The sequence below is a fragment of the Canis lupus genome, chromosome 17 (assembly GCF_003254725.2).
Source record: "Canis lupus dingo isolate Sandy chromosome 17, ASM325472v2, whole genome shotgun sequence".
Classification (NCBI taxonomy): Eukaryota; Metazoa; Chordata; class Mammalia; order Carnivora; family Canidae; genus Canis; species Canis lupus.
The window spans coordinates 7593363-7736226 of record NC_064259.1 but is presented as its reverse complement, the minus strand read 5'-3'; the positions used below and the strand labels follow the sequence as shown (position 1 = coordinate 7736226).

Sequence of the window (142864 nt, the reverse complement as noted above, 5' to 3'; positions counted from 1 at the left end):
AGTATATGTCACTGTCATGGCCACTGGTGAGTGCAGGCAGCCATCCTAATTGTCCACAGCTGATCTTGGAGCAGATTTTACTAGGTGGGATGTGATGGGACATGGGGAGGACTAGATAGGAATGAGCCTGAGCCTGGACAGGCAGAAAATAGAGAAAGCCCACTAGAAGTCTCTAGAAAGACAAGAAAGACTTCAAACAGTAAAATACAGTGGCCAGGAAATAATCCCTGGCCAATTTGCCTACAATCCAGCCCGGGGCTGCCTACGGCAAAGAACACAGCTCTCGCTGATCAAGCTGAAAATTTGGGCTCAGGGTGTTCACCGAGGGCCCCAACGGCCAAAGCGGGATGGAATGCTCAAGCCTGGTGTGAGGGCCAGCATCGAGGTGAATGCTAACTGGGAGAGAAGGCGTGTGGCTGCAAATGGAAGAAGCAAGTGAGCAGATGGTGACCGGAAGGTCAAAGGAAGGACAACATGGGCGGTAGAAAGTGTGGCAGGCGAGAGGTCTGGACAAAGCCCAGCATGAGGACACAGTTGTCCCTTTGATGTGGGCCTGGTGGGGAAGGGGGTGGCCAGAGGAACTACTACCCCTGCAGGGCCACTTGTCCCAGGCTCCACGACCCTGAGGGCTGCAGTGCCCAGAACACAAGACCTTGACCCCCAAGGGAGTGCAGCCCAGTAGAATGAGGGCAGAGTCCTTTCCCTCTGAGCCTGGTCCCGTTAACTGCCTGTCTGCTGGTCTTTCTCCCTGGCCCCCATCCAGTCAGGACCTTAACGAAAACCACTTTCAAGCAAAAAGTATACAGATCTAAAATCCACAAAAGCTTCTGTACATGTCTATAAATTACACCAAATATTTCCAGTCATGTATGCAGGGAAACAGCAGACAGAGCAGATGAATAGAAAGCCCCCCCCAAAAAAACCCATCCTACATATATATACACACACATATATATATATTCCTATGGATGTACTTACAAATAATCTGCATGTTTCCACCTATGAAAAGCCTCAGGCTTCATACAGCATCAGACTCCCACCCCACCCTCCCATGAAAGCATGGTTTGGAGAAGCAGTGAGAAGGGATATTATTTTGGGTTCATGAAGAAAGAAAGGCTGGGACTCAGTTGGTGCTGTCCTCTGTGGAGAGACCCCACCCCCACCCCACCACCCCCCGTCGCAGATTCTGCATGTCCAAAGTCAAGTTCATCCTCACCCCCTCTCCTGGGTCCCTACCTCCCAGTCACCCAGACCAGGCTCTCTGGTTCATCCTCCACTTGCCAAAATGATCTTTGAAAATTGAAGTCTTTGGTGGCACCCCCCACTCTGAAGCCTTCGGTGGCTCTCTGCTGTACCCTGAGTCAAGTTCAAGGCTCTCAGTGTTGCTCTTGAGGCCTCATGGTGCCTTGGCTCCCTAACTGGGTGCAGTTCCTGGCTCCCTGGTCTTTGTCTGCATATCCTTCCTGGCCCCTTCTGCTAGCTGCCCAGCGGATTCCCCTTCAACCTGCAACCCTGAGCCCCATCTCCATAGACCTTTGACTGGTCTCTTAGACATATGGCATCCTCCCAGGTTCCCTAACCCTCTTTGACCTGGGGTGATTATTGATTATACATGTCTGTTTCCTTCTCTAGGCAGTGAGCTATTTGTAGGGCAGATGCCCTCCATTTTGTTGTTGTGTCCTCAGCATCCAGAAGAAGATCTGGAGGATGTTTGAGGAGTGAAGGAAAGGATGGATGGGTGGATGGATGGATGGATGTTGGATGGTGAATGGTGGTGAATGGATGGATAAATGGATGGGTAGGTAGATGGATAGATGGATGGATGATGAATGGTGAATGGATAGATGAATGGATGGGTAGGTGGATGGATGGATGATGGATGAATAGGTGCCAAAGGCTCTGATTTTGAGGGACTTTGCAGATATAAGTGGAAAGTATGGGCATGCCCAGTGGCTCAGAGGTTTAGCACCTGCCTTCGGCCCAGGGCGTGATCCTGGAGACCCGGGATCGAGTCCCGTGTCGGGCTCCCTGCATGGAGCCTGCTTCTCCCTCTGCCTGTGTCTCTGCCTCTCTCTCTCTCTCTCTGTGTGTGTGTCTCTCATGAATGAATAAAAAAAAATCTTAAAAAAAACCTGTAGAAGTGGAAACTACATAGAAAAGAGAATTCTTTTCTACATGGCATGTGCAAGACATTCCATAATGAAGAACAACACTAGGCTTCTGTAACACACTCTCTTGCAAGGGAATCACCAGGAGGGTAGCATGGGAAATGAACAGGAGGGCAGTAGCCTGGGCAGGCAGAGACCTGCTTCCAAACATGGCTCTTTCATTAAGCAGCCATGTGATCTGGGACAAGTCACAAAACCTCCCTGCAGCTAAGATTTCTCACTGGTAGAGCTAGCTGCCTGAACCAGCATGGTCTTCTTTGCTCTGAAACGCTGATGGTCAAGTGCTCCACACTGGGATAGGTGATGCTTGGGTTTCCAGATGGGGAAGAGTCGTCCTAGCTCCACTTCCATGATCACTGGCTGTGTGGCTCAGTGCCTTGCCCATCCTCTCTGAGCTTCCTTTTCCTCACGTCTAGAATGGAGATGTAACAAGCCCACCTCAGAGAGTCCTGCAGGGGCCGCAGGAGATCATTCTGAAAGGGTCAAGGACATGTGTTGCCCTACAGTTTGCAGGTGGCGGGGGAAGTGCCCATGGGTGCTGGGTGGCCCACGCTCGCCACCTGAGGCTCCCTATATCCATCTGCTCCAATGCTCTCCAAGGCCAAATTTGTGCCAGTATCCTAGGCAAAGTCTGGAAGCAGGGCTGTGGTGTGCCAGTTTGTATTGTGTGTCTAGAACAAAGGCTCCCAGCAGAGGGGCTGAGTGGAAGCTGAAAGCCAGCACAGGAGTGCCCCCCTGGCATAGCCAAGCTCCCCGGGGCGGGGCTGCCTCTGCCTCCAGGATGGAGCACCATTTTTCTCACTTCCAAGCCATGGCCTGCAGGTGTGGCTCCATCCAGGCGATGCCTTCTCCTAATGAGCACACAGACCCTCTCTGGACTGAGTGCCTGAGAGAACTCTCAGAATTCAAATTCATTGCTTCGGAGGGTCACTTAAGTCCCAGGTCTGGGGCCTGAGGCCTCGCCTCCAAAGCCTTCCTAGTGCTGCCCACCCACTGTTGTTCCTCACGGGATATCCCAGATGGGGATAGGGATGACAGCCCTATCCTGTCATCCCTGGCTGGTCCTCCCTGCAGCCAACAGCATGATGATTCACAGACAGCACCCCCCCCACCCCAGGGTCCCCGGCCTAGCTTGCCTGCACCGCTATCATCACTAACTCGCTCTTTCAACAAGGGCTGGCCAGGGCCATCACCCCTTCCATGTTCGGCATGTCCCACGACAGGGAAGACAGCCTGGGACCACACGGTAGCCTGTTGCGTTCTCTGGGGGCAGCTGCCGAGGAGGGCTCGCTGTGCCAGAGGTCAGTGGGGAGGGACACCTGAGGGAAGATGGAGGGAGAGGCTGTGCTGCCCAGCCCTGTGGGGAGCCCCAGGGTGTATTCAGCCTGCAGACCCGGGCGGGATGGCCAGACTCTGAAGCTCTCCTTGATCAGTCACTGAAAGTGGACAATCCTGGGAACAGTGTGCCCTGGGCCCAAGTCACTCTCCGTAGTGCAGCGGGCCTGGGAGAGAGCGGACAGCTGGAGTCACAGCCCTCGCTGGCAGGGGACCAGAGTGGCGGAGCTCCCGGTCCTCTACAGAGCTGAGGAATTGCCAGGTCCCTGATCTTTTTAAGGAAGATGCATTTCACCCAGCTTTTGAGCCAAATAAGGGCAGCTCTATCATGGCTCTGTCCTCTAGGGCTTTAAAACTCAGGTCTGTGCTTTGATCTAAGGAAAGGCGGGCACGCACTTGGCAGACTGTCCCATGTGACACTGGGTACAGGCCTCAGGGGGGGCTTCAAAGAGTGGGTGGCTTCCATGCACCTGAACTCTCATGAGGAGCCAAAGAGGGGGGCGTGGCAGGTCTGAACCCTCATGTTATGGGCAGTTCACGTTTCCCATGACCCCCGAGATAGCTTCACATTCATGAAATATCCACAGACTAATGACAGGGAGGTGTTAACAACCTGCAAAAGGGTTTCCAGTATAGTTAAGACACTGAGAGACTGAATCAGTTCAGATCTGTCCCTCCAGGTTTGCCTAACCTTCAGCTCTGGCCGTGTGCAGGGCTGCAGCCAGGGTCACTCACTTTGTCCAGCCTTGGCCACACCTCCCCCAGGGAGGCCACGGGTGTGCCCTACACCTACCTGGTTCCTCCGACCACCTCTGGGCTCACATCTGAGGATGGAGCTGAGTTCTGATTTCCCCTGGTGGTGGCCCATGGGGCTCAACCATACGACCCAGAACTGTGGAAGAGTAAAAGCCATGAGGGTAAATTTAACCCTGGGAGACAGGAGCCGACCTGACTGGCTAATGACTTCCTTGCCCTTCCGAGGACCCCCACCCTCCAGTGGATTGTTCTGTGACGCAGTGGTTCATGTGGCTTCTTCAGATGTATCGAGTAACTTAGAAATCAGCTCCCTTTTTTGAGGGGAAGGGAGCTGTTGCTGGCCTGCTCTTGCATTCCCTCATGTTGGCCTCTCCACTTTCTTGTCTCACTTCCTTTCCACTCATCCTTGCTTCCCTGGAATTGCAATATCTCCTTCTTCCCCAAAAAATCTTGCCGCAGGCTCTGTTTTCTAGAGAATCTGGGCTAAAACAGAGCTATTCCTAGACAGAGCTAAAGCTGGGTGTCCTACAATCGACTCCATCCTGACACTAACAGCCTGGAGAGAGCATCAGATCCCTCGGGGTAAGGGCTCAGCCCCACAGGACGGTCGGGCACCACCATTTCAGATGTTAGCTGCAGGTCCAGGGCATCACCTGTGCTTCTGGCCGACTTCCCACAGATTAGAGGTTCCCATGACCCCCTCCTTGGGTTCCATCAATTGCTGGAACAGCACTCAGAACTCAGAGAAATATTTTACTTGCTAGATTACCAGGTTATTATAAAAGGATATAACTCAGGAACAACCAGGTGGAAGAGATGCACAGGGCCAGGTATGGAGAAAGTGCGAGGAGCTCTCATGTCATCTCCAGGTGTTCCTCAACCCAGCAGCACTCCAAACCCTCTCCTTCTGGATTTTTATGGAGCTTCATTACATAGACACAACTGATGAAACCATCGGCCATTGGTGATTGAACTCAATCTCCAGCCCCTCTCCCCTCCCAGAGGTCTGGGGATGGAAGAGTCCCAACCCTGTAATCACATGGTTGGTTTCCCTGGCAACAAACCCCCATCCTTAGGTATTTTCCCAAAGTCACCCCGTTGAAAGGAGGGAAACTGATTGAGGAAAAATTAGAGAGGAAGACAAACCATGAGAGACTCCTAACTCTGGGAAACAAAGGGTTGTGGGTGGAGGATGGAGTGACTGGGTGACGGGCACTAAGGAGGGCACTTGATGGGATGAGCACTGGGTATTACACTATATGTTGGCAAATTGAATTTAAAATTTTTTAAAAGCCACCCCATTAACGTAACGAGATGCCTTTATTGCTCTCATCATTTATGAAATTCTAAGGATTTGGGAAGCTGTAAGCCAAGAATGGGGCAAAGACGAAAATTATAAGTGACTTCATTTCGGAAGAGGGTCTTTGCAGGTGTAATCAGTATAAGGTGAATTATGAATTGTGCTGCACATTTATCCACTGTGACTGGTGTGCTTGTAAGGCTCATGTCACCATTCCCACTGCCACCGCTCAGTGCAGCAGGATGGGGATTCCTCTCCAGGACAGTATGTGGCTTCTAATATCAATTCCTCCCCTTCTTCTGTCCAAGTCATTTAATCCATCTGATCGGTATGCAAGTCTATAAACTGGATGTGTCAGGATAGAAACTACATCGTAAGGATGTCATGAGACACACAGGAGATGATGAATGTGAAAATTCATGGGCACGTGGGTGGCTCAGGGGTTGAGCATCTGCCTTTGACTCAGGTCTTGATCCTTCCGGGGATCAAGTCCCGCATGGGGCTCCTCACAAGGACTCTGCTTCTCCCTCTGCGTCTCTGACTCTCTCTGGGTCTCTCATGAATAAATAAATAAGATCTTAAAAAAAAAAAAAAGAATGTGAAAATTCTCAAAAACCAAAGGTGCTGCGGGCGCCTGGGTGGTTCCATCCGTTAAGCGCCCAACTCTTGATTTTGGCTCAGGTCATGATCTCAGGGTTATGAGATTGAGCCCTGTGTTGGGATCCACGCTGGGTGTGGAAACTGCTCGAAATTCTCTCTCTCTCCCTCTCCCTCTATCCCATCCCCACTCACTCTGTCTCTCTTAAAAAAATTTTAAAAATTAAAAAAAAAACACAAAGGTACTGCACAGCATCTTTCAGTAGGTTATTATTCTGGCCATGTCAACTTACCTACAGAAGACCAGCTCTGGTTGGTCTACTGTCAAGGTTGGGACAGTAACCGGGCGACATGTGCCACTGTGTCCCATAACACCACAACCTTCTCAGCAACCCATTTGCCACTGGGTGTTTACCTGGTTCCAGAGCTTCCTGAAACAATTCATAAACAGAACTCCTAAGGTAATCTTTTTGTTATTTTGCATTGTACGAAATAACTATGGAGATAAAACTAACTGTGAAGAAAGAACTCGCTTTGCCCATGGATGGTTCTCTTGACTCAAGAGGAGCAAAGGCAAACGGCAGGCCCAGGTCTGGCACTCGCGTGTGCGGCTGCAGGTCCCTCCCCAAGCAAGCTTCCGCAGCTCACCAGGCGCCTGACAGCCCGCGTGCTGAAATCCAACACATAAACTCAGAGACATTAGCCCAGATAAACACCACCTGCCTCTTCATTTTCTAAGACGGCTCTTTAATCCCTCCAAGTTGGAAGGAAACGTTCTTCCTAGACACCGAGCACTTCTTGAGGAGCGGTTCCTGCAGTGAGACTGGGCCCCCCCTCCCGCCCTAGCCCCCTGCTTTGACAGGTGTTAATTATACCCTCCATCAGAGAGAAACATCTGCACGCTCCAGCATGGAGGGAGGCAGCAATTTGCAGCTCAGCAGGCAGTGGATGGGAAATTGCTGGAGTCTTGTTGGCCACATGGGAACCATCACGGTGGCTCCCCACCCTCTGCAAAGACAGGCTCCCCCTGTGTCTCTGGGGCACACAGGGGTGCTCAGGGCAGCCTGCAGGAGAAAGCCCCCAGAATCTCCAACCTTCCTGCTCCTTCCCTTTCCACCAGAAGAGTCAGATCCATCCAATTGTTATACTGCACAACCCTCAATCGGCCGTCCTGAAAGTCTTTCCATAGGTTGGCGGCATTCTCCTGTGGCGGCTGTACTAGCCCAGACTTGATGTGCCTTGTATCTGTCCCACTTGATGCTTACATTTCTCCCCAGAAATATTTACGTGTTTGATTACAGGGTGCTGCCCAGACCACTAGACCTCCTGGTGATATTGTGCAACATACAGAATAGAGGCTGCATTACTTTTTTTTTTTATTTGGAAAAAAACTATCTCATTCCAAAATACATCTGGTTCTGAGGAATTATCAAGTTGTATCCAGGTGATATTTGAGACCTGACCTGACTCTGTCTACCTGGACTCAAGTGAACACAACCCAGACAGACAAGATCGCAGCTTGAGAGCTTTCCTGGTCCTTGCACGTTGGCTATTTCTATCCACACACTGTTCCCTGAGAGTAAGGATTGCGTCGCACCCCTCCCTTGCTGTACTCACTTCCCCATCAGGGACTCAGTATCCCCGTCCATCAGGTGAGGACCTCCACTTCCTAACATCTAATCCTTGAGTGCTCTTGGGCTTTGAAATACCACCCATGAATCCCAGTGCTGTAGACTGAATACGTGTGCTCCCTCAAAATTTATGTTGATGCCTTAACCCCCCGTGTGCCTGTATTTGGAGATGGGGCCTCAGGAAGTAATTCACGTTAAATGAAGTCGTAAGAGTGATCAGTAGGATTTGGTGCCCTTATAAGAAGAGACACCAGGGACTCCCTTTCTGTCTCCCTGCCATGTGAGCACACTTAAGAAGGCAGCTGTCCACAAGCCAGGAAGAGGGATCTCAGAGAGACCAACTCAGCAGCACTTTGATCTTAGCCATCCAAGCTTCCAGAACTGTGAGAGATACAGTCCAGCTGTTTAAGTCCCCTGCTATTTTGTGATGGCAGCCCGAGCAGACTAAGGCAGAGGATAATTATTCTAGTTTCACAGATAAGAAAATTCAGAAAGGGGTTATTGAGTCTGGAATGCTGAGTGGGAAATGAACGAGCAGCCAGGGGAAAGGAACATTCTTCACCTAGAAGCACAGGGGCATGAAGGTATAGAGAGAGGCTGGCATGTTCAGAGCATGAGTGGGATAGGTGCCCAGGGGATAGGACTTGGGGTGCCATCCTAAAACAGCCATATGCTTTGAAAAATATTGGGGCATGTGGCCTGGCGTGCATCTGTAAATGAGCCTCAAAGTGGGAAATCCAAGTTAGGAGGTGCAGCCTGCAAACCAGGAGTGGGTGGTGCACCGCAATAGCCTCAGTCCTGAGGATGTCAGTGGACTTCACCTGGTCAGCTATACCTGAGGTTCTTTTCACCTGAACACACTGTTATGAAGACAACCAAAGGGGTGGGGGGCATCTGGGTGGCTCAATCAGGAGCTGGCTGAGTGTCTGACTCTTGACTTCAGTTCAGGTCATGATCTCAGGGTCGTGAGATTGATCCCCCCACCCCCGGTCGAGCTCTGCGATCAACAGGGAGTCTGTTTGAGATTCTCTCTCCACCCCTCTCCCTCTAAAATAAATAAATAAATCTTAAAAAAAAAAAAAAAAAACAGGCAACCAATAGGGATAGTTGGGGAACGCTGAATCCACAGCACAAAATGAGTAGAGGTCACTAAGCCATCAGTGCAGTATCCCAAGTAGGGATTCCCTGTTAACAGCTACTCTCTCCACCATGATAATTGGTATGTCATGTCCTTCCCTCTTCCTTGCTACTGTTTTCTGTGTTAACCACAAATCTACTTCCTTATCTCAGGACGATCCATCGGAACATCTCAGGACCTGAAGCTGAAATATGCCAGAAAAGAATGCTCAGTATCTTCCTCTGGACCTATCTTCCATTGGCTGATTTTCTTGTTCCCAATGGTCCTGTCTTTTTCTGCCCTTGAATAAATGTCTGCAAGGCCATCCCCCCTCTCATACAAATGAGCACCTCCATTCCTCTGAACAGCCACCTTGAGAATTGTGATTTGGGATTTAGAAGAAAAATGACATCTGGGCTGATTCTCTAAAAGTTTCCCCATTACAAAAAGCCCCTTAAATGATAATTGCTGACTTTTTCCCATTATCAACCACCCCCACCACTCCCCCAAGCAGCTGGGCCTTAAAACCTGTCTGCTGACTGCCTCCTGGGGTTGGCTCCTTAACTCTTCCATCCCTGGTAGCATCACACATGTTGTATATATGCACACATGCCCATGCACACATTTGCACACGCACCCTAAAACTGCAGGTATTAATCCAACACTACGCATAAGGCAGTAGTGTAAGCACTACGCATAAGGTAGTAGATAAGCACAATGCCTGCCCTCAAGCCATGACAGTCCTCTTCGAAAGGGAGTTTGTAAATATGTGAAAAACAAATCTGCAAAGAGAGTTCAATAACACCAGCCCCCATGGAAGAGATAATCCCTCAGACAGATAGCTTAATCTTTAATGAAACTGTCATCCCACTAGCCCATTGGGTCCCACAACAGCAACAAGAAATGCTCCAGGCTAAAAAGGCAAAGACGACAGAGTGGTGAAGGAAGGACGAGGGGTTAAACCAGGGGCTTCTGAGCAGTGAGAAGGCTGATTGGCCTCTGAAAGCCATCAGCAGACACAAACGGTTCATTTGTAGTCTTGGCAGCAATCTGTACCAGATAAACAGCTCAACAAATAGACCTTGATTTTGATGGTTTTTTAAATGGGAGCGGTGTTGATCTATCCTGTGTCTGACTTGTGCAAAAATCAGCCGTTGGAGCTCTAGTCACCCTGTTTCCCATCTCCTGGGGTATATGGGCTTTTCAAATGAACCAGCCAAACAGCCAAATCTCTGGAAGCAGGACAAGGCTGAGACGTGCATTCCTCTGACATAGTCTCGGCCAGTTCCTGCAGGGGTTTCTGGACAATCCTCAGGCTGTGGGTGCTGAGCCCTTTCCAATCCCAGCAGGCACAAGAAAGTCAACGGGGATCAGACCCCAGCAAGACCAGGCTCAAGGCCTGAGAAGCTGGGACAGGGCAGCTTCTGATCCAGGACTCAAGGAACACCAGGAAAGCCAGTTCTCCACCCCCACCCCCACCCCATTTTCTCTCCTCTTACTTTTCAGCATCAAAAGGGGGAAGGATTGAGCACTTAGAGTGGTGGTCCAGGCCATGGTATGGGAGCTCTTGGCGGGGGTGGGGTAAAGGCTGCTGGAAGCATTCTCGTAGAGAGAATATTGATATATCATACCAACGTGTATATTGATATTGATCCAGCCACTAGTCACTGCCATGGCTTCACTGAACATTTCCGAGCATCCCCACCACACTCCTCATCCTGTACTAGGGGCTGTAGAGAAGGTCTAAGTGAATCTGATGAGATGCCTGCCACCCAGGACCTCACACAAACACCCATAAGGATATAACTTAAGTAACCCCCACAGAGCAGTCTGCTCAAAACGGTGGCAGGACCATCAGCTACAAAGCACTGTGAGGTCAAACAGACCCAGGTTCAAAACCCAGCTCTGCCGCTTACCAGCTTGTCTTCGTAAGCCTCAGATCTCTCACTACAAACCCCCATGTCAAGTAACTGAAGCTGGAAATGATCATGTGTGCGAAACCATTGAGCACACAGTAGGTCCTCAATAAATGTTCGTTCCCATTCTCCTTCCTGATACATGACAACTATGAGCCTGAGATGGGTCTACAGGATGGAAAGTGGAGGCGGGGATATAACAAATCCTGACGGGATTGGGAAAGACCTGCTATGCCTTACCTAAGAATTTCATTCTTCTGCTCAGAGCACTCCACTTCCCTGCTCTCCGATGTCTTAGCCACATACTCCCAGGTGCACAGCGGACGTCAATAAGGGTTTCATTAAGTAAGATTCTTTTGGTATTTCCAAGTCAGTAGCAGCTTCTGCATCTTCTGATGCCTCTATTGCTCTGTAGTGCTCTTTTATTAACTGTCTTGAGACCTGCTGTCCACGGTCACCTGCAGTGTCTACTGTAATCCTCTTAACAGTGACGCTGTGGCTATTCGAATGTCTGTGTCCCCACTACCTCCAATAAGTATGTTGAAGTCCTAACTCCCAGTGTGGCTATCTTTGAAGATGGAGCTTCTAAGAGAGTAATTTAGGTTAAGTTCATAAAGGTGGAGTCCTGATCCGATAGAATCAATGCTCTTATAAGACGAGACACCAAAGAGCTTGCCTTCTCTTGCCACTGCCCCCTGCCCCATGTGAGGCCACAGCAAGGAGGTGGCAGTCTGCAAGCCAGGGAGAGTGTGCTCAGCAGAAAACCAACTCCGTGGCACCTTGATCTTGGACTTGCAGTCTCTGCAATTGTGAAAAAAACTAATTCTAAGCCCTCCCAGTCTACAGTATTTTGTTAGGGCAACTCAAGCAGATGAAGACAGAAAGGAATTATTCTAGTTTTACAGGTAATAAAGACAAGTGCAGCAGGTAACATGACCTGCCCAAGGCCACCCACTTGCTATGTGGCAAAGCCAGTTCTTGGGCTTGGATGTGCCAGGCCTCCGAAGGCCAGTGCTCCTTGTACAGCTTCACAACTGCCTCTCTTCATGGCTACATGTTGCATGTGCAAATGTAGTTGGAAGCCTGAGGACCTGATGTGCAGGGCAGCATTATCCAATGAGGGTCCTAAGACCCCTAACTCCATAAGATGTGCTATGTATCCAACTGCATCCCCCAAATAAGGTATGTTGAAGTCTTCACCCCCAGTCCCTTAGAAAGTAATCTTTTTTAGAAATAGGTCTTTGCAGATTTTGCCAGGTGAAGATGAAGGTCATTGGGCTGGTCCCTAACCCAATATGAGTGATGTCCTTATAGTACATGGAAATTCGGAGAGAGATATATGAAGAGATACAAGGAAAAGGGTCTGTGAAGGTGGAGAATTGGAACCATGCATCAAGGCAAAGAACACCTGAGGCTGCCAGAGGCTCGGAGAGAAGCCTGGAAGATGTCCATCCCCAGCACTTTCAGAGAGAGCATAGCCTTACTAACACTTTGATCTGCTCGCCAGTCTTTTCTATTTGTAACAGTGGGGAAAATTCAACTTTAACCTTTGCCCAATCACTTCTGATTTTAGACTTGAATTCTTCTGGATATTTAGTCAAATTCAGATTCTTCCCTTTCCCCTTATCCGCAAGGGGACATCTGTGTGTGAAGGCAGCTCAAGTCACATCTGATGCCTGGCATGAGAAGGTGGATACCTATCTCAAGCATCACGACCTGGCACCCATGGGCTTCTCCTGCAGGCAGCTCACACACCACACAGCCTCCACATTACTGCTCACCCCTGGGCCTCCTCTGATCTATGACCCTCACATCAGATCTGCTGGGCCTGCCCCCCCGCACCAAGCCAAGTGAAGCTGGGGTCCATGCAAACTTGTGGGCAAAAGACCTAAACAGACACCTCACCAAAGAAGATATACAGATGACAAATAAACATAAGAAAAGATTCTCAATATCATATTTCATTAAAAATTATAAATTAAAACCACAAAGTGACACCACTACACCAAAATCTAAAAATCTAAAACACTAACAAAATCAAATGCTGGTAAGGATGTGGAGAAACAGGAATTTGTATTCATTGCTGCTGGGAATGCAAAATGGTATAATCATTTTGGAAGACAACTTGGTAGTTCAAACTAAACATATTCTTACCCCATGATCCAGCAATTGTGCTCCTTGCTATTTACCAAAGGAGTTGAAAACAAATGTCCACATAAAACCTGCATGTGGATATTTATAACATCTTTATTCATAATTGCCAAAACTTGGAAGCAACCAAGATGTCCTTAAGTACGTGAGTGGATAAACATATCTTGGTTCATCTAGACAATGGAATATTATTCAACATTAAAAGAAATGAGCTATCAAGCCATGAAGGGACATGGAGGGATCTTAAATGTATAGTGCTAAGCAAAAGAAATCAATCTGAAAAGACTACACACTGTATCATCCCAACTGTATGACATTCTGGAAAAAGCAAAACAATGGAGACACTCAAAATGTCAGTGTTACCAGGGGTGAGGGAGGAGAGATTAATTGGCAGAAAATAGAGGATGCTTAGGATTTTTAGGATGAAAATACTCTATATAATATAATGATGGATATATATGTTTCTGTACATTTGTCCAAACTCATAGAATGTACAACACCAAGAGTAAATCCTAAGATAAACTATGAAACTTCGGGTAATTATAATATGTCAGTGTAGGTTCTTCCTTAGTGAAAAAAAGAATTCTATTCTGGTGAGTGGTGTTGATAATGGGGGAGGCTGAACACATGTAGGGACAGAGAATATAAGGAAGATCTCTGTAGCTTCTCCTCAAATTAGTTGTAAACCCGAAACTGCTCTTTAAAAAAAGTCTTACAAGCTCCTCTCTACATGCTAGGTTGGGATGCTGCTTGATTCATGAATCACTTAATAAAACCAATTAGGCCTTCCAAAAAATAAAAATAAATTAAAAATTTTAAAAGTCTTTTAAAATAAAGTCTGTGAAAATAAATAAATCAGCTTACTAGGAATTGAAGAGATGTCTCAATCTGATGAAGGGCATCTATGAAAAGCCTACAGTTAGCATCCTACTTAATGGTGAAAGATGGAATGCATTCTCCCAAGGACTTAGAATAAACTGAGGATATTCACTGCTACTACTCACATTCAAGGAGACTAACTAAATGCAATGAGGAGGAAAAATGAGGAAGAGGAGAAAGAGGAAAAAGAGAAGAAAGAGGAGAAAGACATACACATTGGAAAGAAAGTAAATTGTCTTTATTTACAGATGATAGGATTATCTATGTAGAAAACCACAGAGGGTACACCAAAAGCTACTAGTTTAGCAAACTCCCAGGACACAAGATCAGTGTACAAAAGTCAACTATATTTCTATGCACTATCAATGAACAATCGGAAATAGGAATATGTAAATATTCATCTATAAAATAAACATTTATTTAGAATAGAATCAAAAGCATGAAATACTTTGTAATAAAGTTTTTAATATATGTAGTTTTCTATATGTTGAAAACCACAAAATTAAGTGAAATAAGAACAGGCCTAAGTAAATGGAGAGATATGTCATGTTCAGGGATCAGAAGACTCAATTTTATTAATATGTTAATTCTCCTAAAATTTATCTATCTATAGATTCTAGGTTATACAAATTCAAATCCCAACAGGCTCTTTTGTAGAAATTAACCAAAAATTTGTGTGAAACTGCAAAGAAACAAAATTAAAATGGTCTAAGAATTTTGAAAAATAAGAAAAAAGTTGGAAGAATAACACAATTTGATTTCAAGATTTACTATAAAGCCACAGTAATCGAGATAGTGGAGTATATAGATCAATGGAACAAAATAGGGAATCCAGAAACAGACCTGTATGTGTATGGTCCACTGATATTTTACTGAGGTGAAAAGATCATTTATGGAGATTCGTTTTTTTCAACAAATTATGTGAGAATGATGGGATATCTCTATGCAAAAATAAATAAATAAATAAATAAATAAATAAATAAATAAATAAATAAATCTCAATCCCTACCTCACACCATATACAAAAATTAACTCAAAATACCTCATAGACCTAAATGTAAAACCTAAAATAGTAAAACTCTGAGAAGAAAACATAAAAGGAAATCCTTCTGAGCTGGGGATTAGGCAAAGGTTTTTTTTTATCTTACATAAAACACAAAAAGTAGTAATCGAAACAGGAAAAAAATGAGCATCAAAATTAAAAACTGCTCTTTGAAAGACACTTAAGAAAATGAAAAAACATCATAGACTGAAAAAAAATATTTTCAAAACACATATAACAAAACACAAGCCATATCCAAAATACTTCTAAAATCTCCAAATTCAACAAAACAAGCCAATTTTAAAATCAGGCAAAAATATTTGAACAGACACTTCAGTGAAGAAGAAATATGGATGGTAAATAAGCACATGAAAAGATGTTCAATATCATTTGTCGTTATGTAAATACAAATTACAACTACAACGAGATACCACCACATACCTGCAATAACTAAAATTAAATATATATATCTTGGGATGCCTGGGGGGCTCAGTGGTTAAGCGTCTGCCTTTGGCTCAGGGCGTGATCTCAGGATCCAGGATCAAGTCCCACATTGGGCTTCCTGCATGGAGTCTGCTTCTCCCTCTGCCTGTGTCTCTGCCTCTCTCTGTGTATGTCTCTCATGAATAAATAAATAAAATCTTTTTAAAATAAATAAATATATATATATAGATAGATAGATAGATATATATATAGATAGATAATATTAAGTACTCAGAAAGACACAAAGCAATCAGAACTCTCACATGCTGGTGAGTGGTCACTTTCAAAAACAGTTCGGCTGTGTCTCAAAAAGTTAAACTCCCACCATATGATCCAGTCATTCCCCATCTAGGTATTTATCCAAAAAAAAGGAAAGCATGTCCATAGAAAGAGCTGTACACGGACGTTCATGGAAGCTGGATTTGTAATAACTCCAAACTGGAAACAACCCAATGTCCTGCAATGGGTGAATGGATAAACAGGTTGTATTCGCATCCATGGCCTCAGCATAGAAAGGAAGAACTCCTGACATGTTCAACAACACAGATGAATCTTAAAAGCATGACGTGAAGAGACAGAAGTCAAACAGGAAGAGCTACTGCATGATTCCACGTACATGTCATTTAGAAAAAGACAAAAAAGGGGCACCTGGGGGGCTCAGTGGTTGAGCATCTGCCTTTGGCTCAGGGCATGATCCTGGGGTCTGGGATCGACTCCCACATCGGGCTCCCTGAGAGAAGCCTGCTTCTCCCTCTGCCTGTGTCTCTGCCTCTCTCTCTGTGTCTATCATGAATGGATAAATAATATCTTTAAAAAAAAGAAAAGAAAAAGATAAAAGCAAAAAACTCTGAGGTCAGCAACCCAATCTGAGGTTGCCCGGGGCTGGGGGAAGGAGGAGTGATTGGCTTCAAAGGGGACACGGTCAACTTCAGGTGTGATGCAAATTACTCTGTCCAGATCGAGATGATGTTTGCATGACTATATACATTTGACAAATCTCACAAAACTACACACTTCAATTTTATGATGTGTCATTCACATCTCAATAAAGCTGACTTAAAAGATGTTTTATTATTATTACCATATTCAGAGAATGTTTCCCTTTTTTTAGCAAGTTTGTCATTAAAAGAGAGAACGGAGACGTTACTTATGCTAATTTCTTCTGATTAATACATGACTAAATACATATTTTTGTATAGAAAGAGCTATAAATAAAGATATATAACGCACTCACATGGTACATTCTGCACATTGCTCCCAACAAGGAACTTATAGAGAGTCACGGCTTCTATAATAGTCCCTGGCACGGAACAAGGACGAGGAAGGTGATAGTTAGTAGCCACAGCTGGGGGACGGAAGCAAGGGGGGTGTAATTGTGTCCATTCTATAAATGTAAAGATGACGTTAGATTGTGGGCTAAAGGTCACACAGCAGGTCCGTGGCAAACCCTGAACTTGAATCCATGCCTTTCTTACCACAGAGAAAACTGTCAGTTTTCCTTCATCTTCTCCCCAGATGCCACCAAGCCAAAAGCGTGACATGGGCGCCATGTTCCTAATGGCAAGCCCGGTTCAGGGGAAAATCGATAAGCAGGAAGGAAACTTGTTTATAGACACTGTGGTTTATTCTGGGTGCTTTCCATAAACTAGCTCAGTAGGTGTGAAAACGCCACCCACATCTCAGCACCCGGTGCCTGTGAGGCGTCAGGGCCCAGGTGTGACAGGAGCGGGGACACACCAGATGCTGCACTTCTGTAGCTTCCTAGCTCTGACAGGTTCTGAAGTGGAGACAGATGACCTGGGGCCCAGGTCCCCTGCACCCCACATTCACTGTGGTGTCTTAGCCAGGCAGGCAGCCTCAGAACCCAGGGCGGCCTACCCCAGAGCCCTCTCCTCCCCAGGGCAGGCCGGAAAGCCTTCTGAGGTGACTGGAAAAGCTGACTCCTGTGTCTCCATCCTGGGGACCTCCCATTCCCCCCACTCCAGGGCCTCAGGGAGGAACCCGAATCCCCTACCAGCCCCAGGAGGTCTCCCCTGTGGTCGCCTCAGCCCTTGGCTGGCTCCTCCATCTTGGTCATCCCAGGTAGCATTTCCCAAAGTGAGCTACTCTCGCCACCAGCTCTGAAGGATTGTCAGGGAGGATTTTCGAAAGAATTCTGAGGAATAAAAATAAGTTCTTAGGAAATTCTGAGCTAAACAAAGTGTCATGGGGTGAATTGTGTCCCCTTCAAAAGATATGTGGAAGTCCTAACCCCCAGCACCTCAGAATGTGACCTTATTTGGAGATAGGCTTGTTGCAGATGTAATCAGCCAAGATGAGGTCACGTTGGAGTAGGCTGGGTCCTTAATCCCATATGACTGGTGTCCTTATAAGAAGAGGAGAGAGACACATCGAGGGGGAAGAGGGCCATGTGATGACAGTGGGGAGGCAGAGATTGAGGGGCTGATGCTTCAGGCTGAGGAACCCCAAGGATTGTAGGCCACACGGGAAGCTGCAGAGACGAGGGAGGACTCTCCCTGTGGGTGTCCCAGGGAGCATGGCCCGGCCAACACCTTAGTTTGGGACCTCCAGCCTGCAGGACGATGAGAGAATACATTTCTGTATTAACCTACATGGTTTGTGGTACTTTGTTATGGCAGCCCTGGGAAACTCATACACAAAATTTAACATATTTACTCCTCAGAGATTTTAGTAAGCTAATCTGTAAGAATTTCCAAGAAAGAGGGAATAAGCCCCACTTTCTCAATTTATTTTACCACAGAACTTTTTTTTCCTCAAAAAAAAAAAAAAAAAAAAAAGTGTTCCATGATGGTCTTTGGGAAATGGGAATTTTCAGGACTTATCTGTGGTATCTCAGGGAAATGGCAGAGAGTAAGGGGCCAAGCTGGTCCATAGAGCCTGGGCACCCCTCCAGGGAAGGTGCTCCCTCCCACAGACCCATCACCAGATCCCACAGAGAACCCTATTCCTGTTCAGCGAAAGAACAGATGAATGAATGAGGCCCCGTGATTGTTAGTGATATCAGTTGATGGATTGCTGACCCTCCACCTTTGGGGGTTCACTGTCAAAGGGAGGCACCACAGGACATTTGCTTGCCTGTCTGGCATCTCCCACTGCTCCTTCACCCTGTGCATACCCAGGGCTTTAGTTACACCAGATTAAAATGCCCGTGCTCTCTCCCCTCTGGGCCTTTGCTCTTGCTGTCTAGAATGATCCCCACTCCCACCCTCCTCTCATACCTCTCCTCCAGCACCTGATGGATGGCTCTGTCACAGTCTTCGTGCTGGGTCTCCAGGCCGGGTGGCCTGGCTACAGTGGGACCCAGCGCCAAGAGATGGGCCTCAGCGTCCTCATACCCAGCTCAGTTTGACCTTTGGCAATTTCTTTGCCCCTTCCAATTTGCTTTCTCACCTATAAACAATACCAATTTGCAAGGTTTCATGAAAATCAAATAATACGTAAAAGCTGCCAGACATCAATAGATGTAAATACAGTAGTGTTGTTAGTACTGTTATTATTATGGCATTTCCTCAGGGCATGTTGCGCCAGCTGGACTGTGAGCGCCCCCAAGGGCAGGGGCAGTGCATTTCCTTCCTCCCCGAGTCCCAGCCCCCAGGATCCCAGAAGCCAGTTTGCACACACAGTGAGGGAGGGAGCAATCTCCTGGGGCACAGCAAGCTGCAGAGTGAGTTGTCTGCCCTTCCTCCTGGTCTCCCCACCCTCCCCCACAATAAGGGTGCACCTGCAGCATTACAGCCCTGACTGCTGCTCTGGCCCTGCCCGCAGCTCAGCCATACTCTGCCCCTTGCCCCACCACCACCAGCAAGCCTGACAGCCGAGGAGCAAGGGCAATTGTGAGTGTGCCCATGGCTCTCCCGGCACTCCACTGAACATCCTTCCTCACCTAGGCACCCCTTTCAGAGGAGGCAGCTTTTCCCACTTCTGAAAGTCCTTGTCATTTCCAGAAGCAAGCTAAGCTGCTGTAGCAAAGCTCACTGAAAGAAGTACCTGGAGGGGGGCAGTGGGCTGAGAAGCTGCACTAGCAGGTCTGTGTGTGATGGGGAGGGGCTCCCCCCCACCATGGGCATGTTGTGACCCTTTCCATTTTCTGAGTTTATTTATACTGGACGTCCTCATACACTGATAAAAACCATGTGCAAAAACATGCACTCATTAAACAGATATCAAGCACCTTCTATTCACCAAGCTCTGTGGAAAGAATGGGGACAAAATAAAAATTTAAACTTCTTATACTTAAAAAATATATTAGTTAAGGGGTGCCTGGGTGGTTCAGTTTGTTAAGCATCTGACTCTTGATCTCAGCTCAGGTCTTGATCTCAGGGTTGTGAGTTCGAGCCCCACGTTGGGCTCTACCTTGGGTATGAAGGCTACTTAAAAAAAAAAAAAGAAAGAAAGAAAAAATATTTAATTAAGGGACACACTAAATGGGTAGAACAAAAATTCCCCAAACACAATGGCCCAAACCATAAAGGAGTTTATTTTTCTCTTTTGCAACAGCCCAGAGGAAAATTCTACTCCACAAGGTCATTCAGGGAAGCAGGTTTTTCTCTCTTTTTCTTCCTGTGTCATAATTTGTGTATAATACAGGTCAGAAAGATTCAGAGGGTAGCTCAATTAATTTTTACTTATGTACATATCTGTGCAACTACCACCCAGATCAAAGTACAGAATATTCCCAGCACTCAAGGACTTCCTATCTTGTTGCTGTGTCATACCCTAGGGTGTTCTCTTTGTGCATGGTCAAAATTCACTCATATTGTCACCTTCAAAATCTAGCCCACAGGAAAATGGAATGAGATGGGAACAGGGGGCAGGTACATGATTTCCTAATTAAAAAAAAAATGTGATCTGGAAATGCACACATCACTTCTGTCCACACTCCAGTGGCTAACTCTTAGTCATATGGTCATAGGGGCTGCAAGAGTAGCTGGGGAACATTCCCTCCCAGGCAGCCACATGTGCCAAAACACTGGTGTGGTTCTACAACTAAGAGGAATAAGGGGAGGATGGATCCCAGGGTGTCATGTAAGCAGGATGAATAGCCAGACAGCCCTAGCCTGCTGGAGCCTGTTTACTGAGGGGACTTATGGGGTAGCATCAGGGGACACCTGAATATGAGAGAGACATGGACCCTGCCTTTGGGCTTTGAGGTTTTCTAGCTGCATGATTAGTGGGGCACAGGCTCCTCCCCTAGCTAATCGGAGGGTAGGGTCCAACATCAGTATGGCATGGTAGGATTCTGGCTCCAAATCAGCCCTGCCATCTCAGCCCCCACGGTTTGGAGAGCACCTCCTGTGTATGTCATCACCAAGGGCTAGAGTTGACGTCCTACCATTACCACCTCAGGCCACCTCAGGCATCTTCTAGAATTGATTGCTTCAAGGTCTTGTCTCCACAGAGACAAGTTGCAAGAGACCAACTTACGGGAAACTGGTCTTGGACAAATTCACCCTTTCCTATAAAGGGCACATTCAGCAGTGAGGGTCGCAATAGGCTCACACTCCAGCAGGGACGCCCAAGTGCTAAAGCAAATTCAGTGTGCTCGAAGCTCTACTTGAAGTCCAGGAGGAGCGCTCTCTATGGAAGGCTACCTGGGGCACCGAGAAAATACTTGCGTTGAGTCTTCAGGAAAGAAGGAGCTCTTCAGCGCACAGGGGAAAGGACTCAGATGGCAGAGGAAGACCATGGGCAAGCACCGAGGGCTGTGGCAGCAGGTGCAATGGATCTCCTCTCAGATAAACAAATGTGAAATATACATAGGGGAAGAAACACGATAAAAAGAAATCTATGGTAAATATAAGTCCGTGATGGTAAGCATTAAATTTACCTAACTCTAACTTTCCTGGAAGTCAAAGCATAAAGGAAACCCATCAAATTATATAATTTCCACTGCCTGGTATAAATACGTACTCAAGCTTGTCAAGAGAGATATCTTCCATAGGCACTGCCTCCCATACGCTTGGTTTTAAAATTAAAAGGAATTCAGAACTATAAGCAAAATGGGTAAAATATGTCTGTTCTAATATCTTGGAGAGCCTTAGCAATCTATGTTAGATTAGAGGGAGCAATAAATAACACACATCTAAACAGAGTCCAGCATTGAACCATATTGCAGATAATTAGATACCTAACCACACCTTCTGTGAGCTCACATATATATTCCTTAGGGTTTAGGCCGATCTGCTATGTCAGAGGCCCCCAAATACAGTGACTTAAAATAGAAATGTGTTTGTCTTTCACATAACAGTCTGACTGTGGGCAGGGGGCCAAGGCTGGCAGGTGTCTCCGCTCAGTGAGGTCATTTGGGGATCTGAGCTTCTTCCGTCCTATTGCTTTGCATCCCTAGGCTGTCACCCCTGTCCACACGGTAGACACTCGCTCCAGAGCCACCTCCACATCCCCACCCAGGAAAGACAAAGAGTGAGCAGAGCACGCAGTTGATGTACTCAGACAAATAATTAGGAAATGGCGTGCACCACTCCTCTGACCCTCTTGGCCAAAAGTTAATTGTACGGACACAGTTATCTGGAAGGGAGACCATGAAATGTGGTCTGGGGTGGCTGATTACATGCCTGGCTAAAACCCACCGGCTCCTGTTGCCCAAAGGATGAAGGGTAGTTAGCCGTCTTGTCCTAAACATCTAAATGCAGGTCTTCACGAAGAAAAAACAACCAAATGTCAAATAAATAAATACATAAAGGGCTCACCAGCTCCAAGGCTCTATTTCTTTTAAAGAAAATAATTCATGTGTTGCTGACTCTCAATTATTGGTAAAGAGAAGAGAGTAGAGCAATTCAGGAAGACCTTCGAGAAATTTCTCCAGGCAATAGGTTCAGATGTCTACTCCAGGAAGCCCTCTGCCAACATAAATATCTACTCAATGTCTACAATGCCTGCTTCGTAGGCAGTGAAGGTGATGAGTGTATGCCCCGTGTTCTAACCACTGCCCAATCTGGGTGATGTTTAAACCCAATCAGGCTGCCTTATGCCACCTAACCCACCCCACGAGTTTTGCAGACCCTGCAGCCCTCAGCAGCACCCAGAGGGCAGGAGCTTGCCCGTGGTTCCCACTCGCAGGTTCCGGGCCCAGCTGGGACAGCAACAGAGGAGCAGGAGAGATGGGGCCCCAGGGAGAGGCCCCAGCAATCATTTCGCAGGCACATGATCAACAGCTCGGGCACCTCGATTCCCCGGAATTTGTTTGTTATGAACTGAATTCTCTTCTCCACCGTGAGCAGGACCAGGAGTTTAAGGAGCGGCTCTGTGACTCATGACACCCAGAGGGGCTGCCCAGAGGACACCAAAACAGGAGATGGCCGAGACGGAGTGCATAGCTGCAAGCTGAGCTGGTATTTGATGAGGTGCCAGGGACTTAGGGCAGGAATTCCGGTGCTCTCCCACCCGGAGCACCTCTCCCGGCAGGGATGACCCTGTGGGGCCTGAGGGTGGCCCCTCCTCCCGAGGACGTCTACTGTGCAGCCGGTGGGCACCGACCCAAGCCCGCAGATGGGAGCCTTTGTCATCTGGTGAATGTTGGCCTCCTCCTGGGAGACTCTTCAGTTCTGTAAGAGCAGGGACTGTCCCCGTGTTTCCCACTGTTGTGTCCTTAGTGCCTGACACACAGGAAGTGCTCAGTGAGTCTTCTTTGACTAATGTCCTCCCAACCCAGGCCTCACCTGGAGCCACAGTGCAGGGACGTTTATCATCTGCCACCTGCCAAGAACTGGACTAGGTATTTCCCCATGTGGCATCCGGTTCATTTGAAGAACCTTGTTAGGTATCAATGTATCCTCCCTGGGAGCAAACAGAGCCCGTCCTGGTCACTGTGCTCTAGCCTCAAGAAGGCACGCTTCCAAAATGGAGGAGCCGAAGCGGAGCCTAAACACAGCTCACCCCCTTCATCATTTAAAGAGCAAGACGCCAAGGGCTGGCACCTCCTGACAGAAAAGGAAGGAGCTGGTCATCACCAAAGACAGCAAGGGGGCAACTGGGGTGGCCGGCGCTTCCCGCTCGTGCCCTGGGCTAATGCTCACATGGTCCCTGGGCGCCATGTTCCCGTTATCCCACCTTAGGGAAGAGGAAGTAGGCCGGGAAGGCGAACACTTGCCCAGGTCCCTCAGCTACATGTGGCAGGGCAGGATCTGAACCCGGGTCGGCCGGACTGCTAGGCCCCCAGCAACTTCTGCCCATTTGACCATGAGCTGTACTGTGAACCCACTTGTGTTCCTCCAAATTCACCCATCATAGCCCTCCCCCCACATGATGGTATTGGAATTGGGGCCCCCTAGGAAGTGATTAAGGTAAGTGAGGTCATGAGGGTGGAGCCCTGACCCAATGGGACTGGTGTCCTCGTAGGAAGAGGAGGAGAGGCCAGACTGTGTGTGTGGGGGGCGGGGCTGGGGGGACAGCAGGGAGGCGGCCATCTGCAAGTCAAGGCCCTCACCAAACCCAGTCACGATGGCATCCTGAGTTCGGACTTCCATCCTCCAGAACTGCAAGAAAGTTCATCTCAGTTGCTTAGGCCGCTCTGTCTACGGTATTTTGTTATGGCCACCCGAGCAGACTAACATAAGATTTTTCAAATGCCAAATAGCTCTTAAGGACTCCTTTCTCCCACTGTTGCATATTTTAGGGGGAAAATTGGTTTAATGTCACCCCAGGCCATCATAAAGTTTATACAGGAACTGAGAATTGCCTGCTGGCTTAATTTCCTCATAAAGAATTCATGGTCAACAAAGACTCCCCAGGAGCTTCCAGAATCCCCTAAAATAACTCTTCCCCATCTGAAGGTCCCTTCTTCTAAGTGCCTCCCGAGGGGACAACTGTTCTCCTTCGAGGCTCATGCCAGAAATCCCTCATAATCTGTATCTATAGCATGGGACCTGAGCCAGAACACTGGGGAAGGAGATGCCACCGCCCCGATTTCCTGCAGAGGAAACTGGGGTTCAGGGAGGGCTCCTGACTTGCTGACGACAGCAGTCCTTGAATCCCACCCCCGGTCTTCCGATGGGAAAACCGTGGTCCCTACGTCAAGGCCACAGCCACCCTTTGCTGACTGTTCTCATTTAAAAACAATGCAAAGAAGTACATTTGAATAAATTTTGTAAAGTGAATCAATTTATGGGCAAACAATTAAATGCCAGATGACAACTAAATAATTAGAGCTCTTGGAATACCTTGCCAGGCAGAGAGGAATAACAAGAAAATGAGGAGGAGGGGCGGAGAAGGAGAGGTGGAGGAGGAAGGGAAGAGAGCATTTGCAGTCTCTCTCGTTGGGGAAGACGACGGGCTTGGCTCTCGTTGGGCTCCTGCAGATGGCCACCCAATTCCAGGGGTCTAGCTGTCACTGATGGAGCCTGTGGGCCAGGCACTGGGGGCTCAGTCTCAGGGATGGCTCATGCAAGCCCCCTGGAGGGTACCTGCACTTTGTCACATCTGCACCGAGTTGGGTCCTGCAGAGCATCCCCTGGGAGTGGAAGGTGTGGGTCTTTCAGGCTCTGTCACCATAAATGTGTGACATCATTTCAGGGTCCTCCGATGCTCTGATCACACCCTTCTTGGGACATGCCAGGCTTGCTGGTAAACTCCAATTTTGAGTGTTTCCGGGATGCTTCCTCACTTACAAAGTGCTTCCACAGTGCTCATCTCATTTACGCCTCACAATACCCTTAGAAGAAGGTATTGCAACCAGTCTCGTTCTACAGAAAAGGAAAATAGGCTTCAGAGAGGCTAACTGGCCCAAGGTCAAGTAACCAGTAAGAGACCAGGCCGTGCTTTGAGCTCAGATCCTCCTGGCTCCATATCCGGTGCTCTTTCCACCTTTCAGGTTGCCTCTCTGTCCCACCCCATTTATACACACATATGTCTAACTTGTCAGAGTCTGTGCAAGTTTGGAGCTGGGCACGATTCAAATTTGCACGCATTCTCAGAGTGTGAGCTATGTGTGCCCTTTGAAGGAAACTATTTGCACCTGTTTCTGAGAGGGATCTGAAACTAGGGAAGTAATGCCTGGGAATGAGCCCTGTCGATCGCTGAGTTCCACAAAGGTGGGTCGGACGCCAAGGTCAAGGTCACTTGCTGTGTCCCCAGCAGGAAATAGGACAGGGAGCCCAAGTTCAGCAGTGCACGGTCTCCTCGGGCTCTCTCTAGACTTCGTGGCTGAGACGCCCCCACCCAGCACCTGCCACATCCGCGCCATATCCCAAAGCCTCCACCTCTCCATCAACCGAAATGTGACTTAAAAATGTGTCTGATGATTCACAGCAAAGAAGAATGGTGCCCCGGCATCATAGCAGGTATGGGTTCCGCCAAAGCAAATCCTGAAGGCTTTCAACAGCATCACACACTTCTTCAAAAGTGAAAAGTGCTTCTAGCCTTCTCAGTAGATGTTAAACCAGAAGTGGAGTTTCAGATCTAGGTTTTGAAGTGCTTCGTAAAGCATTTCACTGGAAATAGAAATGCTTTTTGCTTTTTGCCCAAACTCACGAAATAGCTTGTTTCTGAGCTCTTTGAGTGATCCTATTTTTTTTCATGCCTGTGGTACAGAGGGCTAAGACGTGAGATTTATATGTAATTCTCTTACAAATGTTTCCCCCCGCTCCATATCTAATTATTCCATTCGAATCCAAGTACATTGTCTTTTAAATTTCTGTGTGGTTTAATAATAGAATTGCTTCATTAACTCTGATACATGCTTGGGAATCAGGCAACAAAATTAAAGGAGAGCTAGAAAAACAACTTCAGACATGTGCCTTTCCTGAGTTCTAGACACTTGTGGTGCCTAATGCCTGCTCCTCCCCAAGCTGCCCCCCTTCCTTACAGAGATGCGGCTGTCCTGTCCCCCTTTCTCTCCTGCTTTCTTCCCACCGTGAAGGAAGGGGCCATAGCACCCAAGCCAGAAGACCTTCCTCCTGCTGCCCCCACATCCGGTCTGCAGCCAGGACCTGCTCGGCTTCCTGCGCACACGCCTCGCGCAGAGAGTGCCCGAGAACTTCAGAGACCCAAGGGCGGTGGAGACTACTGTATCTCCACTGTTTGCACTGAGAAACCAGGAACTCAAAGAGGAGGCATGATTTGGCCAAGGTGACATCAACCAAGAGGCCCAACCAGGTCTGGGATCCATGTTTCCTAGCTCAGTGCCCATACCCTTTCCTTGCCTGGGCCACGGATGCGTCCTCCCTTCCTTCCAGGTGGCACCTGCTTGACTCCCCAGGATCTCTCCCAGGAGTGACTGCTGTCTCCTTCCTGTCTCCCTCAACAACCCCCCCATCCCACCACAATCTCCACAGTAACATCTCTCTCCCAGTTGCACCCCTCAGTGTCTTCCAAACAAGGTTCCGAAGCTTCCGCCTGGCATTGGAGGACATACTCTATCCTTCCCACTACTTCCGACAAAAACCCCGCAAGCCCATCTGCTCTCCACCTCTTCCAGTCTCATTCCCTTCCAACTCCAGCCGCCCGCCAGCATCTCCCCTCCCTCCACGCGCTGCTGGAGCACAGTGCTGGGCCCCTCTCTCAGCACCCATGGCCTTGAGCTACCTGGCAGGGCTCTCTGCGGGATGTTCTCACTCTGCGGGGCTTGGCACTGTGAGGGTTGAGGGTGGGGAGCCACACCTTAACTATTTTTGTGTAACTTTCCTTTTGGGTCCAATGCTTAGCACACACCAGACATTCAACATCAGGTACTCCATAACGGTAGAATGGGTCAATGAAGTGACAGTCCTTTTTAAGAATGATAGTCCCCGCATATTAACTAAACTTCCTCCAAATTGTCATAGTGATCGTTGTCTACACTGTGAAGGATTTTCACCGGAAAGAGTTTCCAAAATAAGCCTACCTTCTAAAATGTTGAGTAAGGATGGTACTCATACCCCAACTTTAAGAAGGAGCCAAGCCAAGGACCTTCTGCAGAGTCACCAAGGAGTCCCTCACAAATGGAGGTACAGATACCTCCTACCAGGGATCACTGAGTCAAGAGAACCAGCCCTACTCTCAGTGACACCCCACCCGCAACACACTGCCTCTACCAGGTAAAGATTGGACTGGGGGTGCGGAGGTTATGTGACAAATGCCCGGCACCAGGGAGCTCCCAGCCCCATACACCTGGAGCCAACAGCTGAAGAGAGCTCTGTCTCTAGACATGCAGCGAGAAGAGACCCAGCCAATATGACCAGATGGAGGGAGCCTGGTTCTGAGGAGGAGGTGGCCTCTCAGAGCTGGACCCAAGGGCTTTCCACCCCCCCCACCCCCCCACCCCCCCCCCCCCCCCCCCCCCCGCCCCAATCATCAGCAACATCTTCCCTAGAGGCCACAGGTGGGCTCTTTCATGTGCAAAGGGCCTCCAGTCATAGAGGAGGGGGGCACTTCCTCCTGGGAATTTCTTTTCTTAGGGGGAAACTCCTTTCCCAGAATCATGTCCCACTGCAGACTCCCCCCACCTCCATTGGCCAAGATGGGGCCACATTTCACATTCAAACAATCACAAGGGAATAGAATTGTCATCAAGAGGAATCAACCTTCACTCCCTGGGGCAGGGGGGCACAGAGCCCCTCACATGGGAACAAAACTGGGGTTTTGTTGGCAAGGAAGAAAGCAGGGGACAGGCAGGGGGAGTATCAGTTCCTAAGGCAGACTCTCAGCCTGGTGCACTCAGCCCTTAGAGTGGACAGTAGTCTAACACATCCTCTCTTGCTGTGTAACCAAGCATTAGCCACGAAAGGCAGTGTCAGTGGCCCCCCAAAATCTGGATTTTCCATTCAGTTCTGATCCTTGTGATTCATCCCATCCTGTTTTCTCATCTGAAAACTGGGGATTATAATCCTTCACCCAGCCACGGTAAAGACCAGATGAGGAACAGCTGTGTGCGCTGCCGTAACCTTATCCATATAACCTTACTCCATGCAAGGGGCCTCTTGTCTTCCCCTCAGAACCGTGTAAAACATGACTGGGATGCAGGATGCAATTCGCTGGCTGGCACCAGTGGAGGCTATTTTGGGAGGAGTGGTTACTAAGAAACACGAGGCTCTGGTAACCTTGACAACCATAGGTAAGATAGAATGATGGTGCACCGACTTTCTGTATTCCATTCCTATCTCCCCCTCACAAGGCTTGTCTCTAGGGATCTATTTGTCCGATGAGGCGTCCCCCCAAGGCTGGGCAGAACCTGGTGCTGGTGTGCCTGAGGTGCTCTGACACAGAATGGTCCAATCAGGCTCTTGAAGGATATAGATGACTCCCTCCTTCTGAGGTCACCATGGAAGCAGCAGGGCACCCTCCTAGGAGCCCACTTTCTGCCTCCCTCCCTCTTGTGGTCCTTAGCACCATCCCCTCCTCACTCCAGCTGGCCAGACGACCCCAGACACCGTGTGCAGGAGTCAGGGCTGTATATAGTACACCTGCTTAGCAATTACAAGTGCACAGAACAGCTCTTGGGTGCAGGCAGGGCTCCCAAGGAAGGGCAACAATCATGCTCCCTTGTAAACCCAAAGGGTTCGAACCATTGTCTCTATTGGGTAGATGTAGGAGATATTAGTAGATATAAATAGGTACAGAGGGATCTTTATAACCAGTGTGTAGGGGGCAAAGACCAACACTGCTACAGGTGCCCACAGACCCACACCCCAGGTGAAGACCAGAAAATAGCTGGCATCTTTGCAGCCCAGTGCACCCTTCCCCACCCTCCCAGTACCACTGCCATGAACCCTGTGCATCTACATTTCCTTGTTGTGCTTCATAGTCTTACAGTGTTTGTATCCCCAAAAGGTATTTAATTTTGCATATTTTTGAACTTCACATAAACAAAATGACAGAGACTCATTCTTCTACTCCTTTTTTTCCCTTTTTGCTCCCCTGTATTCCTGATGCTCTTCTTTCTCAGTGAAAATATTATAGTGCATTTGCTTTCGATGCTGTATAGCATCCCATTGTATAAACACACCAAGAGCTTATATTTCCCTTCTCCCGCCAATGTACTACTTTGGTTGTTTCCAGTTTGATTCCAGCAGGATCAGCACGGCTCTGAGCATCCTTGGTAAGATTTTCTCTGGAATAGATTCCTAGAGTGCAGGGACGCCAGGTCCCCAGGCTCAGGTACCTTCGGCTTTGCCAGGTAACATCAAACTGTTTTTTTCAAGTACTTGTGCCCATTTACATTCCTACCAGCAATGAACAGCTTCATGAATTCTCTTCGTATCTCTTTAATAAACAAGAATTCTTTATTTTAATATCATCAAAATGTTCCCATCTTTACCTTATGACCTGTAGTCCTTTGTGTCTTATCCAAGAAATTCTTCTTTATCTTTAGGTCATAAAGATAAATGCAATATTATCTTCTTAAAGCTTTATAATCTTTAATCTGCCTGGGATTGATTTTCATAAATGGCATGAGGAAGGATCCTATTTAGTTTTTTTTTTCTATGTGGTTATTTTTACTCAGCAATATTAATGATAAGTACATTTCCCCCCACTAGCCTACACTGCTCTGTTTTGCCATAAATCAAGTTTCTATATATGCCTAGTCTATTTCTGGGCCTACATTTTATTCCGTTGGTTTATTTTTACATCCCTGCCCCAGTACCACACCATCACTGTAACTTTTCACTAAATACCATTATCTTTCAGGACTAGTCCCCACCTTGTACTTTTGGAGTATTTTGGTTATACTTGGCAAATAGCTCTTCGTTCTACATTTTGGGATCAACCAAAAACATTGGTGCTTAGAGTCACACAGAATTGAATGTGTGGGTTGGTTTAGAAAGATTAACACCTATATGATTTTGAATGGTTTATATCCATGAACCTGACATATTTTGCCATTTATTTTTTAATTATCCTCAGTAAAAATTGTATCATTTTCTCAATCTTGGTATTGCATACTTTTATATTTATTTCTATGCACTTAATTTTATTTATGATATTATAAGTGGTATTTGTAATATTATATTTAATTGGCTGTTTGAATATCAAAGTACATTTGACTTTGTCCAGCCTTTCCTCTACAAACTATATCTCTGGGTAACCCACGAGTTGATACGGACATGATTATTTTGCATCAATAGTCTAGTTTAAATGAAGGAATTATAGAATTAGACCGTCACCAGTTTCACAATGCCTGATGGATCCATGGTTATCATCAATGATTATTATACTTGCTGACATTCCCAAAAGATAAAGAACCAGTTATTTCATTGCCCTTGATTAAAGAGCACACATATATCCTATGAAGCAGCTTCACCTAAAAAAAAAACCTCAATCTAAAACTGATCAAGTCTTTAGATTGACTTAATAATTTACAGGAAGAACAGAGAATAGAAGGACATGTTAAAGGACACTATGGACACGCAATGGACAAAATCCACAGCAAACAATCTAGTTTCTTCAACAAATAAGTTGCAAAGGGAAAATAAAAGTTTCAAAAGCATGGAGGGAAGCTATAGATTACAAGAGCAACAAGAAACATGCCAACAAACCAGTGTAAGATTCAAACAAACTGTATATATGAAAATTGGAGAAATTTGAAGTCTAACTGCATATTAAGGATTCATTGTTAACATCTGTTTTTAGATGTGAGAGTGGTATTATTGTTCCATTTTTAGAATGTCTCTGTCTTGTAAAGATACATACCGAAATGCTTATGGGTAAAATTGTGTAATGTCTGGCATTTGCTTCAGAAATAAGCCAGGATAGAAGAGTGGGTGGGAGTGGATGAAACAGGAGTGCCCATGAGCTAATAAATCATTTAAGCTGCTGATATACACCTGGGACTTTATTAAGCTATTATCTCCACTTCCATATATCTTAGAAATGACCCGTAGTATAAAGCCTTTTTATTTAAAGACTAAAAGGAAAGGATGTAAAAAATAAATAAATAAAATAAAAATAAAAGGAAAGGATGTCATTCATTCATTGGTTATGATGCTCTATATATTGACATATATACTATATCAAGCCTTATTAAGAGTATTTTTCAAAATTTCTATATCCAAACTGAATTTTTAATCTGCCTTCCCTATTAATTAATGAGAAAAGTATATTTAAATCTCCCAATCTGATGGTAGCTTTGTCAATTTCCTCTTATAGCTCTTTTATTTTTTAAGATTTTATTTATTTATTCATGGCAGACACAGAGAGAGAGAGAGAGAGAGAGAGAGAGAGAGAGGCAGAAACACAGACAGAGGGAGAAACAGGCTCCATGCAGGGAGCCTGATGTGGAACTTGATCCTGGGTCTCCAGGATCATACACCGGGCTGAAGGCAGCGCTAAACCACTGGGTCACCAGGGCTGCCCTATAGTTCTTTTCTTAAACCAACTTTTGCTTTATGTATTCCAAGGCTATATCACTAAGTAGATGCAAGTTTAGAATTATTATATCTTTCTGATGAATTGAGTCTTTTTATTATTATGCTGACCTGCTTTTTAAAAAAAATATTTTATTTATTTATTTATTTATTTATTTGGAGGGAGAGAGAGCATAAGTGGGGGCAGTGGGGGGGCAGAGGGAGAGGGATAAGCAGACTCCCTGTTAAGCAGGGAGCCCCACACAGGGCTCAGTCCAGGACCCTGAGATCGTGACCTGAGCTGAAGTCAGAGGTTTAACTGACTAAGCCACCCAGGTGCCCCGAGCTTATAACTACACCTACTTTTTTTTTTTAATTTTTATTTATTTATGATAGTCACAGAGAGAGAGAGAGGCAGAGACATAGGCAGAGGGAGAAGCAGGCTCCGTGCACCGGGAGCCCGATGTGGGATTCGATCCTGGGTCTCCAGGATCGCGCCCTGGGCCAAAGGCAGGCGCCAAACCGCTGCGCCACCCAGGGATCCCTACACCTACTTTTGATTAGTATTTACCTAATACTTTTTCTGTACGTTTACATATAACAATTCTGTATGCTTACAGTTTGTCTGTTTTGTCTGATATTTGTACTTACTTTTATTATAGAGGAGTCCTTACACACACAAGAGTAGATGGAATAGCATAATACATCTAATATACACATTATCCAGTCCCAGCAATGATCAATGTCCAATATCGGGCTGCCCGCACTACCATTCATTTATCTACCTCTAACTACTCATCTACCTATTTTGAAGCAAATTCCAGCCCTTGTGTTTTAGATATATCTTATAAATAGCAGAAAGCTATGTTTGTTTTCCTATCCAGTCTAAATTTTATCTTTTAAATAGAATGTTAATCCATTTACATGTATTGTGATCACTGATATATTTGGATTTCTTTCCTTACCATATTTTGTCATATATATACATATCTCCTACTTTTTAAAGCATTTTTTATTTTCCTTCTTCCTTGCCTTTATACAGATTACTTAAGGTGGTGTTTTATCCTTATCCCACTTATTCCCTTCACCAGTTTGGAAATATACCTTCCCTCTTTTTTTCAATAGGTAACCTAAAGCTTTTAACATGCATACTTAATAAAACCTAAATGACTTTATCTTCCTTCCAAACAAAGAAGCACTTCACAATTTATATGCTAAAATTTCTGATATATTCATTCTATCTCATTTGTTTCATCTCACAAAGTAGCAATTGTTTTTATTCTTGTTGATATTTCAGTATAGTGAAAGGTTGTTAGATTTGTCCAAATGCTTACCAGCTTCTTTACCCTTCCATTAGGTTGGTCCTTCTGCCTTTAGAACTTCCTTCAGTGAAGCTGCATTTGTGATAAACTCTGTTGTTTGTCTTGAAATATCTTTGTGTTATCCTTATTCTTGTAAAACAATTTTTCTGCATGTAAAACTCTAGACTGTCAGTTATATCTTCCAGTATGCTGGCTGAATGTACATTACCTTCTGACTTCCACTGTTGCTATTAAGAAGTTTGCTATGGGGGATCCCTGGGTGGCTCAGCGGTTTAGCGCCTGCCTTTGGCCCAGGGCACGATCCTGGAGACCCGGGATCGAGTCCCACGTCAGGCTCCCAGCATGGAGCCTGCTTCTCCCTCTGCCTGTGTCTCTGCCTCTCTCTCTCTATGTCTATCATAAATAAAAAATCTTTAAAAAAAAAAAAAAGAAGTTTGCTATGTTGCCGTTTTACAAATAGTGCTGAAAGCAAAACATGAAAATCCCTACACCTCCCAAACTTGAGGTCAAACCAAAGGCTTTGGAGGCCAAATAGGCAGTACAGAAAAGGTGTCCACAGCCACAAAGATGAAGAAAGAGAGAGACAATCTTCTTTCATGTCACCCACGTTCCACCTTTCCGCACCCCAAGACGCTGCAACTCCAAAAGCAACCCAAGTATCCTCAGAGGAATGCACCCAAAGTATCAACTTGACCCATATGCCATCATCACATCTCCCCTGACCACATCGTCAACCATGAAGATGAAGAACGGCAGTGCACTGACGTTTAGGACAGATGTCAAGGCCAACAAACAGCAGATCAAACTAGCTGTGAAGAAGCTCTTCGATGCTGATGTGGCCAAAGTCATACCCACCCATGGCCCAATGGAGGGAAGAAGGTACTGGAATTGTAGGTGCTGTGGCTCCAGGTGTGGCTGGCATGATTGCTGGGATCATCTCAACAGAGCACAGCTGGTGAGTTCTAAAGGAAAGAAACTTTTCTACCATCTATAAAAAAAAGGAGGAGAAGAAGAATGAAAAGGAGGAAAAGAAAGAAAAGAAGAAGAAATCTCTTAGTATAGATCGTCATTCCTTTGAGAGCATTCTGACTCTTCTCTTACTGCTTTTAATGTTCTTGTCTTTGGTGTTCTGCAGACTCCATATGACGCGATATGATCTGAGTCTTTACAACACCCCACGAGGCAGACAAAGACAGCTACTGTTCTACCACTTGACCGATTTGAAAGCTAAGGCTCAGCAAGGCCAAGGCTTACCAGGGAGAGAAAGACTAGTTCTCAGCTTTGTAGACTCACGAGCTCCAACTTGCTGGTCACCCAACAGCTGCCAGCCAAGCTCTTGAGAGGCTGATTGGGAGGATGAGAAAGGATTTTAGAGATTTATTTTGCAACTCAAAATAGAATGCCCACAGGGGACAGGTAGTCAAGAGCAGTGATTGCCCAATTTTTTTTAATGAGTTGCCTATCAATAAGTGTGCATCCTCAGTAAATGCATATTTTCCTTTTATACGTTTTTTCTTTTTCATTTATAAATTTTACCAGTGGTGAAATATGATTAAACTACCACAGTATGTGCACTACAACAAATAAACAAAGATAGAATGATAGAACAAGATGAAAAATAAATATAAATGGAAGTTCTAATATTTGTCCTCAGTCCTCTGTGAATAATCTTGGGCACTCCCATTTCAGAGGCTGTGAATCTGGTCCCTGCAAGCCCATGTGGCACTCCAGGATGGCACCACACAAAAAGCCTAAGGATGAGAGGGTTGGATGGTGTGAACAAACCCAGAGCCTAGGAAGGAGAGTCAGTAGTGTGAGGGAAGTGGCAGCTTGGTTCCCTCCATCTCATCCCCAGGACAGGACTGTAGGATGGAACCTCTAGACCAGAGCTCCCTTCCTCAGGCCAGGCCTGCCCCACTACCTGCAGTTCTTGGCTTTTCTGCCAAGCTTCTCCTTTAGCTAGATAAACATGGATCCTTCCCATGTTGACACTCACCCTGCCGTCAGGAAGGCTGTGCCCTTCCTTCTGGGCTAAGGACAAGTTCTCTCTTTTTAGGGCCGTCAGCAGAAGCTAAGCTTATCCATACTCAAGTTCCATCAACCTTTCCCAATCATAGTAATTTTTCATGAACAAATGCCCCTCCTTCTGTTTGGAAGGAGCTGTGTAGCCGTACACATTATGAGATAAACTTGATAAGGAAAAACATCCAAGCACTTGGTGGTGTAGAGCCTGGTGTATAGGATCCTAAACAATTTCAAATGACATCCATTTCAATCAAGCGAACAATAATAGCAAAAGCATCCTGCTGACAATCCTATTGGATACAAGTATTTTCATTCATATCTGAGGAAACCAGGAATCAGGAAGGTCACGGCCTTGATCAACATCACACCCAGTGAGTGACACAGCGGGACTTGAATTGGGTCTGTGTGGCTTCAAACCCTGAGTGTCATCTTTTTACCCTGTTGTCTTTTCCCTAGTGCCAGGAGCAGCCAAGTGAAGACAGGAGCATTAGGAGCGGTGGAGTTCCTAGAGCTATCGTAGTCAATAATTATAAGTTGAAACAGCCATGACTTCAATACCATATTTAATTTTTGTAAACACTTAACTTTTTTTATTGCAAATGAATAAAAATGCCCATTACACTAACCAGATACCTAGCATTAGAAAATAAGAAATTTTTAAACCACTGAAACATCAGTATATAATTATTCTCTGCCTACAGACTTTATATTTTTAAAATAGTCACAAAAAGCAGGAATAATTAAGCTGGCATTATTACTCCATTATTAGATCACCATTGTGTTTTAATTACACAATTAACAAATTCCCCTCCTGATTGAAGCTGAAATGCCAGTCAAGATTAGTTGCATTTCAGGATCAATCATGGGAAAATATAAAATGTAACTGGGAGTTTTGGTTAAACAAACTTAGATCCTGGCCCTGTACAGCAACTGAAATTGGCATGCTGTCCTGGACAGTCTACACCGTAACGATGTGAGTTCCCTTTGATGCAATTGGAAGGAAAGTCATGCTGAGTGGCAAATTGTCATTGCTTGATGCTTCCTCCCCTAAAATCAATCCGGAGAAATTACAGAGCAAGAGAAATACAGATCAAAGGAATGAACCAGAACAATGAGATGAAAAGGTCTTGGAAAACCAAAGACTGGCTTAAGCAGTGCCCAGTGTCAAAAGCTGGCTCCCAAAAATGATCTTTCTGAGAAAACTGAGCGGAGTTTATTGCATCCCACAGTAAAGGGGAATATCACCTCCCAGATGTTTGGCAATTCTCAGAGAGGAGAAGCCATTGTCCAAATTTACTGAGAACTGGAAGTTTGATTTATTTTTTTTAATTTTTATTTATTTATGATAGTCACAGAGAGAGAGAGAGAGAGAGAGGCAGAGACACAGGCAGAGGGAGAAGCAGGCTCCATGCACCGGGAGCCCGACGTGGGATTCGATCCCGGGTCTCCAGGATCGTGCCCTGGGCCAAAGGCAGGCACCAAACCGCTGCGCCACCCAGGGATCCCTGGAAGTTTGATTTAAAGCAGTCTTTCCAGGGCACCTGGGTGGCTCAGTGGTTGAGCATCTGCCTTCGGCTCAGGGTGTGATCCCAGGGTCCTGGATCGAGTCCTGCATCAAGCTCCCCAGAGGGAGCCTACTTCCCCGTCTGCCTATGTTTCTGCCTCTCTCCCTGGGTCTCTCATGAATAAAGAAATAAAATCTTTTTTAAAAAAATAAGGCAGTCTTTCCAATGGGGGAAAGCTTCATCAGGACTGGGTACAGCCATGACTGGACCATTGGGGTTGGTGGAAACAGAAAGTACAGATTCTGAGCAAAGAAATCAAAGAATCTTAGGGCACAAATGGTCTCTTGATGCTTTCCATTGAAAAGCTGATGAGTCTTTATGGAAATTTCTATAACAATAATCAGGCTGAGCTGGAGATTCCTGAAAAAATGAAGTCACATTAATGAAGAGAAAAGAATAGCCCAGTTATGTTAATATAGATGGTAGGTGTCGTGCAGGCCCGCGTGGGAGTAGACTTCAGCTCTTAATGGTCTTGGGTGGTGAAAGATGGCAATGAGAGTGTGGGTGGGCACTTGAAGTTCTGCTCTGGCTGCCATCGTGAGCCTTAGAACAGTCACTGCTGGCTCATCTGGCCAGGGCCACCACTCCTGGTGTCTGTGGAACAGTCAGGGCACTGGGAACTGCATGATCCCTGCTGTGGGGAGGATTTGAGAAGAACCAGGGAGGGCAGACCACCCAGCCACCCTCATCGCCCCCAGAAACTCACAGTATGGGGACCTGGTGAGAGTCTGGCTCTACCCAAGACACTGGGAACCAGAGACACTACCCTGACCAGAGTAGTTCCAGGGAGGGAGACCAGAAAGAGGAGGGATTCTCTGGGAACCGGGGGCTCCAATACCCTGGGTTCTGCAGAGACGGGAGTCTTCTCTTCCTTCTCTCTCCGGTTCCCTGGTTGTGGATCAGACTGATGAAAGGCAGATTAACAAGAGGAAGACCAACAGAAGTTTCTAAGCTTGTGCATCACACATACCCAGAGATGAGTAACTCAAAGTGGGGATTAGAACTTAGGGTCTGTATACCTGATTTAGGGGCAACAGACAAGGAGAAAGAAATTTCCCTGTTTTAGGGAAATCACATGACTTTGAGGAAGGATATGTGGGCTCTCAGGCAAATAGATGGAGATAGGACAGTTTGTGACAATGTCTATCTGGGCGTGGTGTCAACTCTGAGAGTTGGTTGCAGTTGCTCCCAGAAGGGGCTTTGTGAAAACTGAGTTTTTTTGGGAGACTGCTTTGAGGCAGATTAGGGATTTCAGGAACCCAAATGCCTTCAGCTCAAAATAATTCTTTAGTCAAAGTGGCAAATTCAGGGTGGCATATCCTGATCCCTTCTGTTCCATCCGCTTCCTCCCTTTAGACTTGGGACTGATGCTGGCCTGGCCTTTTATATCACTATACGGTCCTGAACTCATCCTCACTGGCCAAAGTAACCAGATTCCCAAGGAAGACACCCTTCCAAAATAAGGACAGCCAAATATTATTTACTGCCTGAAGCAGAATTATTGGAAGAAGAGGACCAAAAATGTAAAAGTGCATAATAATAAATGCACTTAAGATAAAGAAAAAATTGGCCCAAATAGTTTGCAGAAAGAGGAGATGTTTTTAAAAAGAAGAGGAAGGCAAAGGACTTGTATAGACACCTCCCCGAAGAAGGTGTAAAAATGACCAATAAGTACATGAAGGGATGCTCAGCATCATTAGTCATTAGAGAAATGCAAATCAAAACCATAATGAGGTACCACTTCACACTCATCAGGACGGCTATCGGAGGGATGTGAGGGCCCAGAAAAGAGCAAGTGTTGACAAGGATATGGAGAAATTGGATCTCCTGGGCCTTGCTGATGGAAATGTGAAATGGTGTAGCTGCTCTGGACAAGAGTATGGCAGTTCCTCAGAAAAATTAGTCATAGAATGACCATTTTAATCCGGCAATTCCACTTCTGAGTATACACCCAGAAGAATTGAAAGCCAGGACCCAAACAGATATTTGGACACCCATGTTCATACCAGCATTACTCACAATACCACAAGGTGGAAGCAACCCAAGTGTCATTGGCAGATGACTGGATAAACAAAATATGGAATATTATCAGATTTACAAAGGAAGGAAATCTAACACATGCTACAGCATAGTGGCCAGAATGGGAGAGGGAATGTGGAGTTATCATTCCAGTTTGGGATGAAGAAAAAGTTGTACAGATGCATAGTGGTCATGGTTGCACAATAATGTCCGTGTCCTAAATGCCACTGACCTGTACACTTAAAAATGGTTACAACAGGGGCACCGGGCACCTGGGTGACTCAGTGGTTGAGCATCTGCCTTCAGCTCAGGTCATGATTCTGGGGTCCTGAGATCAAATGCATCAGGCTGCCCACACAGAGCCCGCTTCTCCCTTTGCCTATGTCTCTGCCTGTCTCTGTGTGTCTCTCATAAATAAATAAAATATTTTAAAACAAAAACCGGAGCACCTGGGTGGCTTAATCAGTCAAGCATCCAACTCTTGATTTCAGCTCAGGTCATGATCTCAGGATCGTGAGATTGAGCCCCACATTTCAAGCCCCACGTTAGGCTTTGTGCTCCGTGTGGAGCTGATTTATCTTCTTGTCCTTCTCGATCTGCTCCTCCCCCTACTTGCTCTTTTTCTCTCTCTCTCTCAAATAAATAAATAAATAAATAGATAGATAATAAAATCTTTTAAAAAATAGTTATAATAGTAAATTTTGTTATGTATATTTATATGCATGTTATATATATGTATAAAAATTCCTCCATCCTTCTATCCCCATTGAGAACAAGGCCTTACTCTGCCTCTGGTCCCAGCATCCCTAGGAAGATTGCATGTGTCCCATGAAGGGTCTGTTCCAGGCCCTGGAACCATGGCGGGAAGGGGCAGTTGGCTGGGAAGGGGCACAAGAGAATTTTGGGAAGTGATGAAATGTTAAATATCTGATTGTGGTGACGGTTATATGAGTGTCTAAATTCCTAGTAAGGTACATTTTGCTACATTACTTGTATATAAATTATATCTCCATAAAGATAATTTTTTTACAGATAATGGATGAAACAAAACTGGCCAAATGTTGTTAATGGTTGACAGTGACAATGAATACGTGGAAAATTATTCTATGCCATCTACTTTCATTTGTATTTGAAAATTACCATAGCAAAAAGTTTTAGAAAATTGAAATATGCGTCATCCAACTTCCCTGACTCCACCACCCCAAAGACACGCCTCCATGGGACTAAAAGTAAAGGCAGTAACTCCTGACGTTGGCACTGTATTTACAAAATATGATTCATAAGCTTTAACTCTTCCTATTCTCGTGAGAATCAGGGGCAGCCATAAAACATCATCTCCCTCTCACGTGGGGACTCTGAGGGACCAGCGGGAAGTGACTTGCCCCATATCACACGGGCAGGGCAACAAGGCTGGAGTCTGAGGCTGAGGCTTCTGACTGAAAGCAGGTGTTCCAGTTTTTCTTTTTTTAAGATTTTTATTTATTTATTCATGAAAGACAAAGAGAGAGGCAGAGACAGAGGCCGAGGGAGAAGCAGGCTCCCTGTGAGGAGCCCCATGCGGGACTCGATCCCAGGACCCCGGGATCACGACCTGAGCCAAAGGCAGACTCTCAACCACTGAGCCACCCAGGTGTCCCATGCAGAGGGTGTTTCTGCCAAAGCACCTGTGGGGCCCCAGGGCCACGGACCCCCACCCGGTGGGACTGGTGCCTCTCACAGCTCCTTTCCAGGCTCTCCTGAGGATGTTCAAAGAGCTTCCAGCAGGGCAATTCTAACCCAGATTAGCAACTGGAGTTGGAGGTGATTGCCTGTTACCATGGTTATGTCCTACTCAGCTCCCAGTGAGCCCCAAAGAAGCAGCTAATACAGTGGTAGGAAAGCAGCTCAGGCAAGGTCAAAAACGCTCCCTGGCTGTTTGCAGAACATGTCAATTTTCTCTGGTTTCTGAGAATGACTTTATGCAGAAATAGTCACTAATGTGACATCCTGAGCCACAAGCCACACGTGTGGAAGTGTCGCTGTTTAAGGAAGAAAACCAACAGCATGCTGGCCCTCGCCGGCGCCCACCTCATGCAGTGGCTGCGAGGACTGAATGAGCCAATTCTTGTGCTTAACATGATAACTGGCTCATGGTGAACCCCCAGTATTTTAATTAATATTGCTATTTCAAATATCTTCACGGAACGTATTAAAACAGTGTTTTAATTTCTTGTTTAAAATAGAACTTACTTGCAGATCTCTGATCTTGGTTCCAGAACTTACTCACCCAGAATACAGATGGGGACAATCCTGAGTAAAAGGCCTCAGAGGATCCCCAAAAGCTCTCCAGGAGTTGCCCTTAAACTTTGGTCTCTACATTTCGCTGAGGATCAGATCTGTTGCTGTCGGCGGTGTGACGTGCAAGCTTGAAGCCTCGGCTGGTACACGTGGAGGGTGAGCTGCACCCCAGCAGCACAGCATTGCGTTTGATACACGGTGTGTTGTGGAGGTGGGGGGCAGTGACGGTTGGCCCAGATCAAGGGACTGGAGCTTGTTCAGTTTATTTAGCACAGGTGTGCCCGCGCTCACAGCCACAGCAGCGTCTCAGGCATTAGGAGGTCCCCAACGAAGAACCAGACAGAGCCAGCCTAGTCCCCCATCCGGAGGGCAGCTCCCGTGGGCACTCCACACCCAGGCATCAAGACCTTCCAGACTTTCCAAGACCTTCCAGCAGGAGGGCCTGCTGGGTGGGCCCAGGTGCCGGCCAGGGAAGGCTGTCTCATGCTGGAGGCATCTGGTCACCTCTACGCATCAGGAATGCAAGCAGTCCCCTCACCTTGGCTTCCCTGGTCCCACTCACCACCGCTCCACTCTTGGGTGACTTCTGGTTCCATCACAGCAGGTCCATGCCAGAGGGTTCTGGCTACCTCCCCTAACCACCAGCCCTCGCAACCTCCTGTATTCCTTGATGCCAGCCTACACCTCCTCCCCGCAAAGACATCTCGCTCTTTCCCAGATGATCTTAGTGGTGCATAAAGCCCAGAGCGACTGATGTATTGGCTCCTCTTTCTTCCAGGACAGAAAGAGCTTAATCCCCTGACTGTGTTATAAAGCAGGGGATAATTACATCCCATCCTTCTAGCACAGCAAAGAAAAGATTTTTTTTTTAAAGTCGCGTACTAAAACAGGCTGAACGTTCATATTCTGACATTATTTCAATTCCTCGCCTTATTTCTGAGTGCCTCCCACGTGCCTGTTAGGCCCTCGGGCTCTAATAAGTGAGCTGTGTTTCTACCCTTTGGATTCTGGTCAAGCAGCGAGGGGCTAAGGAGAGGGCCCTCTGGTGAAGGAATATGGGGACCATTGTGGTGGCAACGAGCAGTGCGAGAAGGTGTCCCAACAAGCAGTGGGGGGTCAGGACGCTGGCATGTCCTGGGGCGCTCGTTTGGATATAGGCTTTGGGCTGGGCAGAGATGGGACTGGAGAAAGAACAGAGTGTCCTACCAGCAAGAGGGCAGAAGAGAGGACGTCGGGATGGCCCAGAACTAGCTTTGGGACCACTTCTTGGGGGCAAGAGGGCCCTGTTGGTGGGGCTCAGGAACTGACCTGGAAGACTTAGAAGGAAGCAAGATCCAAGGGCTGTGGACATCCCAGGGAACAGGCTTCCCATCAATAGAGGGGTCAGCCAGCACTCTGTCATGGCTTTAGTTCCAGTGCTGGCACCTGAGCCTGACCCAGACCCAAGGTGGCCTGACCGGGGTCTCCTGACCAGCAGGAGAAGGCAAGGCGCCCTCCCAGGCAGCGGTGAGCTGCTCTCTGAGCCCCCTTACAGTGAAAGTAGGGTCTGTGATTCAAGGTACAGAGCAGCTGATGGAGGACTGGGCCCCCCCCCCCAGAGCACCCCTTCATCTCTGGATCCTCGGGGCACAGATGGGGACTCTCCAGGAGTCTGCTGCCTGGACCCAGTTCCTGGCAGCCTGCGTTTGATGCACACCCACCTCAAAACAGGCTTTGTCTTCCAGTTCCCCTCTCCAAGATCTGGCCTGAGTCCCCAGCTGCCAAGCCTGGATAGAAATAAGATGTTTATGTGCTTGCTTTGCTCGCATCTCTTCCTTGCCTCATTCCAGAAAGGATCTGAGATAACGTTCCAGCATCCTAAAAAAAAAAAAAAAAAAGTGAAAAGTGGATAGATTTAAAAATCAGGGTATTGGAAGACAGTTTGGCAGTTTCTTACAAACTAAACATATTATTATTATTATTATTTAATTTTAAGGAGGCTCCAAGCCCAACATGAGGCTTGTACTCATAACTCTGAGATTAAGAGTCACACGGTCTAGTGTCGGAGCCAGCCCAGCGCCCCCAGACGTATTCTTACCATATGACCCAACAATTGCATTCCTTGGTCTTTACCCAAATGCATTGAAAACATGTCCACACAAAACCCGGCACACAGATATTTGTAGCAGCTTTATTCCTAATTGCCAAGGGTTGGAGGCAACCAAAATTTCCTCTGTATATAAATGAACTGTGGTGCATTCAGACAACAGAATACTATTTAGCACTAAAAGCAAATAAGCTATCAGGCCATTAACAGCCATGTTGGAAACCTAAATGCATCTTACTAAAAGAAACCAATCTGAACAGGCACCACATTGCATGGTTCCCATTATATGACATTCTAGAAAAGGCAAAGCAATGGAGACACTATAAAGATCAGTTGTTGCCAGGGGTAAGGGGGAGGGAGGGATGAATAAGCAAAGCCCAGAGGATTTTTAGGGTAGTAATAACTATTCTGTAAGATGCTACAATGTTAGATAGCTGCTATCATACATTTGTTAAACCCATAGAATGTGCAATACCAAGAGTTAACTGTAGACTATGGACTTTGAGTGATGACAATGTGTCAACGTAGGTTCATCAATCGTATCAAAGGTCCCCTCTGATAGGGGATGTTAATAATGGGGGAGGTTATGCCTGTGTGGGCGCAGGGGGATATATGAAAAATCTCCCTACCATCCTCTCGACTTTGCTATGAGCTTAAAACTGTTCTAAAAATGAAAAATCTATTTTTCTTTTAACTCAGGGAAAAAAAAAATACAGGTAAAGTAGAAAGACAATGCCTGAGGGAAAGCTAATGTGTGCATACTCAGTTATAAAATCAGGGCAAAGATTCCTAAGCAGCAAAAATAGAGAAACCCGATCAGCTAACATGTTTACTACACCAGGTTAAAAAAGATAAATAAACTGTTCCTATATGCGTTGCAATCATAGATCTCAAGAATGCGGGATGTTTGAGCGGAAAAGCAAGTTCAAAACATTGTCAACAAATTACATGTAAAAATGTCTACATACACTCCATGATGCTGCAGATTGCTTACGGAAGTCTACCTTCTAAACTAGAAATCACGGCACGGATGCATCCCCAGCTCAGGACAGTGGTTTCCTCCGAGGAGAGATGAAGCAGAATGGACGATGTTATCCGTCTTCTATTCCAGTAAGACAACTCAATGTTTATAAAAATATAACTCATTGAGAGCTCTATTACCCTTTGTGCTTATCTGCACATTTAAGGGTGCAAAATAATTATTTCTAACTTCACAGATTATCACGATAAAAAACATACTGGCTCCCAAAGGGGAAAATCAAGCCAGCCACCCAGATGGCTTTTCCTGGGGCAAATGTCTCTGGGGCACTTGATACACAAGGACCTCCACGATCAACACGCTTCATAATCTCAAGAGCAAGTTCTGTTTCTTAGGGCGTCGTCCCTCGGCGCAAACCAAAGGCATAACCGTACAAACGAAGGAACTAGTGAGACAGACCTGAGGCTTGACCCCACCCAAGACCACTTCATATTATTTTATGTCACACTCAAGAGAGCCAGAGGGGCAGCTGTCATCTCTCAGATGTGGGACGGGCTCTGCAAGAACCGCGTCTACACTGCCAGAAAGCCTGCCAGCCTGCAGGGCTGAGAGGACCCCAACCCCCTTCGTGCTCACCCCACACACAGGCTCAGAGGCTTCATTCTGTGATCAGGAGGGAAGAGAGGAGTGAGGGTGAAATGCAATGTCACCTCATTTTGCTTAAAGAAAGGCATTGTCCCCATCAAGTTCTTGATTCCACAGCATTGCTAGGGCCACACTGCCAGTTACAATGCAGGGGAGCTACCTTCCTAGACTCTGGGCCCCAGTGTCATAGGACGTGCCATGCTAGCCCACACCTGCGTGTTTTACAGAGGCTGCATCAAAGGTCAGAAACATCCTTGCACACCTTCTTCCAGGTTGACTCTTTCTCATGCTCTGTACAAGACACAGACATCACCTCCTCCAAGACAGAGCATCACCTCCTCCAAGATGTCTCTGCTGATTGCCCCGTGCTGGGTTAGGTGCCCCCCACCCTGGTTTCTTCTCTCTGGTTTGTTGCATTTCCTCCAAGAAATCTGGGTTCTAGGTTATGTCCTCCGCTCAACCACAGGACCTCAGAGGGAGAGACCAAACCTCAGTCATCTTCTGCGCTTGGCCCCTGAATCCTTACCCACAGTTGAGAAAGACACATCTGTGACCAGCCCCTCCTCCCAGACCAGCTCCCCATCCATCTGTGGGGGGAAATGAGTGTTCATAGAACAAATCGCATACGGCAGTAAGCTAAGCGCTCTCCCTGAGACCTGTGAGGTGCTGGGAGGGAGTGCCCAACAGGGGAATCTCGGAGGTCAAAGGCCCATCTCCATTTTCCGAGCATCATTCGAAGCTGCTGGAAGTGGGCAGTGGGTCACCCCAGCCACCACCGGTGTGGGAGGATCCACAGTGGGCTGGGAAGATGGCATTGCCAGTGTCGGCCTGGACAGCAGACAGTCCCGCGGCCCATTGAGTGACGTTTGATTTTCAAGGTGGCGAACTACAACTCTCAGCTCATTTTTCCGGCTGGGACCCCACTCTTCTGTCCCGCCTCGGGGTAACGTGGAGTCCCGGGAGGTGACCCAGGCAAAGCACTCACATTCTATATAGTGTGCTAAACGCCTGCCGTGGACTACCTGGAAACTTAGAGGGAAAGAGGGTCGTTTTTACCAATCTCCTGAGTACCTCTAAGAAGGAAATTGGCTGACAGACCCAGGCAGACATTCTAGAACGCTGTGTTCTTGTATAATTTGGTCTTGCTTTCTAGAACACTTAGCCCTGTTGAGAACACACTGTTGCTAGGATACAACCAATGAGTAAACACGCCGACTTTCTATTATCGGTTCAAAGAATCCCAGGCTCTGTTTGAAACCGGCTCCGCCAAGGGCACTCGTGATCTCCTAATTGCTCTGTCTAATGGACACTTTCGAGTCTCTCCCTTGCCAGACCTGTTGCCTCCAGATTCGAGAGTTTCTTCCTTGCACTTCCAGAACACTCCATGTGCCTCTCCCCTGAGCCTGCCCCTAAAAAAAGGCTGAGCCCCAGGCTCCCCCTCCAGGGCCTGCATAAGGTGAGGCAGGGAGGGACCCAGGGGCCACAGTCAGGGAGGCCCTACCTCTCGAGACCTACAAATGCAGAGCCAGGCTCGGAAGGAGGCCCTCCTGCAGCGCTGCGTCCGGGCCCCTGGCTGGCTCTTCCCTCTGATGCTGGTTCCCCAGGCTGTCCCCCCAGCTCTCAGGCCCCACCTCCCACACCACTGGGGCTTCACCTAGAGCTTCTCCCTGCCCTCAGGCCCGTGCACCCAACTTCTTCTGGACGTTTCCCCCGAGAGACCCTCTGTTCCTCCGAAGCCACCTCCCTCACTTTGCCAGAAGACCTCATTCTCTCGGTTAATAAACTCACCTGCACCCCTCAGTTATACAAGGTAGAGAAGTGGGAGCCCACCCCACATACATCACCGTCACCTGGCGTATGAGGACTTGACCTCTTAATGTGTTTCTCCAAATCATCGCTTCCCACCACCCCCACCATGACTGCCTTGCATCAGACCCTCATGTCTCACTCCTGGACGTTGCAATAGTCACCTGTTCACACTCCCTGCCTCCCATCGCCCACCTCGCCCAGTCCCCCGGGACTCCACGCGTGCTCCCTCCAGTTCACGTCCCTGTGCCTAGGATCGTGTGCATAGAAAGAATTCCCCTCCCATGAGGGACGATTTGGCATTATTTCTTAAAATTATAAATGTATTTATGTCCTTGGGCTCAGTAATTCCATTGCAGGCAATTCATTCTACGCACCCAATCCTCTGTCTGAGGATATTATTCGCAGCATCGTTTATAACAGCACAAAATCAGAAACCACCTCAACGTCCATCCGTAGGGCAAACGTCGGATGCAATTGTTGAATCCACAGAACGTTTTAAAGTCAACAAAAGACAAGCCCAGCTCTGAGTGCACTAAGACAGAATGACTTCCATGGCATAATCAATAAAAAGCAAGGGTAAAACAGTGTGCTGAGTGCGACCGCTGTGCTAAAGAGGAGATAGATACACACCTACTCATATTCACGCTCTCTCTGGGATGAAACTCTAGCGCCCAGGCCAGGGTTGCTTTGGAGAAGGGGGCTCAGGGACGAGGGCGAGGGGGAGCTCCACGTTGAGCATGTTTTACCTTTGCAAATAAAATCTGCTCAAGCCGTCTTGTGTTTGCAGTGAGCGACCTTTCCAAAGTACAGATGTGACTGCATCAAATCCTGCTCCCAACACCTCAGGGGCTCTCTCTGACGGGGTGTCTGCGACAGTCATGGCTCACGCTTGCCATCGAGCAATTAACACCTGTTCATTATTTTTAGCACCTTTTCACTTGTCAACGTGTCCTGGGGTGAATGATAAATTATATCCTTACCCTATCAGGCGACTCCAAAGATACAGCCCACCCTCATCCAGCTCACCTTCCTGCCAGCCCCCCACCTGGCTCCTCTTTAAACTCCCCGGCTCATTGAACTCCAGAAACACTGAACTGCTTACAGCTCCCCTGCACACGATCTATCTTTAGCCCCCAGGCCTTTGCTCATGCTGTACCCTCTGCTGGGAATACCTAGCATGCCCTAGAATACCCAACCCCTGGGCAGAGCCAGTCTCGTCCATCCTTCAAGACTCAGCCATGGCCATGGCCACCCCGTCACCGTGCTGCTCTGAGATCCTGAGCAGGACCTCAAGCACACCACAAATCTTTTCTGTACTCTGGCCTATTCTTGAGGTCCAGAGCTCATCCTGTTCGAAAGGGAAGGCAAAAGGAATGTACTAAATTCGAGCCCAGGTCCAGAGTCAGGAGCACCTGCTCTGAATGTGGGATCTGCCACTTACTAGAGCATCACCTTGGGAGAAAGGGGTGTGCATTCAGGGCTCCCCTGAGCACCCTTTTCCTATAAGATAAGGAGTTTGGGCCTTGCAGTTTCCTTTTATAGTAAAAGAAGATGGTTGCTCCATCACCAAATATAGAAATGTTTGGGTTCAAGGATCTGAGGACTCCCTCTTTGTCTAGGCTAGCTTCTCAGGCAGGCATGTCATTCCTAGATGGAAAGTTCTTCAAAGAGGCAGGTATTTCTCTTCTGTCCCTGAGCCCTGAAGGCAAGGTTAGGCCAACAAGAGAGATGTAGACTCATCCCAGAGGACTGCTGTTGTCCATCTGTCCCCCAGATGCTCTCCCTGTGGGTTAGTTCCTGGGGCCAATGCAACAAAGTGTCACAAACTGAGCCCTTTAAATGACAGATCATCTCAATTCTGGAGGCTAGGGGGTCAGCAGACTAGGCTCCTTCCTGAGGGTCCCTTTGTACAAGGACCCCAATCATATTGGACGAGGGGCCCACCTGCTTCAGTATGAACTCATCTTCACTAATTACATCGCAGTAGATTACCCGATTTCCAAATAAGGTCATATTCACAGATACCTGAGGGTTAGGACTTCAGCATGTGAATCTGAGGGGAATGCAATTCAACCCCTAACACCATGCTTGTGAGTTTCTATTCTCAACCCCAAAAAGTGCAGGCCGGGGAGCAGGACCAACCTCCAGAGGCCACCCCCCCCCACCTCTGCTTTCTCAACTGGGAGTACCTGAAGTCAACCCCACCTCCCTATGGAAGCCAGGGCTTAAGGAGAACCCTCAGTTGGCCCCCGGGGGTTCATGGGATCATGTCAGGCAGGAGCAGGGCTTTCCAGTTTCCAAGCCCACTGCAGACATTGCTTCCTTGAGGGCTGAGCCTGCCGCCCATCCCGTTGGACAGCTGAGCGAAGGTGAGCCCCTCAGGTGCAGCACTGCGCACCAGTTTCGTCCTGGGTGCAAGAGGTCTGCCGTTGATTTACGAAAACACTTTTTTTTAATTTTTTTATTAGAGTTCAATGTGCCAACATATAGCACAACACCCAGTGCTCATCCCGCCAAGTGCCCCCCTCAGTGCCCATCACCCAGTCACCACTTTTTTGATCGCACAGAGACTGACTCGCGGTGCAATTAGGAGCCTCCCGCGTTCCCTGCAGCGATACCTGGCAGACGCGGTGGGCCTCCCTGGCAGCTTCCAGCAGTCGGATGGAGCGAGAGGCTTCTAGAAGGAGGGGGCTCAGAAGGTGAGCTGTAGGAAACATCCCCAAGAATGAGGCCAGACGGTGATATGTCAGAAAACGGAGTCCCCCTCATTTGCGGTGGCTCAGTATGGTCCGCAACACGGTCCTTATAGTCCTATGGCTCGGGGATGGCATGGGCTTCCCTCCCCTGCCAGTCCTGGGGCCCCGGGGGGACTCCTGAACATCGGCCATCTCATGTCTACAATAAAAATAACTGCTGGGGTCACAGACTGCAGGTGTGGCTTACAGGAGGCAATTCGGCACAGACGTATTGGTAATTTCTTATTGCCCCACTCCCGCCCCCAACACTCATAAATACGTGCTATAATATTCAACAAACATGTGCTGAATGCCCACTGTGTGCCAGACACAAATGTCCAAAGAGAAGGAAAGAGATCTGCTTCTTTGTGTTTATGCCAAGGAAGAGCTTGGACTCCCCTGGGCCACAGGAGCACCAGTCCTTTATCTGATTGACAACTGTTTGACCTCTTGATGTGTTTCTCGTGGGTCCAGGACCAACAAGAGCACCCCCCCCTCCATCCCACCTGGGATCTCAGACTAGAAGGGCAAGTGGACACATGGAGTAGTAGCCACAGGGTGGTGCCGGCCAGAAGTCTGTACCTGCCCTGGGGAGGGAGGGAGGGAAGCCTCTCAGAGGAAGAGGCACATGAATCTAGAGGGTTCCAGAATGTTCCCTTTCCACCGAGAGTCTGTTTCTCTCCAAAACACACCGCTATGGGCAGCATCCGTGGCCCACATAGAAATAGAGCTTCCCTTTGATCCAGCTCAAGATTTTCACCTTTTTAATCTCTGCCCAGGAGTAAAAGCCTGAATGGAGACGGAGTCGCTGCCTCCCTTTGAAATCATGCAGCTGCCGGCACAGAAAAGATAAAAAATTCATTGGGGATTTTTCTTCAGATCTGCACTTTGCTCACTGTATAAGCTGTTGGGATTTTGCAACAGTATTTAGAAAATTTGTAATGCCAGGCTTAAATCTTCAGAAGTTTGGGGGGTTGGGGAAGGGAAAGGAATTTATTTTAGAATTCCGTTTCCTTATGGCATCAACAAATGATAAGTGAAATATGGAGCAGCAGTGGTGAGGACTAGGAAAAGGAGAGATTCTCCGCATGAGAGCCCACAGCTTCTAATAACAGACACTGGCTGCCGCTCCGGGACCCTGGTACCCAGAGCCGTGCTTCAAGACACTTTGCAGCTTGTAGGCCCGGGCACATGCTTTAACCTTCTAGTCTCAACTCCCATATCCGCTAATTTCATAAATATCATTGGTGAGGCTGCTGTGTGCCGGGAGCTTTACCCTGGGAATACAGGTGGGCCTGAGCCTCCAGCCCTGTCCTGCAGGAGCTCCGATCTGTCATCAGCATGAGAACCATGTGTCCCAATTCAAGGGCCTTAAAAGGCCTGTACTAAGTATACTGGCATTCGAGAGACTTCTGGGAAGGGGCTCAGAAATGTTCCGAGCAGACTATTGGCCTTGTTTACTGGCTAAAGTCAGGGAATGAGTCCTCTGCGGGCTGGTGAGTTCCTGGGTCACTCCCCTTGTCTGCGTGGTTTCTAGCTCACCTATAAGACTGATTCAAAGCCCCCAGTGGGGATGGGGTACGTGCAAGCTCAGAGAAATAGCAGAGAAGGAGCCCGGAGAACCTGCCTCCAGGCCACTCTGGTCCCAGGAATTCCAAAATGGAAGAAGGAGTGCTCACTTCGGCAGCACATATACCAAAACAGGAGAAGGTAGTGGTGGCTGTGGCCAGCAGTGGGATGGAAGGAGGAGAGAATAGGTGGTAGTGGGGAGGAGACCCTGAATCTCGGGGGGCCTGCCCTCAGGCAGGAGTTAGCCTGGGCCAGATTGGTTCTGGAGGCCACAGTGGCATCTGTCCCTTCTGCAGTGGCCTCACCACAGGGACCAGGCTGGGTGGGCTGCAGCCTCAGGTTTGATCAGAAGGCCACTTGTTGTACCTGAATCAGCACCTGGTGACACATCCCATTCAGGCCCCACAGAGGCCTGACGAGGATCTGTCCCTGCCTATGGATAGGGCTGTCAGATAAAACACAAAATCTGCAGCTGGAAGTTGGGAGGCTGCAACCACAAGGCCCAAACGAGGCTTTCCATCGAGAAGGAGCCAGGCACCCTCTCTGCGGGCAGCATGACCATGCAGTGTATTCTTGGCAGGCTGAGCAGCCCTGCAGAGGTGGGGAAGCCCTTGGACACCTGCCGGTCCAGGGGTTCCCACAAGCCAAGTGGGTGCCATTTACAGGGACTACAATAGAAGCATGACCCCTGGGGGATGCCTGGGTGGCTCAGTGGTTGAGCATCTTCCTTCAGCTCAAGTCATGATCCCGGGGTCCTGGGATTGAGCCCTGCATTGGCATCCCTGCAGGGGGCCTGCTTCTCCTCCCTCTGCCTGTGTCTCCCTCTCTCTCTCGCTGTCTCTCATGAATAAATAAATAAATAAAATATTAAAAAAAAAAAGCAGGGTTCTGGGGAGCAGGCAAAGCTGTAGGGGCAGGGGAAGGTTATATGGGCAGGAGGTGAGTGGTCACATGGCCAGTCAATGCAAAGCCTGTCTGTCCAGCTGCAAGTCTAATCCTCACCATCCCTACTCTTGCAGGGAATCTATCCCTGGCTGCAAACACCTAGTGTGAAACTAGCCCAAGCTGACTGTAAGTACAAGGAGCCCCAGAAAGAAAGAAATTGGTGTGAGGGAAGGTTTCGCAAGGATGTGAAGCACAGTGGCGTTCCCTTCACTTCCAGAAGGACCTCCCAGTTAAGCAAGGAGGGAAGGAGCACCCCCCAGGGACAGTGGGAGGCTCATGTCTGCGGGGGAAGGAGCCACTACTGACGAGGAGAAATGGAGCCAAGGGCTCAGGTCGGGGAACAACAAGATACTCTCCTGGAGGGCTGCTCCGAGTGCCCCATGCCCCCGAGAAGAGCACGCCAGCAGAGCTGTTTGCCTCTTGGACAACCAGCCGACCAAGGTAACAGGGTGGTGGACCTGGGTTCTAGTCTGTTCTGTGAAGGCAGACTGCCTGTGTGACCAGGGGCACAGTGGCACCCTCTGTGGGGCCTCAGGGCTGGAGCGGGGGGACCGGAGGACCTGTAAGAGCAGCGCAGTTGAACCTCTGGGTTGAGGCTGTGTTCTGCCTATTTGGACTCATCTTAGACTCATCTCTCCCTTTAGCTGAACTTAGGCCATCTTTTACAAAATTTCTTTTCCTCCATGAGCTCGATTTGAGCTTCCAGAAAACAATCTAGAAGAATCTTCAGCCTCTTGGAAGGGGCTCTCTGGGCCCTGCGGAGTTGGGGATCGCGACGGCCCAGCGCGGGGACTTGGCGCCACCTGGTGGTCCTTCTTGATCTCACTCTGGAGCCAGAACCACCCCCACCGCGGGGAACTAGGCCTTTGACCTCGGGGGGAACTCTGGCAGTCTCACAAGTTCACCAAGTTCCACCAACTCAAACAAAATTACCTGGCCCAGAACAAACGGAGAACTGATACGCCTAGAGCCCTGTGGCATCTCATTCACTTTTTACATTTATTCGCTGACCCTTCATTCATTCATCTCCCTGGGGCCCTGCTGGAAGCTGGGAATGGAGCCATATGAGCAAGTCACATGGCCTTTGTCTTCGAGTGGCTCCTGGAGCACTGGAGGGGACAGACACAGACGACCCGTTCTGCACTGTGTGGTAAGACGTCAGCGACACAGGATGCAGCAGAGCCTGGAGAAGGGCAGTCCCTCAGCCTCCCTAGGGGCACATGTATAAGGCACGTGGATGTCACAGTGCAACCACCAAGCCACTGAAGTGTGTGATATGTGCCTTGGCAGGTGGCCAGAAGGCCCAGCTTCTAATTCTCCAAGGAATCCACAGTTGGACTTTCAAGGTTATCTTCAAATAGGATTCAACAGTCAGTCACAAGGACATATTGGCAAGGGGGAAAGAAAAAAGGAGGTGGGGAGGGATATTCCTGAAACTACTTTGCACCTGTGTCCTGTTACCAGGTCACACCATTTGGAAGGTACTATATTAATTTTTTTTAATTCTACAATTATCTTGTAACTAGTGCAACTGGATAGGATTGCATTTTTTTTATACTTAAAGCATCAATACTGTGAAAAGCAAACATGCACAATGCATCATAACTTTGTAACCCCGCCTTGGCATGTCTTTGGTTTTTAGTATGTCAAAAAATAAAATAAGGGGGGGATCCCTAGGTGGCTCAGCAGTTTAGCACCTGCCTTTGGCCCAGGGCGTGATCCTGGAGTCCTAGGATCGAGTCCCGTGTTGGGCTCCCTGCATGGAGCCTGCTTCTCCCTCTGCCTGTGTTTCTGCCTCTCTCTGTGTGTCTCTCATGAATAAATAAATAGAATCTTTTAAAAATAAATAAGTAAAATAAAATAAGGAAGGGCCCAGGTCTCTCTCAACCTCCAGAAAGCTCTAGAAAGTTCTGGGGAAGGAGGTAATGGAAGAGAACCAAAAAAAAGTGAAGCCAGAGGTTGTTGTGATCTTGAGGCTGGAGATGCTGAAACCCTACCAGGTAGGATCCATGTGGAAGGAGAAGAGGAATACTACTGATGCTTCAAATTTGGCAGGATTTGGAAAAAAGGAAAAAAAGTTGTTAATAATCCCTTGTGCCTGCTAAGGAGGGCAGATCCTGGTAATCACAGGATCTTTTGTTTGGAGAGCAGAAAGTCAACATCCTTGGTCTGATGGCTTTTGGCCAAATCACAGGCAGTATCAGGCATGCGAGGCCGGGCACCGAGAGCTTACAGAAGCAGGATCAGACCAAACTGCTCAACCAGGAAGGGACAAAGGATGTGGGACATTCCTAAGACTGCAGGAGCCAGTCATCCTGGGGGCTGCCTGGGAGGGTGTCCACCAGACAGGGCTATGGGTACATGGTGGCCCAGAGGGGACCTGGGAGACATTTGGTTCAGTCAGCCAGGAAGGCCGTTAGCTTTTTTTTAAGCATGAAAACTTTAACCCCTGACACCCAAGAAAAACTGAGCAAGGTGACTTGTTCAGACCACCTCTGCTCTGGAGAAGTGCATCACAGCATGCTCTCTCTCCATCACAGTCCAGCCCCAGACCAAATGAGCATATTCTGGGATGTCTGTGGTGGATACCAATGGCCTCTCCTCTTGGTCTGGACACTGCCCTTGTCTCTCCAAGACCCTGGAGTATCCTAAGATCAGCCCCGGACAAGTCATGGGATGCAGGGCACAAAAACTTTCTATGGCCTATAGTAAAGGTCCAGCTGGAGATCAGCCACCAAGGCAGTTTGGGAAAGGGGAGCCCTCCTCTGTGCTCAGGAAGCCCTGCTCACTGCCAGGGCTTAAGATCTGAGACTTGCTACAAGAGCGACGTTCAACAACAAAAGTTCACCCCACATCCCGCTTGAACAGTGGCTACAAAGCCCTACGTTCAAAGGGCAGGGCGCTGGTCTCGTAAAGCAGCTGTTTCTTTGGCTTTAGCTGTGCCTAGAAGCCTTGCAAATTGCTTAGCAATGTAAAGCCAGGCCAGGACGTAGAACCAAAAGCCAGCAGGTCAACAGCTGGGCCCCTGTTTGACTTGTTAGGTGGCACCGAGGGTGGAGATGGTGTTGCTCTGTGAAATGCCTCTGTAGGAAGGCTTGCCCGATAAGGAATACACGCCTAGGGACCTGTTTGCTGAACTGCACTAAAACTCATTTACCACTGCCCTCAGCTAGAATCTTTAAGCCACAGATATACTTAAGGCTCTGCAGAGGGAAAAGCGCTCGCATTTTCTGGATGTCGATTTGGATATCGCTGAATAAGAGGCAGACCCCCAGCTGCACAGCCAGAGGCCCCCCTCAGTGGGAGGCCTGGCCTCCCCTGAGCCCGCTTCCTCTCCTCTCTACCCCTTCAGCTTCTGAGGCGCATTCACTTGTCCAACTTTCATTTATTGGGGTACTTGCCTTGCAGGGGACATGGTGTCTGGCCATAGGAGCAGTGAATATGGATTGACTATATCTAGCCCTCTGCTTCCTTGCAGGGCAGTGGTAGAGACAGAGGAAGCCAGATCATTTAAACTGAAAGGAAACATAGGGGGTTGGGGGGCCAGGCAGATTTCAGCAGGGATGAAAAGGATGAGCAGCACATCAACAGCAGAAAAGTGAGAAAAGACCATTCCAATCTGTGAATCAACTTCCAACTCCTTGATAAAATAAATCTCTGAAGGCGCTTTTAAAACATGGTCATAAAACTCTGATACTCTTCTCACAGAGAGGCGGGTCTGTGTCCCGGGCCCTTGAGTCTGGGTCCTGTCACTGCTCAGCTAATGACAGCTTCAGTCTCTTCCTGAATCTTAGAGTGCTCACTCTTGAACTCCGCTTCCAGACCAGAGAGGAACCCCACCTCCCACCCACCCAACCCAACCCAACCCAACAGGCCCATGTATAGAGGCCACGGGGCAAAGCAGGTGTTCTAACCAACGACTCCGTCTGAGGTCCCAGCGGAGACCCAGCACCAACCTGCAGACGTGAGTGAGTGAGCTTGCAGATGCTACCCCGACTGTGGCCAGTGTCAGAAAGCCCCACGCTTGGAAACATCCCTTTGAGAACCTTGGAAACGAATTGTTGCGAGCACATTCAAATGGTGCCGATAGATCTGTAAGTTGACTGAAGATACCTAAGAGATAACTGGGAAACAGAAACCAAGATCCCAAAAATGATTGTGGGCAGGTGGAGAGTTGTAAGAGACAAGCAAACACAGTAAAACATGATTTATAGAACCTGGGCTGTCAGTTTGTGCATGTTCACTGAAAAATTCTTCTGATATTTCTATGTGTTTGGAATTGTTAATAATAACACATGAGGAGTTAGAAGGGCTTGTGAGCTACTGAGAGTGAAGACTGAGGGAATAGTCAAGAGATACAATTTTTAAAACATGGATATTCCAGGGCACCTGGGTGGCTCAGTGGTTGAGCATCTGCCTTAGGCTCAGGGCATGATCCTGGGGTCCTGGGATCAAGTCCCATATCAGACTCCCTGCAGGGAGCCTGCTTCTCCCTCTGCCTGTCTCACTGCCTCTCTGTGCGTCTCATGAATAAATAAATAAAAATCTTTTTAAAAAATCGATATTTCCTTGCACTGTTGGTAGGAATGCAAACTGGTGCAGCCACTGTGGAAAACAGTATGGAGGGTCCTCAAAAAGTTAAAAATAGAACTACCTTGGGATCCAGCAATTGCACTATGAGCAAATGCTCAGAAGCATTTACCTCCAAGATACAAAAACAGCAATTCAGAGGATACATGCACCCCAATGTTGATAGTAGCAAAATCTACAATAGCCAAGACATGGAAGCAGCCCAAGTGTCCATCAACAGGTGAATGGATAAAGAAGGTGTGATATATATATACAATGGAATATTATTCAGCCATAAAAAAGAAAGAATGAAATCTTGCCATTTGCAATGACCCGGATGGAGCTAGAGGGTATTATGCTAAGCAAAATAAGTCTGTCAGAGAAAGACAAATACCATATGATTACACTCATACATGGAACTAAAGAAACAAAACAAACAAGCAAAGGGAATAAAGGAGAGACACAAGCCAAGAAACAGATTCTTAACTACTGAGAACAAACAGATGGTCGCCAGAGGGGGGGTTGGAGGGGGAGTGGAAACAGGTGATGGGATGAGGGCGGGCGCTTGTTGTGATGAGCACCCGGTGATGCAGGGAAGAGTTGAGTCACTATACCATACACCTGAAACTAATATAATGCTTAACTATATCAGAATGAAAATGAAAAATAAAGAAAATTTTTAAATAAAATAAATGGATATTCTGGGATGTCTGTGGTGGATACCAATGGCCTCTCCTCTTGGTCTGGACACTGCCCTTCTCTCTCCATCCCAAGGTCGGGGTGGGGGGTGGTTCTATAGTCATACTTCTTAGGAAAGATTGATCCCACAGGTATGGGGGGTAGGAATGGGCACGTTACCTACACCTCTCAGGATTCTCGGAAGTTGGGATTTGACTTATAAATTTGAATTTATTCTCGGCTGGCCCCTTAAGTGGAAAAATTTCAAAACTTAAAAGGTATACTGTGGCTGCTGTGGCTGGAATCACGTCCCCCAGAAAGATATCGTTACGTCCTAACCCCCAGCTACCTCACAACATGAACTTACTTGGGAATAGGGTCTTTTCAGATATAATTAGCTAAGAGGAGATCATACTGGAGCACGCTGGGCCCTTAATCCAATACAACTGGGGTCCTTTCAAGAAGAGGAGGTACACAGACTTGGAGAGAAGGCCATGTGAGCACAGAGGCGGAGGTGGGAGTGATGCACCTACCACACAGGAGCACCAGAAAACCACCAGAAGCCAGAAGAGGCCAGGGAGGACTCCCCTGCAGGCCTCAGAGGGAGCACCATCCTCCAGGCTCTTGATTTCAGGCTTCTGGCCCCCAGGACTGTGAGATGATACGTTTCTGTTGCCTTATGTGTGGTTCTTCGTTATGGCAGCCCTAGGGATCTTCCACCAGGAGAACCGAGCCCTGCTCCTTTTACACCAGATGTTACTTCTTTTTTTTAAGATTTTACTTATTTATTTGAGAGAGAGAAAGAGAGCATGAGGAGCGGGCAGTGGGCAGAGGGAGAAGCAGACTCCCCTCTGAGCAGGGAGCCCCATGCAGGGCTCAGTCCCAGGACCCCAGGCTCATGACCTGAGCTGAAGGACACCTGACCCACTGAGCCACCAGGTGCCCCAGTCAGATGTTAACTACCAACCGGGTACTGATCCTGAGTACTGTGGTCAGTGCAGCCCCACCTGTAGCAGTGAAAGTTAAAGGGAAGCCAAGAAAATGGCCCTGAGAGGACCCGGTAAATAAATGGTGGTACGTGCAGAAGAGGGACTAACAAACAGTCCGTGCAAAATCACGGCCTGTAGCTCACGGGCTGCTGCGCTGCACACACTGCCCCTTGGCTGAGAGGCCCTGGAGCGTGGATCCCCCCATCGCCTGCAGGCGGCGCCCTCATCTCCCTGCCCTCCAGGTTCTGGGCACTGCCTCCCTGCTACCCTCACAGCCACCTGCTGCAAGGCCCCTGGAGTTTGGGTCTTCCCGGTGGAACGCGGGCCCCAGCCTCTCCAGGCCCTGTGTCAGGACAGCCGTCCTGCTCAGATGGCTCTTCTAAGAAGGGCACCCGTCCGTGACCTGTGTGCTCTCTGTCCCAACTTGCCTGATGCTCTTGGAGACACAGAGGTGGGATCGGTACTCCCTGCTAAATATGCCAGGGCACTGGCTGTTCTCCAGGGCCGTGCATGACCTCCAGCATATGTGCTCCCCTACCTGGAACATGCTGTACATGTGCAAACTCCTACAAATGCACTCGCTTCTTTTTGCACTAAAATCAAATCCATGTTAGCAGCCCAATTATGTCAGGTGCCGGCCCAGGCACTATCACTGAACCTCAGGGGGGCACTCAGCCAGCAGAGAAGCAGAAAACGAAATAGCACATTAAACCGATCCAGAGAATCCCCCCACCACATGCCCCAGGAGCCCAGAAGAACATCTCCTTTCCGTATGTGATTATGGTAGTAACATTCACATAAAATAACATTTGCCACTTTAACTATTTTTAAGTATACAATTCAGTGGCATTAAGTACATTCACACTGCTGTGCAGCCACAACCACCAGCCATCTCCACAACGTTTCATCTTCCCAAACAAAACCCCCGTCCCTATTAAATAACAATTCCCCATCACTCCCTCCCCCAGTCTCTGGAAACTTCGATTCTACTTTTTATCTTTATGGATTTGACTAATCTAGGTATCTTATAGAAGTGAAAGCATATAGGGGAGCCTGGGTGGCTCAGCCGGTTAAGCTATCTGCCTTCAGCTCAGGTCATAATCCCAGGGTCCTGGGATCAAGTTCCAATTGGGCTCTCTGCTCAGTGGGGAGCCTGCTTCTCCCTCTGCCTGTGTCTCTGCCTCTCTGTGTGTGTCTCTCATGAATAAATTTTTTAAAAAAAGAATCTGTGGTGGATTATATATATTTTCCGCCAAATGTTCCACCCCCCACCATGATGTTCTTTCATAAGAGGAAGTGATACATTGCTATTACCAACTAGTGTCCCCTCAAAAATCTGATGGTGAAGCCCTGACCTCCAGTGTGACTGAATTTGGATATAGGGCCTTTATGGAGATAATTAAGCCTGAACAAAGTCATAAGGGTGGGGTCCTAACCCAGTACAGCTGGTGTCCTTACAAGGAGAGGGTGAGACACTGATGATGGTCACATAGACAAATGGTCAGGTGAGGACACAGTAAGAAGATGACTATCTACAAAGCAAAGAGAGGCCTCAGGAGAAGGCAACCCTGCTGGCACCGTGATCTTGGACTCCTAGCCTCCAGAACTGTGGGACAGTATGTTTCTGTGGTCTAAGTGGCCGAGTCTGTGGCAGCCCGAGCAGGCTAATACAGTCTCTGCTAGTTGAGCTCATGTGTTCTGGTTGGTTCAACAGATATGAGTGGAAGTGAGTGAGGTGTGCCACTTTTAAGCAGAAGATTCAAAAGCCCGTGTGCAGTTGGGCCAGAGGCTCCTTTCCCCACTGCCATGAAAACAACAACGTCCCTTTGTGGTCTGTTCCATTACTTGGGTCTCAGAGGGACGCTGATGTGGAGGAGAGCTGTAGCCAGCGCATGAGAGACAGGTAGCATGGGAGGACCAGCCCTTTATTGTTGTGAGCCACCGAGATGAGGCTTAGTGTGTTATTGCCAGATAACCTAGCCCATCCTCTCGCAGATTCTAGGAGCCATGGCTCTGTGAGCTTGGGGGAGTTTGTTCACCTCACTGAGTCCTGTCTTACCTGCAGAAGAGTCATGGTAATACCTGCCTCAGAGGGTTCTTCATTCCTTCCCTCAACAAATATTCACTGAGTGCCTTGGAAGTGTCACCACTGAATAACGGGCTCCAGAAGTTATCTATGTCCCGACCCCTAGAATTGGCAAATATGCTGCATTGTGTATCCAAGGGGAATCTAGTTTGCAAGTGGAATGAAGGGTCGATGATCAGGTGACTTTAAAATAAGGGGATTATCCTAAATTATTTGGATGGGCCTTTGTAATCACAAGGGTCCTTAGAAGTGGGGGAGGGATGGAGAGAGAGAGAACAGAGAGACCGGACGTGAGGACTCAGCCAGACATAATTGGTCGCTTTGCAGATGGAGTTGGGGCCATAGGGCCAGGAAGGCAGGCAGCTCCAGGAGCTGGAAAGCCAAGGAAGCAGATGCTGTCCTCGAGCCTCCGGGAAGGAGCCCTGCCCAGACGAACCTTTGGCCGTAGCCCAGTGAGACCTGTGTTGCACTTCTAACCTGCAGAACCGTGCGGTAATAAATTTGCATCATTGAGGCCACGACACTAGTGGTCACTTGTTACAACAGCCACGGGAAACTAACACAATTGCTAGAAAAGAAGGGGAAAAGCAAGGAGCTGCAGTGGGAAATCATGGGGGCCGGGGGGGGCCATGCCAACGCTACGAGGTGCGGTCAGGGAAGACCTCCAAAGACTTGAAATGTAAGCAGAGCCATAAAAGATGAAAAGGGTAGATAGACTCATTTGTGTGCAGGTTCCATAAGTCAGTAAAGGTCATGAGCTTCGTGTCATGCCTGGCACATGGGAAGTATCCAGCGAGTAGGAACTGTGGTTAGTAGACATGCCCAGTTTTAAGAAAAAAATCCAGCAGCTGAGAGCTAAGGCCATGTGCTTTCACGCCTCCATGCCCTTGCTCAGGCCATGCCCTCCACCTGGAACACCTTTCTCCTTTTTCCCTGATTGGTAAAATCCTCCGCTGGTGTCAGGGGACGCAGGGTTGGCTGAGAATCCAGTTCCTTCCTCAGGGCTTTAATTTCACTCACTTCTGAGCAGAAAAATAGAACAACCATGAGACTGTCCCCCCAACGTACTCATTCTAACCCAGCCCCACCTTTGTCTCCTCTCCTTTCTGGATGGAAGGGGTGCTTTCTGAAGTCAGAGTGAGGGACAAGGACAGACAAGCAGCAACCATAATAACCCAGTTGCGGGAGGGTGGAAATTATAGGGAAATAGAAGGAAAAGAAATTTATAGTGTCTTCATCGACATCCCCACTCCTCACCCTGCTTTTAGAAATCTAGGGAAGCACATGCAAAGTTATATGTTATTTATTATTATTATTAATTATGTGAAGTGTGGTGGAAATCTGAGTTACTAGCTCTGTTCACTGCCCTGGGGTGGCAGAGGAATCAAGGTTCTAGACTGTCCTTTCCTCCTCCTTAAACCCTCTGGCTTACTCTTTTCTGGTTGGTGATCAAGACATTGAGGAGGAGCCTATACTGTACTTGAGAAAATGTTATTGTTGTCCTTCCGATCTTTCCCAGGAACCATGGCCTGGAGCTGGGGCTGTAAGGGCTCAGCTTCCAGCCAAGGCCAATGGGACTTTCTGGAATTGTCTCAGGTCTTGGTCACCCAACTCTAGAGCCCTCCATTCTTATCTACCGAGCATCCAAAGAGCAATACTGAATACACCCAAAGTTCTGGAATTCAAGAAATTCAGTCACTTAAAATGTTTTGCCTTTTTTTTTTTTCTTAAAACTCTGTTGCTAAAAGAAAAATGACCTGCTGTGGCTTAGTGCCACTGCGGGACTGCTCTCAACAGCCCTGCTACGGACGGCTGCCCGACATTCACTGCTTCTGTGCCTTTGTTCACGAGCCCACCCTTGCCTTGAACACCCCCTCCGGCCTCCCTGCCATCCCAGGAAGCCTCTTCGACATCAGACTCCCTCAAGCAGAGCCAAGTGCTTGCTTACTATGTGATCCCATAGAACTTCCCACCGTCATTGTAGCTTTTTACTGACCTGCCTCCTCCATTGGACTGTGAGCTTCTATAAGCCAAGAACATCTATTAATCACTGTAGTAACCTCTGGAACCTAGCACCGTGCTTCAAATAAACGAACAGTCAATAAATACTCATCAAGCGAATGAGTGAAAGAGTGAAGAGTGAACACACTTAAGCCTTTGTTTAAGAGACAGAATATAGGTGGCTCAGTGGTTGAGCATCTGCTTTTGGCTCAGGTCATGATCCCGGGGTCCTGGAATCAGGTCCCGCATCGAGCTCCCTGTGAGGAGCCTGCTTCTCCCTCTGCCTGTGTCTCTGCCTCTCTATGTCTCTCATGAATAAATAAAAGTAAAATCTTTAAAAAAAAAAAAAAAGAGAGAGAGAGAGAGAGAGAGAGACAGAATATTCTAGATTATAGCAAAACATACTGATAAACCCATCCTTTGATGGCTGAAACTGTGTTCTCTATATCCTTCTGTTCGCCTCACAGCATCCGGGACACACTAGACCTTCAAGGTACAGGGTTGAGGGAAGCATCCACATGCCTAAGTCCATAGACTAGCTGATTTTTTTGTCATAACCTAACCTAATTCTTTCATACCAAGTAACACTTAACAAGTGAACTCGGGCCTACTAAATAGTTTGTGGTAATGAGGTTATTTGTTTGAGTTGAGATTTAAACTATAACAGGCCACCATACACTTGGCAACACCTTGAAAACAGCCTGTAGCAGGTGTGTGTCTGGTCTTTCAAATATCACATAATAGGGCACCTGGGTGGCACAGTCAGTTAAGCAGCCGACTCTTGGTTTCTGCTCGGGTGGTGATCTCAGGGTCCTGGGATTGAGCCCCGAGTTCGACTCCACTCTCAGCTCAGAGTCTGCTTCTCCCTCTGCCCCTCCCCTCACTCACTTGCATTCTCTCTATATAAAACAAATACATAAATCTTTAAATACCGCACAAAGCCAGTCTTCTCTGTCCATGGAGAGGAGGAGAAGTAGACCGTGGGCTATTCAGACAATGAGGTGCAACCAGGAGTTATATGACTGAATATCAGCACCATAACTCTGAGCAAAAGAAGCTAGACTCAAAATAGTGCATACTGATGTATGTTAATGAAGTGCCAGGACAGGCAAAACCAATCTATAATGACAATTCACGATATTAGTTATCTTTTGAAAGGGGTGCCAGGGGTTCCTCTAGGATGCAGGTTAAATAGCATATTTCACTTTAGGAAAATGTCAAGGGGCTGTTACCCTTAAAGAACTGCGCTCTTTTTCTGTATGTGTGTTTGTCTTAGTGTGCTGGGCCTGCCAGGACAAAGCACCACAGATGGGGTGGGGCGGGGGGCGGGGGGGGGGGGGGCGGGGGACGGTTGCTTAAACAACTGAAATGCATTGTTTCAGGGCTCTGGAGGCTGGGAATCTGAGTTCGAGGTTTGATCCTGGGGAGACCTCCCTCCTTGGCTCGCAGATGGCTGCTTCCAACTGGGTCCTCACAGGGTTTTGCTTCTGTGTGTGCTTACTCTGGGTGCCTCTCCTCTTCTTGTGAGGACAAAAGTCCTATTGGATCAGGGCCCCACCCTTCGACCTCACCTACTACCCTTAACTACCTCTTTAAAGGCCCTATCTCAAAATACAGTCGTTTGGAAACTAAGGCATTATGGATTTGAGGGAGATACAATCCAGCCAATAACAATGTTATATTTTAATTAAAAGTTCATTTAAAGCAAAACAAAAGGCAAAACACAAAACAAGAAAAGCCCTTGGACTCCCAATCTTCACAGGCAAGAGACAGGTTTTGAGGGCTAGGAGGTCCCCTCGGAGAGCAGGCTGCCCAGCTCCCTCTTCAGAGGTGGGTAGGAGACCAATCACCAGGGCAAGTCTTCCAGAGGGTGGAGCAGGGCCCCAGAGTTCCTCCCAGAGAGCAGAATCAGAGCCTAGTTGAACTTTCCTCAGTACAGGAGCCTTACAGAGTCCAACCACCATGGATTTCAGAATTGCTCTGAACCACAGACTGCCATGTATTTTCCACTTTTCTCCTTTTGAAGATATATTTATTATGATTCTCCTGCCCTGCCCCAACATCATACATCAGAGTTTGGGGGTAAAGGGATAGCTCTTCTTTTTAGTTCATTAGTTATGGTCTATATCATGAGAACTCTCACCTGACCTGGGGAAGTCAAGATAGGATGTCACCCAGACATCCAGGTCTTTGAGCTGACTGCAGTGACAGACATCAGGTCAAGTCCCTTGGGGAGGGACCAAGTGTGTTCGATGGGTGGAGGAGGAGTAGCATGGATATTTGGAGGCCAGAGTACATACTACAGCAGAGATTGTCTCGATCCCAACCAATCCAATTTCTCTTCTTGGACACAGAACACTATTTCCAGCCTCCCTTGTGGGTAAGTTGGGGCCAGATGGCTGGCTCTGGCCAATGGGATGTGAGCAGAAGGATACTAGCAGGCCAGGCTGGAACTACCTGTGCAATCCTCCTGGTCCCTGTTTTGCTCCTCACTTTGCAGAAGAACCAATCAAAGACTCAATGAAGGTTCTAGAACTGTGCTGTCCAATACAGTAGCCACTAGCTAGATGTGGTTATTGACCACCTGGAATGTGGCCAGTCTAACCTGAGATGTGCTGTAGGTATAAAATGTACTCTGAGTTTCAAAGGAAAACAGCTCATTAATCATTTTTATGGGATTACATGTTGAAATGATAACATTTGGTCTATTTTGGGTTTAATTATATTGTTAAATTTAATCTGTTTTTCTTTTTAAAAAATTTTGTATTTTAGAGATGCCTGGGTGGCCCAGCAGTTGAACAGTCTGCCTTTCGCTCAGGATGTGATCCCAGGATCCCAGGATCAAGTCCCACATCAGGCTCCCTGAGGGCAGCCTGCTTCTCCCTCTGCTGATGTCTCTGCCTCTCTCTATGTGTCTCTCATGAATAAATAAATAACATCTTTTTTAAAAATTTTTTTATTTTAATTCCACTATAGTTAACATACAATGTTATATTTGTTTCAGGTGTTCTTTTTACTTTTTTCATGTGGCTACTAGAAATTTTTAAATTTTGTATGTGGTTGTGGCTGACAGTTTCACTGGGCAGTCCTATTCTAGAACAGTGTATCTCGGTCTTTTTTTAATAGTTATTATTATGATGATCCCCCTGAGGAGACTTTTTAGACATTTTTTTCCCTAAATTCATCTCTCTCATGAAATACGAAAAACACAGATACTGTATATCTGTTTAGGTATTGTAGCCCTTATAATATCGAAGATTTTTTTCACTAGCCTTCCCCCAAAACCAAGTTTGCCCCATTTAGGGTAATATCTCCCATGCTGAGATTGCATGTTATAGAAGATGGTGGTATTGCAAGATAAGAAAATCCAGAATCCCTGAGTCACCACATGGAAAGCTGAATGGGTAACGGGCACTGAGGGGGGCACTTGACTGGATGAGCACTGGGTGTTATTCTGTATGTTGGGAAATTGAACACCAATAAAAAATAAATTTATTATTTAAAAAAAAAGAAAAGAAAGCTGCTTTCCAGTAAGAGCAAGAAACAAAGCATTATGGCGTAGACCACCGAGATGTTAGAGCTGTTTGTTTGGGAGGCCACCACCGATCACCCTGACAAATCTTTAATTTTACAATGTCCTCAGTAAACCCAGAGAGATCTTGGAGGATTAAAAATCAGGGATCCACAGGGCCCAGTACACAATCTGGGTTATTTCCAGATGTGACGCAGCACCCCAGCGCTGCACCAGCCCATCATCCGGCGCTTGCTGCCAGCTTCCTCTCAGGCTCCTTGGCCTGGTCAGTTCCCCCTGGTTGGCCTTCTTCACTCCCTTTGCTTCCTCCTATGCCTGGATGACTTTCTCTTCTGTGTGCCTGGCAAATCTTTCAGACTCAGCTCTAGTGCCACCTCCTCCAGGAAGCACTACAGGGCCTCACCACTCCTGGCCTCCACTAAATGCTCCACGCTCTGGCCAGAACCAGAGCTGTCTTCCGTATGAACCGCTACAGAGAAATAAACTCTTCTTGAACCCTCTTGCACTGTTGGTGGGAATGTGAACCGGTGCAGCCCCTCTGGAAAACTGTTTGGAGGTTCCTCAAAGAATTAAAAGTAGAGCTACCCTACAACCCAGCAATTGCACTGCTGGGGATTTACCCTAAAGATACAGATGCGGTGAAACGCCGGGACGCCTGCACCCGGATGTTTATAGCAGCAAGGTCCATAATAGCCAAACTGTGGAAGGAGCCTCTGTCCACTGAAAGATGATGGATAAAGCTGTGGTCTATGTGTACAACGGAATGTTCCTCAGCCATTAGAAAAGACAAATACCCACCATTTGCTTCGAAGTGAATGGACCTGGAGGGTATTACGCTGAGTGAAGTAAGTCAATCAGAGAAGGACAATTATATGGTCTCATTCATTTGGGAAATAAAATATTGGGGGAAAAATAGTGAAAGGGAATAAAGGGGAAAGCAGAGAAAATGAGTGAAAAATATCAGTGAGGACGACAGACCAGGAGAGACATCCTAACTCTGGGAAACGAACAAGGGGTGGTGGAAGGGGAGGTGGGCGGGGGAGGGTGGGGTGACTGGGTGACGGGCACTGAGGGGGGCACCTGATGGGATGAGCACTGGGTGATATGCTATATGTTGGCAAATTGAACTCCAATAAAAAAACATGCGAAAATAATAACAATAATAAAATAAACCCTGCCTAACACAGAAACAAAATGCTCCAAGGCCCCTCCGCAGCCAGAAGGGGAAAGGGATCTTAGCCTGCTACGTTTAAAATATTGGACTTTTTGCAAATTTCACAAAGCACGTGACCCCGGGGGCGCTGCCCAGGCCCTCGCAGGAGGAGCTCGGAAGCTGAACCCCGCGGGCCTCCAGGGGGACCCCATCCTATCGGTGCCCCGGACCGAGGAACTTTTAAAAGTAATTCAACAAAATGAATACGTGTGGAACGACGGTATATATAGCACGTGCTTAGCAAGCGTTTGATGGACTCCTCGTCCAGGCACGAGAAAAATCCCCCCCGTGGGGTGGGGAGGGGGAGGGGGACGAAGAGGTCAAGGGGTGGGGAGAGGGTGGGAAGGGCCGCCCTAAAGGCCAGGGAGGGAAACAGAATAAAGACCCGAAGACTAACAGGAACCGGGCGCCGGGCTCCCAGGGCAGAGGCCGCGAGCGCACAGGGCCCGGCGGGGTCCCAGCGCCCCCCAGCGCCCCCGCAGCGCCCCCCGAGGAAAAGGAGGGGCCGCCCCGCCCCCAGCAAGTCCCTCCTTCCGCCGCTGGCTCCGCCCCCGAGAAAAAAATCAAACCGGGAACCTCTACCCGGCCGCCTCCCATTGGCTGCGCGAATGAGCGAGGCCCGCGGCGACCAATGAGCGGCGGCCACGGCTTGGCGAGCGCCTTCCGGCCCGTCCCCGCCGCGCCGCCCGGCGCCTGCCTCACGGGCCGAGGGCGGGACGAGGGGCGGCGGGGGCGCGGCGCGCGGAGCTCAGGCGGCGGCGGGACGACGCGGCGGCGCGGGCGCTCGGCATGGCTCGCCTGGTGCTGGGTAGGCGCGCGGCCTCGTCGCCCGCGGGGGCTGCCCTCGGGAGGTCCGGGCGGGGCGGGCTGCGGTGGGGGCGCGGGGCCCTGGCGGCCTCGGGGCGGCTCGGCGGCGGGGCGCGGGCGCGCGGGGGCGCGGGCAGCCGAGGCCGGGAGCTGCGTGGGAGCCGCGCGGAGCAGCCCGGGCCCTGGCGGGGTGTTCGCTGGAAGCCCACGGAGGGGCACCCCGGGAGCAGAGCCGGCCCTGGAAGTGGAAGCAGGCCGGAGCGTGGCCCGGGAAGGGGGCCGGTGCCCTCCCAGAGCCCCTGAGCCGGGGGCTTGGACTCCGAAAACTAAATGGAGCGGCAGCCTTGCGTGCATTGCGTAAAGGTCTGTTTTAGGAAGCGCAGGGAGTGCGGGGAGGAGGATCCCGTCGCTTCTGTGGCTCCCTTTGGTGCCACCCGCGGCGCCCCGGCCCGGCCCCGCGTTACCAGCCGGGAGCCCGGGGGCCCGGGAGCCGGTACCACCCCGCTCTGGGTGCTGCTCGGGATCGGGGGTTCGTAGAGGTCTCCCGGGAGGAGGCAAGAGACGAACACTTGGCTGTACTCCTGCGGAGAAGCTACAGGAGGGGAACAGGTTCCGGTCTGCGTTCAGTTTCCCTCGGGGCGAATTCACACTCGGCTCCGAAAGGGTCAGGGATCCTGTCAGTTAACCCGTTACTTGATTACACGTCGTGAGCGTTTTTTGGGGGGGAGCCCTGTTGGTTTCTAGATGACTGCTTTTGGGATCTTGTACTCTTCTTCCTAGCAGGTGTGGTGGGACGGAGATGCTGCTGATGTGGATTTATAACGTCCTTAGCTACTGTGGAGGGATAATGGGGAGCCACAGATGGCAAGACCATCTGCTCCCAGGGATGCTAGACACTCGGATGTTCCAATTTCCCATTGGTGCTCATTATCCGTGAGTGGAACCGCCATGTGAATTGTAGAAACAGAACATTATTAGTCGAGATCGATTTACTTTATCATCTTAAGTGGCCCCGGGTTTTTGTTTTTGTTTTTATTGTTGTTGTTGGTTTTCTTGAGGGTTTCTGAAGGGAGTAGTTACTGGCTTCTTTCATGCTATTGGAATCTATACATCTTGTAATCTGTGTTTCTGAGTATTATGTTCAGTTTCTTTCTAGGCCCTACGAGGTCATTGTGCCTTTTAAGGAATTTGGGTCCCCAATCTTTATTATCAAGACATCTCCGTTGCAGAGCCATTTAAAAGAAAGAGGAGGCTCTTGTGAGAATTAGGCAAAATTTAAAGACAAATAAGCCACACACCATTGCTGGGGGGGGGGGGGGACGGGGGGACCCAAACCCTCGTCCGTGTTACACTGATGTCATGACCATCCCTGTAGGGAAAGGAAGCACATTCCTGAGGTAAAAATCATGGTCCATCCCCTTCCGTGAAGCTAGCCTGCTTGTAACATCCCTGCTGTCCGTGATTGACAGGAGAAGGGAGAGGACCTAATTCTCCTCCCACTATCTACCTAATGGCCCTCCTTGGGATTATACTAATGCAGTCTCCAGTCCTTTGGTTAAAAATTTGGATTGCATAACAATGTTCTATCTCTTTCCAATTGTGTGGCCTTGGGCAAGCTTGTCTTCTCTGTGGCTCTGTTTCCTGGTGTAAAAATGAGCACATAGAGTTCTTGAAATGAGTTAATATATCTTAGTTGTTTAGCTAGTGCTTGGTGTGTGGTGCTATTTCAGTATTCTTAGTTACCATGTCAGTTTCTGGAGGGTACTTGGACAGATACATATATTGAAATATTAGCTCTTCCCCCAGTCCCCCTGTAAGATCATCTCTTAAGAAAATATGTATATTTATTTGAGGGGAAGGGAAAGTATAAGAATTTTCAGCATTGAAAAAAAAAAAAGAATTTTCAGCATTGGTCTGTTAATAGAGACAAATCAGAAATAAATTCTGTTAGTCGTGGATTGGCAACATGATAATGGCTATATAGGGGATGAGAGTGATAAGGAGTCCATAATTATATAGAAAATGTCTGACTTATTTTTTTTTAAGATTTTTAAAATTTATTAATGAGATACATACAGAGAGGCAGAGACACAGGCAGAGGGAGAAGCAGCCTCCATGCAGGGAGCGCATCCTGGGACTCGATCCCGGGTCTCCAGGATCAGGTCCTGGGCTGAAGGCGGCGCTGAACCTCTGAGCCACCCAGGCCGCCCAGTCTGACTTATTTTGAGTGAAAAAAGGTTACAGAAAGGAATGTATAGAATGACCACATGCATATAAGTATGAAGTTTTAGAGCTCTGAGTTACATAGAAATGTCAGTAAGAATATTCACCAAAATACTGCCCATTCTAGTGGAACTGTTGATGGGTTTTCTTTTGCATTTTCAAAAATTTCAGTGAGCTCAGTGTATCGAACAAGTATCAATTCATGTTGATTAAAAAAACAAAACTTCAGAAAGTAGATCTCTGTGGAGATTTTCCAGGACCAGTCTTAAGTTCTAAGTTTATTCAGAATTAGGACTCTGCTTGGATTCTTTTTTTTTTTTTTTTTTTTTTTTCTGCTTGGATTCTTAATTTACTTTGTTAGATATGTCAAGCTCCCCTTAACCTTTCCTGCAACAACAAAAATATAATTGAGCAGCACAGTCCCATGGAGATGATAATGCAAACTTCATATCTAATTTTTAAATATTCTGTTAACCACGTTTAAAAGGCTTAAAAGAAATAGGTGAAGTTAATTTTAATATAAATTTCCCAAGTGTCTATAAGATACCATTTTAGCATGTAATCAATTTCAAAAATACTAATAAGATACTTTTTTCCTCCTACCAAGTCATCAAAATATAGTGCACTCTTTATGCTGTTTGCACATGTAGGGGCAGCTGCATGTGGCAAGTGGCTGCCATATTGGACAGTAGAGGTTATCAAGAGAACCCCACTTTGGTTGGCTTGACCTCCATCCGCATGCACCCTTTCCCACCTCTCGAAGTGGAAAAGGAGGCCATCTTGTCCTGGGCTGCCCCTGTCACTGACCCTGGTTCCCTCCCTTCCTCATTCCAGGCATTTTATTTCATTATTCCTCCCCTTTATCTTGAGCCTCTCCCACTCCCCATATTTTTTCCCTTCATGCTCAGATCACTCTCGACTTTAAAAAGAAACCTCCCTTCTGGGATCCCTGGGTGGCGCAGCGGTTTAGCGCCTGCCTTTGGCCCAGGGCGCGATCCTGGAGTCCCGGGATCGAATCCCACATCGGGCTCCCGGTGCATGGAGCCTGCTTCTCCCTCTGCCTGTGTCTCTGCCTCTCTCTCTCTCTCTCTCTCTCTCTCTGTGTGTGACTATCATAAATAAATAAAAATTAAAAAAAAAAAAAAAAAGAAACCTCCCTTCTACCGCAGGTTTGCTTGCTCTCTTGTGCTCTTTCTAATAAAACTTGTTTTAAAGAGTTACCTGTTTTCATCAACTTGTTCCCTCCTACCCTCTCCAGTCCTTTGCAGATTGGCTGCTGCTTATTCTCAGTCCTTCACCACAGCTGTCCTGGGTCCCAGCGATTTGTCATTAAATCCAGCAGTTCATTTTCCATCTCCTATTTGATCTCCCAGTAGCGTGTGTCACTGCTGCCCATTCCATCTTTCCCTAGGTTTGGGTGCCACCACTCTCTTGAGAGTTTCCCCAACCCGTCTGCATTGGAGCTAGAAAACTCTCTAGAAAGCAAATCTAGTCATACTTCCTGCATGATAACCTCTCATGTCCGCCTTAGTAAAGTCCACAGTTTTATTTCCTAAATTCCGATATTAGCCAATCTATAATTGAGATGCAATTTTTTTTTTTTTAAAGTAGGCTCCATGCCCGGTGTGGGGCTTGAACTCACATCCTTGAGACTGAGCATTGCATGCTCAGCTCTGCTGACTGAGCCAGCCAGGCACCCCTCCGATGCAGTATTTTTGAACAACATCATTACTTGGTTTATTCATGCCCATGACCTACTGAACCATTTTATCCTGAGCACTAAAAAGACAACTGTGGTTTAATGGGAAGAACTTGGAAATAGATGTCAGAGACCACAGATGGGCCACTAGATGTGCCTTTGTTTCCTTATTTACAAAAGCAGGATTATTCCTGCTCTCCAGTTATCAATGCTTTGAAACACCAAGTGGTCTAACGTATTTGAGAGTGATTTGAAAATTGAAAGCGCTATGTAACTACAAGGTAGAAGATTTAGCAACAGAAGCGTTGACATTGGTGTATACTCCTTCCAGAAGAAATACACCATTGAGCTATTCCAAAAAGCTCCATTTGAAATCTTCCAGATCCTATCTACAAGACATGTAAATGTGATTGCAATGATGCACACATGCTGCCTTAGAAGACAGGGCAGTTTCACAGTTTATTGCATCAGTAGATAAAAAGAAATAAAATCATCTTCATAGATGCTAAAGAGGAAGTAACAGGTAGGAATTCCTTTACTATCATAAAGTTTATCTGTTTCAACTCCAAATCCAGCAAATAAGAAAATATTAAAGTCAAGAATAGTCCATTATTAAGCATTATTCTGAAGGTATTAGATGCAATGCAATTGGAAAACAAAAATTCTACATATATTTAAAAGGAGGAGGTAGAATTTTGGTAGTACTACCTATTCAAAAAAACTTTTGAGCTCTTAAAATATTCATAAGTCAGTTCGGAACTTTTCTTCCTGTATAACAGTTAAAAATTACCTTTCAGTTCCTGGAGTAGCCAGCCAAAATGCACTTGGTCCACCGTGTGGCTAAACTGTGCTATCAATAATAACGACAAGACTCCATCCTCACTTTATTTTTTTTAAGATTTTATTTATTTATTCATAGAGAGAGAGAGAGAGAGGCAGAGACACAGGCAGAGGGAGAAGCAGGCTCTATGCAGGGAGCCTGACGTGGGACTCGATCCCGGGTCTCCAGGATCACACCCTGGGCTGAAGGCGGCGCTAAACCGCTGAGCCACCCGGGCTGCCCTCATCCTCTCTTTATAACATTTATATGAAAAATCTTTGTAAGCTCATCCAACAGCATTGCCTGTGCTGGGTGATTGTCATGAATAGTATTAGCAGAAATAAAAATATTTATAAAAGGAATTACTGCCCTTGGTAGTCCTATTTTAGTAGAGGAGACAATTTTTCCTCCAAAAGTAGTAATAAAGATGGTGTGCTAATATTGCAACTGAATAACATGAGAAATAATGCTGTGTGGATTGCCTAGGGTCACAGAGAGGCCTCCCAGCTTTTCAGTATCCTTGCCCATAAAACAACAGTAGTATTACCTCACAAGGTGACTGTAAAGAATGAAGATGTTAGTGCATAAGCACGAAGTAAGAAATCTTTTTCTGGCTACAGTTCAAGAGGTGAGCATATGGCCTCTGTTTCCTACTTGCTGTGCCCTGCAGTGAGCAGGAGAAGGGGAGGGCACTGGGGGTCCAAGGGACCCTGCCCTAGAAGGACCTTGAGCGATAGAAGACCCCACCCCCATTGTCCAAGTTGGCTGCTGGAGCATGAACCCTTTCACTCATGCTGTGCTTTGTGTCCTTACCACAGGTCTGGTGAGCTGCACCTTCTTCCTAGCAGCAAACGGTCTTTATTCCTCCAGCGATGATGTGATTGAACTAACCCCATCAAATTTCAACCGGGAAGTTATTCAAAGTGATAATTTGTGGCTGGTAGAATTCTATGCTCCATGGTAAGTATAAAACAGTTGTGGGATATTGATGGTACTTTATAAAATTAGGAGAAATATTACATGAAAATGTGCTCTCATTCAGCCGTCTAGTTTATCTAGTATACTGCTTGTTCAAAAGAAGTAGAGAAGGGGATGGGAGACTGCCTGAAGTGGTGCCAGTTAAAGGCCATGGAGATGGAGTCCATTGGAAAAAAATGGTTGAAGTAACTAATTGTTGCAAGAAAGAAGAAAGAAAATTTTTCTTGTAATTAAAAAAAAAAATATATATATATATATATCAGTGATGAGTTAAGTAGGATCTTGATGGAAGGAAAACTCATGGTGAAAGAATATTGGGCCCAGGAAAGGGAAGAACTAGTGATTCCATTTTGTTTCTTGAGAGTTGCTTCCAGAAATATTAGAAAAATCTGGTCTAATTTAAAAATTCTTCGGGGATCCCTGGGTGGCTCAGGGGTTTGGTGCCTGCCTTTGGCCCAGGGCGCGATCCTGGAGTCCCAGGATCAAGTCCCATGTCGGGCTTCCGGCATAGAGCCTGCTTCTCCCTCCTCCTGTGTCTCTGCCTCTCTCTCTCTCTCTCTCTCTCTCTCTCTCTCATAAATAAATAAATAATTCTTTTAAAAAAATTCTTCTCTTGCCTTACATGCATTGCTGAGGGAAAAAAAAAAAACCCTTGTAGAATAAAGATGTAATTATATTGAAATTAATGATGCACAATTATACGTAGTCAAAATATAGTATTGAACTAATTGTGTGTGTAGTTAAGCATATAACGCAAACAAAACAAAAACCCAACAAATAGAAGTGTAGAGGCAGATTAATGGGAACTGCAAAATGTGCATGAGGCTGTACTTCTGTAAATTAGCAGCCTGCAGGTTCGCTGAGCCCCAGCCGGCTGTGTGTCTTACAGATAAACTGTGTGGTGGTCTGAGAACCAGGAAGTCCTTCTAGAGGTGAGCTGTGCCCCCCACACTCACATAGGGAGTAGTAAATGAAATTCTTAGAAATTCCTACCGGGACAGCCTGGGTGGCTCAGGGGTTTAGCACTGCCTTTGGCCCAGGGTATGATCCTGGAGACCCGGGATTCGAGTCCCATGTCGGGCTCCCTGCGTGGAGCCTGCTTCTCCCTCTGCCTGTGTCTGTGCCTCTCTCTCTCTCTCTCTCTCTCTCTCTCTCTCTCTGTCTCTCATTAATAAATAAAATCTTTTAAAAAAATTCTTCTTACCTGAGTTGGTGCATTTTAGGCTATACTTGAAAGGTTTTCCTTCATTGCTTTAAGTTTTTCCTTTGCAAGACCATGAAAACTGAGTTTTGGAAACTCAATACCAGTTTTCATGGACTATTTCACTTAATGTTCAATGTGGCAAATTAAGGTAAAATCCTCTACTTTTATGTTGCTACATTGTGAATACTATTCAGCTTAATGCCTTTTTTTTTTTTTAAAGTTTCTTTTTTTTGTTTTTTTTTTGTTTTTTTTTTTTTTGTTAAATCCAAATGAGAATTCTGTATGGGTTAGTTCATTCATATAAGTAAATGTACCGATAATAATTGTAGAAACTTAAGTGTTGGATGCCTTTGTATGCAATTTTTATAAGTTAGATTTTTTTTTAATCATTTTAGAATGAGTAATTGACATTGTTTTGGGGAGCTACGATATTAGAGAATATACCTCACTCTAAAACTAAACCAGAGAGCACAGTTGAGAAGGTCGGATCTGGATCATGTAGTTAATGGTTACTGTTAACATGGCAGTTTTGCTTCCTAGTGTTCTGGGGAAGAGGAGGTATCATTAGAGCAAGTGTTTTTCCTCTCTTCTTGTGTTTGGACTTGGCAGCTTGGTGAAGGCTTTGAATTCTCCCCAGAATAAAGGTTTTCCTTTTCCGTGTATAAAATAAAGGACACGAGGTCATGGAACCTAAAATATTGAAATACCATTATCAAAATGTTAAAATAAATATTGATGTGGGGGATCCCTGCGTGGCTCAACGGTTTGGCGCCTGCCTTTGGCCCGGGGCGCGATCCTGGAGTCCTGGGATCGAGTTCCGCGTCAGGCTCCTGGCATGGAGCCTGCTTCTCCCTCTGCCTGTGTCTCTGCCTCTCTCTCTCTCTCTCTCTCTCTATGTCTATCATGAATGAATAAATAAATCTTTAAAAAGTGTGTGTGTGTGTGTGTATTGATAGATAGATGTGGTTATGTAGTACTCTTGCACTGGGACAGTAAATACCAAGATCCAGCGGAAGATCTAACACCTAGACACCATAATCATGAAATAGTGATCAGCATAAATGAGGTTGGGAGATCAGTGGAGCAGCTCTGGTAGTGAAGTGATGTGAAGGTAGCTGTGAGTTCACTTGTGACAAGTGGTGTGCTGTGAATGTTCACCATTGAAGGAAAGCCTTTATTTCCAAGTTAGTGAAAAAGAGGTGGTTTCCCTTCATCAAAAGTTCCTGGAACCCATGAATTTTTATCCACCAATTTTAGGATCTGTGCACTACAGGTGAAGAACTCTGGGTAGAGGTGTAGAGATGTGTTGTATTTTTGTGGCTTTCTGTTGTGTCTTTACTATGCTTCATATCGAAATTAAAGAGAATATATACTCTTGACGATCTTTGATATGAGTCCTTTCATAGAATAAAGGGAGACTCAAGAGCCCACAAAATCCTATAAAGTTTTGACACCTGGACTTCTAAGTAGCTCACCTGAACAGCAAAAGATACTAGATTTTAAGTATGTAGAACCGGCATTCCAGGATATTTCCCAGAAGATTCTATTAAAATATTGAGATAGGCTTAGGCTCCTGCGGAAGGTAATAATATATAGTGATTAAGAATGTGGGACCTGGAGTCACAGAGACCTATCCAGCAGCTCTGTCACCAGACACCTGTGTGATGTGATATTGGACAGGTTTCTGAACTTCTCAGCCTCTGTCTGCTCATCCATAAGGTGAAAATAACAAGGCCTGTCTTCAATGTTTTGTTGATGAAATGAAATTGAAATCCTGTGTGAAGGGCTCCTCATGGTCCTGGCATGTGGCATTTGCTTAGTAGGTTTTTAGAACCCTAATTAGGAGACTTTGTTCTAAAAAACAACTAATCACCTATGGGTAAACTGGCTATAGTGTCTTCATCCAATGGATGTTATTCAGCAGTGAAAACGAACAGTAAAACAGTTTACAGCCTCGATAAATGGTATAAACGTAACAGGTGTGTGTATCTATAACTTTTAAAAGCACATGTCTGTATAGTTCAGGATAATTTATTTTAAATACTGTTCCTTAGAAGATTAAAGTTGTTTTTCCTTGTGTACTCATCTCGGTCTCTCTTGTTTCCTCTCACTCTTTTATCTCTACCTTGTGGTATCAAGTACTTTTTAGCTTACTAGAAGATTTGGGATTACATGTACATTTGTAACCCTACATGCTTCTGTGGGAGCCAAAGAGCATTGAGATTTAGGCTTTAATACAGATGCCTCATCTATAAAATGAAGAGGTTGAACTAGATCACAGAGTATCAAACCTTAATGAGCTTAAGAATCACTAATTGATCTTAATAAAATGCGGGTTCCTGAACACCTTCTCTAGGAGTCTTGATTTCATGGGGCCCAAGAATCTACATTTTGCCTGACCTTTTAACTCAGACCAGCCATTGAGGTACACTTGACCGGATAAATGCCAAAGTTCCTACCCCAGGATAGAGTTAGAAATGACAGTTTAAACTTTTTAAATTAGTATATGAAAAAGGATTATAGTAAAGCCTTAAAATGGAAAGTTCCTTCACATCTCTGTGTTTTATTAATGCCTGTATGTACTCCCCGGTGGGTACCGTTTGCACCCACCCCTGTGCAACTCACTCTGTAGACTGTTGGTAGAGGATTTTTGAATTGGGGATCCAAGATATTAATCGTTGCCTGTGTTTTCATCTCCCAAAAGGTGTGGCCACTGCCAGAGGCTGACACCAGAATGGAAGAAGGTAGCAACTGCATTAAAAGTAAGTTTCTAAAATGTCCACATTCAGGTGTATACATATAAATAAGTATACAACTGGGCTTAATGTGCAATAGGAAAATAATTTGCACATTGAAGTTCAGAACCTTTGTTCCGGTGCCGAAATCATGTAGAGATCAAGGGGATAATTTACATCTCATTTTTACATTGGCTGTGTTCGTTAATTCGATTTTCCAGATTAACGACATAATTACTCTTAGTTGTAGTAATTCTGGGAGCAACAGAATTCCCTCTCTAGGGCTGACTTAACATTCCCCCGTCATTCCACGTAGGAATGATTTCTCCAGGCTAAAGTAATTCCATTTTTGTAAACCTAATCCTGCCCTTTATTTTCTTGTCCCTGAGTCTACATGAATCAAATGGTGGGTTTTTGTGGAATCTGCTATTTGAAAGAAAAATAGGTAATACTTTTATTTTTTCACAGGATGTTGTCAAAGTTGGTGCAGTGGACGCAGATAAACATCAGTCTCTGGGAGGTCAATATGGTGTTCAGGGATTTCCTACCATTAAGATTTTTGGATCCAACAAAAACAGACCAGAAGATTATCAGGGTAAGGACTTTCCCTAACTGCTCCATTCCCCCTGGTTGGAATTTTAATTTGAGCAGGTAGGTAAAAAAATAGGAGCAAAGGCCTGTTTATTTTTCAGAACACAGTCATACCTGTTTACATACCGTTTGTAGTTGCTTTCACACCAAAATGGCAGCATCTAGTGGCTGCAACAGACAAAGATAATAATTACTGCCCAGCTAAAGATAATTACTGTTGGGCCCTTCACAAAGTTTGCCAACTCTTGGGTCTAGAGTGAGAAAATCCTCTCTTTCTTTCCTAGTGCATTTCTTAATTTGGTGTATTTCCAGGTAGATAGGTGGAAGGGGCACTGCTTCCGAGGATGGAGGCATCTGGAGATAAAGAAGGAACAGACTAGAAGGCTATGTTATGTGCAGTTCTTGGACTTTTGTGTTAGGAAGTATCATCCAGGGCTGTAGTACACACCATCTGAACACATTCTGAATATTGCTGTACTGTATTTTCTTCTAATGTCAGGTCAAAATGTTCTCAGACGTTTGATAAGAAACTACTTTTAAAAAAACACAAAATTGGGACACTTGGGTGGCTCAGTGATTGAGTGTCTCAGGTTGTGATCCGAGGGTCCTGTGATTGAGTTCTGAATCTGGCTCCCTGCAGGGAGCCTGCTTCTCCCTCTGCCTCTCTTTGTCTCTCTCTCCCTCTGTGTCTCGTGAATGAGTAAAATCTTAAAAAAAAAAAAAAAAAAATAGGAAATTTTCTAAAGAAATTTTATTAGAGTTTTGCCTTTGAACTCTGAAGATAGCCTCATGGCTTAGATTGCCCATATACTTCTGAGTCAGTTAACAGCCTCCTGACTTTTTCTTGAGTATAGTTTTTGGCTAAACTTCCAAAGGCTGTTGTCATTATTGAGTTTCAGTAATTCAGTTACTTCTTAGACAAGGAGTAAATTCAGCTAGAGAACCTAAAAAAGCCTAAAATAACAGTGTTGTCAGCAAGAGAGAAAAAAGAGGCCTGGATTATGTGACTTTTCAGACCTTTCATATCCTACTTTTTCCTGATTTTTTTTCTCTCCATTATCATAGAAAGTTTTTCTTTTTTCTTCAATTGGTAATTTGTATTTGGAAATATTCTCTGCTTTATTAAGTAGATACAGGTTTCTTATTCATCTGTGTATGTGTTCCTTGTTCAGTAAACATTCCTGAGTTACTCTCATTTGTAAGTGGTATTAAGAGGTGTACAGGAGGATGTTCTTGTTCACACTAACAACCTCAAACTGAAATTGGGGATTTGGCTTTCCCAGTGAAAAGTCCAGTGCAATATGCATGGTAGGGAAAACTTGGCTCTCTGCTAAATACACGTGTGTACTGTTGGGTGTGTTCAAACATCTGATGAAACTGACAGATTGAGGTAGTGTCATACTGGTGCACAGCCCCCCACCGCCTGTTTGTGTGATTGTTCCTTGTCTTCCTATAGGGAGCAGAACTGGCGAAGCCATTGTGGATGCTGCTCTTGGTGCTCTGCGCCAGCTTGTGAAGGACCGCCTTGGGGGAAGGGGTGGCGGATACAGTTCTGGAAAACAAGTAAGGCTGTATAATGTCGATTTTTAATGCGTGTGATGATTTTTATGCCAGAATATGGACTCCTTGGAGAGGATAGATTTTTTTGGTTATTACTAATATTTTAATGAATTTTCAGTTGAAAAATAACATGAGGTTACATCAACTGATAACAGAGGAAGTCAGCCACCCATCCTGTTCATTTGGCCTCCTCAAAAGTCACTGGTCCCAGGGCACCCTGCCACAACTGCAGGCCAAGAACCAGGCCACAGATGGGCTTCATTGGCCCAGCGCTAAAATAGAAGAGTTTGGGCTGTAGCTAGAGAAAGAGCTCCAGGCCGGGGAGCTGGGCTCAGGGATCCTATGGCCTTTGTAGTTCCAAAGTGGAGAGAGAGACCAGATCGGCTTTAATCAAAGAGGAAAGCAATTTAAATAATCTCTTGGCTTATATCTGTAGTCAGCCTGAAATTCTGGAAAATTCTACACAAATGGAAGAAAAAACAATTTCTTGTTCCGTGGATTGGTATTTTAGATGCCCCCGTATGACAAGTGATGTTTAACCATGATGTACTTATGTTCTTGTGAAGAGGTATTAAATTCTTAAAAATGTAGATTAAATGGCCCTTTACTCTTAAAGAGATCAGTAAAACTAGCTTCCTTCTACAGATGATGAACTTACCCAGAGATTTCTGGCTCTTGCCTTTGATTTCAAACTCCAACACTGAATGGTTGCAGTTGTCTCCCCTAGTCCCTGGCTTTTGGCCTAGACACCAGAAAGCCCTATAACAGAACTGACTGCTTCTGCCGTTTGGTATTTAAGAAAATTCTTTGGGGGCGCCTGGCTGACTCAGAGGAGTGTACAACTCTTGCTCTTGGGGGTATGAGTTCGAGCCCCACATTGGGTGTAGAGAGGACTTAAATAAGTAAAACTTTAAAAAATTTCTTTGGAAAAAAGGGGTTAAATTCTATAATTAGCTCTCTTGAATGGTAGGGACTTTATCTGTGGAAAGGTAGCAGCTGTGGTACGTTTAACATCCTGGGATGAACGAGCAGCTGTGCCCAGTCTGAATAGAGTAGTGTTCCTGGGTGGTTCTGTGAGCCATGTGGGCTTTCTCTTAATAAAACAGCAGGTGATAGAATTCAGGTGCATGTGATAGCTTATGCTGTAGGTTCTGGTAATTGACAGCAAACACTGCTTACCAAGCAAAAATACTATTAAGGAATAGCCCCAATCTGAGTGAGATAGTTTTCCCTTGAAAGAAAGCTCCAAACTTTGTTAACATTGGAAGAGATTATTGTAGAATTCTGTTTAGAACAGGGTAGTGTGCTTTCTGGACAAGCAGAGTTGAATGTCGCATGTCACCTGTCACAGGGTAGGAGTGAAAGTTCAAATAAGAAGGATGTGATCGAGCTCACAGATGACAGCTTCGATAAGAATGTCCTCGATAGTGACGATGTTTGGATGGTTGAATTCTATGCTCCTTGGTGTGGACACTGCAAAAAGTAAGTGCTTTTTACCAGGTTCTTTAAGTTACAGTGCCTTCAATGTAGTCACCTCGTTTGCTTTGAAGAAGCTGACCCAGGCCTAGGTAATCCCCGAGCTCTCCTCCAGAAAAACTCGTGACTCCGAATGACATTACACATTGTCATTACTGCCAAGAGTTTCTTCTGTCATGTGTTCAGAGATGAACAGGGAGCCAGCATCCAGATTCTGGGAGGGCAGTGACAAAGGCCCGGGAGGTGAATGTGGGAGGGTGGCATCATGTCATGCATGGAGCTATACACAACCTGTTGTCCAAGTGTGATTTCACGGGGCTGGGCAGAAATGCATGCCTCAGCTAAAGTATTTGTGCCGAGAGTTAAAATACACTTTTAACGTGCAAGTGTTTTTCTGTAGCCTCGAGCCCGAATGGGCTGCTGCAGCTACAGAGGTGAAAGAGCAGACGAAGGGAAAAGTGAAGCTTGCAGCTGTGGATGCCACGGTTAACCAGCTTCTGGCCAGCCGATACGGGGTGAGTGTGGCTGTAAGGCTAATTGTTTTTATGTTACTTCATCCAGTATCCCAAGCCTCCTTGTGCGGTAGGAGAGGAGATATTTGGCCATTTGTAATGAAACTAAAGCACTTTATTGTTAACCATTAAGTCTTGAACTTAGGACTCTTTTTTTTTTTTTTTTTTTTTTTTTTAAATCTAATATCTCACTATTTCTGCTGTGTGCTTAATGCAAATCTTTAGCCTGCCCAGGCTTTTACAAGTTGCTAATACTGCTTTTGAAGTTGGTGCATTTGTCTTAGAGCAGATATAGTTGTATTAAATATATATGTAAGATTTGAATAAAACTTGGCTGGGAGCACTTTGCGGGGCTCAGTCGGTTAAGTATCTTCCTTCAGTTGAGGTCATGATCCCAGGATCCTGGGATGGAGTCCCACACCAGGCTCCCTGCTTGTGCTTTCTCTCTCTCTCTCAAATATATAAAATGCTAAGCCTGGTAGGCAGACTGTTGGCCTGAACTGATGCAGACTGGGGATATTGTTAAATTAAATCACCCATAAAGTAGTGTTAGAATCTGTAGATATTTTATTCCTTATTAAATGTTAATTTGATTTTGTCTTATTTTTTTCTTTTTAATAGATTAGGGGGTTTCCTACAATCAAGATATTTCAGAAGGGAGAGTCTCCTATGGAATATGAAGGAGGACGGACACGATCTGACATCGTCTCCCGGGCCCTGGATTTGTTTTCTGAGAATGCCCCACCCCCTGAGCTGCTTGAGGTAAATCGCTTCCATCACTTGGGATAAGAGGAATGGTCCAGTCTGATGGTAGCAGGCACCAAAGCAGTAATGACACTCACTTTGCCTTTTCAGAGGAGCTCTTTTCCTTCTCTTTTAAAATGATCTCTTTAAAGTGTTACTGTACTTTCAAGTGGGGAAAACCTGTCTGACAAATTGCTACTTTTCATAACTTTTAGTACTAAAATAATTACACCATGAGTACACATGTACCAAGCTTCTTAGAATGCATCCGGTCACACTGTCATCGTTCTCAAAGTAATAGCTGTTATTTGTGGAGCTCTGAGCATGTGATAGGTGCCTCGCTAGCATCCCAGGGGAAGGGCTTAGGGATGAATCACAGAAGTCCATCACTGGTGCCGTAGTGCATATGAGGCAATCTTTTTGGGAAGGGTCACTCGGTCTCGTGAACTGCTTTGCTCTTTAGTGAGCGTGATGATGCCCAGTCTTTGTTGTCAAGCTGACCTTTGGGTTTTGTGACTGTGGCCTTCCAACCACCCCTTGTCTTCTGGGCCCACAGATCATCAATGAGGACATTGCTAAGAAGACCTGTGAGGAGCATCAGCTCTGTGTCGTGGCCGTGCTGCCCCACATTCTGGATACTGGTATGATGAACAGAGGCTCCCTTGCTGTTAGTTGCTCTGTGCTGCCTGCCCTCAGAATGTTCGCTTATTTGATTAATGTTATAGACTTGTTTATCTTTGCCTTTAAAAATTTTTGTCTGTTCAACTCAGGAGCTGCTGGCAGAAATTCTTACTTAGAAGTTCTTCTGAAGTTGGCAGACAAATACAAAAAGAAAATGTGGGGGTAAGTTGTTATTTTCTCAATACAATTTGGCTGGGAGAGCATCATCATGTTCCTGAAGTGTCTGATTCCTGCTGTGATTTCTGTGGGATGTGTCCCTGTTTCTCTTTGGTATTTTTTAAATTTAAGAGGTAAATCTCACCTAGAAGGAAAAGAAGTAATGCAGGTCTCTTATTTATAAGATACTGATCTGTGCCACGGTGTATATTTTTTTCATAGCAGTCATTTTAAATAGTGGTTGGGGCCCCAGGCTAGCATGCGAAAACTTAGTTTAGTCGCATAACTGGATTCTGGTACAGCTTCGAAGGCCAGATAAAGAAAGCAGAAATAGAAGTGTGTTTTCTTACCTTTTCCAAGCGAGGACTAGATACAGGCAGATTTTTAAGATAAAGTATGTCTCCTGTTCAGCTTTTTGCTTCTCTTCCTCAATATCGATCGCTGTCCCACCGCCCTCCTGCCCCTGCCGGCCCTCAGGTGACCTTGCGCCTCCTCCATTAGTTCAACAGAGGATTGTGTGCCTACAGAATAGCACGGCTGACGCCCTTTACTCTTCACCATTGTAGAGCTTGAGTAATGTGGTTGAGCATGTTCCCGGTGCTGAATAATAACATACCAGTAAGTTTTACAAAGAAGTTCCTATACTCCTAGAGAGCATGCATAATCATCCAAATGATGTTAGTAGGATTTCAGGTAATAAAGACAGAAAATTCACCAGGTTTAGTAGATAATTTGGGGGCTGGGAGGAAAACTTTGCAGACTTGGGGGGCTTCTGGAGGTAGTGTAGGGAATGTAAAAGGAACTGTAGTTAAAAGAACATGTAGGGTGGCTTAGCGGTTTAGCGCCGCCTTCAGCCCGGGGTATAATCCTGGGGTCCTGGGATCAAGTCCCACGTCAGGCTCCCTGCATGGAGCCTGCTTCTCCCTCTGCCTATGTCTCTGTGTCTCTCATGAATAAATAAAAAAATCTTAAAAAATAAAAAATAAACATGTAGAGGGGCACCTGGGTGCTGGTTAAGTGGTGAAGTATCTGCTTTCAGCTCAGGTCATGATCCCAGGACCCTGGGATTGAGCCCCACGTTGGGTTCCATGAGCCGGCTTCTCCCTCTCCCTCTGCCTGCCACTCACTCCCCCTTCTTGTGCACCCACGTGCCCTCTGTGTCAAATAAATAAAATCTTAAAGAGTACATGTAGAATACATTATTGTTGTGAACTTCCTTTTTATTCCTGCATCCATTTTGTTCCATAAAATATTTATAGTGTAATCTTTTTTTTTATATCTGCTATTTGGATTCCATCTAATTTGAGAGAAATCTTTATCCTAACAACCAGCTTGTTTTTTTAGGTGGCTGTGGACAGAAGCTGGAGCTCAGTCGGAACTTGAAAATGCATTGGGGATTGGAGGGTTTGGCTACCCGGCCATGGCTGCCATTAATGCCCGCAAGATGAAATTTGCTCTTCTAAAAGGGTCTTTCAGCGAGCAAGGCATTAACGAGTTTCTCAGGTAACTTCTTGCTTTCTTGAGTTGTTTATGTTTTGTGGCTTAGTTCTCTTGTGGTGTGGGTTCAAAACTAGGTTTATATAGACCAGGCAATAAATGGAATTACTTCACATTTGGCATTCTGGAGAATTAGGTGTTTGCTTTCTAAATTCTCTTTTAAGAGCTGTGTTCCCTTTTCTGTGGAAGGATTCTATATAGTGAAGGCCACCTTGCCATTTTGTGCTGTTGGCACTGAGCTCTTCCTGATTGTCATAAAAGTCTCAGTGGGCCAGTCTCACCCAGGGGCCACCCTCACATGCTTTGTGCCCCCGACCTCAGGGAGTACTGCTTCCATCTCTGGCCATTAGCTCCAGAAGGTGGTTATGTGAAGATGAGTGTACTCCTGGCAGGGAGGTGATGTGCACACCAGCCAACACGTGTGCTCAGAAACCACACACCTGTTCGGCCTGGCTCATGGAAAAGCAGAGTGAGAAATACCATTGGTGGAAATGTGCAGTTTGTCACACAGCCCATAGAAGCTCGTCAGCAACGAGGAAGCTAAAATGGACAACCTAGGAATATAGTAGCAGCACTTGAAATCTGCACTCAACCCATGACAGTGTTAGTGATTTCTAGATCCTTCCCTGAAGGTCTATTAAAGCGTTCCTCTTGGCCAGAACACAAGTATGTGTCTGGGTGCATTACCTACCCACCCTGAAGTTGAGAAAAGGACTGGGGTTTTATATCTGTTCATGGCCCTTTGGTTTGTGTGAGGCAGCAGCTGTGTTTCTCGGGCTCCCCTAGAAGAGATGAGAGCATGCAGCCCTGCAGAGAAAATGGTGGTACAGGGAGGAGCATGGCTGAGCTATGAAAAAACTTTTTTTTAGCAATTGAACTCTGCCCTCAAGGCACAGTTCCCTCAGAATTTCGTTCCTATTTAAAGGAGGCTTGGCATCTTTCCATCAGTCCTGTTTGCTCTTAGTGCTGCTGAGCTTACATAGGAAGGTAATAGCTTTTATTTGAGCACCAGCTCCTGTCCATATTGGCATCGTTTCAATGAAGAAATGTATGTTCAGAGATGACAAATAACCTGATTCAGGATGCTAATCTCGTAAGGAATAGCACCCCTGGCTTTCCTTGTTCTGTTGACATGGGTTTGTATTTCTTACATAAGCCACCGCTTGGGTTGGCCTTTGCCCCTTCATAGTGAATTGAGCCATTCTAGCTCAGTGTAGACAGACCGTGTGAGACATGGGGCCGACTGGCTGTGCTGACACCTCTGTACTCTGCATAGACAGCATCCTGCCCTGTGTTACGCTTACGGTTTGGTGAATGGTGTAGGGTCGGGTCTCAGCATACTGACAATCTGTTTTCTGAATGTAACTGATCTTCAGACATCAAGGTTTCTCGACGTTGGCACCAGGGCCAGATCTTTGCCCTGTCCTAAGTGACAGATGTTTAGGATCTACCTTTCAGATGCCAGTTGCGTGCCTCGCACACGTATGCGCACACACGGTTGTTCCCATCAGAAATGTCTGCGGTCATTGCCACATGCCCCTTAGGGAGACAATTGCTCCTGTGTAAGAACCACTGGTAGCACATCATGTAAAATGCAGTCTCCAAAGGCAGTGGATCAAATTAACCGGTTTTCCCACTCTGCTGAATAACCATCAGACGCACACAGGGGAGACTTCACTCCTGTTCGCTTTTCCTCTTTCCCCTGTGGTCCAAATACCCTTCACCTGAGGATGCTTGGAGTCTCCTTTTAAAGAAAGCTTACTCCCAGTCCAGTGACTGCCTCTCTGTCTTTCTGGTGAAATATTTATCAGAATTGGTCAAAGTTAAGACATAAGGTGCTGTTTAATCGTAGAACTCTTCTTCTCTGCCCTAAAGCCTGAGGTGTGAGAAACGCCACCATCACCTCCAGGCCTGCGTCCCTGGGCTGGTCTAAGTGCTACTGTGTGCTCGGAGGCGTCTGAGGAAAGGAACTGAATTGCACTTTGAAGATGCCATCTTTCATAAGGTGTATTAGGGGTCTTAAGTCTGTCTACAGTTTCGTTACGCTGACGTCCATGTTGTGCCTAGGTTCTACGCAATTTTGATAGGTTTTGTGTACTTCGTTTGTATTTTAGCAAAATAGCTTTTTCTTAATTATTGACTTTATCTGATGCCAAGATCTGAGCCATTTCATTACCTTGTCCTGAGATAATACTGTTCAGGAGTAGGAGGTGAGAGATGCCTCCACGGGAACCTGGTGGGCAAGTCATTATTTTAAAGCATTGTTCCTTCATCTGTATGTGCTTGCTTTGGTCATCTTCCCCACAGGGAGCTCTCTTTTGGGCGCGGATCTACAGCTCCTGTCGGAGGTGGGGCTTTCCCCACCATCAGCACCAGAGAGCCTTGGGATGGCAAGGATGGCGAGGTGAGTCCCCAGGGCTGGGACTTGTCATTGTGGTGCTTGGCCAGCTGCTTCCTACTCTCCCCATCCCTGTGCATCTTTGCTGTTGTAAGCCAAGACCTTTCCACCAGATAAAGCCTTGGCGTGGCGTCAGAAACACCTGACCTCACCAGCCTCTCAGGGCTGCATGGCACTGGTTATTCTTGACAGAGACAACCAAGAAAATTTCAGTGTTTGACGTTTCTTTCCTGATTCTCATTCTGAAACCAAACATTGAACCTGGAATTCATGTACCTTTCGTCTGAGAAATACAAAATTACAGCTTTGAAATTAGTGTTCATTCTAGTACACTTGTGTCCCTCCTCCCCAGAAGGACAAGCTAAATGGTGTTAAAGAGGTGGTAATAGTTCAAACTCCTACTTCACCCAAGTTCTCAGCTTTTCCAGCTATGAAATAATAGGGAGTGTTCAAAGCAGGAGCTGGATTAGGGAGGAATGGGCTCTGTAATCCGGGGCATCTCTAGAAATGAGTTTGCTCCTCTGTGGTGAGTCCGTGGGGCCCTCCGAGCCCCCACTCTCCCTCCCCTGCAGGGCCTCACGGTGGCTTTGTTTTCCAGCTTCCCGTGGAAGACGACATTGACCTCAGTGACGTGGAGCTGGACGATTTGGAAAGAGATGAGCTGTGAGAGGCTTGGCACAGACTTCAGTTTTCTTTTCTTGGGAGCAGATTTCCCCAGCAGTGAAGGAACATTCTTCACACTCAGATGAGTCTACCAGTGGCCTTTTTAACCAAGAAGTAGCACTTGATTGGTCATGTGAAAACACTGCAACAGTGAACTTTGCATCTCAAGAAAACAATGAAAAATTCTATGAATTGTTGTAGCCAGCGAATTGGGTTGTCTTATCAAGTAATATTTTGAGGAAAACTGATGGGCTGTTGACATACTTTTCCCTCCCTCTGACTGCTGCTTGAATGTTCTTGGAGGCTGTTTCTTATATTAAGTTTTTTAATGTGATTCTTTCGTTTGAATATTAATGGCTTTTTTCCATTAAAAAATAAAATAATATTTTGGACAATGCCAATAAATGTATGAAGTTAGTGTCCACATCATAAATTCAGAGTCCGATGTGTAGCCAGTGAATTAGTATAATGAAGGGTTGACCGTGATGTCCTCTGTCCCTGCACACCTGTGGTCTAGGGGACACCATCTGGATGCCTGCCAAGCACAGATTTCACATGTGTCCCACGAGGTCAAGCTCCAGCCTCGAGATGTAAAATGTACAGCGAGCTTGTAGAAAGAAGGGTGAACAGCAGTGGCCTTCCGCTGAGAGCTGCATTTCACACACAGGAGTTTGTCTCTCGGCGTTCCTGGTGACTGTTAGGAAATAGCGCTAATGATACAGTGAGCTCGGGATCTGGAAGGGTCTTCCTCCGCCCTCACAAGATGGCCATTAAGACATGAAACAGCAGCAGGCTACCGACTCAACAGGCAGCTCCCGTTTATGTAAAGCGCAGTTTTGAGTTCTGTTAGAACATAAGAGACCATTCAAAGGACTGAGCGTTTCTTTATTGTAACTTAAAAAAAATAAATACAACTGTAACTAACTTTTGTGAGCAATTTCTCTAAAAATCTGAATTCTGTAGGGCTCTCTGGCTAAGGGGAACAAGGTGTCTGTAAGAAGTCTGCACGAACAACGCGCAGTGGCGCCAGCTCATCTCTCTAGTCGAGAAGACTGAGGTCGATGTGGAAGTAGACATAAGGAAAATAGTCCTGGTTGTTGAGCTGCAGGCCCGGGATCTCCACAGATGCCTGCAAAAGAAGACGTGGTATTGGCGCTCTAAACCCAGAAACCGATCTGCTGTCCTGTCTCTACTCTCAAGGAGGCTCTCTAGGCCCCAACCATGCTTTCTGCCCCGCACAGCACACAACCGCCTCGCAAACGTACACGCGGCCTCCTCCCGGTTATCCTTGTGTGTTGGTGAAACGTAGCCCTTAACAGACAGGCAGTTTCCATTTTCGGAAAGGGCCTCCCACCTGACCTGGAGCGGCTGACCTCAGTGCAGAAACCCAGCCATTTCTGGATTCTATACCTACATCCAGTATACTTGCAGCTGCTACTTGGTCCAGATGTCTGAAGACAGAGTTCAGCACCTCCCTTAAACGTTTGGTGGATGACTTCTTATGAGGCTGGAGGAGCACCGCCTGGAAATTCACCGGGAGTCCATACCTTCCCAGACAGACAAAACGTGCCAATAAGTTACTTCCGGCACAAATGTGGGTAAAATAACCCTGACAAGGAATAGAGGAAGTTCTAGTGAAATAATAAAAGCTTCAGTCAACACTGAAGAAAATAAAACCCAGTTGAATGGAGTGTCTAGTGTCAGAGGCAAGACTAATAACTGGGTTTTTCTGGGCAGGAAAATCCAGAACATGCTAACCAGCCACTTCTGGCCACTAATGGCGTGGTGTCTACTAAAATACCAAGGTCTGTGGGATCTGCAGGAAGAGGTGACGTGAAGGAGGCTGCAACTGCGTGTGCTACTGCTTTCACTGCAAATCAAGCCTGCGACCTACTTAGTCCTGTGCCTCGAGGACCCTGGGTGAGCGGAACCGCAATTTCAGAACCCCACCTAACTCGTCTCCCAGAGCAAGCGCCAGGGGAGCCGGCAGGTGCGGACAGGGATGGCAGCAGGTAGTCCAGGTCCCAGGTGAGGGGGACGGCCTCAACTGTTCTCTGTCCCCCTCCTATCATCAGAGCTCTGGGGTTTCCCAGGGGAAAACGAGCAAAAAGAAAAAGAGTTGTAGCCGTCTTAGGAATGAGCAGTTTCCCTCCCAACTCCCCCAACTCCCAGTGCTTTCCAGAAACCCACTCCACATCCTCGACTTTGCCAAGACCATTCTCTCCACCTGCTGGGCACCCCTGGGCAACCTGTACATTAGGGACGGGCCCTCCAGCTCCCAGGCCGTCACAGCCACCCCTGCGTCCTCCTTCTCCAACTGGTCAGTCCTCCAGTCACTGCCAAGGTGCTCAGGGAGGTTGTGTATCCTCCCCACCAAGGCCCCATGGTCCGAGCTCTCCTGCCTCTCCCAGCCTGGGAGCTACGGGCCATCGACGCTCAGTAAATCCTGACAATGCTCCTTGCCCTGCTCATGTAGCCTCCGAGCCCTTCCCCTTTCTCGGCCTGCTCCTGATTTCAGGGCTTTTCACATTCTTCGCAGACCCTCCCAGGCCTTTCCCTGCAAACTCCCACTCTGGGTCAATTTAAAGGAATGCCTTCTCCGTTCTGCTCAGAACATGCCTTCCAGAACAGCTGGGTCTGTTCTCACTCTCCCCAAGGCTGCCCCCCGTGCTGCTCCCCGCTGGACCGCTCAGTCGAGGACCCCCTTCCCTGATCGCTGAGGTCACCTGGGGGGAGCCGGGGCCTGCAGCCCCCATCCCGAGACCACTGTGGCCACCCCACCGTCAGGCCTGTGCTGCACAGGGCGTCAGGCTTTCTCTACTACTGCCCCCTTCCCCTTACCATATCACCCTCTTGCCCTGCTTTAAATAAGCTTCCTAGGCTCCCTAAGGCTCTCATTCCAAACGTGAGAGCGTCCAGCATCCTATGTCACCCAGTCATCCTTCAGCCACCACACTCTAGCTTGTCCCAACAACGACCTCACGGCCCGTTCGCAGGGACACACAGATCCTTAAGCTCCCACTTCCTCCTCCTGCCTCTGACTTCCCCATGGGCTCTTCTGCATCCACCCCCTTCCCTGTCGGGGTTCCCCAAGGTGCCTGTTCCCGTTGTCCCCTCTATAGGACTCTCTGTAAACGAATGCAGCCACACAGCCACCAGTAGGGTTCCCTCCAACCCCCACCAACCCCTCTCCCAGGAGCCAGACTGACTAGATAGTACCTGGCCAGCTCCTTCAGTCCCACGGGGCCGGCTCCACGCGCAGCCGGGATGGCTGAAGCCCCAGGTTCACTTCACCCCCGGGGAACTAGCCCCTCCTCGGCAGAGGCCTGCGTCCACTTCACTTCGGTGCTACCGAGCCATGAACATTTAGCATCTGCTCTGTCCAGCTCGGGGCTGGGGGACAGAGGGGGAGGGCCAGCCGGCCCCGGCCCCCCACGTAGGCGGGAAGGCTGGGACAGCTTGGAGAGAAGACTCCCCGATGCCAGCTGGGGCGCAGGGGAACAGGCAAGCAGGCCGACCTCGCTGGCCTTGTGCTCCGACACACGTGTTAGTTCAACACCCGTTTTTTCAGACTATGATCTCTCCATAGGACACACTACGGAAACACCACTAAAAAGATCAGATAGAGGGACGCCTGGGTGGCTCAGTGGTTGAGCGTCAGCCTTGGGCTCTGGGCATGATCCCGGGGTCCTGGGATCAAGTCCCACATTGGGCTCCCTGTGGGGAGCCTGCTTCTCCCTCTGCCTGTGTCTCTGCCTTTCTCTCTGTGTGTCTCATGAATAAATAAATAAAATATAAAAGAAAGATCAGCTGGCTCCACACATAATTATAAGACTAATCGAAGCACATTTTAAAAAGCAAGCTGCAGAACATTAAGGATAAACGGTCCCATTTGGGGGATAAGAAGAGTCTTGAAACCATTAACCATGATCATCTGTGAGCCGGGGACCAGGGAACTGGAACTTTCTCCAGTCTGCATTTCTGAACCTGAATGTCTTTAACAGTATTCACATATTACAACCGGAAAAACACGGATACAGCAAGAAAAAGTCCTACATGGTAGTCTTGTAAAGAATTATTTATACCTAGGCTTTTAGAGGAAATACTCCGTTTTATCCAGCTTAGGATATATTTTTTAAAGATTTTATTTATTTATTCATGAGAGAGAGAGGCAGAGACACAGGCAGAGGGAGAAGCAGGCTCCATGCAGGGAGCCTGACTTGGGACTCAATCCTCGGTCCCCAGGATCACACCCTGGGCTGAAGGTGGCGCCAAACCACTGAGCCACCCTGGCTGCCCTCAGCTTAGGCCATTAAGGACATCTATCTCTACCTCTCTCAGACAAATGGGCATGCACACTGTTGGGCCTGAGACCCACTGATTTTTGAGGCAAGCAGGTCAGCCTTGGGGCCTGTCTACACTACAGATGGCCAGAACACCCCAGGTTAGCTTGGGTTCACCCTGCGACCCAATGCCAGCATCCACGCCATTCCAGGCCTCTGCGATGGGCAGGGGAGGACGAGGAGCCACGGTCAGATCCGAGCTGTGTTTGGACAAAACCACACCTGGCAGCCACCGTATTGTGTTTGGACAACACCGTGCCTGGCAGCGACTAGTTTGAACAAAACCACATTGGTGGCCACGTGGAGGATGAACCGGTGGCAGAGAACCGAGTGAGAGCCAGCTGGCCCGGCGAGGCGGGACACCAGGGGAAGAGAGCAAGCGCAGGCAGGAGGATGGCAGGATGGTGGCCCGTCAAGGGCGCTGAGGAGTGCAGGGAGTGAGGATGAGGGAGCAGAGGCGCCTGCGCCCCAAGGTCTGGGGCCTGGTGACAGGAAAGACGTGAGGCCACTGGCATTAATGGGGCCACCAGAGGAAAGGGTTGGGAGGGAAGATGAGCCAAGTGTGCAGAAGCCTGTGTCGGGTGAGCAGCAGGATCGGGAGATGTAGGAAGCAGAGGCAGGGAAAGGAAAGTAGGAACAGGCCTCGGGTGGATGGCCGTGCAGGGGTCCTGGGGCCACCCGCCTTGCACACTGGGAGCAAGCAAGAGCTCCTGAGGCCCTGAGAACCGGAGGAGCACTGGCGCCTGCCGGTCAGAGCAGGCCAAGAGGCAGGGGTGGGAGCTTCCGGAAAAAAGGGTGTACAGCCAGCCGAGTGGGGTGCCACCAAGATCTGCCCCTGAGCTCCCGACGCAGGGCATGTTCAAACCACCGGAGAAAAGCAGGCTTCAAAAAATATTTCCTGTAGAATTCCATTTTTGTAAAAACAAACCAAAAAACCCCACCGCATAGCTGTAAATCAGAAGAGAAAAAGAAAAAGCAAAACCCAACGGAACAAAGACTCCTAAGGGAGCTGGGCCGGCGCAGCAGCTAGCCGTCTCTGTCTCGGTGTTAAAGTCACAGGTGACTTTTATTCATTATTTGTACACGTCTACAGTTTCCTAATTTTTCACAGTGAACCTATTTCACGTTCATGAAAAACAAGGCAAAATGTTTGTTGTCCATTCGCGTGGGTGTAGGTTTTAGGTTTTAGCTTTTGTGTCGCCTTGGGCCTCGGAGGTCGGGGGCCGAGACGGGGCTGGTGTTTCTTCTAGGAGTGGCCCGTAGCAGAGAGCGTGACACCTGCCCCGGGCCTGGCATGAAGGGGGTGCAGAGCCCAGGACAGCGGGGCCGCAGCGCTGAGCGGAGGCTCGGGGGACCCAGGAGGCCCTGAGCAGGGCGCCCGGGGCAGGAGCCCCACAGAAGGGGGCCGGAGGGGCAGGCGGCAGTCCAGGCGCCCCCTCCCGCCCGCAGGCCGCCGAGGCGGCATCTGCCCCACGCACCTGAGCACCGACTCCACGAACACTCTGAGCGCCTTGAGGTGGATCCAGGCGATGAAGGCCTCGCTGAAGTTCACCTTGAGCCAGCGCAGCAGCGGGCCCTGCGGAGACAGGACAGCGGGGGGGCCTGCTGGCCGCGCGCCCGACGCAGGCCCCGGAGGACACGGGTTCGGACACAGCAAGCCCTGAGCGGAGAAGCGCTGCCCGGCGGCCCGCGGAAGCAGCCAGTCGGTCGGCAGAGGCCCGGGCCCGGGTTCTCCGGGGCGCCCGGAGCCGGGGAAGCGCAGCAGGCCAGCCACGTGCCACATGCGTGGGGCCACCAGACCGGGCTGCGGGGGCGCTGGCAGCCCCTGACCTCAGGGCTGTCGGCAGGCAGCGGGCACGTCACCCCCCGCCCCCCGTCCCGGCATCGTCCGCCAGCTGCCACTTCCAGGGGCCTCGGCAGAGCCCGCCTCGCGCGGCCGCAACCCCTCACGGCCACCGCAGCTGCCACTAACGCTGGTGTGGCCGGCCCCGTGACGGAGCGCAGAGTCCTGGAGCGCAGGCTCCGAGCTCCGGGCGCCGCCGCCAATGGGCCACAAAGGTCAGGGGTGGGTCCAGCCCGGGCAGCCAGGGGAGGGGAGCCGAGCTGCCCGACCACCGCCACCCAGCAGGGCCTGGCCCCGTCACCAGCTCCAGCCACCTCCAGGCAGGGCAGGGGCACCCTGGCCAACAAGCACCATCCGTCGCCGGGGCGGGGGGGCGGGGGGGGGCAGCTCCAAAGACGCCCTCCGGACGAGGACGGAGGCAGGAGCGCTCTGGGCTCCCGGATTCAGGCTCTACGCAAGGCTTTGTTTTCTCAGAAGATTCCCGCGCTGGCGAGGACATGCGAGCAGGGGCGGGGGAGCCCAGGGGTCCGGGTGCTGCTTACCTCTCCCTCGCCCTCACTCTCTCTCTCTCTGTCCGTCTGCCCCGCAGCGGGCCTATCGGGGGTACCTAGCGGGGTTACCTTAACTTTGTGGTCCGGGAAGGTGGATGATCCCTTTTTAAGAGCAACACAGGAAGTTTGCTAAAGGCACAGAAATGATTTATTAATCTCTCAGCAAACACGCATCACGACAAACAAACAAGTCGCATCGCCTGAGCAGCGCGGGAAGGCAAGCTCGGGGGCGCCGGGCCGCCCTGGGGACCTGCGCGCTGGCTGCACTGGGGGTGGGACGGGGCGGGGGTTCGCGTCCTCGGGCCCGCGTTCCGGGGACGGAGCTGATCGCTGGCAGCGGGGTCGGGTCCCACACACCCTCCCTCCGCCTGGCCTCGGTCCGGACCTCCCCTCCAGAGGGGACAGGACAGGGACAGCCACAGCAGGTGTCCGCGGAATGGGCCCTGCCCCTGCAGCGCGTCTCCACCCCGGGGTCCCCCCGCACTGCACGCTTCATCCCCTTTCTCTGCAAACAGGTAGAAAGCAGGGGAAAGCCCCACCCTGTGCTCTCGAGGGGAGTGGAAGCCCCGGGACCTGGCCCGTGCCCTCCGGCTGATGAGGACCAACGACGCACGGGCCCACCTCCCAGCAAGCCGAAGGGGAAGGAGACGCCCCAGAAGCCGGGGGGGGGTGGGGCGCCCTCGCTGAGCCCTGTGGGCAGCACACGGCAGGGCCTGGCAAGGAGTTAGCGAGTCTCCGCAGCTCCACTCCCCGTCGAAGGGACCCTGGGAGGGGTGCAGAAGCCGACACCACCTAACAAAGTGCCAGCTGGCAACCTGAGCCCTGGGCGGCAGGTGGCAGACTCTCGTGTGTCACCTAGATCTCAGGGGGTCTGTGCCAGCGCGGAGGTGGGTGCCGATGGCCTCCCGCCCGGACATGTGTGAAGGCTGCCACCGTCTGGCCCCCCACCCAGGGGCCCCAGGACCGAAGCCAGCAGGGATGAGGCTCGACCACAGAGACCACCGAGGCCTCCTGGGCCATTGGGGTTCGGGGCGAGCTAAGGCCAAGGAGGAAAACCCTTCGGTGTTCGGGTTCTCATTGGTGAAGGCCTTTCCTGCCTGGGGGTGTGGGGTCGGGGCCTCGGGGCCCTCCGTCCCAGGGGGAGCCCTCAACCCGAGGCCCAGCAGATTCTGGATCTGAGAAGCACGTTCACTTGGTGTGTGCACACATGTCCGTACACATACGTGTGTGCTGGGGGGGGTCAAATCCCCTCGGGCACGATCACGTGATCAGCTCCTGTTTCCTCCTCAGAGGGAATGGTGGGCCGGCCCGGGAGGGGCTCTGGGAACCCCATTTCATGGAACCCCGTGCTGCTGCTCCCTCAAGGGGTAGCTTGTCTGGAGTCCCCAAGAAAAGGCCACTGACCCAGAGAGGTCAAGCCGGACGTGCAGTTTCCGCCAGCGGGTGTCAGGGGAGGCCCCGGGCCAAACGCTCGGCCACCTGGGAGGCACTCGTCGCTCTCTACCCAAGCACATACTTACAGCCTCTGTTTACGCCCTGGCTTCCCTTCAAGAGGCCTGAAGTACGTTCTACTCATCCTTGCCCCCCTCTCTGCACTAGAGGCCGAACTGGAAGTTCCTCTGAGGACCCTCCCCAGTGGGGCTGGGGGAGCGAGGCCCTGAAGACAGTCCACGAGGGGGGAGGGCCCGGAGCCACCCGGCTGAGGCCTCTCTGCAGGGGGAGGACCCTACACCCGGGATGTGCCCCTCGACGGCGACAGCGGAGCAGGGTGACCCTCCCAGGGCTACACTGTTCACACTTCAACAATCAAAGCCTGGGCGCGCCGGGGTGGCTCCATGGGTTAAGCATCTGCCTTCAGCTCAGGTCATGATCCTGGGGTCTTGGGATCGAGCCCTGCGTGGGGCTCCCTACTCAGCGGGGAGTCTGCTTCTCCCTCCCCGTCTGCCCCTCACCCCTGCTCGTGCTCTCTGGGGCTCACTGTCTCTCTCTGTCAAATAAATAAATAAGATCTAAAAATAAATAAATAAATAAATAAATACCCAAAACCTAGTCTTCTCCCTCCTGAGCCCAGCAGCCCTCGCAGGTGGAAGGTCTCTGAGCGGCTGCGGCTAGAAATCTCCGGCATACGCACCGCTCTTTGCTAAAAGCATAGGGGACATCTACACAGGTGCTGGCGACAGGGGTGTTACATCGGGCCACACGGCGGGTGGACAGCAAGGTGCCCAGGGGACGGGCCGCCCGCTCTCAGCACAGCCACCCCGGCCTGGGTCGCTGCCCCCTGCCGGGTCTCGGGGTGGAGGAAGGTGGGGGGACCTCCCAGAGCCTCAGTTTCCCGGCCGCCGAGCGGGGCAAGGAGTCCCTTCCCGGGAGCTCTCCTAGGGGAGGCACCCAGCGCCGTAGCAGAGCTCAGGTGCCACCGGGGTGCCCCTCCCTTCCCCAGACATGGTCCGGGGCCGCGGGTCCCCAGGTGAGGGGGCGCTGGCGCGGGCGGAGGGGGCGCTCTCCATGAAGCCCGCCGGCCCGGGGCGTCTACTCACATACTGTTGCTTCTTATCAGACAGCAACCTGCTCATCTCTTCCCTTTCCCTTTTAATCTCTTTCTCATCATAGTAAAATTCACGGACAGTGAACCTTCAAACAAGCAAATGAGACGCTTTCACCAGGAAGCTTCCGGCGGAGCAGGGACACCGCCCCCCGCCTGCCAGGGGAGGACGGACCAAACCCGGGGAGCCCACCGACGCCCGCCCTTACTTGTTCTCTTTGGCTTTGGTTTTGAAATCCTCGATCACTTTTCGAAACAGGGTGACTGTGAAGAGGCCGCCCTCGTTGTCCTCGGCAATCAGTCTGCGGGAGAGAAGCCTTTGTTCAGGGGACTCCTCGCCACACCCGACGGCGGAGCGGGCCGAGGAGAGGCCTGGCCCCTCTCCCTGGAGAGGCGGTCGCTGCAGAGGGGAGGCTCCGGCCCCGTCAGCCTGCGGGCCCATGGGCGCCCCCCCCCCAACCCCCCCAACCAGCTGAGGGCAGGGAACCGGGCGTTCCTTATGATTTCAACGTCACCGCATTCCAATCGGCCAGCCTCCAAGGCACGCCTCAACACAGGGCCACGGTGGGCACTGTCCCAAACACAGCGGTCACCGGAGCCAGTGGTCAGCATTCTGGGATCAGCCTTGCTGGCCAGAAGACCTAAGGAAGGCCCCTGCCAAGCCCGGGCAGGTCGCACGGGCATGTGGGCCAGGTCACCTTTCCTGTCTCTCAGAGCCCCCGCCCATAACGGCCGCCCCAGGCTCCAGAGACTTTTCCAGAGACGCCTCTGCAGACTCTCAGGGGCCTCCTGACAATGTAGACCCTGGGGGTTCTGGCCTGAGAACCTGGTGGGGCAGCCTCTTTGTAAGGGGCCCCCAGCACACAGCCACAGAAAGCCACAGAAAGCCAGTGTTGCAGAGCAAGGTCGCCTCTGTGGAGCTGGCTGGCTGGCTGCAAGGTCCTCTGGCCTCCTCTCGTGACCTCAGGCCGTGACTGTCCCATTCCCCGCACCCCTCCGTTCAGCCGGATTGCTATCTCCTGTGAGCTGTGACCCTGGGGGAGCCACCCGGGCAGGAGGTGTCCCCCGGCCGGAGGCCCCAGAGCTGAGATGGGCGTGGGCAGGGCTGCCGGGAAGCAGGTGACCTGGCGAGGCTGGTTGGCCAAGACTCACTGTCAAATCTTGTTAAATGACAACGTATTTCAGACGTACGAAAAGGCAGAGAGAATAACAAACGCTACGTACTGGCCGCTCCACTGAAGCCATGACGCGATTCTCACCCAGCAGAACCCTGGGGCACCTCCAGCTGCACATCGCTGCCCGCCCCGAGGTCACCACTGTGCTGAGCCTGGCGTTTCCCATCCCCACAGCCCCACGATGCCACCGTGCACGCGCACGTGCCCAGATCACGTATGGCTCAGTTTCCAGGCCTTATGCAAACGGGCCGCATGCTGGGTGTACTTTCCAGCCGCTGCTCTTCCTGCTGCGAGCTGCACAGGGAGACCCACCCGGCTGCTGCGTGCAGCGTGCAGCCCTGACACGCTGCTCTCCCCACGTGCCTGGTGCTCACGGTCTGAATATATTCCTGTATCTCTTCCCCTACCACTTCCCCAGCCCTCCCCAGCCACTCCTGCTCCGACCCCAGGAGGCCAGACGCTGAGACATCTTCCCCCACGGCTCATGCTCTGTGGCCATCGGAGCCAGGCCCCTGCTTGACCCGCAGTCGGAGCGGGGAGAAAGAGTGGACCTGCGCTGAGAGAGCAGAGGGGGAGCCAGGGAGGGCAGCCAGGGAGGGCTTCCTGGAAGAGGGGGCAGGGAGGCAGCATTCTGAAAGATAGAGGGAGTCCCGCCTGTGGCTGGGGGTGCGGCTGCAACAGAACTCCAGGCTGAGGGGCTCTTGTGAGGGCGAGCATGGAGGGCTGAGGGTTCCCTCACTCTCAGGACAGGAGGGTGCCAAGTTGGGGTGTCACTTACTTTGTTGACCGAGGGACCACCATGTCCGAGAGGGATTCGTAGGTTTTTTGCCATTGCGTGTAGCTTGGTCTGCAAGAACACAGAATCCCTCAGTGACTTCTGCAGAAAGGCTGGGGGGTCCCGAGTGCTTAGGACGCTGGACATGCCCTTTTCCCAAGATGATGAGTAGGTCTGGGCCAGAGAGCCCCAAACACCTCAAGGCCCTGCCTGGGCATTGGGAGCCCCCTCCCCAGCCCGGTCCTGGACCCCACCGCCCCACATCTGGGGATGCCACCGAGGGCCCACGTGAAGGGTTCAGCCAGAGATTCGCCTTGGGGCTTTCTAGTCCTGACCCTGTACGGCGTTGGAGAAGCGAATTGGCCTCTCTGGCCTGTGGACAAGGGAGTGAGAGCCACCCCCGGGTTTTGAGGTGAGTGAAACAAGAGCTCCTGTCCAAGGCACGTGGCACACAGCAGGTGCTCAAGAAGTGGCTGCGCCTGTCGCTGCTTTACACCACAGACACTGTCCCCCTGCTCCCGTTCCTGCCCACACAACTGCCCCCGGGGTCCAGGCCATGGAGGGCTCTCCTTTCCCTCCAGTCTTCTCCTGTGATCACCAACACAGGCTGAGCAGCCCCCCCCCACCTTCCTGGGCCACTCACTTGGGGACAATGACCAGAAGTGTGATGAGGTACTCGGAATCCAACACAAAGTCTTCTTTGCTCACAATATCGCTCAGTGTCCGAGTGAAGAGGTTTCCCCTGAATCCGGGTGGGACAGAGGGGGCGTGATCAGCAGACAGGCAGAGGGAGGCTGGGCTTCTGGGACACACGGACCCCCGCACACCCAAAACACACGAGCAGACCCTGGGCTGAGTGGTCCCCCGAGCGCCCCCTCCCCGTTCTGGATGGCCTGAGCCGCAGTGGCCGATCCCAACACCTCCGTCACCTGGGCCACCCCCGTGCAAGCCACCAGTGGTTGGGAGGGGACTGCGGGTGGCTGGCAGCTTGAGTTACTCAAGTGTCAATACTCGGGCTGTCCTGAGCAGAGTCGGGCCCAGAGAGGAGCCCCGTTTCACTTTTCACACCTCCCAGGTCCAGCCGCCAGGGGACATTCACCTGCTGCCGGTGGAACCCGGTCTCCACAGAGGTCGTGGTGTTTTTAGCACGTGGTTCAAGGCTACTGTATCAGCTACGGAGACCGCCTGCGACCTCGGCACCCGGGCCACCACGGCAGCTGATACCTTAGCACTCGACCCGTCCCTGGTGGGTGGCTCTCAACCACTCGGCCAAGGCCAAAGCCTTAGGGAACATGGCACCTCCAGCCTCACCTCTCCCACCTGCGCCATCACTACGTCCCGGAGGACCCTCTCCAGGGACACAGGGCACGCGCCCTCGACCGTGGCACTTGCTCGTGACTGTTCCGCCGACAGGTCTCACCTGCTGGCTATGCCCGCACTCCCGGCGCAAAGCAGATGGCCCCTAAATACCCGCTGAGCGAGTAATTGTGAGCTCTCCCAAGCGCAGAAATGACACTTTACTCTGCTATGTTATCTTTAGGGCCTGGCATAAAGCCTGAGGATGCAGCAGGTGCTTAATAAAGCTTTATCGGGATGTCTGGGTGGCTCAGCGGTTTAACGCCTGCCTTCGGCCCAGGGTGTGATCCTGGGGTCCCGGGATCGAGTCCCACATCGGGCTCCCTGCATGGAGCCTGCTTCTCCCTCTGCCTGTGGCTCTGTCTGTCTCTCTCTCTCAATCATAAATAAATAAATAAAATCTAAAAAAATAATAATAATAAAAATAAAGCTTTATCAAAAGAAAAATAACAGACCAAGGAGGCAGGAAGAGCCTCTCCCTCCCTCACGCGGCAGGTGCTCTCAACAGCTCAGCGCTGCGTGAATCAGCGGACGATGAGCTTCTTCACCAGTTGACTGAGGAGGCTGGACCAGATGTTTGCCCAAGTCCCCGAACAATTCTCAAGGAGCCCGCAACTGGAGGGCACGACGAGGAGATGGCCCAGCAGGCAAATGGTCGATGCCAGGGTCACCAAGTGGGGCTCTCTCTGCCACGGGCGCCCTGCCCTTCTCCCATCTCATGCCTTCGTAAGGCCAAGGGTGAGGCGAGATGCAGGTGATGCCCATGTGGCCTGATACAAAGTCGAGCAACCAACAACCGCCATTCCTAGTGGAAGAGCACCTTTCCCCGGTGGCTTTAAATTCTCCACTAAAATGAGCACCTGGGTGGTTCAGTGGTTGGTGATCTGATGGTGACCCTGGGATCCCGAGATCAAGTCCTGCATCGGGTTCCCCACAGGGAGCCCGCTTCTCCCTCGGCCTGTGTCTCTGCCTCCCTCTGTGTGTCTCTCATGAATAAATAAATAAAAATTAAAAATAAAATTAAAAAAAATTTCTCCACTAATGTACTGTTGGCTTCTTTCACGAGAAGACAGCTGGCCCAGTGACCATCCAAAGAGAGGGGCGTAAATGGGAGTGGGAGGTACTCAGAGGGACAGCTGGGTCCGAACTCCCCTGGGTGCCTCTCTTCTTTGGAGGATCTTCAGAGAACCGCCGACAGAATCAGATCCAGAATCTGGGGAGACTCGGAGGGTGCTCCCTGCCAACTCAGCCCTGCCCAGGAGCACCTTCCAGACTCCCTGGCAGGGGCTCATCTGTCCTCGTCCTCATGCCTCCAACAACAAGGCACTCACTACCTCACAAGAGAGCTGCTGTCATCATGACACTGGGCTTCTGCTTCTCCCCAGACACCTCCCACCATCTTGGTGACTGGTGGGGACTGGTGTCCACTGGGCCGAGCAGTCTGTTCCCTCCCGCTCCCGTGAGGTCCTTCAGTTGAGTGGGGAAGCCCTTGAGGTTGCTCTTCTCTGGGCTGCAGAACCCACTGCCCTCGGGTGCCTCTGATAGTCAGGTCCCGGCCACCCAAGCAGGGAGGGTCCTCTGTAAAGCTTCCATGGGGGAAAGGTCTTGGGGTGCAACCCAGGTGTTCTCAGTAACTGGGGAGGTTGGGGGTCGAGGCGGTGTGGGGCAGCATGGTATTCCTCTCTGGGCCCGGGCAGGGAGGTGCCATAACCCCTGCTCAGGCCTTTCCTCCGAGACTTGTGCACCAAGGCCCCCCTCCCAGGGCACAGCTTCTGGAGAGGCAGGAGCGCCTCGGCGTCGCGCTCTCTCAGACCCGGGCCGGGACCCCGGCTCACGCAGTGACCTGAACGGCACACTCCTGCCCCTGCCCCTGCCCTGCCCGGTCCCTGCCCGGCTCCTGCGCCCTCCAGCTCCTTGCACCCACCGGCTCCGGCAGCGCAGGAGCTCGCATACTCACATGGATTTCTTCTCCAGGTTCTCCAGGTTTGTCTTCAGAGTGTTGTAGGCGGCTGTTCGGGACTTCAGGTCAGTCTCGATTTGCGCCAGTTGCTTTTTGGAAAAGCAGAAGAGTCGGTCCAACTTTTCAAAATGGCCATAAGCTGCTCCCGGCGCCCGTCGGCATAAAGCACCAGTGCGGCCCACTTGTCAGGGACGCCCACGTCTTCCCCCACCCCGCCGTCCCGCGCACGCGGAGCAGGCCAGAGGTCAGATCCCCGCTCCGCACACGCGGGGCCCCCAGACACGCACGGCTGTTCCGGCTCGCTCGGCGGGGCGCATCTGCCACTGCAAGCCCTGCCCTGCTGCCGGGCCGGCCGAGGCCACCGCACCCCGGCTCCTGGGGGACCCACTGTGCCTTGGCCCCGCCGGGGCCCGGTCCCCAGGAAGGGGGAGGTAGGTAGGAAGGCTCCTTGCAGCTGGCACTAAGGAGATCCCCAGTTCTTGAGTTTCTGGGGGGACGTCCCAGACCCCCTCCTGCAGCGGGCCCCGGGGGTGGGGGGGCAGGTCATGGAAACGGGACGAGCCCGGGGCCCACAGCCTCACTCTCGTGCTTTCTGGCTGCCGGGCCTCAGCGGCCCCATCGGAGGCCAGTTGGGCTCCAACCGGACTCCAGGTCCCACCCTACCTGCCTGGGAGCTGCTGTCACGTCTGCAGCCTCTGAGCTCCCAGAATCTGCAGCGCAGGCCCCTGAGCAAGGGGAGGCCCACGCCAGACTGAGCTCCTCCCGGGCCGGGTCCCGTCTCTGCGACCCCAGGCCTACGCAGTGCTGGGGACACGCCTTCACCGGAACCAAGCACACCCAGCAGGGCTCCCAGGTGTGTGGCTGGTGCTGCGTGCGCACACACACACACACACACACACACACCCTGCTCAAGGCAGCCAGGCCAGGCCAAAGCCCAGAGAGCCTCAGGGACCTGCCCCGCCGAACCCGAAAAGTTTCAGGCAGTGGAGACACCAGCGCAGCACCCCGAGGGGTCGGCACGGAGCAGTGCCCCCTCAGTGAAGAGCAACCCCTTCGCCGTGTTACACCTGCGGGTCTGGGGCCTCTGAAACTGCGGCATGACCCGGCCTGTGGGGACCCACATGCGCGGCCGGGTCCCCGACCGGGTGGCAGGACACGCTGCCACATGCTGGGCTCAGCGCTGGGAGGGGCTGAAGTCCCCCACCCCCGAGCCTCTTCTTCAAGGGACGTCAGCACCGGGTGTCAGCACCGGGGCCCTGCCAGCCTGGGAGACCTGCCCGGACACCCAGCAAGTGCCGCTGGGTGCCCAACGGCCCAGCAACCTTGGGTCCCAAGCCTCTCCCGGTGAAGGACCTCCCGGGGGAGGAACAGACCTGAGCCAGGGCTGGGGACGTTGCCCACGTGGTCATGCTGCGGGGCCACCGCAGGGAGCCGCGGCTCAGGGCCTCACACTGCAGGGGATGGGAGCTGTGCCACACACATGGACACACGGACACACACAGACACATGGACACACAGGCACACACAGACACGAGGACACACAGACATGGACACATGGATACACAGATGGGCACAAAGACACTTGGACACAGACACACATAGACACTTGGACACACAGACACACAGACACATACACATGAACACATGGACACATGGACACACGGGCACACACACAGACACATGGACAGACACACACGGACACACACACATAGACACATGGACACATGGACACAGACACACAGACACACACAGTCACAGACACAGAGACACACACGCGGCCCGGCCAAGCCCTGCATTCCCGCCCCAGGTCCCGGAGCGAGGCACTTAAGCTCTCAGCCAGCCTCCCATCCGCGGCCAGAGGAAGGGGATCCACGTCACAGGGGTGACACGGGAAGAGCCCAGCGTGGTTCTGGGCACCCGGGCAGTGCACCAGTGCCCTCCTCCCTCTCCTTGCTTTCCTGCCAAAGTCACCCTCCGGTCTCTGGCCTAGCGGGAAGCCAAGGTGTGTCCCCTCCAACTCCTCTGCTCCCCTCTCGGTGGACACCCCGACGTGGCCCAGGGCCCTCATCACCATCCGGCATCCCTAGGGCGGCGAGAACGGGCTGCCCGCCCTGCCCAGCGTGGCAGGGGTGCACAACACCTCCGGGAAGCTCCACCTGGCACCGGTGCTCAGGGAAGCCCCCCCTCAAAGGGCTTTCCGGAATCACTGCCCAATTGTCCCCCAAGGGGCTGGGACCTCTGTGGCGTAAGCAGTGCTGGAGGAGCCGCACCCGGATTCTGGAGCCTTCTGGCCACACCCGAGCTCCCAGAGACACAGGCCGGGCACCAGCGGGCCGTGAGGAGTGCACAGGGCTGCACTCAGGTGGGTCCCCGTGGCCCATCTCCTTCACCTGACCCGCCCAGACACACCTGGGTGGCTCTGTGGTCTGAGGAGACAACAGGAAGGCTTTGTTCCTGGCCTGCCCGAGACTCGGTCTCCCAGGCACCCCGGCCCGGCGGAGACGCGACCTGTCAGGGGCTCAGCGACCTGTCAGGGGCTCAGCGTACGGTGGAGGGAGGGGGCAGGCAGTCCCGACAATCAGCGCTCAGCCTCAGCGAGACAAACAGGAGCAACAGGGCCACCAGACACCCGAAACGTCCCCAGAGACTTGTGCCACGTGCTCTCATTTATGAAGTAAAAACTGGAAGCCACCACTTACCAAGATGGTAGAAGCGTGGGCTGCGGTGCTTATGGGCCTTTTTTGTGTGTGTGTGTTTTTTTTTTAAGATTTATTCATTTATTTTTAGAGGGGAGGTGCAGAGAGAGAGAAACCCAAGCAGATTCCCCACTGAGCACAGAGCCCGACGCGGAGCTCGATGCCACGACCCCAAGATCACGACCTGAGTCGAAATCAAGAGTCGGAGGCTCCACCGACCGTGCCACCCAGGTGCCCCTAACTGGCCTCACTATCGTCACAGGCTCCTCAAGGCAGGAGCAGGACCCCTGGCGATGCCTCCCAGGAGTTAGGGCTCCGAAGCCGGACTCTCCACCGAAGCAGATAGTTTCTGGCAAGCAAATGATCACTCTGGGGTGTGGTGGGGGGATTAGGCTCTCACGAGTAGGGCAGGATGAGGCTGACCTGCTCCACCAGCACCTCTCAAAAGGTAAAGAGCTGGAAGGAACACACTGAGCGGGCACGAGGGTCTGGGCCGGGCACGTCAGGGGAGTGTCTTGGGGATGCCGCCACCTGCCGGACCACAGGGCCAGGAGAGGTGGAAGGAGGACAGGTGCCCGCCTTGAAACCCGAAAGTCTCTGACCTTGCCCAGGGCATGGAAGGCCACACCTCACAAAGGCTCCGGGCCTGGTCAGGGCTGGCAGGAAGCAGATGGGAAGGGGACTCCGCCCAGGGTCACTCAGCAGAGCTAGGACCGCACCCAGCCTCCTGACTCAGGCCTCCCAGAAAGTCCCTCTTGGCACCATCACCAGGGCCCAAACGCCGTGTAGGTCCCGCAGGTGGTCAGATCCCCCTGGTCACACAGGTTTATCTGTCCCCCAGGAGAAGGCCCTCCTCTTACCTTTGCTAGAGTGTCCACCACGCTCACCAGCGGCTGCTTCGCCGGATATTTGGCCATGTCCCATTCAAAGTGGGTCACGAAGGATGTCAAGTCAACTGGAAGAAACACATTTCAATAATGAGTGGGATGCTCCCCATCTCATGAGGCCAAGTTTGCCAAACCCCAAGCCAAGCAACCCCCACTTAAACCAAGGAAGCAATCAGAGAAACAGAAGGACAGATTCAGGGCTCTGGGAAAGCACACACTCCCCTCACCGCCCCCCCCCACCCCGGGAGCAGAGTACTGAGCCAGCTGGTTGGCCTTGGGTCAGGACCGTCAGCACCCAAAGCCCCTCTGAAAACGCATCACCAGCCACAGGGCCGCTGTAACCAGTGCACACATGAGCCTCAAACTCCCTCAGGTGGTTGCTCCCATCCCCACCCCCAAGATCTGCATTTGGGAGACCCTACTTTCCACCAGGTGGAAGCAAAGTCAGGAGATATTCTGAGGGCCAGGCTAATTCTCCACCTTGGCCGGTTGTGTTGGCCACATTCCCCTGTTGGGTTACTGTTCTGTTTTGAGGTACCTCAAAGACACGCCAGAGAGCCTCAAGCCAACCCCCAAAGACCACAGAGCCAGTTATGGGTGCCACCTGCCCACAGATGAGCCGTCTTTCCAGCTTCCTCGTCCAAGCCCTGGACAGAGGCAACTTCAACACACACGGTTTGTTTTAAAGAAGGCATTTTAGGCGTGCCTCGGTGGCTCAGTCGGTTGAGCATCCTACCCTTGATTTCTGTGCGGGTCGTGATCTCGAGGTCCTGAGATCCCCCTCATCGGGCTCCCGACTCATGGGGAGTCTGCTTGAGATCCTCTCTCCCTCTGACCCTCCCCCAACTCTCACATGCACACGTGCATGCTCTGTCAAATAAACACATCTTTTTTTAAAAAAACAAGAAGGCATTTTAAACCTTGGCAAAGGGACACCTGGGTGGCTCAGTGGTTGAGCGTCTGCCTTTGGCTCAGGGTGTGATCCCAGGGGTCCTGGGATCGAGTCCCGCATTGGGGTCCCCGCAGGGAGCCTGCTTCTCCCTCTGCCCATGTCTCTGCCTCTCTCTGTGTCTCTTATGAATAAAAAATAGATAAATAAATAAACAAACAAACCTTGGCAAAATACTAGAGTCTGTGACTGTGGTTTTTCCCACCTGGTGAGGAGGTGCATTTTTCAATGTATGTCCTTTATATGATAGTCTATAGTGAATAGACCAAATCAGGGGTTTTATTCAACATATTTCCCTTTTCCCCTTCCTTTCTCCAAAACCAAACCGAAACCTGCCATCCTTGGGATGCTTCTGGTTCCCTAACCAGCTGTGGGCAGAGGAAGGAGCTCTGTTGTGGACGTGAGACAAGCCGCGCGAGTGAGTGAACGTGGGCTGATCCAGGAACCCAGCCTCGGGCGCCTTAGTAACAAAGCCCTCTGCACCTGGGTCTCCCCACCTGAGAAATGGGCAGGAAAGGAGGCCACACAGCGCTGAGTGCCCATTCTTCAGATCAGCTCTGTGCACATTTAAGGAGGCGCCCCCACCCCCCGCCGGACCCAGCTGCTGCTTACACCGCCCCAAGACCAGCCCCCCTCTCCTGGATTCTCATCCCAGGATAGGTGCATGCACCCCCTGCCCAGCACGTCCTTGTGCAGATAAAGGGACTGCTGGCCGCTCACTCAACAGTCAGGCACCTCCACTGACACCAGCTTGCTACGGTGAGGGGGAGAGGGAGCCCCCACCACCACCGATTTCTCCTGGGGAGACAACCAGGCAAATGGTTGAGCGGCATTTTGCAGGCTGAGCGGCAACAGAAGTGCATCGGGGTGCTATGGGTAGGCGAGCTGGCGCCTGACTCCCACGGAGGGCCAGGAGGGCTGCACGCAGGGGCTGGAGGTGATGGGAGGCTGCCATATGGCCACTGGGGGAGGGTGCTGCATGGGGGCCTGGGGTTGCTGGGACAGCCCAATGGAAGGGGAGGGCCAGGGCGGGTCACAGAAGGCCGTGTCTGTGTTTGCTCCTATGATGATAAAGACACGAGGCACCCAGTGTGTACCAGAAATTGGCCATACATTGTTCCAACTCCAACAGCAGGGCTGGGAAGGTAGGTCACTGAGCAGGTTAAGACACCAGGGCACACCAGGGGACACCAGGGGACACCAGGGGACACCAGGAGCTGTGTGGTCAGCCAAGGACATTCATGCACTGGGGCCACTGGGGGCTCTGCAGGAGAGAAGCCAGTGTCGGGGTACGGGGTGCATGTGAGAGAGGAGGAGCAGCTGAGAGGGGCCAAGCTCTGGAAGCACAAAGGGGAGGGCCGGCTCAACAGGACACTGCCCGGGAAGGACGCCCAGGGCACCCTTGGATTTCCAGACTGGGTGAGTGGGGACAGTAAGGGGCCCCTCACTAAGTTGGGCGGCCACAAGGATGGACGGGGCAGAGGGGAGTCAAGTCCCCAGGACGCAGATGGAAATGAAACGGGGCTCAGAGGAGGGAACCAGGCAGCAGGCAGAGGAGGGAGTGCACAGCAGGTGGGAAGTGCCTTCCAGCTGGACGCTGCTGCCACCGCCCAGGACATCAAGGCTGGTGATGGGTGATGGCTGATGGTTCATCTTGGCCAGGACTGGGAGTCATTCCATTTAACTTACCTTTTAACACTATTAAGTATGTTGGCAAATTGAACACCAGTAAAAAATAAATTTATTATTAAAAAAATTATCATTTAACATACACCTAAAAGAATGACTGCTATTTGACAGATCTTAATAATTTAGTTAAATTATGTTTGATACTTCATTTAACAAGAAAACATGCTAAAATTAAAAAAAAAAAAAAGTACTATCATCGTCTCCATCTCAGAGGCGAGGGCACCGGCACAAGGCAGGCCCCTCACCAACATCCACTATGAGACGAGACAGTGACCGGGGAGGAGGCAGCACCCCCGCCCCTTCCCTGCTCGTCCCAGTCAGGTCACGCTACCCTGCGGGGTGCACGGTGGCCCATCTCTAGGCAAGAACCCGGTGATCAGACCCCTGGGTCCCTCACACCTAGGAGATGGCCTCCAGGCTCCCGGTGCTCGAATCCACAAGAGGCTCCAGGGGGAGAGGGGCCCTGATCGGCTGGGATGTGGGGCCCCATCAGGAGAGACAAGGGGGCTCCCACCAAGCAAGGCCCGTGTGAGGACCCAGTGACGGCACCAACCTGCTGGCCCCGGACCCTGGGCTTCCAGCCTCCAGGACGGCGAGGGATAGAGGTCTGTTGCATAAACTCCCGGCTGCCGTATTCTGTTAGGACACCCCGAGCCGATACAGACCGGGGTACAAATTTGCTATGAATATGGTTTTGTACTGCCGCACCCTGCAGGGGAAGACGCTGCAGAAGCGTGCAGGCCAGGGGGGAACAGCACGTATGTCTGGATGATGGAGGGTGGGGGTGGACGGGGGGTGAGGGCAGAGGCAGGACCCGAAGGTCGAGAAGGCAACTGTGGCACTGATCCCAGCCACCAATCCCCGCTGCAGGCCGGGCACGCTGGCCACAGGCTGTCAGGCTGGAGCCCTCGCCTGTCCCAGTGGCCGGCCCCAGGCGGGGATGCTGGGCAGACCTGTGCGTTGGGATCTGCGCCCCTTCTCGCGACCACTCTGCCACTTCCAGGCCCCTGGGGACACTCCAGACCCCGGGCACAGATGCCTGGACCCCCTACTCTCTCTCACTGCTGCTTTTGTCTTTTAACAGCAGGACAAGGGCCACTCCTGAAAGCCTGCCGACCGTCCATCCACCTGCTGCCTGGGACACTCGCCTATTCGGTTCCACTCTTGATGCTGCCTGGACACCCCCACCTCCCGCCCCAATTCCTCGCACTTTCAGGCTCCTGGAGGCCGGATGACTACTTCTGTGTCCCCAGAGCCAGTCACAGCACCCAACACAGAGCAAGCCTTCCATTTAAGAATCTCCCTAACAACTCTGGTGATTGTACTAACTTGCAGTACGTGGGTTGCTGAGAAGAGACACATTATGGACCAAATCAAACGTGTCTCCACGCATTGTCATAAATTCTAAGGTCTTTATGGCATTCAGATCAGAGAGAATGAACTGTTCCCTTTCCGCCAGAAGAGCTCCTGTAGGAGCCAGGCTCTGCCCATCTCCTTGGGTGGCTCCCCAGCACTCAGTCTCAATTGGCATCACAGCCCATATGGCACCGTGGGGCCGTCCCCCTGGCCAGGAGCTCCTGGAGAGCAATCTGCATGCCCAGCACCCAGCACAGTGCTTGGGACTTGAGAGCCATGTGGGGGGGTGGGGGGGGGTCCATGAATGAGGGGGCGAGAGGATGTCAGATAAATCTGAGACCGTGCAGACCTCCCTGCAACAGCCTCTTGGGATCTCTGGTGTGTGACCCTGACCCCCTGACCCCCTCTCCTCCTTCACCTCCCCTCGTGTGTCCAGAGCACCAGTTCCAGCTCCAGACCCTGACCCTTGCCCTAGGTCTAGCATCCAAGGGCAGCACCGCCCTGTCCGTGCCCATCACCTTCGGTGACAACATGGCCTGAGGATGGTCCCCTGACTTAGAAAGCAGCAGTCCCCTTGGGCCTTCCTGCCCTGCAGCTTTCTCTCCGCTGGCCCAGGAAAGAACAGGCCCCCACTCCCTTCCCTGGCTGAAGTTGGAGAAGCCTGGCCCCCAAGGGAGCAACTGACGGCTTGGGCTGATGGCCCATGAGGTCAGACCATGACCTGGGCAGGCTCGCTCAGAATCAAAACATGCCGTTCACAGGCGGCTGCTCTTGCACACTAGTGACCTCATCTTAGAACCAAAACAAGGCCTTCCTGGCAGGCAGCAGGATGAGGGACCCGTGACCACACGGGCTGCGGCCTCTCTCCCGGTCAGGCCGGCCAATCTCCGGGTGTTCGTGACATCTGGGCATGAGCTGGGGCCTGCGCCAGACAGCCATGCGTCTGCCCCGCTACTGCTACAACCCAAAGCACCTGTCTCCTTCCTTCCAGACTCAAAGCTCGGCTGGGGCCAAAGAGCAAGCAAAAACAAAAGGTGCCCGTGCAAGGCTAAGAGCCCTTTGTAAAGGGATTATGTCCACTGACAGGTGAGAAAACCAGGACCCAGAGAGATGACCTGTGAAGGTCCGGGGCCAGGTGTGGCTGCTCCAAGGCTGCTGCTGCTGCTGGCTGGCTGTCCCTGCAACAGTGCCCTGGGGGACAGAGGCGAAATCCTGCCCACTGAGGGTAGCACTGACATCTCCAGTTAATTCTGTCAACCGCTATGCTACGCATGGGTGCTCTGCAGAAGAAGAAAAGGGTTTCCCCATCCAAATGGAATCAGAAAAGCCTGAGCAAAGTCAGCCTGAACAGGTCTCTTGACTGCAGTACTTTTCAGAGCCTTTATTGTGCTAATACACGTTGTGAAGGTCAAGAGTCACTGGCCAAGAGCAAGAGCCCTGCATTTGAGCCCCTGACCTCTATTTGCACAGAGCTGGTTACAGAAGGAGCCTGGAAGCTCTAGTCTGGGAAATCATGGGGACCCGATTCACAGCGGGCCCGGGGATAATGAAGCCTATGACATGAACAAATGAAGCTGAATCTCCTCCTTCCGAGATGAGAAGCAGCCAGCCTTTCAATAGCTGCCATTGCACCGGGGATGGAGATGGTGGAATGAGAATATCTAGTTTTAAGGAACATGAATTTTGGGTAGAAGCAAGCATCTTGAGCGCTATTGCAGAGTGAGCTTGAATCCCTGTGTCTTAAAGACCAGGTTTTTATGTAGAAAAGCGGCTCTCTCCCTTAAGCCAGCTCTTTGGTCTAGGACCCCCCAAGTTACCTGGCTTGGAAGTAAGATCAGTTGATCAATTTAAAAAGTAATTTTTTATTAGCACCAGCAAGAAATTTCAGTTATCGCAGACAGACTGCCTTCGGAAAGGTATTCTGATTAAATTCCAATCCATAAAGATCGGGCGTTTGTCCTAAAAGGATTTGCTGGCTTTCATCGTTCTTCCTAAAAGGATTTGCCGCTGCTCATCCCACCGGTTTGAGCAAGGCTGGAGAAAACCCAAAGCAAATGTTTCCTTCTGAAACGCTGAAGCCAGGAAAGGCCTGTTCAGGCATGGGGATGCCCCCCATCCCCCCAGACTCCGAGACTCACGAGAAGAAGGGCCCTTGCATGAGTGAACCCCATCAGGACCACACAAAGGTAAGCCTGACATGTGAACTGCAGGGTCCACAAAACAGCCAGAGTCCAAGAGCGGGCAGGACAGTGGGCACAGAGGACAGTCATCAAAGCAAGGAGCAGGCCACAAGCCACAAGATGTAAGAGTCCACCTTGAACTTCAGAGCCAGAGCATTACCCCATTCCAGGAGGCATGCAGTGCTGGGGCAAGCAGGGCAGACACGAGAAAGAGGGAAAAGGAATAAAACAGGTGATAGGTTGTTAACTGGAGAAATCCACCGTGACCCGATCACCACACCCCTACGGCCAGGCTGAGAGAGTCCACCTTCCCAGGGACATGCAGGCATCACACCAAGCACACTCACGGCAAACAACACATAACCTACTCTTTAAATATTTCATTTTTTCCTTCAAACCTGCAATGTAATAAGGGGGAGTTATTATATTGCATGAACACACGAGGCCAAGTTCAGATTCGGGAGCACAAGCATTTCCATTTGTCAATTGAAACAAGCAAATAAAAAGGCCTTTTATGGTTCTCAAGAGGGAAGAACTATGCATTGCTACGTAACAAATGACAAAAGTGTTAAATACAGAACACACACTCTTATTTTCAGTATTCGTACGTGCATTGATAGAGTTACAGGTTTAGGCACGCCTGGGTGGCTCAGTGGTTGACCCTCTGCCTTCAGCTCAGGTCATGATTCCGGGGTCCTGGGATCGAGTCCCGCATCGGGCTCCCTGCTGGGAGCCTGCTTCTCCCTTTGCCTGTGTCTCTACCTCTCTCTGTGTGTCTCTCATGAATAAATAAATAAAATCTTAAAAAAAAATAAATGACATTCAAAATGTGAACACACAGCACAGAGCATTTTCGGTCTAACTCTGTGTATTTGCTGGCCACAACTTAAGACTTCAATCTGCGGCTTTCCTTAGGCCCTGAAGGCATTTTCCAGCCTTATCTGGGGAGAGGGATAAATGGGTTGGGCAGGGTGGTGGGGTGGAGGAGAAGGTGGAACTTTCCATGCAGGACAGAGCAGAAGCTGATAGAGAAGGCAGGTAAGTCAAACCGTTAGACCCCACCAACCCCATTGTCCCCTGAGGTTTCTATAGGGTAAAAACGGCAGGTGCTCTAGAAATGCCACAGCAGGACTAGTAACAGGCCCAGGGGCATGTCTTCAAACCAGCGGTGCTGCTGAGCTCAAAACGAGGTTACAGCTGTGCCGGACGTGTCAATTTTGACACTCCTTGGGCCATATTGCTGCAGCCACGACAGGTGGCACAGCCAGGGGCACCGATGGGCTGGAAGCAGCTGAGAGAGCCCTGGGTATAAAGACGCCAATGACCTACCTCCGTTGGCCAGGAGGTTCTCCGGAACCTTCCCTTTAGCATCTTCCATAACTTCCACCACGCTCTGGGCCATCCTCTTTATGAGGCTTTGGGAAAAGAACACAAGGCCGTTAGACTAGGAAGGTGCCTTCCTAATCCTCCTCTTCCACGGGCGGGTGGGTGGGGAAAGGAATGGGAGCCGCCCTCTGGGGGATCTTTGGCAAGAGGCAGGCAGAGACTTCAAATGTGCATAGCCTCTGAACCAGTATTTCCACTTCTGAGAACCTATCTTAAGGAAATAGGACGAACAGAAAAAGCTTTCTGAATAAAAAGATGTTCTGCGCTGCAGCAGACTGGAAGCCACTGGAAGGTTCGACAATAGGGGATTGTTTGAGTAAACGGCATAGCCCACTGAGGGACCATTACGCAGGCATTGGGAACGAGGTCTACAAAGAATGTCTAATACTGTGGGACAAGGCATGCATTATAATGTTCCATGGAAAAAACCCAAGATACAGACTTATACAGACAGCACGGCTGTGACTACGTGAAAGGGCTCTTCCTACTTTACGGATTCTCGATTATCATCCATAATGGTAATTCAATACTGAATTAATCCGGACTATAATAATTCAGTATTGCTTTTATAATTAGAAAATCAAAACCTTTTAAGTCTCCAGAAAGGCTCCTGGAGGCTTCAGAAAGTATGAGAAAGGATGGTGAGCTAGCAGGGCAGAGGGTCGTCCAATCACTAGGCTGTACGCCTGAAACTCATGTAGCGCTGAAGATCCAAAACGTCATAAAACAAACAAGAGTTCTCCACCCCTCAAACCAATAACAAAGTATGAGAAAAGAAATTGAAGTATAGGATTTCAAGGCAGAAGGACTCAAATTCACACGGCTCTGCCAATTACAAATGTATCGCTTCTTTGTTTGGTTTTTAATTTTTATTTTAAGTAGGCCCCACTCCCAGTGTGGGGCTCAGAGATCAAGAGTCCATGCTCCACCCATGGAGCCAGCAGGGTGCTCCTTGCAATTTTTTTTCTTTTTTCTCCGGGAGCCTGCTTCTCCTGCTGCCCCCTCTCTCTCTGTCTCTCTCATGAATAAATACAAAATTAAAAAATAAATAAATAAATAAAGACATGAGACTCCCGATGTGGGACTTGATCCCGGAACCCTGGGATCATGCCATAAATAAAATCTTTTTAAAAAATGAAGTAATATCTGCACCCAAGGTGCTCAAACTCACAACCCCAAGATCAAGAATTATACACGTTTCTGACGGAGCCAGCCAGGTCCCCCAAATGTATGCTTTGGGCCAGATTTTTTTAATTTCTTTGTACCTCAGTGCTCTTATCTATAAGATGCAGATCACACCCATTTTGCAGGATTATTATATTAATATAACTCATTAGACACCGAGGATCTGGGAGCAGAGTGTCTGCTCCTGGAGGCTGAGCACTGGGAAGTCCGGCTGGAAAACATGCCAGACTAGGACCGAAGTCTAAAAGCTCTGAAGATCCCAATCTCTGCCTCAGGCCTCCTCTCCAGCTGCTCTGGGCTCCCAGGAGGGAGGCAGCCTTGGCAGGGAGCCTGGATCGGGTCACTCAATTCCAGAGGGGGAACATGCTCTTCTGCTGTTGTGGCATTGGCCATCCTGGCCACGCAGGGCAGGAGGCTGGGGGGGCTGAGGACCAACGCAGGAAACTGAGGCAGAAGGGCGCCACTGAAAGGTCCCAGGTATAAGGGAGGGAGGGACAGGGAGGAAGGGAGGAACAATCAGGGGAGGGGAGGAGGGGAAAGGGAGAGGAACGAACCTGTTTTCCCATCAAAGTGATATGTATTCATGGTCAAAATTTGAAAAATATCCCAAAAAATGAACCATCACACTGCTCTGCCCAAGAGAAAACACACACTCTGCATTCCGGCACACTTCCAGCACCTTCCACGTCCACGGCTTATGTGAGCTGAGGTTTTCTTTTGATAACACCTGCCACTTGGCGGAGACTACCAGGTACCAAATATTCTGTAATCATTACCTCATTGAATCCTCACAAGCAGGGGCGCCTGGGTGGGTCAGTCGGTGAAGCGTCTGCCTTCGGCTCCGGTGGTGACCCCGGGGTCCTGGGATCGAGTCCCATGTCTGACTCCCCACTAAGTGGGGAGTCTGCTTCTCCTTCTCCCTCTGTCCCTCCCCCCAACTTATTCTCTCTCTCTCTCTCTCTCAAATAAATAAATAAAATCTTTTTTAAAAGATCCTCACCAACATTCTTGAAGGTGAGTATTATCCCATTTTACAGATGAAGGCCAGAGAAGTAAGCTGACCCCATCCACCTGGTCCATCTGAGGATCCTGAGGGTCTCAGCCACTGGGCCACGCTGCTGTCTACACTGAGACCCATCCTGGACTTAACACCTCCATAAATGTGTCAGCATTTCTTAGAATAGCAGTTCTCCACCTTACTAATTATAACTAATTATAATGACTCTACGAATTAATTACCCCACTAATCTCAGTCTGTTTTCTCAGCTATAAAATGGAGATGGGATTGCCCATCTCACGGGGTTATTTGTAGTGTGCTGTAATGCCTGTGCGGTTCCAGGTGTGGGGGGTTCGAGGCAAACCTCAGAGGTGCTCTAGGCAGCCCAATGGACCACATCGGGCTCTCCGCCCCCTGCTCAGGGAGACATGTGGCAGGAGACTGGGGCCAGTGGGGGACGGTGAGTCTGGTTCCCTCAGTTCCAGGAACCTCTCTCCTCTCTTCCCCTCCAGCCTGGGGGTTTGACCACGGCTCCCCACCTGCCTGGGTTTGTACACCATCCCTCGTGGGCCACCTACAGCCCACACGCAACACTTCACCCGTTCATAAACAGACACTCCTCAAATCCTCCTCATCTGGATAAAGAAGCTGTGGTCTATATACACAGTGGAATATCACTCAACCATTACAAACCATGAATACCCACCCTTAGCTTCGACGTGGATGGTACCGGAGGGTATGATGCTGAGTGAAGTAGGTCAATCGGAGAAGGACAAACATTATATGGTTTCACTCATACAGGGAATATAAAAAATAGTGAAAGGGATTATAGGGGAAAGGAGAGAAAACGAGTGGGAAAAATTAGAGAGGGAGACAAAACATGAGAGACATCTAACTCTCAGAAATGAACAAGGGAAGATGGAAGGGGAGGCAGGCGGGGGGATGGGGTGACTGGGTGACGGGCACTGGGAGGGGCACTTGATGGGATGAGCACTGGGTGTTATGCTGTATGTTGGCAAATCGAACTCCAATAAAAAAAATTCCAAAAAAATTTCTGAAAAAAATCCTCCTCATCTGAATGTGTCTTCCATTCGCTGTGAAGACTCTGGCTCACTAAATTCATTTATCCATTTGTTTGCTCATTCATCCAGCAAATTCCATATGCTAAAGCAACTGTGTACCCAGTACTGTTTATAGTGCTGTGAACGAACGAAACAAAGGCCCTGCTCTCGGGAAGCTTCTATCCTAAAGCTGTCAACAATTCCACTTTATTGGGGCGCCTGGGTGGCTCAGCGGTTGAGGTCTGCCTGCAGCTCAGGTCAAGATCCCAGGGTCCCGGGATCGAGTCCCACCTTGGGCTCCCCACAGGGAGCCTGCTTCTCCCTCTGCCTCTGTCTCGGCCCCTCTCTCTGGGTCTCTCATGAATAAATATATACAATCTAAAAAAAAAAGAAAAAGAAAAAACAATTCCTCTTTATCATTGCTATCGTGGTGCATGCAAGTCACTACCTCCACATCCTCTGTGGTGCCTTGAGTAATAATTTGTTTATGCGAAGGTAGAAGTAACGCTCACCCCAGCACAATGCCTGATGCGCACCGCTGCTCAGGACATGTTTGTCGAGTGAATACATGACCTCTGGCACTCCGCGGCACCTAAATACCACACATGCTTGCTTCCTAATCAACCGCAAAACAGAACTCACTCATCATTTTGTTAATGACTTTTTGTGGCTTGCGATTCTAGCCCGTATGGAATTTTCAACAATAACAAGTAGGGCCGCACACCTGCCCTCAGGCGTGTACGCCACCGCGGAACATCTCAGAATAACATGGTCTGATGAAGTTTAACTGCTGGAAAACCCACTTATTGCACAGAACAAAAGGAGCCCTGACCTAGCTGTGATGACTATACCGTCATCAGCAAATTGTGGTCTTCCTGAATCAGAACATTTTTCTCATCAGAAGGAGCCTAAGAGACTATGTGATGTTTTGTTTTTACTAAGAGACTCTACAGTTTACTGTGAACACACTTCCGTGGACAGAGCTTCCCCATACCTGGGATCTACCGCATGGTGTCTTGCCACCTGACTGTATGGTAACTACTTCCCTACCTTTGGACACATGGGTGGTTTCCCCTGTGATAGGATGTTGCAATGATACACATGTTTTGCCCACTTGTGCAGGTCAGAATAAGTTGTTAAAGAATAACTAGTGGAATAAAGGGTATAAACATTTGTAATTTTAACAAACAGGCCAAGCAACTCTCCAAATATACAGAGCCGGAGTGCAGCCCCATCAACAATGGGTAAGAGCGCCTGCTTCCCTAAACCGCAGCCAACATCGGGTGTCATGAATGTTTAATCTCTGCCGATCTGATAGCTGAGAAATTATATCTCATTGTTGCTCTGATTTGCATCTCTTTGATCATCACTGAGGCTGGACATCTTTTCATAGGTTCATTGACTCTACAAATGACTGTTTTCTTCTTCTGTGAATAGCATGTTTATGCCCTTGGCTGCTTTTTCTGTTTTTTTTTTTGTTTTTTTGTTTTTTGTTTTTTTAAATTGACTTACTTGTAAGGGCTTTTAAGTATCTCAGGAACTCAATTCTTGAGACGGTGCTTTGAGCTGGATGACGTCCCCATGTTAAAGGTGAAAACGTGAAGACTTACATTGCTGAAAGTCACCCACGGAGGGTGACATGACAGGTGTCAAAGCAGAAACTGATCCCAAATCAACACGACTCTGAAGTCCATGCTCTTCAACGCTAGTTTACATTACACTTGGCACTTTCCTCTGAAGCACTTGATGAAAACATATATTATTAATCCATAAGGTAGGATGTACGCTTGTATTTTTAATTAAAAAGGCAAACTGCAAACACTGGGTAATCTTAATTGTGGTGCTGGGTACATCAGTGTCTGTCTCTCTGATATAACTACAGGAAACCTGGCATCTGCTGAAGGCTTGCAACTTCCAGCGGAAGGCTTGAACCATAAATTGTGGTTAATCTGGTTCAATCTCAGCTCTTAACACAGTAGCAGCAACCCCTTTTCCCATCTCTCAGCCACATGGGAGGCAGCTTTGTGTTCTAGGAGCAACTTGTACACAGTTTGCAGGAGCCAGGGTGAACATAAAGGACGCTGTCCTTGAGATACTGGGGATCTGTGTTCTGATTGCTGCTTCTGATCACAGAGGTACAAAGAGGTGGGTGGTTAGTGTGGTGAGTGTTTTATGCCTCCCTCTACCACCGCAAGCTCCTCGCCCTTCAGCTACACTGACTTCCAAGGGATTTAAAGAGTGTGTTGTTGTTCTCCCCTCTTCACTTTTCTTTTTCTCATTTTTGGAACCAGACATGAAGATTAACATTCCAAAACAAACAAACAAACAAAACTGTGTATATGGGGAACATTAGAAAGCAAATGTTCAAAGCCAGGGAAGGGCTCAGGAAAGACCTGAGAAGACTCTAAGTTTATACCTCAGGCTGATCCTTGGCACAGAGACAGCCTACAACAGTTGAAAGTAATAACAAAAAACAGCAAACCCAATAACAAAAAACAGCAAACCCAGAGAAGGAGAAGGATCTGATTTCCAGAGTTACCACATTATTAGATTCAAATGTCCAGTGCTCAACAACAAAAAAAAATCACAAGGCATAAAAAGAAACAGGAGAGTACGGCCCATTTAGAGAAAAGAAATAAATGAACATAAGCTATCTCTGTAAAAGAGACGATGGTAGACCTACCAAAGACTTTAAAACCACTGTTTTAAAAATGCTCAAAGAACTAAGAGAAATTGAGGAGAAAGTTAAGAAAATTAACTATGAACAAAAAATAAAGAGATAGAGGCACGCCTGGATGGCTTAGTGGTTAACATCTGCCTCTGGCTCAGGTCATGATCCCGGGGTCCTGGGATCAAGTCCCACATCGGGCTCTCCACAGGGCGCCTGCTTCTCCCTCTGCCTGTGTCTCTGCCTCTCTCTGTGTGTCTCTCATGAATAAATAAATAAAATCTTTTTTAAAAATTGAACTATTAAAAAAAAGGAGATAGAAAGCCTTTAAAAAAATGCCAAAAAAGATTCTGGAGCTAAAAAGTACAATAACTGAAATGATAAATTCACTAGAGGGATTCCAAGGCAGATATGAGCAGAAAGATTTAGCAAATCTGAAGACAGGACATGGAAATTACCAAATCTGAGGAACAAAAAGAAAAAAAGATTGAAGGAAAGTGAATAGAGCCTAAGGGCTCTATGGGCACAGCAAGTGCACCAATATATGCATTTTGGGAGTCTCAAAAGAAGAAGAGAGAGGCGCCTGGATAGCTCAGTCAGTTAAAGCAGCCTGGGTCATGATCTCCAGGTCCTGATTAAGTCCCACGTCCAGCTTCCTGCTCAGCAGGGAGTCTGTTTCTCCCTCTCCTTTGGTCCCTCCTTCCCCCCTGCCCCTCCCCGCCCTATATGCTCTCTCTCTCTCCCAAATAAATGTTAAAATCTTAAAAAAAAAAAAAAACAGAAGAGCGAACAAGGGACCCAGGTGACCCAGGTGATAATAATGAATCACCAAGAAGTCTCCAAAAAAGAATGAGGAAGGTCTCTCACGGATTGCCATGAAAGGCTGTCCCTTTTGGAATAAAGGGGAAAAAGAAAACAATAAGTAGTATCTGGGACACCTGGGTGGCTCAGCGGTTAAGTGTCTGCCTTCAGCTCAGGTCCTGATCCTAGCTAGGGTCCCAGGATCGAGTCCCGCATCAGGCTCCCCGCAAGGAGCAGGAGACCCGGGATCGGGTTAAAAAAAATAAAATCTTTTTTAAAAAAGAAAATAATAAGTAGTATCTGTAGTTATGGTCACATTTTTGTAAAAACAAAACCAAAAGACATAAAAATACTCGTATTATGCATGGAAAAATCTAGAAAGACTGGCACTACATTGTTGAAATGGCTATCTTTGGGGACTAGAGTTGCAGAGAGGGGATCCAGATTTTCAAATGACCAGCATGTATTAATAAAAAAAGAGAAGAATGGTGTGGCAAATAAACAGAGCAATAAGAACGTGATCAAGAGCATGTCACCTGGGCTCAGCTGCTTAAGACTTCTTTCTTTTTTTTTTTAAATTTTATTTATTTATTCATGAGAGATACAGAGAGAGAAAGAGGCAGAGACACAGGCAGAGGGAGAAGCAGGCTCCATGCAGGGAGCCCGACGTGGGACTCGATCCCGGTCTCCAGGATCAGGCCCTGGGCTGAAGGCGGCGCTAAACCGCTGAGCCACGGGGGCCGCCCTAAGATCTCTTTCAAACTGAGCTTGCCAGTCCAGTCGGGAGCTAAGGGAGAAGGTGGGAAAGACGGGGGCACCACCCAGGTGGGAGGCAGGGCAGGTAGGGAACCGATAGGGGGACAGGTCTCCAGGAGCCAGGCAGCTAGGAACCCAGGGCTGAGGGGCCAGGGAAGAGGGGCTGCCGGTGGCCACGTGTGCAATGAAAATGCTCTGCTCCTCCTTTCTGAGAACACTACGGGGCACCTCCTGGCGCTGCTGATTTTCGAACCCTGGGCTCCAAGAGGGCCATTCCCGCTGGCCCTTGGGACACAGGATGGCTCAAGAGCTGAGCGCACAGCAGGACAGGGACCCCCGAGACCTCTGTCCACGCCCTCTCCTCCCGCAACCCCACGCTCGTCTGACCACCTGTGGCGCAGGGCCCCGGGGCTCGCCCAGGCCCACCCCGGATGGACGATGGGCACCAGCGGGGGGTGATCGCCACTCGCTGAAGCGCCACGAGATCCCAGGGCCCACGCACAGAGGATGTTCTTCCTGAAGGGTGGCCCCACTGCAAGCTTGCCTGGCAAAGCTTCGTGGGGTCCCTCCTTCCAGAGCATCCCCTGTGGACCCAGTTTTCATCGGGGCACCCCTCTCGGCGGGAGACCCGCCCCCCCCCCCGCACCGCCCCCCTGCTCTGTGGGGAGAAGGGCTGAGCCTCGCACACCCGGGACGGGAGCGTGCCTTGAGGATCCCAGGTCCCGGGTGCATCCACGGGAAGGGAAACAGGGCTTCCCCGCCCCCCCTTCCCTGGGTTTTTTGGAAAATTCAGACAAACCAGGCTGATAACCGACTGGTTTTCAGAAATTACTCCATGCCAGGGAAGAGAGGGCTAACAGATGACAGGGCGGGGCAGAGGAGTTTCCACAGGGTTCGGAAGCAAGAGTAACAATAGCTTTTATCTAGTGAGCTGTCCTCGGGCCTCAGGCACTTTGTGGACGCACAGACACAAACATCAACGAATGACAGATGAGGCGAGACCACAGTGGGCTCAGGAAGCCGAGGTTCAGAGAGACCAAGACACCTGCCCAAGATCCCTTGGCTGGTGGCCTTGACCTTGACTAGTACTGTCCCCAGACCCCGCCCCTAATGCAAGGCCCGGCACCACCCGCTCTCGGCGCTCCAGCGGCCAACGTGTCCCTCTCTGGATAACCAGAACCCCAAGCACACCCCACAGATGAAGGAGCTCTGACAGGCCCAGCCTTCCTCTGCAGCCACACAGGAGCCCGGAGAAGCGAGGCCCAGAAGCTTCCACACAGCTGGTGACTCACTGAGCCCCTGGGCCCCTCACCCCGCTCCTTTGTCTGTGCTTCCTCCTCCGCCAAAGGACAATGAAATCAACGTGCCTTGCAGCAATCATCAGGAACATGTGACTGGATCATGATTCTCTGACTTTCTTTTAATAAAAAATAAAGGTTCAGTGAGGCCTCTGAGAAGGTTCCCACACTGGAGGGCTCTGGAGGGCTCTGGAGGCTCTGAATTCTGGCCTTGCTTTTTAGAAGCTGGAAGTGGCAATAATGGGCTGATATTTCCACCTTTAGAGGGATCCCCTCAGCCTACTGTTTGTAAAGCCATTTAGGAAAATCACCCATCAGTCAAAACAGAATTTGCTTTGGCCAAGTCAGCTTTATGCAGCTTGGTTCACCCACAGCTCTGCTGATTCTTGGTCCCCTTCTAAAGCCTATCTACCCTCAAGAGAAAATTCGCCCCCCTACGGGGCTGGGGACAAGGAAGGCCTCTCTTGTGTCACTGAAACGCTCTAGGGTCCTGCAGGCCTTCAGGAGTAAGCGGGCGTCCTCTGAGCATGGGGATGAGAAGGGAGACTGGAGTTTGTTTAAGTTCCGGAGCATCTTCCAGAAAAGTCAATCCACCAACCAGTCTGGGCACCGTGCCCAACTGCAGGAGCCTCCCTCACAGCAAGCTAGGCCCAGGGCACACGATGTGAAGAGCGCCCCCAGAGTTGTGCAACCTGCAGCCCACCCCAGAGGATGAATGGGCAAAGGCCAGAGTGGGCAAATCATAAAAACAGAACTACAAATGGCTGATGGGCACCTGAAGATATGCTTCCTCTTGCTGGTTCCCAGGAAATACACATTAAGACCATCACAGGGATCCCTGGATGGCGCAGCGGTTTGGTGCCTGCCTTTGGCCCAGGGCGCGATCCTGGAGACCCGGGATCGAATCCCACATCGGGCTCCCGGTGCATGGAGCCTGCTTCTCCCTCTGCCTGTGTCTCTGCCTCTCTCTCTCTCTCTCTGTGACTATCATAAATAAATAAAAAAAATTAAAAAAAAAAAAAAGACCATCACACATGATCTGCATTTTACCTGGTCAACCAGCAGACAGGGGTATGACGAAACAGCGCTGTCTTACCACCTCATTGGAAAACGACTTAGCGATCTGTACAAACAGCTTGAAATACGCCTGTATCCTTTGAACCAGTCATTCCACTTTTGGAAATGCGTCTTTAGGACACAGCCAAAAATGCAGCTAAGGATTTACGTGAAGGTATTAATCAGGGTATTATTATGATTAAGTGTTTCATTACCACGAGAAATAAAATGAAAGAAGCCCTCCTGCCATTAAAAATCCTTGACTTGGGCGCCTGGGTGGCTCAGTCGGTTGAGCGTCTGTCTTCAAGTCAAGATTCCAGGACCCTGAGATCGAGCCCCCTGTTGGGCTCCTTGCTCAGTGGGGAGCCTGCTGCTCCCCTGCTTGCAAGCTCTCTCTGTCAAATAAGCAAATAAAATCTTTTTAAAAAGAAATTCTTGACATTATAGTCATGCCTGGGAAGGAAGACTAGAATATAAGCCCCCCACCCAGAATCATCACATGGAGTCACGATTGGAAGGGCCCTTAGAGACCCAGGAGAGGTGAGGGCCCACTCGAGGTCACACAGCCCTTAGGTAGCCGACCAGAGCAAAAACAAGACCTCAGTTTTAGAGTAACAAATTGAATTTAATAACTGTTGTTGACTTGTTGGTTTTTTTTTTCCATAAAATCTCTCCTCACTTAAATCTTTTGTCTATTTGCACATGGAATTTTTTTTTTTTTTAAGTAAGAAGAAAGCAATAGACTGCTGACACAAACATTTTTTCCACACTGCAGAAGTGGGTGGGGCTTCTGTGGAGCCTGGCCAGCCACCCCTATGGGATTCCTCCCATGGTCAATCACCTTTAGGGGCCTCGTGAACACACATTTCATGGCAAATCTGCATGAAAGGTGTTTCCTCTTGGTTTATCTGAAAATATCCAGGCTTTCTCTTTGCATGAAATGCCCACAAGAGGCAAATCCATAGATGAATGTCCAATGACCAGGGGTTGGGGGAGTGGAGGGGAGGGGTTGGGGCTGAGGCTGGAGGTTGCAGAAGGGAGTGATCGTGACTGACAGGCACAGGGTTTCCTTCTGAGATGATGACCACGCTCTGGAATCAGATGGTGGTGATGGTTGTAAACATACTGGAGACCAATGAATAGCGTCCATCAAAGGGGCGACTGTTACCATGTGTGAATTATGTCAGTTCTTAAAAACCTGCCCTAGCCTTTTTCTTGGCTTTGAGGGTGAAGATCCAGCCTGGAGGAGAATGTCAAGGACGGATTTGGCCCTTTATGCTGGATGTCATCACCTTCTCCAAAGTTCCTTGGCCTCGCTCCCTTCTTTCCCGCCACTGCTATATCTTATCATTGCCACCAACCTGTCCAAGCCCTGCCCGGGGTCACTGTCCTGGGCAGGCCACAACATCTTTCTCCACATTTCCTCCAATAGCTTCCTCTCTGCTTGTCCTGCCTCTCCCAATCTGGCGCCCTCCTGTCCATCCCGCCCACAACAAGCAGACAAAGCTCTGCAAATACCCAGCTTAGCATGTCAGTGCGCTGCTGAAACTATGTCAGTGGTTTCCCAAGAAATTCAAATGTTGATGTTCAAGCTCCCTGGCCAAGTTAACAAGGGGCCCATCCATCTGCCTGTCCGGCCTCCTCCTTCTTTACCTACCCACCACCGCCCTTCCCATGCCAGCCTTCTAGAAGCACCTGGGACATCCTGAGCCACCTGGATGCAACTCATCCTTGAAAACAGCCCAAGTGCCCCTCCTTGCGGCAAGTCACCCCTAACAAACACAATACAGTGATGGATAACACCCCCGCCCAATACCTGTTGGTTCTTGCACTCAATAAAAACTGTATTGTGTTCATTACGTACCAGGCAATATTATGGGGAGATAGTAGTGAACAAACCGACCATAGCTGCCACCCTCGTGGGGCTTACTGGAAACTTCCCTCCACCACATCACTTATTATACTGTACAAAGTGTGGCTTTCCTTATCTAGGTACTCCATCAAAACAAACAGATCTCTGAAAAATTATTAATTGTACGACCATCAGCTCCAGCAAAAATACAGTGGTTCCTGGAAGACACACAGCCTGGCAAGTGCTGGCTGGCTGGGCAAGTGCCTGAGAGGTGAAGCAGGATGTTAGACCAGTGCTCCTCAGAGCCAACGTGGAGCCATTTTTGTTTTGTTCACACATCACCTAGGATTGAGATGATCTCTTTATTCATCTACCCCATCTCCCAGAATGTGAACGTCTTGAAGAATGGCCATTTCCTTAAAAATAACAACTCAGCATTCTCTATGTCTACATAGAGAATTATGTAGAGAGGCTACATAAGCCTCAATGCAATCGAAATAGCAAACTCAGCCCATGATAAGGGAGCCGTGTCCTGGGACCACATGGGACCCACGCTTTAGAAGGTCCCAGTGTGGCCTTCCTCTAAGCTGCGTCCATCCCTTTGGAGCAATCCAAAGGTTTGAGGGTCAAAGGGGATGTGTATGCCCACACTGTGTACCCAGGACCCTACATGCCTCAATGGGTAGATATTTATGTAAGAGAAATTAAAACATATGTCAAGGGACGCCTGGGTGGCTCAGTGGTTGAGCGCCTGCCTTTGGCTCAGGATGTGATCCCAGGCTCCTGGAATGGAGTCCCACATCGGGCTCCCTGCAGGGAGGCTGCTTCTCCCTCTACCTATGTCTCTGCCTCTCTCTCTGCGTCTCTCATGAATAAATGAATAAAATCTTTAAAAGTAATAATAATAAATAAATAAAACATATGTCAATAATAAAAATTGTACATGAATGTTCATAAAAGATCTTTCTTTTTAATAGTCCAAAACTGGGATGCCTGGCTGGCACAGGTGGTTGGGTGTCTGACTCTTGATTTTGGCTCAAGTCGTGATCTCAGGGTCATGAGATGGAGCCCTATAACAGGCTCCACGCTTAGCGGGGAGTCTGCTTGAGATTCTCTCTTCCTCTCCCTCTGGCTCCCCCTCACGTACCTGCTCTCCCTCTCTCTTTCTCTCTAAAAAAAATACATACATAAAAGTCCCAAACTAAAAAAAAAAAAAAGTCCCAAACTAGAAGGCATCTAAATGTCCCCCAACAGGTGAACAGATAAATAAATTGAGGGTTACTCATAAAACAAAATACTACTGAGCAGTAAAAAAAAAAAAAAAAAAAAAAAAAAAAAAGACTGCTAATAGACACACAACATAGATAAATCCCAAATAATGATGTGGAATGGAAAACCCAGACCAAAGAAAGAGTAAGTAACTGTATCATTCTCTTTATATAAATGCTGTGAAAGATGCAAATAATCTTATAGTGAAAGAAAGCATATTAGTGTTCAAGGAGCTGTGAGAAAGAAATTGCTTACAAAGGGACACAGAGCACCTTTTGCAGGGAAAGGGACACGTGGTGATGGCTTCACAGACATGTGTATTTCAAAACTCATCAAACTGTCTATGCTTGTCATTCATGTCTAAATACAGCCACTAGGGAAAAAAAAAGCTACTATGCCCAGGTCACATTTCTTAACTGTCAAGTTCATAAAAACCCAACATTTGATAACACACTTGATGAGAAAGGTTTAGGGAAATGCGGACTCTTCATCATCGAGGGTGGAAGTGCAAAATGGTCAGCGCAGGGAAATCTGGCAACATCCATCAAAATTACAGAAGCATATGATGCTCGGAGTCAGCAGTCTGCTTCGGAGAATTCAGCCTGCGGATATACCTGCACACCCTTCCGTGCAAAGTGATGGTCTGGGTGCGGGATTGGGTACTGCAGCACCATTGGGAACGGCTCCCTTCCCCTTCCCCGTGAGACTAAATAAGCCAGTGTCCACCTCTGTGGCTGGTTAATAAACGATGGGACCTTCCCCGTGAGGGGGGCCTGGTAGCTGGGAAAGAGACAGCTCTTTATGAACCAACAGGAGAATCTCCCAGGACACATTGCTAAGTGACAAATAACCAAGATGCAAAACGCCCATTTGGATTACTACTTTGCGTTTCCAAAGGGGAGAGGCTCCGAAAATGTATCCGAGCAACTCCTAAAACTGGTTTCCTTAAGCAGGGGCCGGGAAAGGGGTCAGATGGGGCGCGGACGGTGTAAGGTGTCCGGGAGACTTCTCATTGTTCAGATCTTGGATGTGTGTGAATGTATGACCGGTTCAGAAACAAACTTTTTTTTTTTTTATTATGAACTTTTTAATATATATTGAGAGTCCCCGGTCTAGAGATCAACTTCCTGGAAGTGTGTGGAGATTAAATGGGGTTGGGACATCTGGGTGGTTCAGTGGCTGAGTGTCTGCCTTTGGCTCAGGGCGTGATCCCGGAGTCCTGGGATCGAGTCCTGCATCGGGCTCCCTGCAGGGAGCCTGCTTCTCCCTCTGCCTGTGTCTCCAGCCCTCTCTCTATGTCTCTTGAATCACCCTAAGCTTCTATTTAAAATGCAGGTTCCAAGGGGTGCCTGGGTGGCTCATTTGGTTAAGCGTCCAACTCATGATTTCAGCTCAGGTCATGATCTCAGGGTCATGAGTTCAAGCCCCACAGCAGTTAGCGTAGCTAACTACACACAGAGTTAGCTTAAGTTTCTCTCTCTCTGTACTCTCAATCTCTCCAATAAATAAATAAATTAGTCAAGTAATTAATGCTTTAAAAAATGAAATAAAAGGGCAGCCCCGGTGGCGCAGCGGTTTAGCGCCGTCACACCCAGGGCGTGATCCTGGAGACCCTGGATCGAGTCCCATGTCAGGCTCTCGGCATGGAGCCTGCTTCTCCCTCTGCCTGTGTCTCTGCCTCTCTCTCTCTCTGCATTTCTATGAATAAATAATAATAAAAATCTTTAAAAAAATGAAATAAAATAAAATGCACATTCCAGGACCCCACCCCAGATAAGCCTCATCAGAATCCCTAAAGGTGGTGGTGCCCAAGGACCTGTGCATTTTTTTTTTTTATTTCTCAGGAAATCATTTGGGCTGAAAGAGGAGGCTTATGACCTCCTGATGGGGTAGATGAGGGACACGGATTCAGTACATATTTATTCAGCTCCCACTATGAGTCAGGCGCTGTTCCAGAACCTGCTTACCTGCTTTCTTAGGGCTTATATTCTACAGGAAACAGGCAAAGACAAAAAACAAAAGTATTAAATAGTGGCAGGTGGAATGCAAGTATCAAAACAGGGTGACCTGGCAGGATGAGGCTGTCAGCCAGTCTGGAGAAGGCCTCTGGAGGAGGTGACATCTAACCCGAGATGGGGATGACAAGAAGGAACCCGCCCTGCAAGGGTGGGGGTCCTTCTCGTCCAAGGCAGGTTGTGCCTGAACCCAGAGCAGGATGGGGCCAGGGCGGTGGTTGGTGGGGAGGGCATGAGGGAGGACTCCAAAGCCCGACTCAGTAGGTTCTGGAAGTCAGAGTTAAAAGCATGCATTCTATATCGAAGGCACTGGAAAGCCACAGGAAGGTCTCAAGCACAAAAGTCATGAGCCTCTTCTCCCTCTGCCTATGTCTCTGCCTTTCTCTCTGTGTGTCATGAATAAATAAATAAAACCTTTAAAAAAATAAATAAAGCTGCTCTTGAAGTTGTTGAGAACAAGGGTGACAGCCATCTCGTTACGGTGTGAAGAGCCAAGCCAGAGGGCTGAGGAGCAAACGAGGTTAGGGCCGCTGGGCTGAGGCCTGGAGAACACTGGAGCCGTGGGGCCCAGGAGCTGCTCGAGATCTAAGATGGAAGTAAGAGCCTTTGACTAAATTTAGCCTCCAAAGGATTATTCTGCGGATTTCACAATGTTGCCTCAGGCCTCCCCTGACCCCAGGCCTGCTGCACAGAAGGCCACCAGCCGACATTCCTTCCCTGCTGGCCCAACTTCTGGTTTGGTGAGAGCAGCTAGAGATGGGGGGCGGGGGGGTCAGGGACTGAGTCACCTCAGGCAGAGCAGAGAGTGTCACAGCAGGACCTGAAGGCAGGGCTGGCAGGGGAGAAGCTACCTGTCCCCTTCCCAGGTCCCTGGCTGAGGGAGGAGAGAAGCAGGTGGACCAGGGTAAGGCCTGACACGCACCAGCTACGTGACTTTGCACAAGCGGCTTCCGTATTCTCATCTATCACGAGCGGGTATTTACCCAGTTCGCAGGACTGTGGCGAAGATTCCATGAGGAAACAGAGAAATGAGAAGCGCCTCCTACAGCGCCCGGCACACGATGAGTGATCGCTGAAAGGCAGTTGCCAGAACAGGGTGGTGCGTGAACTCAAGACAGAAAACAGGGCAAACAGAGGCGCAACAACCCTTGTCTTGTCAACCCCCATAGCCTTCATGCCTCCAGCAAGAGCGCCAAGTTGCATCAGGTACCAAAGCACAGAGCAGATATGAAAATGGTGATAACTGTTGTTCCTATAAACGTTTATCGACGCTGTACAATGAGAACAAGAGCATGCACCCATCTTGGCACCCATGGAACATTCAGGAGAAGCAGCAATACACGTGGTCCCACGAGGTCTTCAAATGGCCAAAGATAGAAACAGCACTCACTTACTTCACACTGAAAATGCAGATTTTCAGGCCCCACCTCAGACCTACTGAATCAGAAATTCTGCAGGTGGAGTCCCGTAATCTATTCTTTCATGGGGGGGCGGGGGGTGGGCAGAGAATCTCAAGCAGGCTCCATGCCCAGCATGGATCCCAATGTGGAACTCGATCTCACAACCCTGAGATGACCTGAGCTGAAATCAAGAGTCGGATGTTTAACTGAGCCACCCAGGCAGCCCTCCAGTAATCTATTTTTTTTTTTTTTAAGATTGTATTTATTCATGAGAGACAGAGAGAGAGAGAGAGGCAGAGACACAGGCAGAGGGAGAAGCAGGCTCCATGCAGGGAGCCCGATGCAGGACTTGATCCCGGGACTCTGGGATCATGCCCTGAGCCAAAGGCAGATGCTCAACCATTGAGCCATACAGGTGCTCCCAGTAATATGTTTCCTAACAAAGCTTCCATATGATTTTCTTGTACGCTGCTGTTCAAGAGCCACTGATGTAAGTGGTGTGGAGGTGGCATGCCAAGTGTGGCCTGCAGACCAGCAGCACAGTATCAGTATATATAACTGGAGCTTGTAAGAAATGCAAGGTCCTAAGTCAGAATCTGCATTTTTCTTGAGATCCCCAGGGGATTCATCTGTATGTTTGAGAAGCACTGTCTAGACTCTAGCCCAATGCTGCCTCATAGAAATATAATTGAGCCACAAGTGTCATTTAAAAATTCCTAGTAGGGGATCCTTGGATGGCTCAGCGGTTGGGCATCTGCCTTCGGTCCAGGGTGTGGTCCTGGAGTCCTGGGATCAGGTCCCACGTCGGGCTCCCTGCATGGAGCCTGCTTCTCCCTCTGCCTGTGTCTCTGCCTCTCAATCTGTGTCTCTCATGAATAAATAAATAAAAATCTTTAAAAATAATAATAAGAATAAGAATAAGAATAAGAATAATTCCTAGTAGCCACACTAAAAAAATAACAGTGAAATAGGGCAGTCCCAGTGGCTCAGCAGTTTGGCAACGCCTTCAGCCCAGGGCCTGATCCTGGAGTCCCGGGATCGAGTCTTGAGTCGGACTCCTTGCATGGAGCCTGCTTTTCCCTTTGCCTGTGTCTCTGCCTCTGTGTGTGTGTGTTTCTCATGAATAAATAAATAAAATCTTTAAAAAAATAACAGTGAAACTAATTTTAATAATACATTTTACGGGGCAGCCCCGGTTTAGCACCTCTTGCAGCCTGGGGTATGATCCTAGAGACCCGGGATCAAGTCCCACGTGAGGCTTCCTGAATAGGGCCTGCTTCTCCCTCTGCCTGTGTCTCTGCCTCTCTCTCTCTGTGTCTCTATGAATAAATAAAATCTTAAAAAATAATAATAATGTATTTTACGTAACCCAATATCCAAAACATTACTGTTTCAACAAATATTAGGATTTTCCTTTTTTTTAATTTTTTTTTTTTGGTACTAAGTCTTTGTAATGTGATGTTTCATACTTCACACATCTCATTTCAAACTAGCCACCTCTCAAGTACTCAAAGGCCCCATGTGGCTAGTGGACGCTGTGTGAACATCGTGGAGAGGATGGAGAACAGAGTAAAACTTCCAAATTCTTTTTACAAAGCTGTCATCATTCTTACATTAATACGGCTTTCTAATGTTGTGCTGTCACACAACAGACCCACCTTAATATTGTGGTTAAAAGTGAGGACTCTGGAGCCAGACTCCCTGCCTCTCACCTTAGCTCCAATTCAGTAAGTTTGTGGGTCATGAAATTAATACATGAAAATCTCTATTTATAAACAGTAAGCATTTAAAGAAAACATCTCATTTCTAATAGCAATTAAATAAAAAATAAAACTTGAGGGGAAATCGTCAATGAGATACCGTGCAGAACCTTTATTGAATGAGACATGGAAACTCTCTTTCAGAGGAAGGAGAAAAATAATTAAGTCATTTGAAAGATGCACTGTGCTCATGGAAATACTCAAAATGATAAGAGTGTTAATCCCCCCTAATTTCAATATAATCCTAAATGAATTATCAACAAGATCTTTGCACCATCCACATGATAGGTTCTGTCCTAAATGCTTGGGATATATCTGAATTAAAAAAAAAAAATCATGCTTAAGAGATATCTCACAATGAGATCTTTAAGGTTTGTAAATATTAGGGCAGGAGCATGAAGGCATGTGTATTTTTTGTTTTGTTTTACTAAGGAAGGAACAATACAAAACCATCATAATGATTGCCTACGGGGAGAGCAACTGGGGTAAAGTGGAACTTTTTGTTCCTTTTTATACCATTTGATTGTTACACCATTTAAATTTTTAAATATTTACAAATACTTTGTAAAATGCCAATGTTAATTATCTGAGCAATGAATAGACATGAGTGAGCCATTTTTAAATGTCTGTATTTAAAAAAAAAAAATCCTAACAATGACTGATGGGTGAATCTGGGTCAAGGCTCCTCTGCTGCCCTGAGCCCACTCAGCTCTTTGGGCATGTTCCTCATCTGGAGCATGGCTGGGTTAGATTAGCTCTCTAAGGGTCTGTGCAGCTCTAATATTTCAGGATTCTTCTGTTCATTCATTCAGCTGGTTTTTGAGGGCCTACAAAGTTATAGGTGAAGGGATCTACCGTGTACCAATGACTAACCTCAGGATCTAACTAGAAGGCTGGTATTAACCAAATGATCGCAGAAGAAAATGCACAAGTACACTGTGAATGCCATGAAGAGGGAGCCCACCAGGACAGGGGGTGGGAGGAGAGTCTGGGGAGGCTGAGCAGCCTGAGCAGGTGTTCAGGGGGTTTACAGCGAGGGGGAGGTTGGGAATAGTCATCAAGAACAGGAGGACAGCCAACACATACAGTAGGACTGCCAGGCAGCTTTGAGGAGTCTAGAAAGCACACAGCATTAAGAGGCATTCAACTGAGGCGCCTGGGTGGCTCAGTTGGTTAAACAAGTGTCTGCTTTTGGCTCAGGTCATGATCCCAGAGTCCTGGGATCAGGCTCTCTGCTCAGCAGGGAGTCTGCTTCTCCCTCTCCCTCCCCCCAGCTCATGCATTTAATCTCTCTCTGTCTGTCAAATAAAAAGGGGGGGCACTCAATTGATATTTTTCTAATGAACTGAAGAAATGTCATGCAGCCAGGGTAATGTTTTAAATTATATTTGCTTGTCTTTAGAATGCCCTTAGAAGAACCCACTCCCTGAGATCTGCATCATTAAGCAGACATCCGCACTCAGATATCTAATCTGTGATCCACATCTTTGAGCTAACCCTCAGTCAACTCCCCCGAGCCACATGGGTAAAGAAAAGCCACCAGCTATCCCAGAAGCTGGGCACTTTACTCAGGGGGCAAGCGACAGTCACCCGTGTACCACAGGGCCCCATGCAGTGTCTCTGAGTGCCCAAAGCACCTGTGCAACGTAACTATATTTCAACCCGCACCGCAAAACCAGCTAAGATAACGTCAAGAACTCAAACACTGATAAAGGTGGGGGGCGGGGGGGAGGGAGGCAGTGCGCTTCTTTCAAGATAAAATCATTCGGTTTCTCAAATGTTCATGAATTCCAGGGTAAATATAGAGTAAATGGGGGGGGGGGGGATAAAGAATAAATTAAAAAAAAAAAAGGAAGAAGAAGAAGGCAGTAAGCAAAACCTGCCTTCCAGCTACATGGAAAAACACTCTAGTGCCCCGAGTAAATAAATAATAAAAGGATATGGAAACAATACACCTTGAAAACACTTGCCCCTCCTCTGTTCTCCTGGCCAGAAGCAGCGCTGACAGGTTTGTGCTGCCTGGGCTAGCATTTATTTATCTAACAACACTCATGTCCCCTTTAAAGGATGAGGTAGGACGTTTCAAAGACCTGCAGGCCTTCAGGTAGTGTATATCCTATCATTTTACTCTAAACTCCAGCATTAACTCCTAAGACAAAGAACCCTGGGCCCCTGGACTAAATAAATGCTAGAAATAAGGGGTGCTCAGATCACACCACTTCCCTCTCCCGGCCCCGCCTCTGAAGGAAGGCTCTAGAGAATATATACCCACAAGGAAAAATAAAACAATGCACTGTGACTGCCATTCTCACCACACCTAGCCCTGCTTTTTGAAAACACCTTAATTCGTATGGGTCCTATCTGTTTCACGATGACAGCCTTAACCTTGCCTGCTCACACTATTTTCATAGTACTTCTTAAATACATGCCATGGCACCAGTGCAAGCAAACTGTTGCAACCACTAGGTATGGGACAGAACACAAATAAAAACAAGGCAAAACAACAAAACAAAAAGGAAATGAAGGTGGAAATAATAATCCAGGATCACAGAATTTTAGAGCTAGAGGAATAAGAAACAGGCCACGGGACCTGCACTAGGGCAGACAATTTGTAGCAAAGAAAGATCTAGAAGGGTCTAAAAAAGTCTAGAAAGACAAAATGCTGACTCGCGGTCATTTCTGCAGCAGGCCTGGAAACACTTCTTATGGCAATACTGCCGCTCCTCACTGCATGGCCCTCATGCTGTGGTGTGTTAGGGCTGCGGAGAAAATCAGGAGTAATCGCAAGCCTAGGGCAGTGAGCTGCCTCCACTGTCTGTCAGACCCAACTCCTGTGCAGCGGAGTAGCCTAAGAAAGGAGTTGATATTCAGGGATCAGGCCACTGTTCCTCAGATGTTAACTTTTCATAGAACATGTCCTAGGGGGGCCTCTGGGTGGCTCAGGGGTTGAGCATCTGCCTTTGGCTCAGGGCGTGATCCCAGGATCCTGGGATCGAGTCCCACATCGGGCTCCCTGCAGGGAGCCTGTTCTCCTTCTGCCTGTGTCTGTGCTTCTCTTTGTGTGCCTCTCATGAAAAAGAACTTAAAAAAAAAAAAAAGAACATGTCTTAGGTTTTTATAATACTTGATATAACATGACTTTACTTCCCTTCACTCTTCTGTGAAAGCACAGAGACACTCACTATTGTCCCATTTTACAGATAGGAAAGCCAAAGGCTAGTTTTCTTTTTCAAAGTTGGTGCCAACTACTTGGTGACCAGGACTGCCTTCCTGTGGTTGGAGCAACATCCCACGTGTATCAGAATGTTACTAACAAAGCATCCTTTTCATTCTCAGACTAGGGATAGGTGAACAGCGACAGAACCAGAAAACCAGAAAAGAACCAGAAAAGAACCCAGAAAACCTAATTTCTAGCTCATGGCACCAATCTGCAGATTAAGAATCCTTAAAGTGTGATCGCTAGGACTCCTTTAAAAATGTGTTAAAAAGGCAGGGACACATCACATCACCTTTGCGCTGAAAAGAAACACCAGCAAAGTCCATAGGCCCCGAGAATCTGAAACCCTCTATGGAGGCAGCAAGATTAAGTGGCGGGTGTCCTGGTCATGACCTGGGCCTCGTGGACTGTTTTCTTCATCTACCCCACCTGCATTCTTTTTCATTCACATGAGAACATTTGTTAACACATTTTCAGTTGCACGAAAACTGGGGGTTATTATTTTAAAACAGCCAAATAAACAAATTTTGGCAAATCCCTAGGGTATAACACTCAGAGTGGAATAGTTAATAGTGTGATCCACAGGATATAAGATATGAAGAGAGGGGTACTTAGGTGGCTCAGTCAGTCGAGCATCCAACTCTTGACTTCGGCCCAGGTCATGATCTCAGGGTCATGATCTCAGGGTTGTGAGATCGAGCCCCACTTCGGGCTCTGTGCTGGGTGTGGAGCCTGCTTGGGATTCTCTCTCTCTCCCTCTGCCTCTGCCCCACTCATGCAAGCACTCTTGCTCTCTCTCTCAAATAAATGATCTTTAAAAAAAAAAGATATAAGGAGAAAAGCAAGTTACAAAATACATATAACAAATGTCACCGTTATTAATATATGCAAGCATAAATAACATGCAGAGAAAAAATTGGAGGTCTCTACTGTAAATACAACATAACAACATAGTGGTATCTTCTGAATGGCATAATTACTGGTGATTTGGATTTTCTTTTTTTTCTTTAAAGATTTTATTTATTTATTCATGAGAGACACACAGAGAGAGGCAAAGACACAGGCAGAGGGAGAAGCAGCCTCCCTGCAGGGAACTTGGTGCGGGACTCAATCCCTGAACTCCGGGATCACAACCTAAGCCAAAGGCAGATGCTCAACCACTGAGCCACCCAGGTGCCCTTGATTTATATCTTCTTTTTCATGGTCCTCTGAGATCCATCTCTATTTTCCAGAGATTATGTACTAGATTTGTAACAATTTTATAAATTAATAAAGGACTTTAAGACTTTGAACTACTCTCACACACTTTTGGTGGGAATGGGAATGGGAATAATTCCTTGGAGAGGTGATGTGGGCATATCTGTACAAGTTTACATCCAAATATTCTTTAATCCAGCATTTCAATTTGCAATTATCCTACTCCTACATGTGCACAAAGAAAAAAGGACCACCATACAACATTATTTGTAACAGCTAGAGACCAGAAAACTTAAGTGTCCATCAATAGGGAAATACAAGTAAATTAGGAAATCTCTATTCAACAGAATAGAGCCCAGTAGAAAAACCCAGTTATGGACTGACATGAAACTATCTCTAAGGGATCCCTGGGTGGCGCAGTGGTTTAGCGCCTGCCTTTGGCCCAGGGCGCGATCCTGGAGACCCGGGATCGAATCCCACGTCGGGCTCCCGGTGCATGGAGCCTGCTTCTCCCTCTGCCTATGTCTCTGCCTCTCTCTCTCTCTCTCTGTGTGACTATCATAAATAAATAAAAATTTAAAAAAAAAAAAAAGAAACTATCTCTAAGATATGTGATTAGATGAAAAAAGCAAGGTGCAGGACATACGCTCTTATTTGTGTAAAACTGCTTTTTGGGACATATTCATATTTGATTATGCATGTACAGGCTGTCTCCAGAAGGTGCTCCTCAAAATTACAGTAATGTTGCCACAAAAGAGGGGAAATGAAGGAACAGGAAAGAAGAAACCAGATGAGAAGAAAACATGTCACTGGATAGCCTTCCATCTGCACTTCAAATTTTTTACTATGTGCTTCTAGTACTACAAAAACAAAACCAAACAAAGAACTTTAAAATATAAAGCCTTGGGGGAACCTGCATCAATTACATTTCTAAAAGTTTTTTTTTAAGATTTTTTTTAATTTATTCATGAGAGACACAGAGAGAGGCAGAGACTCAGGCAGAGGGAGAAGCAGGCTCCCTCTGGGGAGCCTGATGTGGGACAGGATCCCAGGACCCCCGGATCACGTACTGAGCCAAAGGCAGATGCTCAACCACTGAGCCACCCAGGCTCCCCATTGACAAGTTTTTAATACCTTATGCCATAGTTCTCTTCATTTTGAAGGTAGCCCCCTAAAAAATGCTGCTTCCAGAAAAAAAAAATCTACCTGAGAGCCCCCAGGTGCTGCTGTCCAACTGATGCCCTCATGGGGACCCACACTGGCTCTTCATGTGACTTCTAGGACTCGGTTTGGACAAGTATGGGTTCAGCCAAAGCAAGAGCACTGTGTCCTCTGACAACAATGTCAAATTCTCACTTGTTTGCAGTAAATAAGAAATAGTTTACCTTTCAGCAAAGGTATCGAGTTTCCCCAGCTCATCGGAGAGGCCAACCAAGGAATCCAAGGTCCCCACCTAGAAAGATCGGAAAGAAGTTAGAGGCTCACACTTTCTGGCAGAGAAGGGTAGGTCACTTTCAACAACGGTGCAGGGAGTTCTGTAACCTTCATCTTGCCTTTGCTATTACTGGTCAATGGCCCAACTGGGAGCTGGGAAGAGCTGTTAAAGAGAATCAGTGGATTTGGGATATTTTTGAACTTTTAATTTTAATTATCATTGTTGTTGTTATTGCTGTTATTATAATAAACTGGGATAAACGTCATTATTTCTGCCACAGGAAGGAGTGACCACTAGGTCACTGTGAGACCCCAGCTCATTTTCTTCTTAGAATGGGATTTGCTGGTCATGTGATTAATCCCCGCAGCTGAGGAGCGGATGTAGCAGAAAGCACATTAAAGAAGCTGCCATTTCCGGGGCGCCTGGGTGGCTCAGTAGGTTAAGCATCTGTCTTTGGCTCAGGTCATGATTCTAGGGTCCAGGGACTAAGCCCCGCCTTGAGCTCCCTGCTCAGCAGGGCTCTTGCTTCTCCCTCTGCCTCTGCCACCCCCATCCCCACCCTCACGGCTCATGTTCTCTCTTTCAAATAAATAAAATATTAAAAAAAAAAAAAAAGGAAATTGCCATTTCTAAAGCCTTTCTTCTTCAAAATGTGCAACCAGTCCCTATGTCTGTTCTTTGCTATTACTAACAGTGATCTTGCTTGCCCGGGGGCCAGCTCTCCCTCCCACCTCATCAGTCCTGCAAGGCCTTTTCTTTTTAGATTTCTTGTAACGATCGGTTTTTAAAGTGAAAAATGATTACAGCGTCCAAAGCTGTATTTAAAGGTCTAGCCACAGAGCCAGAAGGAAGGACTTTGTTTTCGTGTCACCAGTCACCCATCAGGCACTGAAGAGTAATCAGGATTAACGTGGTGTGTCAACTATACCTTCATTTGAAAATGCTTTAAAAAAATACTTTAAGAAAGCTAATTAGGAACGGATGAAGCCTGGATAGCTCTTATGAGTGCAGTTGCTCCTTTCCAGGCAATTTGATGTTAAGCAACTTTGGGGGAGGCTCCTGTTTCTTATCTTTCCTCCCTCCAATCTAACACGCTGCCTTATGGAGTCTGTAGCGCGTGCATGCTGAATTCCCAAACCTTTAGAGCATGGGCCACCAGACAGAGGGACATCTGCACAAGCAGCCACATATGGCTTCAGAAACCAGTGCTGAAAAAAGAAAGAAAGAAAGAAAGAAAGAAAGAAAGAAAGAAAGAAAGAAAGAAAGAAAGAAAGAAAGAAAGAAAAAGAAACCAGTGCTGCCACTCCCCAGATCCGCAGCCCTGGTCTCCTTCTTGGCTCTTCCTGGTTTATACCGTGGGACTTGTGAAGATGCCAGATGATGTGCTGAAGGTGCCTGGCCCCCAACATATTGTTCAATAAACGCTCGCAGATACAGTAGCATCACCGATAACTAGGGTGGCTGATGGCAGAGCTCGTAGGGCAGAGGGGCAGACTGAGGTTTGAAAGATTAGGTGACAGTTTGCTAGAAGAGCTGCCTCTGGTAGTTGGGGCCACCCCTCCAGCACCCACAACGCATTTGCACAGGTGTCATCGAAAAAGCCTCAAGCTTCGTCCTTTTGGAAATGTACGATCTTAGGAGGCATGACAAGAATTCCACTCTTTTAAAGCAAAAAGATTATTACACACCTTGTTTCTCCTTCATATTTCTTTCATTTTAACTTTGTTCTCTTGCAGAGCCCTTAGACTCCCCTGCCTCATACCTCTTTCCTGTCCTATCTCTTTCTGCCATCTGCCCACTTATCATTAAATTGCCTTCTTGCCTCTCCACCAGAACCAGAAGGATCCTTTATCTCCCACCACGTGCCCAGTTCTACTGGGGACTACCCAATGGTTCTGGGCTACCAAGAACGGTAACTACCAAGGATGCAGCTCTCCAAGCCCGCACGTTTAAACTGTATCGTTGGTCTTCTTATGTGTCCAAGACAACACACGAAGAATCCTAGAACAACTCACAGGCCCAGGTGTGTAAAATGCTCTTCCCACTTTTTCAAGACACTTCTACCCACACCCGTCTCCCCCTGCTTGTTCTGTCCTGTGCCTTTAAGCCCACAGGAACCACAACTAACTTCGGGCTGTGGTACGAAGTCCCATCCAGACCGCTGACTCACCCTGTCCATCCTCACCCCCAGGCTGGTCCTCAGCCTCGCTGTCTTCGCCCTGTTATTTTCTCCTTGGCTTCCCAGAAGACATCCACCCACCCCAATCCATCACCTCCTTCCTCCTCTCCAGGAATTTTACCTTGAAGTCTGGAATCGAGAATTTGGTGTTATAAGACAGGTTGGACTTGGAGGTTACGGTGTTCATCCTCTCCAGAGCTTGCAAATTTTCCTGATCACCAGGGGCAGAAATTAACCAAAACTCCGACATGCTTCCCGCCTTCTTTTATCCAGTTACTGACCAGAACCACAGCAACATACACAAACAGAAACAGGAGGAGACAAGTGTCAAATATCTCTCCACTCCTTCCGCACTCCCTTCCCGCAGAATTAATCCTCTGGAGGATGTGTTGATTTTCCCATTTCTCATTCTTTGCCCCTTTGACCTTCCAATTCAGATTCTCTAGTTCCAAGGACACCATATGCACAAAGCAACGTTTCTTATCTCCACTCAGAAAGCCCTCAGGGCGCCAGAAAGACTCTCAAGCCACCCCTAGGGTGGTTCTGACTGGTTTCCAGGGTTGGGGGAGAGGGTTGGGGAGAACCAGATTCCTGTTCCTTTTATCCCCCCCCCCCAAAACACACACACTCCTGACACCATAATGCACACGCAGGGCACAGCAAGCTGGGCGTGGGGCCCTCTGAAATAGTTCCTCCTTTCCACCTTGTACTTTGTGGGATGCAGGATGGGGTGAAGGCAGGAATGAGACAAGGAGGCAATTTCACAACAGGGGCTTGCTTGGACAAACCCCGGATCTTAACTGGCCAACTTGGAGAATAGTGCTACCCTTACAAACAGACTTCGGGGGGCACCTGGGTGGCTCGGTCTGCCTGCAGCTCGGGGGGTGATCCCAGGGTCCTGGGATGGAACCCCCGCATTGGGCTGAGCAGCAACCTGCTCTGCGCAGAGTCCGCTTCTCCCTTTTTCTCTCTCCCTCTGCCTCTCCCCCCTGCTTGCGCTCAAGCTCTCTCAAATAAATAAGTAAAATCTTAAAACAGGCCTCAGAAGAACTCCACTTTTTCACAAATACGTGGAAAGGGTGGTGGGAGGCCTACGAAAGTCGTTTTCCCCTACGACCAGGTGTGCACCGTGCAGAGGTGGGTAGCGCGCCGGGCCTCAGGTCTGCAGCTTCCAAAGGCCACTAGTCCTGCTCATTCAAACGTGCACACGCCCACACCTCGGGCCCCGGCCCGCTCCTCCCCTCCCAGCGCCTCCCGAGGGGGACAGCCCGGGCCCGTCCGGGAAGCTTTTCCTTTGGCCTCGCGTCTCACGCCCCCCCCCCCAAGACACCCCGGGTCCCTCCTGCCCCCGCGCTCCGAACGCAGTCCCTGGCGGTCCGGGGCCCAAGGCCTGGGGACACACCGGCCCGCGCGCGCAGCCTGCGGAGATGCCGCCCGCCCGGCCCGCCGAGGGCGCCGCGGAGGCGCCGCTTCCCCGGTTCCCACGGAGAAAGCGCGGCCCGGGCCGGCGCGCGGGGGGCCGAGGCGAGGCGAGGGGCGAGGGGGGGCGGCGAGCGCCGGCCCCCGGGTCGCGCCCCCGACCCCGCGCGTCCTTACCCGGAGCCTGCGGCCGCGCGGGGGACTGCGGGCGGGCGCGGGGCGGAGCGCACGGCCGGCTCCCGGGAGGCAGCGGCTGCTGCGCGGCGCCCCGCCCCGGGCTTTTATCCCGACCGGGAGGCCGCCGCCCGCCCCCGGGCATTTGCATACCCGCCTCCCGCCTCCCTCCGCCGCCCGCCCGGGGCCCCTAGCCGGCTGTGGCCTCCGCGCGCCCCGGGTCCTGGGTCCCCCTCGGGGGTGCTGCAGGCGGGATCCTGGGGAGCATCGGGGCCTGGGTCCCCCTCGGGGGTGCTGCAGGAGGGATCCTGGGGAGCATCGGGGGCCCTGGGTCTCCCTCGGGGGTGCTGCAGGAGGGATCCTGGGGAGCATCGGAGCCCTGGGTCTCCGTCGGGGGTGCGTGCAGGCGGGATCCTGGGGAGCATCGGGGCCTGGGTCCCCCTCGGGGGTGCTGCAGGCGGGATCCTGGGGAGCATCGGAGCCCTGGGTCTCCCTCGGGGGTGCTGCAGGCGGGATTCTGGGGAGCATCGGGGGCCTGGGTCCTCCTCGGAGGTGCGTGCAGGAGGGATCCTGGGAAGCATCGGAGCCCTGGGTCCCCCTCGGGGGTGCTGCAGGCGGGATTCTGGGGAGCATCGGGGGCGGGGTGGGGAGCTCCGGCCCACGACGTAGCAGAGCGCACCCGACCTGCACGCCCGAGAGGAGCGGGCTGCGCGCGGTCCCCGGGACCCGGACCCCCACCCCCCACCGCGCCCCGCGGGGACCCAGCACCGGGGCTCGGGAATCCCCCGGCGACAGGACTGATCCGTGGGAAGAAACGCAACAGGTCCGCATAGGTTCTGGAACGCACCTGGGCGGGCGACCAAGCCTCCGTGGGCGTCCACGTGGGCGGCAGCGGGTCCCCGGTTGCCAAGGAAACTCTCCAGGGTCCCCCGCGCCCACCTCACCTCACCCCTCCTGCGAAGCCGCCCTGGATATGGCAGGGCTTGAAAACCTAGTGTCCCCCCCACCCCATGTGCAGTCACGATCTGCGCTGTCTGAAAAAAGAGAGGGAACCCCCAGAAATTAACGTGTGACGCTTACAAAACGAAAGAAAAACTCCTAAGAATTCATGTTCTCTGGAGTAGAGGAGGAAATGTGAGCGTATCCTTCCCCGTGGACGGTGTTTGCAGTGATTTCTGGGAAAGATAAAAATCTCAGAATTATAGTGGGGGGGGGTGGAGAGTGTTGAAGAGTTCCTTGAGAAATGAGCCCCCCCCCCCCCTTATTAGACAAAACCAGTCAGACTATCCAACTGTTGCTGAGAATGCTTTCGGATCTTTGGAAAGGAAGGGAAGGTGGAACTCCAGATGCTGGGATGAGAAGCCCCAGATGCCGCACAGAAAGGTGACTTCTAAGGTCACAAGTGCTCACACTGCAATCCTGTTGTGGGCTTGGAATTGGCAGTTCGGAACTCCCAGCACCTGTGCGGTGCATCATCACTATTGGGACACTCATGTGCATTAGTCAGTCCTTGCAACATCATCTGAGGGAGGACACCTGAAACCAAGGGATGAGGAAACCCGGTGTGTACAGGGAGGTAAAAATGGTAATTCCAGGGAAGGAGTGGCCCGGTTGGACATTAAACCTAGGGTCTCCGACCTTGGACTTGACCCAGGAATGTCAATTCTTTCCAGCCAGGCCAAACAGAATCGTAGAGCTGCGGACAAACTTCAATTACAAACAAGTGTAGGGATGCTCCAGAATTGCATGAATTGCTGGGTGTCGGGTCACTGGTTAATGGCAGAGCTATGAAGGGGATATAGGCCTGGGGTCCAAGGGTCCTTAGCCCTGCTCCCCGCCAGCCTGCAGGACTGGGCCCTAACTCAGGGGGAGAATATGTGCTTTCCTTCTCAGATCATGTTTTTCTTCAATATTCCAAACTATCACCCTACACTGGCTTCTCAGGCATTGGGCAACACATTTAGAATTGTCCTGGACTT

General features: G+C 49.1%; 2 protein-coding genes and 1 long non-coding RNA gene across 9 annotated transcripts; 1 reads left to right on the top strand and 2 right to left on the bottom strand.

The window, feature by feature from the left end:
- Positions 1–24501: 24501 nt before the first annotated feature.
- Positions 24502–45703, bottom strand: LOC112664833 (uncharacterized). Of its 2 annotated transcripts, XR_007403121.1 has the most exons (4): positions 45574–45703; positions 43933–44066; positions 42579–42735; positions 24502–25094 (listed from the first exon to the last, which is right to left on the bottom strand). It is a non-coding gene; the product is annotated as an uncharacterized LOC112664833 (long non-coding RNA). The 2 variants fall into 2 exon arrangements; XR_004806148.2 differs by lacking the exon at positions 43933–44066.
- A 21671-nt stretch (positions 45704–67374) lies between these two features.
- On the top strand, positions 67375–88382 carry PDIA6 (protein disulfide isomerase family A member 6). Its single transcript, XM_025454664.3, has 13 exons — positions 67375–67522; positions 73082–73223; positions 77150–77207; positions 77649–77775; positions 79228–79334; positions 80683–80813; positions 81208–81322; positions 81941–82081; positions 82620–82704; positions 82834–82906; positions 84245–84403; positions 86705–86801; positions 87394–88382. The coding sequence occupies exons 1-13, from the start codon at positions 67504–67506 to the stop codon at positions 87460–87462; spliced, it is 1323 nt and encodes a 440-aa protein (XP_025310449.1). The 5' UTR covers positions 67375–67503; the 3' UTR covers positions 87463–88382.
- ATP6V1C2 (ATPase H+ transporting V1 subunit C2) lies at positions 88323–140979 on the bottom strand. Of its 6 annotated transcripts, none has more exons than XM_025454665.3 (15): positions 140889–140979; positions 139414–139568; positions 137064–137131; positions 113090–113175; positions 112129–112158; positions 105560–105654; positions 102001–102092; positions 99331–99429; positions 98691–98759; positions 96947–97039; positions 96733–96826; positions 94187–94324; positions 93280–93377; positions 88873–89005; positions 88323–88587 (listed from the first exon to the last, which is right to left on the bottom strand). In XM_025454665.3, the coding sequence occupies exons 2-15, from the start codon at positions 139540–139542 to the stop codon at positions 88498–88500; spliced, it is 1314 nt and encodes a 437-aa protein (XP_025310450.1). In that variant the 5' UTR covers positions 139543–139568; positions 140889–140979; the 3' UTR covers positions 88323–88497. The 6 variants fall into 6 exon arrangements, with proteins under 6 accessions (XP_025310450.1, XP_035556561.1, XP_025310452.1 ...); XM_035700668.2 differs by having other exon boundaries at positions 94265–94324; XM_025454667.3 differs by lacking the exon at positions 94187–94324.
- Between the last annotated feature and the right edge of the window lie 1885 nt (positions 140980–142864).

Bases quoted from the DNA above. Each gene is read 5' to 3' on its own strand.
- PDIA6 (XM_025454664.3), top strand. The intron at 82,082-82,619 runs GTAAATCGCTTC...CTGGGCCCACAG, and splicing joins CACCCCCTGAGCTGCTTGAG to ATCATCAATGAGGACATTGC. The intron at 86,802-87,393 runs GTGAGTCCCCAG...TTTGTTTTCCAG, and splicing joins GGGATGGCAAGGATGGCGAG to CTTCCCGTGGAAGACGACAT.
- ATP6V1C2 (XM_025454665.3), bottom strand. From the start codon at position 139,542: ATGTCGGAGTTTTGGTTAATTTCTGCCCCTGGTGATCAGGAAAATTTG. The intron at 102,093-105,559 runs GTAAGAGGAGGG...TTTTCCAAAAAG, and splicing joins TGGTGGACACTCTAGCAAAG to CAACTGGCGCAAATCGAGAC. The intron at 88,588-88,872 runs GTAGGTATAGAA...CTTCTTTTGCAG, and splicing joins CAGCTGCAAGTATACTGGAT to GCATCTGTGGAGATCCCGGG.